The sequence below is a fragment of the Phragmites australis genome, chromosome 2 (genome assembly GCF_958298935.1).
Source record: "Phragmites australis chromosome 2, lpPhrAust1.1, whole genome shotgun sequence".
Classification (NCBI taxonomy): Eukaryota; Viridiplantae; Streptophyta; class Magnoliopsida; order Poales; family Poaceae; genus Phragmites; species Phragmites australis.
The window spans coordinates 7,321,788-7,451,276 of NC_084922.1; the positions used below are offsets into that span (position 1 = coordinate 7,321,788).

Genomic DNA, 129,489 nt, shown 5'->3' on the forward strand with positions numbered 1-129,489 from the left:
ATTGCGATGCGCTCGGTCGCTAGACGCGCGAACTTCCCCATGCGCTCGGTTACCACTCCAATGTGCTCGGTTACCGTCTTTCCTGACCGATTTCTGACATTTCTCCTCCAGATTGCCTCGGCTACGCGGCGGATCTGGCAGAGCTTGCGGTGGAGGCGACGTTTTTGCTGTAGCCGAAGTGATGAACACAGATTTTTTGCTATGGCCGAAGGGGATAAGCCAGGAAGTCTTATCCCATTGAGTTAGGCCGAAATGGACTGTTTGCACTGTGCATTCGGCTCGTTTCGGACTTTTTGTTTTTTCGGCCTTTTTCCAATGTTACAATGCTTTAGCACATATTTCTTGATGCAAACATCAATTTTCTAAAAAAAATTTCATAGATAGTCTTATAATTGCCTCTAGTTTTTTATGGAATTTTTTCTATTTTTTTTAAATCCGATTTGAATTTTTAATTCAAATTTGATAACTGTTCGTATTTCGAAATCAGCTCGGAGCTGTACGGCCAGTTATCGCGAATTTGAGGCTGTAACCGTCTAATTTTGAAACCCTGCCTGAGTGTCGTGCATGGTTCAGTAAGTCAGTAAGTCAGAATCTGTACTTGCAAAGTGGCAGTGGATTCCTATACTCGAATTTGGAGCTCTTGTGTTGTCTTTCAACAGTGCTCTTCAATAGCTCTCCCAAGTACTTGTTATTTCTCGATCAGCAAAAAATTTTGAAGTTCAGAACAGATAAATGGGTGTTCTGTCAAAAAATCATATATTTGTGCCAGCGGGAGTAGCATGCTTGGCTGAGCGCGCAAAACGTAGCTTGTTTGCTGATACGCATGCAGTGAAAACCATGGCAGTCAAATGCGGATCCGGGGGCTGGGGGCTCCGGTCCCCCTACTACTTCACACTCAGTAAAAACCGTTGAGAAATCGTTATTATCGGGTGTAGTTTAACAATTTTTTTAAACAATTACAAAAGGAAATATAAGTGTTAGAAAAAATTGTCTATTCTTTATTTATCTGTGTTTACAATGAGAGGTACTGCCCTATATATATAGTACCAAAAATCCCTAAGAAATATAATCGAATATTTTAAGAGATTGAGACGGACCCACATTCGATTGTGAAACTCCAAATTTCCTAACACTCCCCCTTAGACACTTCTCACGAAATACATATGTCTCATTAAAACTCCCAAAATCCAATAGGAAAAATTGAAAGAAAGAGTATATAACCCGCAACATGGTTACACGAATTGTCTCGTTAAAAACCTTAACCTGAGAAACTTAAAGAAAACTCATGTAAAGGAAAAAAGAGTATAATCCACCTAAAATACTTCATATAATCTTCATAATTAACTTTGGAGACTTAATCTTTTTGACTAAGATTTAATTATTAATACCAGTATTATTTTGAAAATCTCCCCCTGAAATGTGCAACTCTCTAAACCTCATCATCCCAATGCCACGAACACATCTTTTAAAATTAGATGCAGGGAGAGACTTAGTGAATAAATCTGCAAGATTTTCACATGACTTGGTATGCATTACCTTTATTTCATTCAATTTATGTAATTCATGAGCATAAAAGAACTTGGGATTGATATGCTTCGTTAAGTTGCTTTTCATATATCCTAATTGCACTTATCTTCATAGATAATAGTAGAGGTGTTAGTATTATTCAAACCACATGACTGCTGGATATGATTGATCACTCTTCTAAGTCATGCGCATTCCCGTGCGGCTTCGTATAAAGCTATTATTTTCGAGTGGTTCGTCGAAGTAGATACAAGATTTTGCTTCGACGATTTTCAGGATATTGCAGTTTCACCGCATAAGAAAACATAGCCAGTCTGTGATTTCGCTGTATGCGGGTCTGACTGGTACCCAGCATCTGCGTATCCAACAAACTTAGATCCTGATTCTTTGTGTAGAACAGGCCTAGATCTTTGCTACTTTGTAAGTAGCGCAGAATATCCTTCAAGCCCTTCCAATACCTTTTAGTTGGCTCTGCACTGTATCGTGCAAGTATGTTTACTGCAAACTCTATGTCTAGCCTAGTGCAATTAGCCAGATACATCAGCACACCTATTGTACTTAAGTATAGGAATTCCGGTCCCAATACTTCCTCCCCTCTTCTCTAAGTCTATAGGGATCTTGATCTGCTTGCAATGATCTTTCAAGTATGGAGGTTTTAGCGGGAAATGATGTTTCAAAATCAAACTACTGTAACACCTTCTGAGTATAGTTTGACTGATGTACAAAGATTTCATCTGCTACATGCTCTAGCTGCAAGCCCAAGCAAAATGTGGTTCTACCCAAATCTTTCATTTCAAGTTCAGATTTTAAGTAGGAACTTGCTTCTTCTATATCTTCCTTTGTACCAATGATATTCAGATCATCTACATATATTGATATTATGCAAAATCCATTATGGTACCTTCTTATGAATACACAGGGACAATCCGTGCTATTTGTGTAGCCTCGTTTTCCAAGAAATTCACTCAAACGATTGTACCACATTCTACCTAACTGTTTTAACCCATACAATGACTTCTTCAATTGTACACTATAAAGATGTCTATTTCCACTATCCTGATTTAACAATGGTATTCCTTCAGTTACCTTCATATAAATGATCGAATCTAGGCTCGCATAAAAGTATGCGGTCACAACATCCATCAATTTCATTTTCAACTCCATATTGATTGCTATTGAGATTAAATATCTAAAGGTAATGCTAAGGTTTCTTAATAATCAATGCCTGGTTGTTGAGTGAAACCTTGTGCCACTAGTCGTGCTTTATACCTCACAATTTCTTTCATTCCTCTTACGAACAAAAATCCACGTATATCCGTCTGGATTAATGTCGGGAGGTGTGCAGCATACTAGCCCGAAAATCTCTCTTTTGTTCAGGAATAACAGTTCAGCTGTTATTACCTTCTGCCAGTCTTCCCAATCTGATCTCATTCTACATTCAGCGAGCGATACAGGCTCAGGATCATGATCTATGGTTGTGGTAATTTTATTTGCGAAGTGTGTGTCGACTATTGTGGTTGCTCTATTCCAGAATTCCCCTAAATTCACATAGTTTATTACTATTTCATTATAGGCTGCATTTTTAGGTGCTTCTTCATCTTGCTCTTCATAATTTCTTACTATTAGAGCAAGGTCCTTTAGCTTATCAGCTTCGATTTCAGCGTACGTATTTTCGTTAGTTCCTTCCTGCGTGGGAAGATTCAAATCTGGTATACCTACTTCCCGAGATTTCATACCATTATCAGGTCTCAACTGGCTCCCCTTCTTTTTCCTTTGCGGCACTTTTGCGATCAGCTGTGGTAAGCTCTCATTTTCCATCTTCGTCGGATGTCTCCGGCTATTTGGGACTTGAAAAACAGAATTTCTTGTCGTTTTATTATTTTTCGGAGCTCCTAAGACAAGATGAGGGGTACCTTCTTTTGGTACTTTCACCCTCTCCGGTGCATTGTGTGCAGGCACATGTGACTTAGTCACGCTCTTCAAATCACAAAAATGATCAGGCAGATTGTTTGCTAATTTCTACAAATCGATAATTTTCTGTACTTCACCATTTGCTTCACTAGTGCGAGGATCATGTGCCGCAATTCCTTCAGCTTACCATATAATTTCCCGATATTTTTCATCCAAGAGTATATTTCCTCCCCCTAATGACGGAAAATTATTTTCATCAAAAATGCAATCAACGAAGTGGGCCGTGTGCAAATTTTCAATTGTTGGTTCTAAATATCGGATTATGGATGCAGTCTCATAACCGACATATATTCCAACTTTCCACAAAGGTCCCATAGTGGTTCGTTGTGGCGGCGGTATTAGCACATAAACCATATATCCAAATTTGCGTAAATGAGAAATCTTCGGAATTACCCCTTGCATTAGGTGCATAGGTGACTGTTGTAGGAGGATGGTCTATAATTAGTGAGAGCTGCTGTATGTAAGACTGCGTGTCCCCAACATGTAGCAGTCAAATTACAGTGCTGCAATAAAGGTCCAGCAATGAACTTTATTCTCTTTATTAGCACTTCGGCTAGTCCATTCTGAGTGTGGATATACGGTACATAATGTTCAACTTTAATTTCCATACTAGTGCAATAATCATCGAATGCTTTAGAAGTAAATTCACCAGCATTGTCCATTCTGATGGATTTCACGCGATGATCTAGAAAATTATTCCTGATTTGTATGATCTGCGAGATCAACTTTGCAAAGGCGTGATTGCGGGTAGATAATAGACATACATGCGACCACTTCGAGGATGCGTCTATTAATACCATAAAATACCGAAATGGGCCAGAAAGCGGCTAAATAGGACCACAAATATCCCTTGGATTCGGTCCAGGAATGCAGGGATTTCATCTTGTACCTTCAAAGTAGATGATCTTATTATTAATTTTCCAGTAGCATATGCAGGACATACAAAATCTTCATGATTCGAAAATTCTTCACATTTATGCCATGACCTTGTGAGTTAGTAATTATGTTTCTCATCATTCTAAGACCAGGGTGACCTAACCTATCATGCCATAGGGAGAATAATTCTGCACTACGAAACACAGTCTTCAAGATAGTGAACACTTCAAGTGCCCTAATGCGAGTGTAGTACAAGTCACTGCTTATGGAGAGAAGTTTTTCTAGTATTCTCACTTTGCTATCACACTTAGTGATGTGTAGGTATTTTTTACCATCTTCTTCACCAGTTTCTACATGGAAACCGTTAGCACGAATGCCTTTAAAACTTAAGAGATTTCTTGTAAATTCAGGGTATAACAGTGCTTCCTCAATGTGTGAAGTAGTTCCCATAAATAGTATGACTGTGGCTTTTTCAGAACCTACTATGTATTTATCATTTCTAGTGACAGTCATCACCTTTTCAGAGCTATTTTTAATAGACTAAAAATACATATTTTCTCTTAAGATGGTGTTTATGGTTCCACTATCCATAATACACACTTCCTCCATGTGGGTGCCACACATATTCTATAATAAAATATTCAATCATTCATATGCGAGGAAGTATTGAAAAAATATTGTTTGCAGCTAAGATTTCTCTTCTAGAGCTTACATTTATTCATTCAATCCACCTAAATTCAGCAACTAATTGAATGGCTAATTACTCTAATTTTAGAAAGAGTCTGCAAAATATCTGGCCACTTTTGCTTCAATGGCTTTCTTTTTCACTTCATTCTTCATGGCATCTTCTATGACAGTGGGGGAGGGCAAAGTAGAGGTCTCCGCATCCTTCATTGGGAGGTCCTTTACTGTCATTGCGGGAGCATCATCAACTTCCATGTGAGATGCATCCCTTTCAACTTTGACTTCTTTGTCCTCTTCCATCCCCACTGCAATGGTGAGGTGTGCTTCTGGCTGCTCTTTTTTCTTTTTCCGGTATGCTTCCACAACGTGCTTTGGTGCTTTGCAGATTCGAGACTAATGACCCCAAACACTGCACTTATAGCATGTCTGGTTCTGCTCACCATATGGTTTGACTTTTTTCTTTGTCTTACCATTATCATCACCAGGCTTGACTTTGTCTGCCACCACTTTCTTTACTCCCTTCAACTACTTCATATTATGATTCTTGCGCGCTTTGAAAGAGCTGTGATTGACTTCTAGACCACTGCTCTTCCCTTGCAGCTGGGATAAAAAGTTATTTTTTATGACTTCGTCATGAACTTCATGGAGTTGCAACATATCAATCAATTCAAAATACTTCTTGTAATTTGATTGACGGTGATTGAGTGCGGATTCTACCGCATTTGGGTGGAAAGTGGAGAGAGTCTTCTCAATTTTCTGCTCTTCTGTGATCTCTTCCCACAAAGACACAGTAGTGTGCAAATGCGGTGCAGCGAGGAGTTGTACTCTCTGACATGCTTATAGTCACAGAAATGGAGCCGGACCCATTTTTGCTCTGCGAGAGACTTGATGGTGTACTTTAGACGCTCAAAATGCTCCCGCAGTGCGTCCCATAGTGCCATAGTGCTAGTCATTACCATGTATTCATCCTTCAAAGTGGGAGAGAGATAATGGCGGAGAAAATAAAGTGCCTGATCATTCTCATCTTCCGTAGGAACAATTATACTACTTGTTCCCAGACCAATTCCAGCGTGGAGCCTTTTTGCTCCTAGTACAATCCAAACATCCAATACCCAAGTGAGATAGTTGCAGCCATCAGCACTCAGCTCAGTGAACTCCTTGTTCATAATGCCAGCCATCTACATATTTAAATGATGCAAGTATTACTACTAGTAAAATTGCTTCTTGTTGCTAAATTGGATTGCTGAATTTTTTTTATATTTTCTATGCTATTATGTGAATATTACTAAATTTAAATGCATTACAGGCAATTTAAACAGTAAAAATAACATAGAAATAAAATACTGTATAATTGCTAAAAACATATGCAAAATTCAAATTTTAGGAGTACTTTTATACAGGAAAAAGTACTTTCGAGATTTTCTGCAAAGTCCATAGGTTTATACGCAAAATTCCAAGATTTACGTAATTTCCAGAAACCACATGATCTAATTTGCGAAATTTCGGCATACCCTTTTTTTTCTATTTCTATTTGACCGGCTGGCCTAACCCAAAACGCCCTTCCATTCTTAAGGGGTGGCGGCGCGTACGGGCAGGCCGGCGGTGGCACATGCAGGCACGGCGGGCATAGCAGTTCAGCGCGGCCTATGCGCGTAGCGAGTTTGGCACTAGGATAAGGTGCTATTCACGTGGTGGATCGGTTGTGTGCTGCATGCACGTGGATAGGCATGACTTATTTCATGTTGCATACATGCATGTGGATCATCACGGCATCACGTGGAGATGGCCTGCTGGTGGATACATGCGGCTTTTGCACAGAGGCACGGCCACAGGGACGGCAGGGCCCTCGGCCATGCGGAACGGCAGTGGCATGGCGCAAAACTACCGGCCTGTAGGGCTCCCAGCCGAGGACCGAACCACAAACAACGCTAGAACAGCAGCGGTGGAACACGGCCACACCAGCGATTAATGCTGCGACGACAACACGCCATGCCTCATCAACAGATCAACACGACAGACCGGTGACCAAAATCCAAAGAACAGAAAAAATGGTAGCGGAGTTCAACGCCAGCGCGGCAATACAGAGCCAAAGACACATCGGTTGAACTCAAGGAAATATAGATCGATGACAGCACGCCATGCCGGCCGTTCAAACGTGGCTATTACATACAATTCGTGATTTAGCAAACATATCAATTCCATAAAACAATCTATTTGCTCAGCATACACATACTGTTCAAGTGATTCACTACGGTTCATACGTTGCAATTTCAAATCTTTTTGACACAAAATAGTAGTAGCTAGGGTACGTACCGAATTAATTGTACCTTTTAATTCTTGCGAACGATTTGTACCGCGTAGGGCATATAAGCTAGATCAAAGACCTGTCCGCTTGATGTCGATACCGATGCAGTGCAGATTGGTCGTAGGTAGATTCGTTTCGCTAATTTGATCTCTGACAGAGCTTCGTGCTGATAATGTGTTGAGAAACTGCTGCTACCGTGTGTAGTCCAGCGATCTCTCTGAAATAATTGCAAAAAGAGACACAAGCGTAGGAAAAAAGTTATATATTCTTTATTCATCTATGTTTATAATGAGGGGTTTTGCCCTACAAAAATAAAAGATAGAATTGAATATTTTAAAAGATCAAGATGAGCCTACATTCGATGGTGAAACTCTAGGTTTCCTAACAAAAACCTCTCTAAGTATCTTAATATTTTTTTATGGATTAGAGAGAAAAAGAAAAAATGAAAGAAAGGAAGAACAAGATAATAAAGTTAAAATCCAGACTCTCTCGACCCTTCTTCCTCTTTCTCGTCACTGTAGCGGCGAGAGGTGAAAAGGAGACGAACTCGATCTAGAGCCATCCTCTTGGATTCCTTCTTCTCTGGCGACTCACTGGTGCTTGGAGACGGAGGGAAACCGGGAGTTTTGGCTGCTGGTGTAAATACCCATCTATAGTTAGTAGATCTAGATAGGTTAGGATTTTTATCCTTCACAACTTATCGTCGGTTAGGGTTTTTATCTTCCTTAGTTCTCTCTGATGTCCATGCTGCTTACGGATTTCTCCGGTGAGCTCCAAGTTGCTACAACGTGATGAGAATGGGTTGGATTTTCGTCTATTTTTTGGGTTTTTTTGGTTACCTTGTCTACAGGCTTTGATTCGTCGGCAAGGGAAGTGACTTTTGGGCCTCCAGCGGTGAACTCAAGCTGGAGGTACCAAATCCTATCTTTCGCGAAGGAGAAATTGTCACGGCCAGTCATCATTGCCGGTGTATTTAGCAATGCAAAGGTTCGTCGATGCGTTGTGGTGTTTAAAATTTTTTATGGGTGGTTTGGAATTTAACTTCTAGCTACATTCTAGACGCTCTTCTCCGTCGGACTCCAACGCGGCGATCTGAGGAGGGTCAAGTTGTTCGATGGTCATGAAGTCGCTAAAGAGAAAGATGCTATAGAGAATCTATCAAGGGCTTTAGTGTAATTTTCTTTTTCATCAACGACCCTTAGCAAGAGGTGAACTTTCAGTTATCAATAAAGTCTAGCCCGTTCTAAAAAAAATGATGAAGTTAAAAGAGGAAAAAGAAGAGAGAGTAGATGAGCCTCTATCTAATTTTTAGGATAAAAATAGATCGATTACGCATGAAATCAAATTTGGATAGTACGATTTACTATATTTTAATCTAAATGTGAATACGGATCCGGATATTCTCGAATACGAATACGAATCGGATAGTTCGAATACGAATCCGCATTCAGATATCTACTCGATCTTCGAAATTCAGATCGAAAATTTAAATTTTTGAAAAAAATTGACTGAAATTTGATAAAATTCAACTGAAATTTGTTCTAATTTGATTGTTCCGGAATTTTAGAAATTTTGTTCAAAATTCATGTTAGAAATTTAAATTTTTGATCAAATTTAACTAAAATTTGATGAAATTTGACTGAATTTTTTTTTCAATTTGATTGGGTTAGAATTTCGTTCATATATGAAATTTCTAAAATTTTAGCAAAATTTGGTTCCCTGGTTGGCGGATACGGATACGAATCGGATATATCTCGAATTCGGATATCCACATTTGAATCCGAATCTCAAAAACGAATTCAAATATTTCCATTTTAATATCCATTTAAAAACAAATACGAATATATTCATATTCATATTTTAACAAATACAAATCAAATAATTCAAATTTCCTACCATCCATTACCAACCCTACTAATTTCTTTGCATCCGCTGTTGCCGTCAATCCAAAGATATTGACACAGCTCCACACTATATGTGCACTGCATACCATCGCACATCACATAATGTGCGGACAAATGTACGTCATATATAGGTTCTCCTTTGCTCAGAAACCCCAGCTAGCTATCACTCGTAGGGCTTCAGCTAGCCTTCAGGCTTTAATAGTAGGAGAGGTGTGAGCCCCCACTTTCTGAAGTGACTAGAAAGATCTGACAAAGATTTGTAATCCCAGTCAAAGAGACTGTTAGCCGCGGGCGGCATAGCCGGCTTTCTGCGTGCTTTGCACTTTGGAGTCATTGTGCCTAAGCTAGACGTAGCATGCGTCGTTACACAGAAGAACAGAAGAAGACAAACGACACAAACTAAAACAAGTGTGGGAGTTCTGCAGGCCTCTTGTTGGTTTGTTAGGTCTGTTTGGTTCTGTGAGAGTTCTGCAGGCTCTTGTTGACTTGTTAGAGCTATTTAGTTTTGTTAATGAGTCTTAATTTTAGAAGAAATATGTTTAATTATTTATATTTATTGTTTTTATCAGTATTCACTTATGTAAATGTATGGTCTCAATTTAGCTGAAAAGTGAAGCTCGATGTGAGATTCACTTTTCATCTTGATGAATAAATGTAGGTTCTACATTAATTTATGCAGACGGATCTATTTATCAGTATTAGAAAATATTTTTATACGAGTAATTAATTACAATCTTAACTCTTTTATCTGCTTAGACGGATTCAGATTCAATCAACCAAACAAAAAATTAATTTATTACATTCACCCATACGACCTCAAATAAATCCAACTAACACTCTTCTATTCAGCACGTATAACTTTACTCAGTATGTTTATTCTCATTCAAAATATATGGTGTAGCTCTACGAAATTGATCAATCAAACGCATTCTTAGATTCTGAAACGTTCTGGGTGTGTGTACTCGTATTTGTCCTTTCTAGTTCTTTATTTGTTGTTGTGCAAATGCTTGGCATGGTGACTGTTGTAGTAGGATTCAGTGATGTTTTCGTAAGCTCGTATGATTAAAAAAATAAGCACCGAGAAGGGACGTTCCTTGGATTTTATTAAAAGAGTGTGGAGCCTCGAAACTAAGCCGTCTTAGTGAAATTATATTCGATTGATTGTTAGCACTGTCGACTTGACGGTAAGCTCATATGATTATATGTAGTAACCGAGATATCGGACAATGCCAACTATGGGCATATATATATCGTGTTGTGTTGATCAGGACAACATACAATGATCACATGCAGGACTGCAGAATGTTTCAGAATTCAGAAGAGATCGACGATGAACATACCATTTCTCTGTTCTCAAGTCTGCTCTTGTGCGCGCACTTCGTTGATGATCATTACAATTGTAACCGGCTATATCGTAAAATAGTAACCAGCCTGCCTTTTCATCTAGTTTCAGGTTCCTTCCATTTTCATGTTAGTGCCTATACTGAATAAAGGCCAGCAACCTACTCTGTGTTCAGTAGTTACCAAGATCATGACATTTCAGTTTAGAAATTTCATGAAAAAAAAGACAAATAATCAGCAGATCGATCGTCTGGTAAACATCGTTTAGTCATGTCATATATAATTAAGTGCATCTTTAAGTTGCATATAACAAGTGATGATTCATGAATCATGAACGATTCCTCCCCTCTTATTACCTCACTGTGCCCGGCCGGCTAGGTGAAAACATCGTCTCATGCTTTCCTTGTCCATCTCTCTGACGGAAGGGCATGTGAAGCTACTGCAAGCACACGTGCATGTACACTAGAATCGTCCGTAAATATAATCTATCTAGCGTGTCATGAAAGAAGAGAAACAGTTGAAGAACACAAGAACAGTGTACGTCGTCCAACCGGAGAGGCAACAGTAACCGGCCGGGCGAGGCCGGCCGGCAACATCCGATGTGACCGCTACTTTTACCTAGCAACTATACCGGCGCGTGTATATGTCCCTGTCACGAGTTCACGACCCAGCCCTAAAAGAGAGCGAGCATGCACAATAGTATCTGCAATATGTAAGCCTAGCTACGACCTACATCGATCTAGCTTGTATAGCCCAATATCTATGCCTCTCACTTAGTGTCAATGCATGATATTTGGAGCTGTCATATCCATATACATACGCGATGGCAGGCAATATACAATACACACCCGTGAGCGCGCCCCACGGGAGTGCGTGTGAGCCTTCTCACCTGTTGCGAGGAACCGATCGGACGGCGATGGCTGGCGGTAGTTGCTCGATCGGACGGTCAGTAAGTGGCGCTCCGTGGAGAATCACTTTTAGCCGTAGTGAGCAGGGGAGGGTCAGGAATCCAGGCCTGTTCTGCGGAACTCTCAAAGCAGTTTTTCTTTGAGTTAGGAGAAGGTAATAGCTTTTAGTTTTTTTATTTAATTTATAAGAGTAAAAAATGAATTAGATGTTTAAAATTAAAAAATATTTTCTCCTGATTTAGCAAAAAATACAAACCCCAAAAGTCACTTGGATTTTAATTTTCTCTCCAGAATTTTTTTTTTTGCCAAAAACGTCCCAAAGGTTCGGTTTTGTTACAAAAATACCCTCAAAAATTCAAAAAAATTGAAAAAAATCATAATTTTTTTTAAAAAAACTAGAGACAATTCTAAGACCTCCTGTGAAATATTTTTTTCAAAAATAATATCCTTTGCATCATATTTCATGGAGAGTAAGTTTGAAAAAAAAAGAAAAACATACAACTCATTTATTAATTCGAGTTAAATGCATAGTTAATTATTTACTAATCAAAAATCATGAAACCAATTTTTTAGTCTTCTTACATAATCCTCTACTTTCTAAAATACATGAAATCTTGAAATAGTTATTGTAATATGCAAGATTGAGTAAATGTGTTGTAGATAGATTAATTCATAACTAATCCATAACACTAAAATTAGTGAAACCACTTTTATTAGTTTACTTAAACAATGATTTGTGTAGGAAAACTAATGATAGACATGACAAAGTTAAAATAACATGAGTTAATAAATCAGCTGCACGTTTTTCTTTTTTTCCAAACTTCCTCTCCATGAAAAATGATGCAAAGGATATTATTTTTTTAAAAAAAATCACAGAAGGTCCTAGAATTGTCTCTAGTTTTTTTTAGAATTTTGTTGTAATTCTTTTTATTTTTTTGATTTTTTTGGATTTTTTTGCAACAAAGCCAAACTTGGGGGAGGAGTTTGCAACAAAACAACTTTTAGGGGCAAGTCAAAATCCAAGTAATTTTTAGGGCGGATTTTGTATTTTCCCCCTGATTTCCTTCATATATAGAATCACTTTGTTTGTAGAGTTTATCTTAAAAAATCCTTAGAGAATCTTTTTAGTCATATAATCACTTTTCTAGAGAATAATTCTCTTAGGGAATTTGGATCTGTCAAACAATAGTTTTTAATTTTTAGCTGTTCAAGCAAAATTTGTTGAAGTGATTTACTGAAATGAATTAGATGCTGAGAACTAACAAAAAAGTAGCTTCCACTAATTTATTTTTTCCACATAAAATCACTTTCTCTATATAATTTACTTAGAAAATTATTAAAGAATCACTTTCAATCATATAATTATTTTCCTCGTAGGATCACTCCCTTAAAAAATTTTATTCAAAGATAACTCTACCAAATAGGCTCTCATTAGATGCTAGGGAATGAGAATTGGAATGGTCATTAAGGGATGATTAGTTAGTTAATGATGGAATTAGCTACGGGATCGAGCTGGTTGTTGTTGGTGCGGCCTAATTAGGCTACCTGCTGTAATTAGCGTCCGCACTGCACAATGGACTTGCTTGTTTTTGCTGTGGTTTTTAAAAAGCTGATTCTAGATTATGATTTTTAAAAAGCTGATTCTTCAAAAGTTAATTGTGGTATCGGTTTTTGATGTAAATGAAATGTATAATTATATAATACCCATATTATTTGCCTGATAATATTATTCATCAGAATCAAAAAACATCTCCAGCCCAGCTTTTAGATTCTAGTTGTAAAATCAGCTTTTAATTATCATAATGGTTTTCCGGAATAAAACTATTTATTTCAATTTTTTATTCTATGATAGAATCAAACATGCCAATAACGGGTTGCCAATTCAGTTCTTACTCCTTCAATTAATACATGAGCGACGGACAAGGACATGCAGACGGTCACATCAACAGTGGAACTGAGTTTAATTATTATTTTTTATTTGGACTATTTATTTATTTAGATATTTTACTTTTCAAACCGTATAGAATTCGAACCGTTCATTTTTTATAATTTTTAATTTCAAATTTAGATATTTATTAATCGTATTTGATATAGATTTTTTTCTTTCTAAATTTAGCTATTTATTAATCATATTTGATATAGGCTCTTTAGTTTAATCTAGACCATTAGACATTTATAATAAAATCGTATTTGATATAGACTTTTTGTTTCCAAATTTAGCTATTTATTAATCATATTTATATGGGCTCTTTAGTTTAATCTAGACCATTAGATATTCATAATAATAAGTGTTCTAGATTTTTTCTTTTTTATTAATGTAGTAATTTTGTGACTTTAAGAGCGAATATGGTAGCTATTTTTTCCTGAAATAATAATATAGTAGATGATCGAGTCATGTTCCCAACGGCTTGCGCTACGGGCATATCAGCTCCTAGAATTATTGGAGCCGACTATTCGTAGGTACACTGAAGGTATTTGAGTAAATCATTTTATTTTTATTTTAAACTAAAAATAGTGACTTAAATCACTCTATTATAGTTTATAATCTCAAAATCTGACGTGGAGGTACAAGCTAGAGCTTTGTCAAATAAGATCTTAATTCTAAGCACCAACCAGTTTATGAAAAACCTAAACTAATAAGTAAAGACGGGCTGTAGACTCACTGCATGAAAAAAAACATGGGTGACGTGTAATAACCATCATGGGTCATGGGTCATGGGTCCTACACCCATCATCTAAAAGATATTAATGATGATTAGTCATAAGTGACAGGTAAAATTCTGTCACTAATGAGGTCATAGATGACGGATCATAACCGTGATCCGTCACCTATTAGTGTCTCTCCTGAGCTGTATAGAAAGACATAAGTGACGAGTAAATTAGTTACTCGTCACTTATGTTTATACATAAGGATAAATAACCTTTTGATCCGTCACTTACAACATTCTATACAGCTCATGGGAGAATATATAAGTGACGGGTAAAGAATTTACCAGCAACTTATCTGAATCTATAAGTAACGGGTAACCCATTCAACCGTCACTTATATCTTTCTCACCAGCACATGGGACAATACATAAGTGACGGGTAACTTTTTACCCATCACTTATGTGTATGTTACCCTACTAGATTGTCCTGCTTCCTGCCTGCATCCTGGAGCGTAGCCAGGATTTAGCAGCTGTCTTCTCCATCCAAACAATAGCAAAACATCTAAATCCATATCGACAAACACACTTCATTACAGAATCACAAATATCAAAGTTTCAACCAATTCATTACATTTCACAAATGTTACAAAGTTTTGATCAACTCGTATTACATAAGATCTACCTCACAACCTAGGGATTCTATAATAGAATTCGCTGTGTGGGTTGATGACTTCAGACACCATGAACTCGGCAATCCATCGTCGAATCTCCAGGAGTGCACCTTCGTGGAAAAAAAGAGCGTTAAATCCCTGCATAATTTGGCACATAACCAATGTCATGTTACCATGGAATTAAAGTAATTACTGAAATTAGTTACAAATAATCTTGCATTGAACTTACATCGGGGGATTTGAGATCCTTCATGAGGAGTGTGAGGAGCATGTTCCACGCAACATAGAATCAGCAGGTGTTGCCCGATGGTTGTTGGTGGCACTGCTGAATAGAAAATTTAGTGTTAGATCAAAAGGAAAAAACAGCAACAGAGAACATTTGGTATTCTGTTAGATAACACTTACCACGAACCCGATCTTGTGTGTCAGTCTACGGTCGTCTTTCGAGTTGTAGTCAGATTGAGCTCGAAGGTACTTGTCATAAGCCCTGCATAAAGAGGGATTGATTATGGAGCATTTGAATATTAGAAAAGTTAAATATGTAAACTAAGTCAGGCAGAACTTACGCATCGAGAAGTCCTTTTACAATGGTGCAATCACAGTGTCTAAGTTTGCCTTTTGGTTCTACTGGTCTTATGAGTTGAGGTAGAACACCAAGTTCCATCTAAGGGAAATAACCAGTAAGATCTAATGGTCATTGGTGTTATGGGCGTCCAATAGGTAGTCTATTTTAGAATATTGTTGCATTGCCATGGCCACATGGTCCGTAGCGTAGTCGGGGTGAAATTGGATGACCGATATTATAATGGCCCCAGGGTCAAGAAATGCGATGGACTCCTTATTCTTCTTTGTTTCTTTCATCAAATGTCTACATATAAGAATATAGATATATTTAAGACTCAGTGATATTAATTAATGAATGTCCAGTTTCAAGAGACTTACAATATGAAGATCCATAGTAATGATACGTCCAGACCATTAAGGTTGAAGAGGTCATATAAATCATTGAAACCCACAATAAATTAGCTTGTAAGTGAGAGGAGATTAGTATGGACTTTATTACTGGTTTGCCTACAACATCTCACGGGTGTGACTCGATTTGGGTCATTGTGAACCGGTTGACCAAGTCAACTCATTTCTTGCCCATCAAGACCACATACTCAGCCAAGCAATATGCAGAGTTGTATCTCACTCGAATTATTTGCCTTCATGGAATTCCAAAAAAGATTATCTCTCATCGAGGCACTTAATTCACCTCTTATTTTTGGAAGAGCCTGAATGAAGCTATATGAACCGAGCTCTTCCATAGCACCGTATACCATCCCCAAACTGACGGTAAAACCGAGAGGGTAAACCAAATCCTCGAAGGTTTGTGTTCTCACATATATGAAGAAGTGGAAGATTTTCTTGTGGTTTGTAGAATTTGCGTACAATATCAGTAATAACAGTTATCAGACGAGCATTAAGATGTCGTCGTTCGAAGCTCTCTATGGCCGAAGGTGTCAAACGCCATTGAATTGGTTCGAGACCAGTGAAAGAGCTTTTCTAGACCTAGATTTCATCAAAGAAGTAGAAGAGCATGTCTTAACCATTCGTCAGCATCTACTCACATCTCAGTCTCGTCAAAAGAGCTATGCCGATCGTCGTCGGCATGAGCTAGAGTTCAAAATTGGAGAATTTTTCTATCTTAAGGTATCTCCTCTCTGAGGAACACAGCGCTTCCAAATGAAGGGAAAATTAGCGCCCCGTTATGTTGGCCCTTTTTGGATTATTGGTCGGCGTGGTGAGGTGGCTTATCAGCTGGAGCTACCTCCATCCCTCTCCACCATGCACAACATTTTTCATATCTCATAATTGAAGAAATGCCTTCGATTCCCAACTGAGGTCATTGAAGTGATAGTTCAAGTATTTCAACCGGATCTATCTTATTGCAAGCATACAATTCACATTCTTGATGAAGTCGAACGGAAGACACGCCAATAATAAATTAAGTTCCTCAAGGTTCAATGGAGTAACGACTCCGAAGATGAAGCGATGTGGGAACGAGAAGACCGGCTTCATGCCAATTATCCTGAGTTCTTCTCCAACCTGTGAGTGTTACTTTAGTATTATTCCTCACACCATGGCATATTGATGTTCCTCGAATCTTTTCGTTACTACGCAAATCAGGAGATCCCTCAAGTCACCATATTCTTCCCTGACTTATATCGAATATCGGAATGAAATTCTTTTAAGGGGGGAGGTTTGTCATGTCCCAAAGCTGTAATTACGTAATTAAGCCTAATCATGTTTCATAAGCAATAGGTTTAATTTTGAGTAATTTTATTTCAAAGCATTATAGCATTTGGGTTAAGTCAATTGGATGAGAGAAAAAAAATAGAGAGAAAGAAATGAATTCACAGTTGAAACAAACTTCTTTCTCTAGCATGTGGGGCCCACATGGGTGGCCAGCCACTCTATCTCCTCTTAGGGCAGCAGCCCCCACCAACACCCTCTCTCTCCCTCACTCTCCCAACTCTCTCTCCCTCACTCTCCCAACTCTCTCTCCCTCCCACCGTGGAGCCCGAGCTCCCTCTCTCTCTCAAACTCTCTCTCTTTCTCCCTCGATTCCTCCCTCTAGAAGCCAAATCGAGGTATGCATGTGGTATTCAAGCGATCAGTAGCACATAAGCTTCCCATCTATCCAATTCACTTTCATTTTCCCAGAAGATTCTTGTTGTTCTTTACGTTCTTGGTGTTTTTACTTGAAGCACGAGGAACCGTGGTTGGACTCCTCTTCCCGGGTGATTTCTTCATTTCCTTCATCACCCGGTGGTCACCAACCTCCACAAGCACTATGGGTAAGTCCCTTGGATTCCCTCGGTAAGAATGCGTGAATTGGTGGGTCGATTTCGAGTTTGGAACTAAGATTGCGGAGTTCTTGAGTTCTTGAGCTTTGGAGTAAAAAGAGAGGATTCATATGAGATTTGTGCTAGGAATCGTCTTGCTAGGTTGGTGAGTGAGTTCTAAGCTCTATAAACTATCTCAAACATGTTTCCTTTTGGTTTAGAGAGGCTCAAAAAACAAATCGATCGAATTTTCCACCTCGAAGCAACCTCTCAGGACAACCTGGATAGTCCGGGTAGCCCAGTGAAAACCCTGATGATTTGTGCTAAAAAATCGTTAGGATTTAGGGTTCAAGTTGAGTCTAGAACTCTTTGTATATTATATATATATATTTATGTATGATAGATTTAACATGCAAGTTGAATCGACCGAGAAAGATCATCAAGAAGTGCAAGTCTGCCTAACCCGGATAATCTGGGTTAAACCTGGAGGGTCCAGGTAATTCATGGTGCTTTTAACTGAGTACCCCGCTCCGAGCCTCACTCAGATAATCTGCACATCCCGGATAGTCCGAGTTAAACCCGAAGAGTCCGAGTTAATTCGATTTAGATTTAGCAGAGAATCCTCGCTCGGAGACTCACCCGGACATTCTGGTCTAACCCGAAGGTTCCGGACTCAGCCCACACATTCCGAGTTAATTCAAAAATAGCTAACCGAGAACCCCAGTCCGAAGTACAACCCGGAGGCTCCGGAACCCGGATGTTCCGAGTTTAACCTAGAGTCTTCAGCCTCTTGTTAGCTTTTTGAAGTAGTTTAGATAGTAAAATTTGCTACTCCCTCTGATTGCAAATGTAGGTCGTTTTAGCCCCCTCAACAATTCTCTAAATATAAGTCGTTCTCAAACTTCTATGCACTTTTTTCTCTTTTGTTCCCTTCTTGCCCTTGTTTAATAAATGCTATCACTCTCACAAATTAATGAGTTATCTTTTCCAACGCAGAATAAATAAGGGGCAACAAGGTCATTTGATCTACTTTCTTAATCCTTGTGCATGAGTCTAAAACGACCTATATTTGCAATCGGAGGGAGTATTATTTTGCATGTCTTGCACTTTTAGCTTGTTGTTATGCATATTGTAGCATATATGTTGCACCTCATCCATGCTCATTATTGCATATGTTCTTCTTTAGTGAACGAGGATCCAGAGTGTGATGCAGGTGTGGTTGAAGGTGATAACGAACCACACGGGTTCTATGAATTCTATATGGGTAGCATCAAGCAGCCGTTTGAGCAGCAAGGCAAGCATCTAAATATGTTTCTCCCATTAATTTGGATCATATGTGTCTAATGTGATAAAATATACTTTATGTACATTATGCATGTTGTTGAGTCGATGTCGGGTTTTGTATGGGTAGAATCTATGTTGATGTATTACACCCCGTCTTGAGTTATTGGTGATCTATCTCTTTGTAACTGGGGTTTAACTTGACGATGGTCTAGTTTAAAAGTTAACCGAAATGGTTAGCCATGCATAGATTCTTCGGTAGAAGTCGAGTGATGGTTCAACCCCATCATGAGCTATAGGCTTTAATTACTATCATATTGATAACAATGTTAGGTTGATGGTGTTAGTTGGTTGAGTAGTGAGGATGAGGCGAGATGTGGACGGTGTTAGGGGTGTTTCTCCTGTCCCGATGTGGAGTTCCCCAAGATAGGTCGGGAGAGGAACCTAGACACTGTAGACAACTTATGTCGCTTAAACATCAATTATTGTTACAGTTGGCTCTAGCACTTACCATACTTACCACATGTTGCTTTAATGGTAAGGTAAGCCAAATGCCTCTATAGCTGTGATTATTTGAGCCTGCACATCGATGGTAAAAGATACTTGAGGTTGCTCCGAGAGTTAACCTAAGTGGGCTCCACACCGAGCGATACCTGATTTAAATGGTTGTAGCTTATTAGAAAATGTTGACACAAGTACACCTTGTGTGGATATGTGTGGTCACTCAAACCGTATGGTCCTCGAGTCTTGTGGGGAATGATGTACCCCTGCAGGGTGTAAAAATATTTCAAAATACTGCACTCTTGGTCATAAGCATGATTTTGTACATTTGCATCAATCATAGAGTTATGAGTTTGGTTTGAGGTGGTTGATGGGTTGAGATGTTCTTTACATATGTTATTAATATGATTCCTTTTACATATATGTTCAGTTGATGATTATAGGTTAGATAGTTGTGTTGGTTAAGTCTAGATGTTCACACATGTTTTTATCAAATTTTGCTTTCGAATATAAATTTACTTAACCATGTGGTCGTATTCTTGCTAACATCCTAATTCATAATCCTTATAGTCGGATTATCTATAAGTATCCAATATGGATTAAGTCATGTGAGTACCTTCGTATTCACGCTGCTCTTTCAGGTGCTACCGGCGAGGAGAAGCTGATCTTTGGCTACTTCACGTCCGCCGAGGGTGGTGGCAGGAATGAGTAGGCAACTACTCGAAGGTCGTGCTTTTGTGATAGAGTCTAAGGGAATATGGCTCCGTCCTCCTTTTTTATATAGTGTTAGCTTCCGCTATATAGTTCTCTTTTGTCTATGAATTGATTAGTTTCAATCTCTTTCTAGCTCTCTTTTGCGTAAGAAATTGTGGATGCTTAAGAATTTATAATATAATTAAATTACTCACTCTTTGTTAAGCTTTGTTGTGATATGATATGTTGTAAAGGTATGTGTTTCGATCTTAGTTACAAAATATGTGATGGGACTACCGGATCGGTATTCTGATTAATTATTAAAGTTGTGATTAAGTAAATAATTAATTTAATGATTAATTAGAATATTGTTTGGACGGTTTCTTAGAGACTCCACGCCTGAACACCCCGACAATCCCAACCACTTCTCCCCCTACTCCGCACGACAAGGCACCGCCGCTCCTTCACCCGATTCGCAATTGAACCACAGCAATAGCATATCCGAAAAGATTTTAGGGAGAAAGTTCCGTACCTCCCGTCGTCGCTCCTCGTCACCGTCGCACCGCCTCCGGTGACGTCGCAGCTTCCCTCCACACGTGCGCTTGGATCAAGCCTTCGGGAGCCCCTCTTTGTCACAGCCAACCTTTCACCGCCCTCCTCACGCGCGCTGTCGTCACCGCCCTCGCTTTCGTCTTTGCGAAGGAATAGCAGAGAGAGTTTTGAAAAAACAAACATCTCTTCTCTCTTGTCCCACGTCAGCCCCCGATATGCATCTCTTGAAGCCCGGCGGCCGTTCCCTTCATAATCTTTTTCCCATTGTAAAGGGAAGGCATACCGCTAAGAGAATTCCTCGCAGATGGTCTTAGGTTGGCTTCCGGCCAGAACCAGAACGGCCCCGTAGTACATTGATCTAAAGAAATGGAGGAGATAATAATGGGACCGATGACGGACTCGGCGATTTGACGTCCGCCACGACGGACCGATGAGGACGACAGAGTTAATGGGCTGGGCCCACGTCTCGGTGTGGGCTGGGGCCACGCCCCTCGACGAGGAATAGTGAGCCGTACTGTGGCCCGCCCCGGCCGGCCGAGTCGTGCGATGGGACGCCTCCCCTTTCCTCCCGCTTGCTTCTTCTGCCTCTCCGCCCTACAGTGCACTCTCGTACTACGGTTTTCCTCCACTTTTTCCCTCCTTTTTCAAAGCTAGGCAAAACGACTCGTACTAGCTATCTCTATCTGCAGACTGCATCTGTGGTCTACAAGTACTCCTGCAAGCCTACAACTACTACTACGGAGCCATACATACATGTATACGGTATATGCCATTCTGCTCATGTACTCTACTACTATAGTACTGTATTTGCCAGTGCACACAGGCATTCTATAGCTAGGCCAGGTACTTTTCATTTCAACTGAAAAAGAAAGGAAAAGCAGTACGGGATGCATTGTGTGCGTACATGACATTTGCAAAAAATTACACAGGGAAATGGTTAAAAATATGAAATTACACAGGGATGTTAGTTGTGCTAGGTATTTTTAAGCTGCAGGGTTTTTTTAGCCAATGCATGTGCTATTACAGTTACACAAACCTAGCTCCTGTCTCCCATTGATCAGAGGTTTGATCAGTGGATATATACTAATCGGTACGTAATCACTACCTGCCGGTCGGCCGATGATACAGCGCCGTCTAGCGACATGAACATCTCATTGCAACTGCTACAAAACTCTTACTTTTGAGGTGGGGCCGACGAATTAGGATCGCAAAGGGTGACCAAAAGATTAGTAGGTGTTTTAATAAATTTCTTTTAAAATTAATGATTTACATCTATTTTGTTAACTTAATGCACCTTAAATTATAAGTGGAAGTAAACGGAGAAAAACTTAGTTGAGATAAAGTAAAATTATAACTCTCATAGATGATATATGAACCTTAGGTTTTATAGAGCACAACTAGTCATTGCCACAAAACCAAGCGACTTAGCAAAAAACACAAGAAATCAAAGAAGATGATCTTTGAAAAAAACAACTTTCCAAGTTGATAGTATAGAAGCAAGAGAATTTAAGACCCACTCGTATATATGAGTATGTGAATGTTTATGCATCTAATAACAAGAAGAACAATATTTTAAGATAGAAAACTTGTAGCTCAAAAGCAAAAACAAAAATCAATAAGAAAATAGAAGAACTTGCATGAAAGGTCAAGGAACCTAAAGAAGGAGATGAACACAAACTCATGCGAGAAAATAAATTTCACTAAGTATAGAGATCAGCCTATTTTAAAAAGTTTACAAAGATTCTTCTCTCATAAAAGCTCAATCTAACCTATTACAAAGACTAAGTCAATCTTCTCGTCTCCTTCAAAACATATCACTAGGCTCTCAAATAACTGGCTCACCTTTTCCTACAGCCTTACCCCTCTATTTATAGGTCTAGAGAGGTAGCTTAGCTCTTAAGTTTCCTTATTTCCAAAATACCCCTCGCTTACAATGGCCTCCTATCTATCACCATGGTATTCTAGTCTATATTTTGCTCCATTCATTGAATGGTCATGACACGTTCATGACTTAGCTTCGCCTTGATGCTAGCTTCACGATGATGACACATGCACTTCACTCTTCCATGGTTTTGAGACCAAACCACGAAACTGTCTCACACGTTTCTCAAAGCGTGACTCACATCTACTTGCTTTGACCTCAAGCAAGCATCCCTATATCGACGCGTATACTCCATCTAGCGATCTTGACTGCTGGTAAGTCTCTCCCGCTCTCGATCCTTCAGGCCACCTTCTCACTCGCACAGGTATCCCCTTTCGCTTGACTTTGTTAGCACGCCGTCTTCATCCTTACTTCCGAGCTTTGCTTGACCTCCATGTGCACAGCTAGGATCTCTGTCGACTTCGCCGAACCTCCTCGATTGTTTGGCACTAAGCACTTCGCTTGGCCCCGATCATCCCATCGTCGTTCGCCAAGTTGCATCCATTACGTACACATCATTAGACAAGCAGACATGTATCTCCAAACACATATAACTTCATCACAAGTTAGTTTAAATCAATTCCCTATTGAAAAAGATAGTCGCAACAAAAATGTGAACACCAAATGGTCCAACGCTCACATCAGTACAAGCAAGAGACCATCCGGTATGTACTCTTCCTCTGGCTCTAGAATCCCTCTAAAAAATGCTCTAGCGATGCTCTGGTGTTCAGTCATGCCCATCACGGGACCTTCCGGTGAGTATATTTCACTAGACCATTTTTTGCAACATCTCTGTTAAATGGTTTGGTGCTCTCTGAGCCCATCACTAGACCATCTGGTGCACTATCTTCGTCCTAACACCGAAAACTTCTTCTCTGCTGGAATTGGTCCAGTACCTTTTGTGCTTTACACCGGACCTTCCGGTGTGAACCTTCATTTCTGCCTGTGCATTGTAATGCTCCGGCGCTCACACTTGTTACACACCGAACTATCTGGTGATGTCAAAAGCCCTCACATCGGACGATCCGGTGAGTGTAAACTTCCTATGCTCGAGACAAAAACTCCAACTCCAACTTTGATTAGCCTTAAACAAAATCACACACAAACAAGTTCGTGCCAACCAAGTCCAACTCAAATCCAACATTGTCAATAACTCATAACAAGCAAACCAATGCACTTATCCACTTGGTTTCACAATCTCCCCCATGATGAGTGCATTGACAACATTACAAAGAGCAAAGAATGGTTTGAAGAAGGCATAAGAGAGTCATCCAAGTGACTAAACACTTCTAGAAAGAGCAAAGCATGTTACTTGGCATAAGAAGGATTACAAAAGCTTCAAAAGAGAAGAGAGGCAAGCCAAAAACCTCAAAAGGCTCATATGCATATGCTCCATGCTCCCCTTGACGAATGCACAATTATGTATTTTCTACCCTTTTTACTATGCAAGATTCTTTTTTGTGGATTAATGCATATTTTCTTCCCCTTTGGTAATGCAAACATCAAGGACAAAATTTCTCCTCCTTTGAGAGAAAATAACTTTCAGTGCAAAAGATGTGCAGATAAAATGGAAGTCTACAAAGCCTCACATATAGATCATAAAGCATTTTCAAGGACTAGAGATGTCAAAGCACTATGAGGAGTAAGCAATATAATTTAAAGGTGCACAAAGTCTCAAAGTGATTTAATATCACAAGCACTATGAGTGAAGAAAGTTTTAATCATGTTGTTCAATTTTTCAAAAGGTGTCCCCATAAGAGAATCGATAGTTTCATAATCAGTGCAAAGATTAGAGAAACTAGTGCTATACCAAGTTCAAATGAGGCAACAAAGTTCAACCCGACGAGCTATAAAAACACCCACATATCAATCTAAGCCATAGTTTGACAAGATAAAAAAGAGCATTCTTAGCACATTAAAAAACACAAATTAGTTTTATTAGTTGATCATTTAATTATCCTCAACTAAACTTAAGTAATCATGGGTTCACTTCTTTGGCAAACCACATTGTAGCGAAAATGGTCCTATTAGGCCATGATTGTGATTTTGGTGATTAATGATAACATAGTCAATATGACTAATATGTTTGCTAAGTATATGCTTCAGTAGGTTTCATGGATGCAATACATAAAGAAGCCTTCATAGTTGGGATAAAGTTTAGTTGAATTGGAGAAGTTACAGGAGAGTTGTTCTTACCGGATGGTATGGTGTACTGAAGGTAGTACTCATAGGATCTTTGTGTACAAATACAGTTGACCTCACTGGAAAGTCCAATGTTAAGAAAGTTTAACACATCGGACAATAAAAAGTGCAAAGAGAAAGCAAAAAGACCCTACCAGATGGTCCGGTGCTTACGAAGTGTGCTCACCGGAGCATTTCTGACAGTGAGTGAGGATCACCTCACCGGATGATCCGGTGCTCAATGTATCGTATACACCGGAGCATTTCTAAAGGAATGAAGAGAAGAAGCCATACACCGGATGATCTGATGTGAAGAACTGTGTGCACCGAAGGCTTACACCGAGGCATTTTGTGTAGAGAGAGTTCAAGTGACTCGGTTGGCTCAAGACAACTCACCGAAGGCTTACACCAGAATATTTTACACAGAGAGGTTGCAAATGTGCGGTTTGGCTCAAGTTAACTCACGGGATAGTCCAGTGATGGAGATGAAGTATACACCAGAGTGTCCGATATTTATAGTGACTTTGAGTGAGAGTCCAACAGCTAGTTTCTACTGGTGTACACACCAGATGGTCCGATGCTTGTACCACTGTTGTCACCAGATCATCCAGTGTTAACAGTTTTTGTGAGCCATTAGGGCAATAGCTAGTTGGCAGGTTTAAGGCTATTTATACCCCTCCACTTAGTCATTTAAAGGTGCTGGAGTCCAAAGAAACTTAGAGACAATTGAGAAGACATCCAAGCCACCATAGTGCTTAATGTGATCATCCAAGGTGATTAAGCATATGATTAGTGAGTGATTAGTGCTTATAGGCCTGGAGAGATTGTTGCTAGGTGATTGCTGCCTAGAGAGTGGATCAAGAAGTGATCTTAGCTTGCACCGAACGGCACGCCTATGCCTTAGAGTCTTAATGACTCGTCGACAATTTGAGCCGAAGTTGCTCAAGCTTATTGACCCTTCGACTTGGTGTAGAGCAGTGGCAAGACACGTGTACAAGGACGCAAAGACTGTTACCTTGGTGGCTTAAGCTCTGAAGTGATCACGGCGGCAAGTGACTGGAAGAGAGACTTGTGGTGAGGCCTTGCCTTGGTGTCTTGGTGGCTCAACCTACTTGAGGCCTTGGCGGCTCAAGGGCCGTGATGAGATACCGACCGGGAGCATATCATTTGTGGAGCTCTAACATGGACTATAGGTGGCTTGTGTGCCACCGATACCATGGGATAAAAATTTCTTATGCCGAGTTTGTCTCTCTACCTTATTTATATTTTCGTAGTTACATAGTTGCAATTTACCTTGCTAGAGTAGGTTCCAATCCTCTTGAGCTGTAGAGTAGACACACTAGATAAATCTATAGCATATTTAGATAGAAATTGAGATAGGTTTATCTTATGAAGTTTTTGAAGCCATTAGTTTCTAAGTGTCCTAATTCACCCCCCCCCCCTTCACACACATGAAGCCTTAAGCCACCGTATTGAATTCAATTTTAGCTCAATACTTGATCATTCATTTAACTAACTCAGCATATGATTCAAGATATACAATTTTTCAAAAAGCCAAAAGAAGTTATACATTTGTGACACAAAAGAACACAGGCTCTCCCAATAGTTAATCACGGGCTAAATATTTACATAGACAGAGGTTAAAGACCCCTAATCCGTTGAGCTAAATAAAACGACCTAGCCCTAATTTAAGAACTAATCATGCTAAAGGAAATACTCAAGGGTGATAGGTAATTATATTCTTATTTCAAGTTTGAGCTTAGAGAATTCATGCTTTCTCAACACATTTTGTGTCCTGTCTCAAAGGCAACTCCTCCTCACACAAAACTATAGGAATGGCACACCTCAAGATCTCCTCTCAAATAAGCAAATATGGTTGCATCAAGAGGCTTGGTAAAGATATTGGCTAGCTGGTGTTGGGTATATATATAGCTCAACTAAATGTCCCACATCTCATTGTGGTCCCTCAAGAACTAGAATCTCACATCTATGTGTTTGGTTCTATAGTGTTAGACAGTGTTATTAGCAAGGCTTATGGCACTGGTATTGTCACACAAAAGTGGCACACTCTTGAAGTCTAATCCATAGTCTCTCAAAATAGCAACCATCCATAAAATTTGTGAGCAACAGCTAGCGGCAGCTACATATTCAGCCTTAGGAATAGACTACGCAACGCTAAACTACTTGTAAAAAAACCAACACACAAGAAAAGTACACAAGAAATAACAAGTACTGGAGGTACTCTTCTTGTCAATTCTACAGCTAGCAAAATCCGCATCCGAAAATTTTGAAGAGAGAGAGAAGAAGATGCAGAAAACCAAAGACCATACTCAAGAGTGTGCTTGAGGTACCTGAGTATGCGCTTCACCACTTGGGGTGAGACATCCTTAGTGAAGCTTGGAAGCAGGCACATAGGCAAACGACAAAGTGGATGTCAGATCTTGTCGTCGTGAGGTACAGAAGGGAGTCAATCATGCTCCTCTACTCTTGCTGATCCACTTTCTCTCCATCCACGTTCGGATCAAGCACGGTCGAGGTAGCCATCGGTATCACCAAGAGATTTGCATTGCTTATGTTAAACTTCTTCAGCAAGTCCTTGGTGTACTTTGTCTAGTGGACGAATGTATCTTGCTTACATTGTTTGATTTGCAGCCCAAGAAAGAAGTAAAGCTCGTCCATCATCGACATCTCGAATTCCCTGCTCGTAGTTTCTGCAAACTTGTCCACAAGTGCATAAGAAGAGCCACCAAATATGATATCATACACATAAATCTGAACAAGTAGAAAATCATTGCCATGCCTGAGAGTAAATAAAGTTTTATCTATCGACCCGATCTCATACTCATGTTATAGCAAGAAAGACTTAAGCCTATCATACCAAGTCCTAGGAGCTTGCTTAAGCCTATACAAAACTTTTTGAAACTTATACACTCTTTTTGGGTATTTAGGGTGCTCAAAATCTAGAGGTTGCTTAACATATAGCTCTTCCTCTATGAAATCATTTAGGAAAGCATTTTTAACATCTATTTGATACAACTTGAACCCTTTGGATACCGTAAATATAAGAGAATACTAATGGCTTCTAACCTAGCTACCGGTACAAATGTCTCTCTAAAGTCTATCCCCTCTATTTGAGTGAAACATTGAGCTACAAGTCTAGCCTTGTTTCTCACTATAGACCCATCATCCTCGTGTTTGTTTTTTATCACTCATTTTATGCCTATGGTGTGAATATTATGGGGTGGATCTACAAGGACCCAAACAAGGTTTCTCTCAAAGTTTTCTAATTCCTCATGCATGGTACTGACCCAATTTAAATTAGATAAAAGATGTCCAATATCATAGGGTTCAAAGGAAGCAACAAATGCAGAATTAGTAAAGTGAGCATGAGAACTAGATGTGGACCGTGTTACCCTTTCATTGATGTCGCCGATCATCATCTTTGGAGGATGTCGCCGCTGAATGTGTTGAGGAGCTTCGCGCTGTGAGATGATCTCCCCCTTAAACACTGCCAGTGCATGCTCGAAAATAGCTGAAGTGGAAGTAGATACTTCAGGACCCTCTGCCGGTGTAGAAGAGGTAGGAACCAGCTCGGGAGCAAGTGTGGTAGTATGAAGTAGTGAATCATCCTCGTCATCCCCGAGAGCTAGAAGGTCACCATCTACAAAGATGTTTTCCCACATCTCCTAATCACCTGCACACTCAAGAACAGGGCTAGCACATAGGGTTGATTCATCAAAGGTTACATCATAAGAATTCATGATGGTGTTACTATCAAGATTAAATATCTTGTAAGAATGACCATGAAAAGAATACTCCAAGAAAGTTTCATTAGAAGAACGTGACTCGAACACCAAGATTGCCACACTTTAGGATAAATCACCGACAACCAAAAACTCTCAAATGTGAAACATTCGGCTTCCTCTCAAAACACAGCTCATAAGATGTCAAATTCAAGATCGAGTGTAAAAAAAATCTTATTGGAGATAAAGCACGTTGTGCTAATAGCCTCAGCCCAAAACTTTCTAGGAGTCCTATACTCATCTCGCACCATCCTAACCATCTCCATCAAAATACGATTCTTCCTCTCAACCACGTCATTCTACTAAGGAACACGTGGGGCAGAAAATTGATGCTCAATGACATGCTCAAGACAGAAAGCATCAAAGAGATAGTTCATGAACTCGGTGCCATTATCACTGCGAATTGCTTTCAATACACCAGGAAGTTCTTTGAACAATATCAAAGCTAAGCTCCGAAAGTGTGAGAACACTTCAGCTTTGGTCACAATAAAGAACACCCAAGATTAGCGAGAGAAGTCATCAACAATGACAAGAACATACGACTTCCCACCCGCCGAGCGAACCCGGGAAGGACCAACAGTGTCCATATAGAGAAGTTTTTCCGGTTGTTCGGTCATCACTATATTAACTAGTGGGTGAGACGCGGCAACCATTTTTTCATGCCGACAAGGAGCACAAACAAGATTCTTCTCAAACTTGAGCTTGAGCAATCCTCGGAAAGCCTAGGACACTCAAACGAGTAAGAAAATCAAAGGTCATATGCCCTAGCCTCCTATGCCACATCCAAAGCTCAGAAGAAGGTTGAGCAATCAAACAATGAGAAGAACCGAGAGACTTAGAAAAATCAGGTCCAAAAACTCTCCAAACTCTGGAAATCTGACAAATCAAAGCGCTTGAAGAATCAAGAACACGAGAAGTATTACATTTAAAACGTACTTCCAAGCCCTCATACAACAATTGAGATACAAAGAAAAGGTTGTATCCTAGATGCTCCACCAAAGCCACATCCTAGAGAGTAAAACTCTCATTCACCCTTACCATACATTTGGCTTTCACCCTTCCTTTCTGAGCATCCCTGAATGTGATGCACTCATGTCGTTTCACGGGTGTGAGGCTGGAGAACCATGATGAATCTCCGGTGATGTGGCGTGAACAACCAGAGTCGATGAGCCACTTGTTCTCTAGGCCTCCGCCTGCCATCTATATGCGAGAAGAATAGTAGATGGATGGCTCAATACTGGGTTTAGTCATAAACTTCTTAGGAATCTAGTACTGGAGCATCCGCCCTAAAGCAGTAAAAGCAAATGTATTTAAATTAACACTCGCACGCTAGGGACGAGAACCACTAAGAGGAAATCATTGTCCGCTAAAGCGATGGAACTCAAAACCTCTTACACATGGAGCAAAACCATATGAATTATGGTAAAATCCACACCGGGTATAAACTCTAGGAAGAGACTAAAAAATGTCTGAAACTCATGAGTGAGAGCGAGTAAAGGGTGCATGTACACCAACAGAGGGGCGGTAGATGTCTTGGGTGCTCCACTCCCACTCACGTCTCTCATCTTTCCTATGACGAAAACAAAAACCAACAAAGTAACCCTCTCTCTGGCATTAGGTGCAGTGGTAGCATATCTCGAGAACTTGACTGTCAGTCACTCTAGGCTCTTTCACAGGTGCCCTCATCTTAGACTATGGAGTTCTCTTGGGCTGTGGTGTGGATTTCTTCTTTGTAGCTTGTTGTGTATGCTTGTTCTTTTCTGGCATGGATTGTGAGGCATTGCTCTTGGTTTTATCTAACTCTAGAGTAGTGGGTGCAGTGAAGACGATCTTGCCAGGTCTGGTGTAAGCAACTCTCTCAAAGTCCAAACTCAAAGCTAACCCAACCTTATCAGCACACATCTTGGTCTTGTTCAAGATCAAATCTATTTTGCTCTTGCCTTCTGAGAACTTCTCTACAAGAGAAATGATGTACTCATTTTCAGTCATAAGCTTTTTAACTTGCCCTCTAACCTAGCTGAGCTTGTCCTTAAGGATAATGCAGGTGAGACATTTAGGCTGCACATCCGTAGAACTCTCAACACTCTCCAATCTATACTCTAGCTCCTTTATACGCTTGTCTTTTACATTAGCATCCTTTGAGAGCAAAAGACAATTCTTGCGAGCGCCTAAGAAAGTAAGTCTAGACTCCTCAAGGAGCTTCTTCTCGGTAGTCTCAAACTGATTGGCGACTTAAGAATGCACAGTTTGAAGCTCGATAAGCTCACTCATGAAAACCAAACAACTCTCATAATCCTCATCCTCAACCTTGACCCTAGACCTAAGCATCTCAAGCTCAGAAGAAACAGGCTCATACTTAGGCCTAAGCTCCTTCAACTCACTATAGCTTTCTTAAGTAACATATCCTAGCTAACAAGAGCATAATTAAAGGTATCGACTTGGATGGAAACTTGGTTGTAGGAAGGTAATACCTCTGAGGGATCAAGCTCGAGGTCACTGTTGTTGTTGTCGTCCGCTATGAAGCAGAGGCCAGTGAAGTCATTGCCCTTTTTCTTGTTCTTCACTTGTGGTTCCTCCTCCTCCGAGCTCTCCTCCTCGCTAGAAGAGGTGTCGATATCACTGAGAGCTGCCACAAACGCCCTGGAAGCCACCCTGACTGCCTTCTTGACTATCGTGTCATGATTCTTCTTGAAGAAGGGCTTCTTATTCTTCCTATTGTGCTTGCCGTGGTCGTGGTCATGGTCTTCCCTCTTCTTGAGCTTGGGACAATCCTCCTTAAAGTGAGTGGTATCATCACACTCAAAGTAGGTATGAGAGCCACCACTCCTCATGTCTCGGTGATTGTTATAGAAGCAAATGAACTTCTTCACAATGAGAGCAAGATCCTCATCATCCAATGTGTCCACCTGCCCCTCTGTGATAGAAACCAAGACAAAACAAATCCATTTGGTGAGATGTTAGTACAAGAAAATCTAGCTCTAGTCTAATTGTCACCACTAGATCCAAAAACTAACATCATGTTCTGAGACAAGGGGTTTTTGATACCTATCTGAGCTACCTTGGCTATCCCAGTGGACTTGAGCTTGATGAAGAATTCATCACAAGTCAATGTGTCATAACTTTGTGACTCTTCAATGCTCGAGATCTTCACTTCTCATATACTACGATCAAGAGTATAGAGAAGCTTGATCCCCCTCTCATGATTAGAGTAGGATAAAACACCAGTAGATCTAAGATTGCTAACAATTCTATCAAATCTAGCAAATATAGCATCCAAAGATTCACCGGGTCTTTGCACAAATATTTGATATTCTTGGTTTTACGTGCTTTGGCGTCTAGCCTTAATTTGATTAGTGTCTTCATAAAAGACACTAAGAGTATACTAGATCTCCTAGGCAGTATGGAGATGCTACACCCTGTCAAACTCATTTCGGCTCAGGCTTGTTCTAGCTTTGTTGTTTGTCTCATATTGTTTGATTTGAACATGAGTCATGCGAGCAGCATGGATCTCATAGTTGGTATAAACTATTTCCTAAATTGCACTTTCTTGGTTTAGAAGATAAGCCTCCATGTGCACCTTCTAGTATGAAAAATCTCGACCATCAAACAACAAAATCTTCCTACTTCTCTCCATTGTCACCTACGGATCACATAACCGGTTAAGGTCAACAAGTGATCAAACTGACTTTGATACAATTGTATGACCGAAAATGATGACTAGAAGGGGGTGAATATGCACCTCAATAAATTTCTTTCGAAATTGATAGTCTACTCCTATTTGGGTCACCCAACGCACCTCAAACCACAAGTGAAAGTAAAGAGAGAGAAACTTAGTTGAGATCAAGTAAAACCATGGCTCTCACTGATGATATATGAACCTTAGGTTCCATGAAACATAATTCCACGAGTCATTGCCACAAAAGCAAGCGACTTGGCAAAAAAACACAAGAAACAAAAGAAGATGGTCGCCGGAAGAAACAACTCTCCAAATTGATGGTCTAGAAGCATGGGTATTTAGGACCCACTCATATACATAAGTATGTGAATGTTTCTGCCTCTAGCAACAAGAAGAATAATCTCCCAAGGTGGAAAACTTGCAGCTCAAAAGCAAAAACGAAAATCAACAAGAAAATAGAAGAACTTGCATCGGATGCAAGGGAACCAAAACAAAGAAACTAGAAGTAGATGAACACAAACTCATGTGAGAAAATAAAATTCATTAAGCATATAGGTCAGCCCTATTTTATTCAATTTACAATGTTTTTTCTCTCACAAAAGCTCTAGCCTATTACAAAGACTAAGTATATCCTCTCCTCTCCTCCAAAATCTATCTCTAGGCTCTCAAATAGCTGGCTCACTTTTTCCCTACAGTCATACCCTATTTATAGGCCTAGGAAAGTAGCTTAGCCTTTAAATTTTTTCTTGTTTCTAAAATACCTCTCACTTACAATGGCCTTCTATCTACCACCGGGACATTCTGGTCCATATTTTACTTCATCCATTGAACTGCCATGACACCTTCGCGACTTAGCTTCACCTCGATGCTAGCTTCACGATGATACCACGTGCACTTCACCCTTCTAGGGTTTTAAGGCCAAACCGTGAAGCCGCCTTGCACACTTCTCAAAGCGTGACTCACAACTACTTGCTTTGACCTCAAATAAGCATCTCGATATCGACGTGAGTACTACGTCTTGCGGTCTTGACCACCGGCAAGTCTCTCTCGCTCCCGATCTCTCGAGCCGCCTATCACTTGCACCAGCATTCCCTTTCGCTTGACTTTGTCAACACGTTGTCTTTATCCTTCCTTCCAAGCTTGCTTGACCTTCATGTGCACAGTTAGTATCACCCTTGACTTCACCCGACCTCCTCCATCGTCTGCCACCAAGCACCCCGTTTGGCCACGATCACCCCACCATCGTTCACCAAGTTGCATCAATCACCTACACATCATGAGACAAACAAACATGTATCTCCAAATACATATAACTTCATCACAAGTTAGTTCAAATCAAGTTCCTATTGAAAAAGATAGTCGTAATAAAAATATGAACACCGGATGGTCCGGTGCTCACACCAGTACAAGCACCGGACCATCCAGTGTGTACTCTTCCTCTGGCTCTGGAGACCCTATGTAAAATGCTCCAGCGATACTCCGGCGTTTAGTCATACCCATCACCAGACCTTTTGGTGAGTATATTTTTACCAGACCATTTTTGGCAACATCTCTATTGAATAGTCTGGTGCTCTCTGGGCCCATCACCGGACCATCTGGTGCACTATCTTCATCCTGACACCGAAAACTTCTTCTCCACTGGAATTGGTCTGGTGCCTTTTGTATCTTACACCGGACCTTCTGATGAGAACCTTTATTTCTGTCTGTGCATTGTAATGCTCCGGTGCTTAAACCTGTTTCACACCGGACTATCCGGTGAGATCAAAAACCCTCACAACGGAATATTCGATGAGTGTAAACTTCCTGCGTCCGAAACAAAAACTCAACTCCAACTTTAATTAGCCTTAAATAAAATCACTCACAAACAAATTCATACCAACCAAAATCCTAACTTAAATTCAATATTATCAATAACTCATCACTTACTTAATTTTACATGATAGATAGCACCGAAAAAGAGAAAAGGCAGTACAGCGCTGGCCGCATGAACAATCCAACTGTTCATCTACACGAACAGCTAGCGTGAAAAAAAAAAAAACAGTTGCCACAAACTGTTCAGCTGACCGGCCGGTAGAGTCATAGAGATCGCCAACGTCTTACGTATATAAACCAAAAGGAAACCGTGTGACATAATTTTTTTTTCTTTTAGAGAAGGCTAACAGATTGAGCTGTCTGTGTACTTACACATACATTGCCTAGATTAGCTCCACATATACTGACTGCAAAATTTTCCCAAGAATTAATCTATATAGTTCCGGCACATTTTTTTCCTGTGGTTTAAGGTCCCGTTTAGAACGTAGAAATTTCACAAGAATTTTTGCAGAAGTTTACATAAATACTAGCTAAGAATTCCTGCATTTCAAACGGTGCGAAATCAATACTATGTTGAGATGTTTGGCTTGGGATTTGACAACAAGCGGCTGAATTGGAACCGTTGATGAATTCGTCGTGAGGCCACGACAGGAAGGACACAAGAGTTTCCTCGATCGATCGCTTGGTACGTGCACATATCGATCGTTCTTGTGATTTGCCTTGACATTGTCACGTCAAATCGGAGCAACAGCGTTACATGTTTAAAGAGAAGCAGGTAGAGCTACTCCATCTTGTAGCATCAACTGTTCTGCATGTCCAGACCGCTGGCTGGTGTACTGCAGCATTTATAGGCTCATAGCGCTGCATGTACATAGTATATGCATGCATGCTGGATCTAGCTAACTTACTTTTGGTTAAATAGGAGAGACACTATGTACATATGCAGTGTGTATATGTTTCTGTAAGGCAGCTCCAATACGAGGAATGTACCATGAAATATTTAATCTGGTGCAATCCATCTCGATCTGTGATGTGTATGCATGATGTCCACTAAATTTCTTGATGGAATTTAATCTATTGTATATTCCATGATATGCCTGCATATATGCAAGTATATGGGTGTCTATAAAATTAGTTCTACTTGACGAGAGAACATTTGCACCAGTATAATTTTAGTCAGTCTCTGTTATACAGATTTAGTCAGTATAATCTGATGTTACTACTCTTATTCCTGTTTTGAATTTTGATTCCATTATATGAAGTTAAAGATCATTTTTTGTGGTATATAGAGATGAAGCTGAGGCTCTTATTTGGTACCAAGCCCTTCACCTCATATTATTCAACATATTGGTACACTGCATTTTCTGGGGTCGTAACAACACGATATTTCTTGACACGCGCTCCAAAATACAATTTTGACCAGGCATCCATACAATAGTATGGAAACATTTTTCAAGAAAATATAATGCATAACATCCTATATAAATACTCATGAAGATATTGTTTGACAAGTTAAAATAATTTGCCTACAACATTCACGGCAACTATTTTTCTTTTACTCAAGGAAGTACTCGAATTTCAAATTATTTTATCTTGGCACTAACTGATTTGTACCAAAATTTAAATTGCAAGCATAATTTCTCAAAACTTACCTACATGGTATGTGCTAAACCCGCACCTACCCAAAAAAAGAGGGGGGGGGGGGGTTGAGACAATAAATATATTTTTATGAAAAAATATGGGCTAGCAATATGCAATTCATATGTGATACTTGTAAACCATTTTCTCTTTGTGTATGCAAGTTATTGTTGAATATAGAATTTTAGAATTGAACTATAAAGTGGTATGACTAGAAGATGCAACAACGTGCATACTTAACCTTAAAAAAATCCTTAGCACATAATAGGAAAAACTGTTGTAATATAGCGCTGGTTAGTATGGATGGATGAACATCTATATATACGTATGCATCGGTAGAAAATGACATCTGATTTGACACCAATGGGTGTAGTGTAACCCCACCTATCATTATATCTTCTTTTATTAAATAGGATATGGCACAAAGTGAAAAGACAAGTTACGTCTTATCAGTATAATATTCCATTTTAGTTGCCAGTTACTAAAATCAGTACTAATGCATTGTTTTTTGTCTGCTTGTGCATGTCAAATCTGATTTGGATCCCAGTGCATATATAGTGCCAATAAAAGGGACGTGTTAAGGAATAGTTCTGAGTCGAGGGCCAACTTGAAAGACCATTTGGCCAGACGGACCATCCTAGCTACTGTTTCGGCTGGATAGTTTTCACGCTTAGATGTATGTTGTGCATTACCTGTCTAATCACTCTGCAAAGCAAGGAACTGTGCAGAATAATGTGACAAATCGGGACGCACACGAGTAATGACCTGGAAATCTTTTAAAGTTAGGAAGCAAGCACTGAGAAATTGGTGGACTGAAGAGAGTCCAATCATGCATGCAGAGAACAATTGTGAAGATTGTGTTATATATACTTGCAATACATAAGTTCGATATGTCCATGGCCGAATTATTGACGGTTCTTTTCTAGCTACAAGGTCAAAAGTTAACTTTGTGTGTGCACGAACATACATACATACATACATACATACACACACATATGGAAGAGAACTCTTCTATATATGACTGAAAGGAGTATAATGGAAGAAACAGACACATTCTAAAATGAAAACTTAGGTCAATCCGCATCAATATTTCCATTTGGTTCAAGTTGAATTCATGCATGGAAATGCTGAACCGAATTAAATACCCAACTTCAATTTGACTTGAAACACTAGAGCATTTTGTACTTTGAATTACACACCTTTTAGTAAATAAGCACACATTTCTCATGTAAGCATTTCTATGAATGTACAAGTTGAGTTCATATTTGATGAGTAGCCTAAAACTCAGTAGAAATGTTCGAAGAAACACTTTTAACCGCCAAAAAGGCCAGTATATATTAAAAATGTTCTAACAGAATAATTCTAACAACAATTAATATATCCAGACGTTAGATGTTCATCATATGGGTGAAATAGAAAAGAATATCAAAATTCACAAGAAAGTGAAACTGAACGACTTATCTGCTGCAGTTCTGGCAAACCTTTGCTAGAAAAAGGGTTTATGACCGATGGCCTAGCTTGTGGCTAAGAAACTATATATGTCATACAACAACTGTGGAAAATGAGCAATACACCAGCAAAAATTAGTCAAACTCGTACTCGCCTAGTATCAGTCTGGCAAGGTGTGGTGGTGAACCAACACCTCAAGAACTCGATCGAGCATGAAGTCAACATGGTTAAAGGGGACCAACAGCACAAACTTCAACCTGGGAACTAAGAGTGCAACTCAGAACCAATATATTCAAAACAAACGATCAGAAATAGATCTCATAGCAGTAGAACATAAGCATGCAAAGTACTAGCCAATCAGAACCGCAGAATTTAGAAAAAGACTTAATGCCAATGGAGGAAAACTCTAGATGATCGAATAAATACAAGTACAATGCACACAACAGTGAGATCCATAAAAAGATCTGGGACCTATAAGAATAGTGCCGGGAATACTGCTTTCCCATACCTTCACAGTTTGCTAACATGGATGGGGAGAATGTCTGCGAAAGAAATGATGTGATGCTCACCATAAACAACTGTTTTGATCTTACCTCTCAAACTATTAAGCATCTCACAATGATATATATCTGGAGCATATATTGAAACATAGGCCACTGGTGCCTATGACATATGATATAAGATGCAGATCAAGTGACCTTTAATTGGCACCAACCATCAGCTTAGTACTACTCATGCATGCAAGTAGGATCCTTTGATAGTTTATTTGGCCTAAAGGTGGTTATTTTCTGATCACAAAGCATGCTATACGTACTAATGACTGATCGATGGATCCTGCGTAAACGAATTAATCATGAAAAGGAGATCAAGATCTCGATTCGATTACATTTAGTACTCCAAAGTATGGTTTGCACAACATGCAAAAAGGGATGCAGATATATATAATTCATGTCGGCTATATAGAGAAGCTAGATATATAGGTAGATAGATTGCTATTGCTCCATAGCTCTGAATCGACCTGAGAATGGACTCCCCATCTCCCTGAAGCTTCCTTCAATAAGCACTCCCATCCCAGCTCATTAAGGCCAAAGGACTTAAGTACATGTCTCCACATTTTAACCAGCAGTAAACAACTGCACAAGACAAGCATATGACACAGATGACACATGAAACACACAAGCATATATAAATGCATGATTGCAATGCAGCAAATCACTTAAATCACTTACTGTTTCATGGTGATTCACATGCTGCTGTCTCCTCCTTCCTTGTGATCCATTCCAATGCTCTCTGATCCAGAGTTGGCGGTCGTGGTGGCGCTGATGGCATTCACGGCCCAATTAGCCATGGAAACGTAAGGCAGAACGGGCGCCACGTCAGAGCCTGTGCTGCTAATAACGTTGCTCCGCATGAAGTAGCAGCCAGCTGGCGGTGGCGGCGGTGCTATGCCTTCGACTACCCCGAGCCTCCGGCCGCTGTACATGCCGGCGGCCGCAGCGAGCTGGCCGGGGCTCGGCATTGCTGTGGAGAGCCTGGGGGCGGCGGTGACTGGTAGCGCGGTGGGGATGCCCATATCGCTGCAGGCATAGCGGAGAAGCTCGGCGTGCGCAGCGTCGAGCTCCTTCTGGAGGCGGTGGACCTGGCGCTGGAGCACGGAGATGGCGCCGACGCAGCCGTAGACGGGGTCCTTGACGCGCGCCTCGGCCTCGTAGGCGAGCGAGCTCACGGCGTCCTCGCGCTGGTGCGGCAGCAGCTCGTTGAGCAGCTTGGTGACGTTGCTGGCGCCGAACACCTTGTGCACGTTCGCGAACTTCTGCGGCTCCTCTGGCGGGAAATATGGCGCGAACACGCACCCCGGCAGGCACTTGCGCCGCAGGAACTTGCACGCCGCGCACGGCGCCCCGGCACCCGGCGTCGTCGTCCCTGACGCGGCCACCGGGGAGACGGCGGAGTTGTTGCTAGTGCTCGACGGGGATGCCATTTCCAGCGGGCCACAAAGTTGTTACCTGCGATTTTTATTAAAAAAGTGTTGGATTGTTAGTTTTTTCCAAAGAAATTAATTATGAACATGCATGTTTAGATACATGTTTTGATACTAGATTTAGGTTAATAGGGTTTTCTTGGACCGAGAATTGTTCTGGGAAGGCAGAAGGGGAAGATTAGGGTTTTGGTGCGGAAGGTGTGTTCTGATCTAAATATGTGCAAACTTTGGAGGCAAGAGAAAATTGTGTTCTTTAGGGGCAATGAAACTGTAGAATTCTTATCTGTGGAAATTTGATATAGAGACCAATGAAAATCAATAGCATGATAATATGGCGTGGGTGTGCATGCATGATGATATGGCACAAGAAGCACAAATTTGAAGGGAAAAAAGCTGATGTATGCTCAAATCTCAAGAAGCATATGGGTAATATAATATACCAAGAGAAGACCAAGAAGACTGCAAACTTTTGTTTTCTCAAATTTCTCATAAGGGCATCTAGCCAGTGAGAGACCTACTCATGCTCACCTCTTTGAGGTCACAGAGAGGATAGATCTGATGATCTGATGAAGGGTAAAGAGTATGTTGAAGGATTTTTCTTTCCTTCGTCTCTGTTGCTACTAGCTTGTTTCTCCCATGATATATCCACTGCTATCTAACAATCTGCACAATGGAATAGAGGAGAGAAATAGAAAGGGAAAAAAAACAAGCAAGATAAGCAATTCTTGTTTCAATTTGTATGGGGATCGAAGAATTGTAGGAGGGGCATATGATCAGGTAGAACAGCCTAACTCTTGTCTCTGACTGTGGTCTGTGGGTGAGAGAGGATCCGCGTCCGTGAGAGGGAGGGAGATATAGAGAGATCAGCTCCTCCTCCTCGTCCAACAACTGCAGCAAGGGAAAGGTGAGGTGTATAGATCGACCACACAATATGAAAAGGCAAGCCAGTATTGAATGAGGAAGTGATAGTTGAAGAATATTATGGAGGTGTTGCAATGAAAAAAGGGCCCGGGGCAGGAGAGAGGGAGGAGGGAGAGTAAACAGATAAATAAGGACAAATCGAGATTAATGGAATTACAAGAAAAAGTGTGAGTGTGACATTGCCACTACTCGAAGAATATCTACCACAGTGCCTCCCTCGTCTCATCACCTTTCACAAACAGTTCCATGCTGCGCATGGTAGCTGAAGGGGTACGTATATATGTATGTATAGATTATAAGTATGTTTAGGTCGTGTTTGTTTGAGTTTCTGTTTTTGAGTTTTCTGAAAAATTGTGCTTTTGATTTGTCTGAAAAACTGTTTTTGGAAATAGGTTATTAGTTTTTACAATAAATTTTTAACTTATCAGCACATAACTTTTTAAAAAGTACATCTCAGCGAGCTTCTCAGCTTTAATTTATTTTCCTTATAAACAGGCTTCTGACTTCTCCAGAAGTCACTTCTCCAGAACCTCATTTATTCTGACTTCTAACTTCTAGCTTCTGCCAGTAACAGAAGCAGTAAACAAATACGGCCTTAGTTATTAGTATAATAAAACAAAGATAGTTCATAGCAAAGTAGGTATTTTTCGCTAAGTGCGTCCGGTTTAAGAGTAATCATGCCCTTTCAAGCATGAGCTGGTTTGCTTAATTGAGCTCTGCCTAGCAGCACAATCATAAAGAAGCCGGCGATGTAGACCGGCACCGTGTGGCGATCGATGGCACAGGGTGCTTCGTGCTTGTTTGCAATGTTGTTTAACTAATTACTCCTTGTCTATCGCTTCGATCGCATAATTAGAAGCGCCGCGATATAATTGGCAATCATTAGTGAGAAACTAAGTTATGGGCATGCACTGTCATGCCCCATTATTTATACCTAGCTAGGGAATTAGGTAGACTCTTGATTGTGGTTAATCAGCCTACAGATGTTCTCTGCTTATATGATTAATTTTGGACTCACGCTGCACCAGCGCAGTGTCAACAAAGAATTATTTTTTGTACATAATATTATTCAGAATGTGTACAAGCAATCTTCTCAAACTTTCACCACTGATACATATATAACTATTCAGTTTGTTCATGTGAAAATAATGTTATTAGATTTTCTTAATGGATTGTTCCACAATATAATAAATTTATAGTATCGAATATAATAATATTTAATCTTTTGGTAATATATAACTATTAAATGATGGTAAGAATATACATATTCAGACCATGCAAACCAGTGTCGAAAACAACATGATAAAGGGGCTACATGTCTAAGCAATATATATGTTACAATGCTTGAGTAGTGCAGAAAACATCAATTGAGTTGTATGTACTGCACCTAACTCAAAAGATAGTCCTAAAAAATAAATCTCAGAAGATGCAGGTAATTCATACATTAATTTATACCCATCTTTTTTTCAGTAATCATATTATAACAAAGGCACACGGCATGCTTCTATAATTATAAAGTCAAAGTTTCCTTCATTTCCTATCCATACAGTACGAAGGGAAAACCTCATGAAAATTTGCCGACTAGAGTAATTTATTCCGATATCCTGGAAAATCAACTGATCCACACTGGGCCTTCATACAGTTAACTGATGAAGATAGGAGCACACGTCGCATAAAATAATTCAAAGTACATGTGGCCCTCAATGATGACCACTGTTACAGCATGATAACTTTGGCTTAGATTTTGTCATCTTTGTCATTTATAGGTACGTAGCTGAAGCTTATATATAATTAGTATCATCATGATCTACATACCATCTCAACAGAACGTAATTACTACTTGACGCAAAGTTTTCAAAACTAATAAGTTGCAAAAAAGTATCCACAGTCCAGTCTGGCCAACAATCATACAGATCACTGAGAACAACCAAGCGACAGTACAGTGGTCATACTACAGACAGCTCAGAAAAAAACAGAGCCACGTTTCAACAAAAAGGGAGACAAAGAATTATAGTATGCCGTATATATATTTACATATATATCGATAGTTAACTTAATCCTCCTGTTTGAAACTGTACAGCTACTAAAACAGTAATCACTGTAACAATAGTGGCTGAACCAGAACCACATAGATATGGGTCAGTTTAACTTTCCTAAAGGAAAAGCCAAGTCAATTCGAGTGGTCGGCAGAGCAAACATGTAAAAGTTCCTCAAGAAAGAGAGCTCACGGTCTCCAAGAAGGCCAGAACAGACAAGTATAGATTCACACACTAAGCTCTCCTCGCCCTTTTACAGAGGTAACAGCAAGCCCTACGCGAAGGCAGGCTCCACCGTTAAGGTAATTTAGTGGTTATAGGTAGTTATTAACTCTTATTATTGTGTTATGTAAAGATAAGAGAAATGAATGATAATAAAGATAAAGCTGACGTACAGATAAAATTTGCTCATGTAAAGAAGAACTTAATAAAATTAGTTCTTAAAGAAAAGAAAATAAGAGATATATCTAAACATTACGAGTATAATAAATTAAAAATAAAAAATATATTGAAAGAAAGAAGATATAGCAGCTTCACTTTATAGCTAGACGCCATTAACTTCTCGAAATCAACATGTACAGTGATACCGCATGACATACATGCACGAAACGAAAAAAAGACACAGCCAGCTATGGCATGTAATCGCACGAGCAAGATTTGACATCTCCCCCTGGAAGACATTCATATAGGCTGTTATATGTTACTATAATGCTTGTGCGTCGCTACGAATGAAAAGGATCATATACTAGCACGTTGTGGCGGTGGCGCCACTGCGGAGCTCGGCCTGTGTTATGCCTTCAGCTTGCCGTGGCACCCTGACAACTAGCTCCACCCCAGCCATACCTCCACTACTATTTCTACTATTGTTAGGGTACTAGCAGCAGGTCCCAGCTCGTTATATCCATAAGCTGGCATCCTCAATCCATATTTTAATAGGTCTATTATATACATAGGCTCAATTAGAATTAGAATTAAGATCCTAAACTAACTCAACTTAAATGATTAGTCTGATAAGCGATAAGCCCTCTACCTTTTATGTCATGTTTCTCTAAGTGATGAGCCTCTACTTTTTATATCATGTTTTTTTATCATTAATTTTCGATATGGGACTAAATCTAATAATCTTCCTCATTATACACAACATGTGTAACCCTTAGAGACGTTCGGGCTCACCCACAACCGCACGACCCTAAAGATGCTCCAGATTTACCGATCTTTGAGCTCTGATATCACTTATTATGAAATTAGCTATCAGCAGAATCAATGGATTGATCTATCGAGATGGTGCACGTGATCACAGACAACACCAGAGGTACAATGTTTGTTAACAAGATTCAGTCAAAGCCTACATACCTAAGGTATCATTACGGGTGCTTCTCCCTATCTAGCAACAACGGCTACTTCTAGGGTTCCGATAGAACCAGCGTCGCCCCCTGCGAATCTATCGTTATTCCGTCGTAGTTACAACAACCGTCTTCCTCTCAAATTTATGATGAAACTAGTTACAGGAGTCCTACTGGAATTTCATATGGATTCCTACTCTAACTCCACCATATACCGCTAATACAATTACAAATCCTATATATAGCCAACAACTATACCTCTACTACAAAGCTTGGCCTACATCGTGGGTTGGCCATGCCGGCATGCCATGCTTGCATCATAATCAGGAGGAATCACTTACTATAAAAAACAGTGAAAGCAGACTGAGTACCACATACGACTTCCTAAGATTCGTTACTGATAAAGTACTCATAGATAGTTACTAAAACAAACATATCTATAACATGATCTATCGTCTTGGTATGCCAAAAGGCACATACGATTTTTATATAAATCAAAGGTGATAAGACATAAACAGATATTAAGAAAAAATCGTTTATGATGTGTGATAAGATACAAACAAATATTAAGAAAAATTATCTGTGATATGTTGTAAAACATAGATAGATGTTAAGAAAAATTATTTATGATGTAACGACACAAACGGACATTAAGAACAAATATTTGTGATGTAAAGATACAGACAGACATTAACAAAAATCATATATGATGTGTCATAAAATATAGACGGATATTAAGAAAAATCATCTGTGATATATCATAATATGCAGATAGATATTAAGAAAAATCGTCTGTGATATGTCATAAGACACAAACGAACATTAATAAAAAACCGTCTGTGTCTGAAGGATAAATATTTTATGAATTTTCAAAGGTCATCAAACGAAAAAAATTATATAAAAATTATAGCTCTCGATAAGATATACAACTTTGCAGTTTACAATATTTTCATTTAAAATGATTTAGATGCTCAAATAATTGTCCATAGTTTCAAACAACAATTGTCAAAATGATAAAATATCATATTACTATTAGTAATGATGTATAGGTGATATGATAAGAAAGCTACACGCGAGATCGGAGATCATAGATTCGATGTCCACAAACCACATTGTGCGATTTTTTGTGTAAAAAATCGTGCTACTCGTGCGATAACATGGCATGAGTCGTGTGACTAGTGAATGATACGGTATGGGTGGGAAAAGATTTTTTATTTTTTCTACATTTAAATTCTTATTTTAAAAAAAATAGTATTATTAGCGGATATTAAGAAAAATCACCTGTGATGTTATATGACACGTATAAACATTAAAAAACTATCTACGTGTAGCTATATTACAGACATAATATTATCTGTCTATAATAAATTTAATATCACATACATTTTTACAGAGATGAAAATCAAACACGTATATAATATAGTTTAACAACCGTGATAGCCCGTAGTGACTTGATGGCGACGAACAAGATGAGGCCGATGGCATTAAGATCTTAATGCAGCCTCGTTTGAAGATGATGAGTGTAGGACCAGAGAATTTGGGAGATGACAAACAAGGACCCACAGAAAGAAATATGTGGAAGAAGAGGATGTAAATAATAATATTATGACTTGCAGGACGTTAAATGCATGATAGAATATTAGCCGCACAATGTTTAGTTGCTGAAGTGTGCCATGCCTCTACTTTTTTTTTCCTCTCTCTTGAAGTTCTTCTATCGTTAGATCATTGTCAATCGTTTCCCTTATAATTTAAATTCTTGTTGTGAAAGAATTTTTGTTTTTTTAGTGCTCCAACAGTTTTTCTTCTCGGTTTCCGTCACGAAAGGATTCCCAAGGTTATTCCCTCCACGACGAGATTCTCTCTCCTTTCACTTTCGCGATTCCTCTCGAAGAAAAGCTGTTGGAGATAAGAAAAAATAAAGGGAATAGGAACGGGGAAGGGAACGAAATGAATGGAATATGGTTGGAGATAGTCTTAGATTATCTCTAAGGTGTTCCTTTCGCGATACTCGTTCCCTTCGCAATGAGAAAGGTACCACTCCCTTCACAATGGGAAAGAGACCGCAAAGGGAATGAAACCCAGGCTCCAAGGGATGCCCATCAGGGGCCAGCGCGGGATAGGAGAGGAGACAGGTTCCTAGGGGTGCGGGACTCTCTCCTATCCCTTCGTAGATATGACGAGCAAGGCAGGAGAAGGACCATGTGATTGATCACACGCTCAGGCGAAAGAGACGGAAGCAAGGGGCGGTGATGGTGGCGCATGCAAGGAGGGCGGCGGAAGGTTGGCAGCGATGGCGAGGGGCTCTCGGAGGCTTGATCCAGGCACACGTGTGGAGGGAAGAAGCGACATCACCAAAGGCAATGTGGCAGTTACGGGAGGTACGAAACATTCTCCCCAAACTCTTTTTGGATCTATGATTATTGTGGTCTAATCGCGAATTAGGTGAAGGAGTGGTGGTGCCTTGTCGTGCAGAGTAGGGGGAGGAGTGGCAGTTGGGATTGTCGTACAGAGTAGGGGGAGGAGTGGCAGTTGGGATTGTCAGGGTGTTCGGGCATGGCGCCGGGCGTGGCCACCGGTGGGGGGTATGGGAGGGGTCCAGTGGCGATTCCGGTCTTGCTACTCATGGATCGGGTGCCGTGTCATGAAGGTCGGCTGTCCAGTGGGAGTTGTGTAGGTGGATTTGGTGCCTGGATGTGCATCGTGGGCCCGCTGTTGTCATAGTGCGATGTCGTCGAGGCCGAGTCATAGGTAGGCTCTTCCGACTATTTGTGTGCTCATGGACTCCCCTGCTCCATGGTTGTAGATGGACGCTGCAGTGTTTGCCGCTCTTGTGTTGAAGCTACAGGAACATGTGCAGGAGGCGGCTGTCACGTTAAAGAAGGTGGCCAATGACAACTTGAGTCCAGACAGCACCCCTGCTGCCGTGGAGCTCAACAGAGCACTTCTGGAGGTCAACACCATTACGACGGAGTTGGAGTAGCTCGTGTTCCAAGTTGAGGATGCTCTGTGTAGCAGTGTCGTGCCCAACCATGTTGGTTTGGTTGATAATAGCAGTGTGTCAATGGAAGAGGAAGCATCATGATTCAAGGACATTGACAACGACAAAGTCCTTCTTGCTAACTAGAACTCGGGTTACCTACTATGTGCTAATACGAATGATAGCATGTCTATTGAATCCGATCGTTTATGGAGGCTGTAGTCGGGTCGGGTGTTTGTTACTTAGTTGGTCAGAATTGATCAAGCCCAGTCAACCAATCACTTATAGGTTCAGTTAACCTCTAGTTGCTGGCCTTGTACTTTGCTACTCCCATGTGATATATTTGTTGTTCCTGAAGACATATCCCTCATTATGTTCTTAATATTACGACATTTGTCATATTATTATTCTAGTGATGGTGCACGTAGAGGTTCCTTATGAGCTGTCTCTACTGATATGTCTGCTACACTGGGTATGAGAGATGATCAAACAACCTTGCTGATGAGAATGAATATGTGAGGAACCGTTTAGATAATATTTTGATTAATCATTAAATCAATCATTTGTGTAATCATGGCTACACGATTAACCATAATATCACCCTAGTAGTCCCGGTATGTATTTTATGCCCAAGATCGAAAGACACGTCTTTACAACAAGCACATCATGATAAGACATAATAAAAAGCGAGTAATTAAATTAAGTTACAAGTCTTTAAGTAAATTAACTTTACAACAAAAGTATAAACCAAACATTATTATAGTAGCTACGCAGCGGAAAGAGTTGCATAACGACAAAAGATGGGTAATGTCATTGCCCTAAGGGGCCACCCCAAAATAACAACACTTGAGTAGAATGTCACTACACCTTCCTGTCGCCAATATCGGTAGGCATAAAGTAGCCAAAGACTAATCCTTCCTCAACTGAAAAGTAAACGAAGCATGTGAGTACGAAGGTACTTGCAAGACTTAATCCATAATGGGCACTTATAAATAGCTCGACTCCAAAGAGAATATAATTTGGATAATTAGTAAGGACTCGGCCACAAGGTTAAGTGAATTTCATATGCAAGAGCAATTTTGACTCAAGTGTAACCATCTACATCAAACAATAAACAACCTTCTATCCTGAGATCATTACCATACCATAATTATAACTTGAACCGTATCAAAACTTCAACAACATCACCATACATTTTCCAAAATACCATCACAACCACAATTGAAACTCTACGATTGATGCAAATGGATAGAAGTGTGCTCATTACATCCTGTAGGGGTACTCCATTACTCATATGACTTGAGGACCATACGGCATGTGTAACCACATAGGTCCACACAAGGAGTACGCATGTCAACCTTTCCTAAATAAGCTCCAATCGTTTGAACATACGCCTCGACATGCGGAGGTCGTCTAGAACTACTCCAAAATAAATTAGATACCCCTTCCAAACCTATTATGCTGACAACACCCGAGACTAACATGCCAAAAAAATCACAACTACATAAGGTATTCAGCTCATCCGTTCCATATACGGATACGTGGTTAGTACGAACAAATGCTAAAGCCAACTATAACAACGGATGGTGCTTAATCGATTCAAGTGGATCTATCGCATCTGAGACTCCCTTCGCAAGCCATCCCTATTGCCTGCCTAAATCTCGGCTCATCCTCACTAACTTACACCATCCTCCATCATCATTATCTTTATGATATAAAGTAAGCCCAGCTCACGAACGATGGCCAAATCACCGCTCGACTTCTATCGAGGACATATGTCATGCTAAGCATAACGCATTCTTGTTATGTTAGACCATTATGTGATATGAACAACCCATGTTACAAAGGATCAAGCGATAAACAATATCAAGGGCGGGTAATGCAACAAATATGATTTAACCCAAAACCCGATATAAGACTCATTGATATGCAAATATACATAAAGCATAACTTATCAATTGACACAATATATGATCCAAAGTAATGGGATAAAAATGCTTAGATGCTTGCCTTATTGATCAGCTTCACAAGCGAGGGAAACAACGTTCGGATTGCCCTCGATCACGCCCACGTTACCCTCCGGTCTTTCGTTCACTAAGAAGAATATATGCAATGATGAACATAAAAGAGATGCTATGAAAATACTATAAAATTTTAATGGAGATGTGGTACTAGGTAATGAACATAATGCAGCAAGAAACACTTGAGTTGAAACACATAGGCTCATGGTATAACTAACCGTGATTTAATTAAGCTGAAACATATTTAATTAATTTATTAATTATAAAAAAGTATTTTCTTGAGTTCTACCATTTTAACATGTAGTTATACTCATACGAGCTAACGCAACTAGTTTCATAATTTTTGGTGTTCGTATAAATTAATTATGAAATTTACAAGCTATCAGTAAAGTAAACGAAAAAGAAAAAATGCTTGATGAACAATACAATCCGGATACTCCACGTTGTGTTCCGAAGTCTCTGGGTGAACCTCCGGGTGGGGGTCTTTGAGCATTTTTTGTTAAGATTACCCAGAACCTCCGGGTTGAACTAGGAACCTTTGAGTTCTGGAGTCTCCGGGTGAACCTCCGGGTGGGGGTTCTCAAGTATTTTTGGTTAGGATCACCGGAATCTCTGGGTTCCTACAGAATACATGTTTTGCGATGTTTTTTCGACCGATTCAATTTGCATATCAAATTTCCAACCACTTAAGCATGCATAGTCACTGAACCAAGGGTTCAAGACCAATTTTATCCACTCCACAAACCCGATCGAAGGCTATCTTATCCATTCTCCTTCTACCATCTCCATTTCATCAAGAACAAGATAGGCATTCCAATACTCGATTTGCAGCCCCTAAACTTGAATTCATCCATCCTAAAACGTACATTCCTACAAAAAAAAAACTAGGAGAACTCACCCAAGGTTCTTGTTGTAGTCGGAGACCTTTGGGTGGAGAAGAAATTGATGGAAGAAGCTCGTAGAAGAGATGAACAAGCTGTTGTAGATTTCAGAAAAGAGAGGTGTGATGAAATCAGTTGCCAATCCTTCAAATCTCCATGCATGCAGCAAAAACTTGGATGGATTGGAAGCTAAGGAGGAGGGGATGTGATGGTATAACATGCATACTTTCGTTTAGCTTCCTTAGGACAGATTCCTAAGGAGAAAAGAGAGAGTTTGAGAGGGAGGAGGAAAAAGGAGCTAATGTCCTCTCTGTTGGTTTGGGCGTGGGGGAGGGAGAGAATGAGGGAGGGGTGCGGCTGCTGCAGCCCAAAGAGAAGAAGGTGAAGGTGGTGGGGCCAGCCAGCTAGGTTGGTCCCACATACAAGAGAGGCAAGTATTTTTACAGAAATTCTATTCCTTCTCTTCCCTTTCTATTAGTCCAAATGAAGTGACTAAAGCTCCAAAAAATTTAGGAATTTTTGTGACGCGATTACAAAATGAGAGAAAACCTTTCTAAAAGGATTCACCCACAACGCATAGGCAGAGGTTAAACTAAATAAATTTTACATCGGGTATTTTTAAAATACATAGCAATTATCAAGCATCATTAGAAATGACAAACGCTAAACAATGCTTAACAAATAAATATGATGCTCATGATGCATGATTATACTTAATGACATACTTTTGAATTTAGGATGTGACAGAATACTTAAACGAATTTGAAGTTATGCTGTCCATATGGTCATTTTTGTACCATTAACAAGCATGGTATGAACATTTATGCTAGGCTCTGATTGGTCTGAAGTTGATACAAGTTACCATTGTTTTAGTTTTTTCATGTTCTCCCTCTATAGTTACACACTTTATGCATAAGGCGTCATATGTAGTAGGCAAGGACTACAGGGTCATATTGCGCAATGTAAGAATGGATGGCCGGATCTTGCTTTAGTCAGACTGACATTACTTAGTGTTTTATCATTTTTATAGATGATTATCTTTATCTGGAAACTGGAACTTGGTTGTGCCTACAGGTATAACAGCTTGTTGGCTGAAGTTCCCAAAATGACTGCAAAGATAAAATGTTATGTTATTTCGCGGGTTTTTGCATTATTGTAAACATGAGAAACAATTATTCCTTTTAATTCAAACTTGTGGAAGGGGTTCGACCACCACAGTTATGGTTTCTTTTCTATAGCTACTGTTATGAACCATAACTCCTAGGTTCATATTTGTTTGTGTTACCAGAGTAATTTTTTTTTCTAGGAATAATTCTATATTCCATAGTCCTGATTCCTGAACCACAAAATAGTAAATTTCACTATTAGACTTGACATTTACTTTTATGTTCCAAACGTTGTAGTTATATTCGAACACCGCACATGAGAGTTTAGAGTCATTTAAAAGCCATGTAATATGCACACTTATTAAAAGGCTACTTTACCTTAAGTGAACACTTTTTCTCCAATCTAATTCGACAGTGTTGATTTCAGGTCACTGTTCTTCAGGTTCATTTTTCTTGTGATGTGCAGGTGCTTTATGGATCCATTTTACGAGAGTTTTCTTCAGGACAAAGTGTAGCGGATGACATGGTCTGGGCCACCGATGCAAGGGGGACCCTCCACTGTTGCACCTACGGCGGAGATGGGCCACTTCCTTCTTGCGGACACTCCTGGCTTGCACCCCATACCCGATCAGGAGCTTGGTCAATTCAGCATGTGTAGCAATGACATGGGAACGAAGAAGGTGACCACCTCCAAGAGGAAGAAGAAGGCGGAGTCGAAGACAGATCAAACAAAGTGGACAAACAAGGAGGACGAGTTGCTTGTGTCTGCATGGTTAAACATGAGCCATGATCCTGTAGTGGGAACTGATCAAACCAAGGAGACATACTAGGGTAGGATCGTCACATACTTCAACACGTATAGGAAGTCGTCTATAATGCCAAGGTCAGACAAAGCTTTGATAAACCACATGAAGCTCATCACGAACACAGTGCAATGCACGTGACAAAGGTGAAGCAGCTCAATCCTAGCGAGACCAATGAGCGTGACAAGGTATGCTCTAAAATCTTGTCTTTGTCACCGCTTAGTACAATAAACTTGTTGATAAGCAATTCTGAACCTTTAGTGACTCACTCATGTTTTCCTTATTTCATAGATGGCATGTGCTGGCACGACGTTCAAGGGGATTGAGGGGAAGCCATTTGCATATGCGCACTTTGGGTCATGCTTGTCGACCACCCCAAGTGGCATGCGCACGAGGTCATGAAGGCACAAAAGATACAAGAGGGAGCGGAAGCACAGTCCAGCATAGCAGTGTCCATTGAGGTGTCGATTGACACAACATTGAACGCATATACAGATATTCCTAGGCCCATTGAAAGGTAGCCGGCTAAAACGGCACGGGCTTGGGGATCATCATCCAATACGTCCCTGCCTACCGTGTCGGGTGGGATGTATGCAACCCAGCTTGCAGAGCTCACTGAAACAAAGAAGGTTGTGGTGGAGTTGAAGAAGGAGCACATTGTGATCATGCGTATGGAGACATCCATCCGCAAAGATGTTGAGGATGAGCGTATAATGGAGATTGACTTGGATAGTGTGAGTGAACCCCTTAGAGAGTACTATAGGAAGAGGCATGGGGTGATCCTAGCGCAGTGGAACGACACCAAACCGAACCTGTAGACACTCGTTGATTATGTCTTTGCAAGCTGCTTGTCAAGGATTTGCAAGAACTCATTTTAGTGTCTACTTATTTGTAATAACTCTCAAAATACTTTGAAGTTTTGTGTGGATTTGCGAGAATTCATTTCCAGTCACCTAGATTGAAGCAAGGGTATGCTCATTTTCGCCTTTATCACGTCAGATATTTTGTTTCAATTAATAGTTGGAACAGAAATACTATTCTTGACAATAGAAATGGGTCATGCCCAAATCATACCACTAATAATGATGACTCACATTGCAACTGACATAATTTAAACTCTTATTACGTTACATTACTCATAACAATGATGCATGAACTACATAGAATGTGGTGTACGTTCTATTGTGCTCCATAAAGACTCCATAGGTGCTCCACGAGATCATCATGCAATTGGTGGTACAATGCCCGATTCCTAATTATTTGAGTTACTTTTATGTACTAGAGGACAACTCAATCTGGATTGCGATCCACTCTCACTTTCTCACTCATATAGTCATACACCTCTTCCTGATCGAAGTAGCCCCTCTCGTCTTCAATTATCATGTTGTGCATTATGACACATATGGTCATAATGTTGTGAAGTGTGCTTTGCTTCCAAATTCTACCTAGACCACGAATTATGACGAACCTCGCCTGCAGGATGCCAAATGTGCATTCAACATCTTTCCTTGTTGATGCTTGAATGGCAGAGAAATGAACGCTCTTGTTCCCCCTTGGTGCTGAAATTTCCTTCACTATGGTCACCCATTTGGGGTAAATTGCATTGCCTAGGTAGTAGCTCATGTCATACTTGTTATCATTAATGGTGTAATCGCCTAGGTAATGGCGACGCAGTCCCATCCATAAGCCTGCTGAAAATGTTAGAGCGGTGCAAAACATTTATGTCATTTAGACTATCGGACATTCCAAAGAAAGTATGACATATCCATAGATCATATGACGCAACTGCCTCTAAAACTATGCAAGGTTTGCGCGTATGACCGGTATATGCGCCATGCCATACTTTCAGGCAATTTTTCCAAACATAATGCATGTCGTTGATGCTCTCTAGCATCCTGGGGAACCCTCTCTGCTCGCCAATGTCTAGCAGTCGAGTAGTATCCTCTGCAGTGGGAGCGTGGAGGTACTGATCGGAGAAAAGCAAGACAATAGCTTTCATAAATTTTGTCAAGGTGAGCACGAGCATCGTTGTGCTCACCCCAATCCGAACATACTCTTCCACTGCGTCTACATAGACTCCGTATGCCAGTTGTCATATGACAGATGTCATCTTTTGGAGGGGGCTTAGGCCCAGCTTCCTAGTGGCATCCCTCTTCTGCCGAAACCATGGGTCGTGGTCCTCCACAACAACGGCAATTCTCATAAACAATGGTTGACTCATCCAAAATCTTAGAGGGTGACCATTCGTTGGTACTCAGCAAAAGCGATAAAATGTGTTAGTACTGGAGATGGACTCACCTACGGTAGAACAGTATGTGACCATACAATGGGACATTGGAGAAGTAGTCCTAGAATAGCCTAGCAATGCCTTCCTGGTGCCCATGGTCTAGACCATATGTCCAAGCACGGAGCCACGGTGACGTGTGCGACCTTAGGCAGCAAGCTCTTCCTCCCTAATGGCAATCAACAACATTAATTCATCCTCATTGTCGCTCGAGTCCGATGAGAACGACATGAACGGATCTCCGAATGTAGACAAGCACGTTGTGTAAATATGAAATGAGAAGGCAATTGCGCCTCTCTACTTAGGCAGACGTCCTCTTTTATAGCCACAACAGTCTTCTCGAGCAAGCAACACGCGCCTGACTTCTCATGCACTCGAACAGGAATGTGCATCCTAGCTTCCACGGGAAGAATCATGACTATGAAGCTAGTTGAGTCCTAACGAGCTCGTTGTGTAAACATGTTCTTCCAATCTTCCACGGGAAGAATCGTGACCACGAAGTTAGCACGGAATGGGGAAGGGAATTAAAGACCGTTTATACATAAAATGCATATACAATGTATATGTGCCATGTATTACAGCCGTATTGTATACGTAGTCATGCGAAAACGATAGAATATTTGAAGTCTGTTGGGGAAGGGAATGTTGTTGGAGTACAGGAACCTGAAGGGAACATGTTTGGGAAGGGATTTTAGGTTGAGAAGGGAACGAAATGAAAGGAAATGATTGGATATGGTCTAAACAACCTAACAAACTTGAGCAAGAAAATGGTTTTGACATGTTTGACAAGGTGCTAACTAAGGAAGTTAACACTACTTAACATGAGTGTGGAAAAGTTTGGCAATGAGCCAAACATGCTCAATGATTATGTTAGGGAAGTGATTTGTTTCTTGTTTTCTTTTTTCCGCTAGAGGTTTTTAAGGAGGTTGGATCGGAGAGAAGATGACAGAGCTATACACCTATCACCACCAACTAAATCTAGCTTTAAAGTACTCCCTCTAATTGCAAATATAGGTCGTTTTAGTCTCCTCAACTATTCTCTAAATATAAGTCATTCTCAAACTTCTATACACTTTTTTCTCTTTTGTTACCTTCTTGCCCTTATTTAATAAATACTATCACTCTCACAAATAAATGAGTTATCTTTTCCAATGCAGAATAAATAAGGGGCAACAAAGTCATTTGATCTACTTTCTTAATCCTTGTGCATAAGTCTAAAATGACCTACATTTGCAATCGAAGGGGGTAGTAAAGATGTTTAATTTTAAAAGGAAAAAGTCCAAATTATTCCCATGAACTATAGTCGATGTCCGAATAACCCCCGAACTTTAAAACCATTTATTCAAACCCCCCCTGATCTTTAAATATCGAAGCACATAACCCCCTGGAGTGGTTTGCAACAGCGATTTTGATGACGCGGCAGTGGTTTCACTGATGTAGCAGCCCACGTCACCATTTTTTGCCATGTGGCTATCACGTCATCTCTCTCTCGCTGCTTGCCTCTTGTTGGCCTCCACCTCGCTGTGTGCTCCTCCTAGCAAGACGACGCGGTGACATGGAGGAGGGTGTGGCACGATGAGGCACGCGGGGCGCCACGCGCAGGTAGCGACAGCCTCAGCTGAGTGGCGCGGGAGGAGATGGTCAGTCGGGCCCAACTAGGGTAGTGCGACACGGTGGAGGGGAGTCGGCCGCCACCCCACCCTTCCCCTCCTCCCTTCCCTGAGCGAGTGTCGCCTCTCCCTCTGATCCCCCCTGTGCGAGCTCGCGAAGCTGCGCATGACATCGAGGCCACGGAAGGAGTGCAAAGCCCCGACATTGTGCATCCCTCCCCTGCTTACGTCGTGCCACCTTCACCCCATTCTTTGTCGTCATGCATCCCCATGGTAAGTCACGCGCCACCAGCTCCACCCATCACCTCTTTCTTCTCCCCTAGCCGCAGGAACCCTAGGGCCCCATAGCACCCCCTCATCGCCCCATTTTTCTCCCTCTCTAGCCTCCATGGTTAGGCCAATCGACGCCGCATCCGGGCTCTCTCGGTGGGGGGGGGGGGGGAGCACTCCCCACACCGAGGTGGTACTGGTGCATACCTCGGTTGGGCCGGTCGACGTCACCCACCCGAAGGCGCGGCATGCTACTCGTGCGCCCTGGGCGCAAGGGGAAGAAGAGTGGGAGGGAGATACCGAAGGCCCCACATGTCGACTAACCCTCCTCTCTCTCTTTCTCCCTGACAAATGGGCTTAAGTGCATTAAAAATCTAATTAAAATCAATTTAAAAGTTTAAGTCACTGACAAGTGAGCCTGCTTGCCACGTGGAAAAAAAAAACTCAGTGAAAATGTCCCCATGTCATCAAAACTGATATTGCAAACTACTTCAAAAAATTATATGATCTGGTATTTAAAATTCAGGATTAAATAAATAGTTTTAAAGTTCGTAGGTTACCTCAACACCCAGAATAATCAAAGAAGTAATTTAGATTTTTTTTTAAAAAAAATGCAGCTTACGAAAGGCATCCTATTCCCCCATAAGAGCATCTCCAACAGCCTCGTCAACGTGCACGCTATCCATCTAAAACGCCAAAAACGACCGATTTTCGTCTCCAACAGACTAGCCAACGCGCATGTCATTTAGCCGGCCTCGCCATCCCGCTCCTCCCGCACGCCAAATCTGGCGTGCCTCTCTCCCCACGCCATCCTCCAACTGCCGGTCACCCTGTGTGCTCCCGCGACCATCCGGACTCCATGGCTCCGTCTCGAGCCCACGAGGCCACCGCCTCTCTCTTGGCCATGCTCCAAGTCTTGTAGCAATCCTACAAGAATACGGGAATTTCACAGGAACTCGAACATCTAGTCCAAGCTCATTTTTTTGCTCACTCGCATAGGACCGAGGCAAACACCCGTCATTAACCCACTGATGAACATGAACTGGAAGAACATTTGTAGAAATCGCAAGAAATCACTGCCCGCGGAAAAAAAGAGGAAGAAGAAGAGAAAGATGAACATCATAACTGATCAAATGGAAATTTCTAAACCCATGAAAAAAAAGGTCAATTGGACAAATCCATCTGAAACTACTCTATCTAATCATTGAATTCAAGAACCACCAAAGCCTCGATGATGACAGCTTCAATCTATGTTGCAGTAGCTGGTCGTGGGTGGAGGAACGCACCCTGGAGGATGAGCCGTGGTAGATGCCACCCCGGAGGAGGAGTGCACACCGGTCTCCTTGGCCACTGCACCGCCGTGCATCCACCATGCTCCCGCACTGCAACTGCCCTGTGTCCCTCTGCTTGGCCATGGCGCCCTTGCCAGAGAGAAAAAGAGCGAGAGCAACGAATGAATAAGATTGCAGGACGGAAGGAACGAGGTGAATGGATAAGGACTAGCAAGTTGCGGCTGGATACAGACTATAATGAATGGAGTTGATTAATTGAGTTAAAATACAAGTGATTAATTAAATAAATAGTTGTTGAAAAATAGCTGTTGGAAAAATAGCTGTTGAAAAAATAGTCGTTGAAAAAATAACCGTTAGAAAAATATCCGTTAGAAATATAGTCGTTACAAAAATGTAGTTGTTACGAATATATTGTTAATTATATAATACTATTAAAAAATGAGAGAAGGAATATGGATGGTGAAATATGGATGTGCTGTTGGAGTGATGGAGTAATATGGAGGGAGAATCTTTATAGATAGCAATCCATATAAGGATACAGATAATGAAATATAGATGTCCTGTTGGAGTTGCTCTAAGAACACAAGACCTCGTGTGCAAGCTACTATCCTAGTACACCAACATTAATTCGATCCTGAAATCCAAAGCCCATCAAATCGTTGGACCTAAGAGAAGGGGCCGAGAAGAGGTACTGAGCTAAGCTAGGGGCAGCTAGTCCCTACTTTGTGTCCGGATGCATGCATGGCGGCAGCCTTTCCCAGGTTCACGACCTACCATGCCTGTCCTTTTAGCAGAAACTAGGTAGATTTGCTTGCTAGTTTCCCCGTTTATACTACAGTATAAATAAAAGTGTTTTGAGAAAAATTACACAAAGAGTTAATTAAATAATATCATAGTATATAAGTTTGTTGTCTAAAATTATTATTTTGTGGAAAACAGGTAGCATGGTAAAGATTAATAGAAGTATTAATTTGAAAAAAATGAGGTCAAGAGGATTTTTTAGCCGGTGATTGGAGTTTTGAGAGGAAGACGATGGATTTATCTGATCTTACGTGTTGGAGTAAATAAATGAGTGAGGTGTAAAGAAAAAAATTACATATAAATATAATTAAATAGCAGCACAACACATAGATTTATTGTTCAAAATTATTTTAAAAAATAGATAAGAAGTGCTAATTTGAAGAAAAAAATGAGGTCGCGAGGATTTTTTTTACCGGCGACTGGAGTTTTCAGAGGGAGACGTTGTATTTTTTTATCTACATGTACGAGAAAATAAATAAGCGAGATATTTTATTATTTTTTAAATAGAATAATATATTTTTATTTTTTGTTAAATATCCGGAAACATCAGGTACTGCACACTGCTGCTACAATGCAGCCCCGTGCGTCAGGAACCGTAACTACAGCGAGTGAGAGGCTATGATAGCTCACCGATCCCGGGCTCTTTAGGATATAGGATATATTCTATTAGGTAACTGATTTGTATAATCAACCAATAAAATTTCTATGTTTTGAGTTATGAAAGATTTTGATAGAAATACAATAGTGTAGAGCATGTTATCATATGTCATCTTATAGAATTTAAGCTCAAGCAACAACTTGTATAAGGAGAAAAACTTGTATAAGGAGAAAAAATAGAGAAATTTCATATTTGAATAGGATATCTGTATGAATCACTAAGTTTTCTCTTTTTTATTTCTTCATGTATATCAAATTTTAAAATAATAGATGATGGTATGCTTTACACTATCATATTTTATTAGAATTTTTCATAACTCCTAATATAAAGTTTTGGTTGATTGGTTTGTGTAACCGTTACACAGTAAAATATCTCCCTTTTGAGCTGCATCCCCTTGCAACTTGCATCCAAGTGCTAAAACTCACACTCATCAGTCATCATCGCCAACAAAATCACACAAATCTTTCAGTGGAGCCAACAGCTACTAGTTGCCTGTAGCTTGCCGGTTGCCATAGACTATAGCCCATACCATAGGCATGTTTGGGGTGGCTTGGCTTTCTGATGGGCAGTCAGTTTCCTTTGAAAAGAGAAAATGGAGCTGGGGACTTCAGGTTTTTAGTACAAGAAATAATCTCAGTTTACTTGAAAAATCATCTTATCCACACGTAATTTATCGGTCAAAGGATCACTTTTGGTAGTTTGAACCTTGACGAAGTTTATGTTGGAAAAAGGGTCCCCTACAATGTATGAGTAGTTTAGATTTCTTTTCTTGTTTTGAGAGAGAGGGCTAGAGGTAAGGCATGCGTAGAAAAATAAAGTAGCAGCTTGCGCGTGTGCATATGTGAACGATGATGCGTATCTATGTATGGCTATGGGAAATATATTGAGGTGAGCTGATGGGTCCTCATGGTACAGATGCAAGGTTACACTTGCACTGTGGGAGGGAACAGTCCCTTTGAATTCTGGTCACAACTCACAAGGGGCGTGCAGTGGGGTGGAGCGGTTGTGCACACGGGCGTGCATGGAAACAGTACCTTCCGATAGAGAATCCTGTCTGTCTGGCCAGGCCATGTATGGGGCTACCTGGCTTTGTTCAGAACCATGCATGCTTTCAAACCCTTCTCGATCACAAGACATCTTGCAGGTTGTCTTGTTTTGTTAGTGTGGTGCGTAATGCAGCTAATAGTTACCAAATATAGCATGACTGACCTTCGCCTGCAGAGCTCCACGTTGATTGTCGAAGCTAGCATAGTGGCGGTGTCCTGTTTTGATCAGAGCTGCCTGACGATCATCCCATGACATGATCACCTGATGCCATCTTGATAAACAGCTTTTGCTGCATCTCGCATGTGTGGAGCCGGGGCTATTTACGTCAATCCAGTTTAACAGCCTGTTTGGTTCGCCGGATCAGGCGGTACGGGCTGTTGCCGCTCCGGACGACATCGTCCAGTCCTTTTTCCATCGGATGACCTGGTCAAAGGAAGAGACTTGCTGTGTTGGTAGCGAAGGACAGCTTGGCGACGGACGGAATGCTCATGCGACGCTATCCAAACGAGCGGCTACCGGCTAGGCTCGGTTTTTGGGTCGGATGGTCCGACCCAAAAAAATTAACAAGCCAGTTCATGCCACCAGTGTATCACCAACTGCAAGTTTGAGGGCTTCTGTGTAATTTGAGCACTGAAAACAATTCTGATTATATGGAGCCCGCTGCATCTTGATGTGTCTAAGCCATTTAAGCCCTCGTTTTTGTTTTCCATCCTTACCCATATTGTGACCATTGTTAGCATCATATATAGGATGGCAATCAAGGCAGATTGTCGTCCCTATATATATTTCATTTCAGCAAGACAAACTAGGTTAAGTCAGAGAAGATGAATTGCACACAGCATCAACCATTAACACAGTGCATAAAAGCCCCCAGAACCTTGACAGCCACACAAATTATTGAACCTTTCAGTGATCTAGCCATGTGATTGGTTGCACTTTGGGGCCAGGTGCTATGATTGGCCCATGTAATACTTGCAAGATAAAATAAAGTGAAAGTGAAAGGGCATGGCTTTGATAATTAGAATGTTTGGCAGAATCTGTTAACCAATACGTAATCCACATAGATATCATACTCAAAAAGTGTAGCAAAGCAAGGTTTCTGGACACATCCAATTGGTTCTTTCATGGAAACACATCTCAGTAAAGATGTTTGCAGGTAGCCGCGCGGCTACAGTTGCCAGCATATCTGATCGCAATATATCAAGCAAGGGGGATTTATCACGATAGGAGAATCTAGATGAAAACATATAGGTTTAGCACTGCTAATTTTACGAACTCCCTTGGGTGAGTGGAAGGGCACACTACTATATCAACAGCTATGGAACTAGATATTGATTCCGTTAGCTTTCCATATTTATTCCATTCGTCCGTACGAGAGTTGTGGGCCAGAGGGGCCCGTATGTCCATGTCCAAAAGTGACATCTAGCTCCGTCTATATCTAAGGTTTGAGTGACTAATCCAGATCCTCTAATTGTAATATCACTATAGCTTCGTCATTAACGTGTAGAGTCGGTCTCACATGTCGTGACAAATAATAAAGGTAGAGAATCTCATCCTAAGTGACACACTCTATTCTTGTTTTTTTCGAACGGGATTGGGTTATATTAAAACATGTAGTAGTACATCCTGATTTACAAAGAGACCCCGGGTAAGAGAACAACATTGAAATCCACTCCAGCACTCAACACCTTCATCTTCGGTCTCGGTCGCATTCCATCCAGTTGCCACGACGAGGCTAAACAAATAGTACCTCCGAAACCAGAATCCATAGCCCATAACCAAACCAACAAGGAGGGAGGGAGGAGCGAAGAAAACAGCGCCAGAGCGAAGTCGCCTCTCGTTCGCCTGTCTCAACTATAGCAGGGGAACAGATGAGAAGAGTCGAGACGCCTAGCTGCATACTCTAATGAGTGTGACTGGCATACTCTATTCGACTTAAGGCATGTTTGGCAAAGCTCCTGGAGCAACTTCCTGGTTGAAATCAGAGGAAGCTCTGCCAAACAACAGCTTTCAGCTCTCTAAGTGGAATCCGTAGAAGTAATTCTCTGAAATAAACTAGAAGTTAGTGAGCTGAAAAAAATAGCTTTCATTTATTCACTTTCCGTACAAAATCACTTTCTCCATATAATTTATCTAGAGAATCACTAAAGGATCACTTTCAACTACAGAATCACATCTCCTAAGAATCATTCTCCACAAAAAATTGAAATAAGAGAGAACTCTACCAAACAAGTCCTTAATAAAAAAAAGTACTTTCCAAGACGAGTTCAATTTTTCCCGGTTATCATATTATCTCACAAGCTAGTGGTTTAATGCATAACAGAATACCTTTCTGCAACCGATTTTTTTAGTTGTAGGCAGAAAAGGCTAGCTTCTCTGTGAAAATTTTATATGAGGCATCTTGAGGAAAAGCTAATGGATATATAAAAGAAAACGTCTACTAGCCTTTCTATGTTTAGTTTCTTTTCTATTTTTAGAAATGCTGATAAATTCTTAGGAAAAGGTCCCACCCCCCAAAAAAAGTCAATGAGAGAAACTTTATAAGGAAACAGTGTGTGGGAATTGAAGCATCAAATACGATGCTTGTGGGCTTCTTTCTGAAAGAATGAGAATCGTTATTAGTGATTGCTTTTTGTGTGGAACAAATGTGTAACATATAATATGAGCTTTTTCATAGTAACCGATTGCGGTTCGAGCAAGAACTGGTTAGAATGTGGACCTGAAATAGATATTCACCAATTAAGGGGATTATATTTTGCTCCAAATTTAACCTACATCAACCCTTAAAATGCGGGTGGTTTCATTTGAACACTGACCATCACTGGAGCAACTGGTTTACGTATTTACGAGCTGGTTTGCCAACAATTGACCATTCACACTGCACTTCACAACAATGGAAGTACCTTCAAATCAAGTATAGGCGGGTCGAATTGTGAATCTGACCCTGAACGCTACGACTCCCTGTATCATGTTAAATGCAAGCAAAATTTGAGAAACATAGTTCAGAAAGATGTAGAAAACAGGATCTCTTAAGCGCAAGACAAATGGAGTATCATGATTAGTCTCACCTTTGATATGATCCAGGTAAACCCTTTCCATCTCAGCTATAGCCTGAGAGAAGCTCCCTTTTCTCGTCTGCTCACAAGTTGTTAGACACTAAGAAACTGCTCTTAAATTGTTTGGTGGCAGTATGTCAGAGCGCTCTCAAATTCATGCAATAATATTTCAAAAGTTATGCTTCAATCTATGAACATTAGACTTTTCTTAGTGCCTAAGATGAAATAATTAAACTTAATTATATACAGGAAACAAAGTACTGCTGAATCATCAGTGAGGACATCAACTGTTGAAACATGAATTTCAGAAAGATACACAATGGCATATATAAGATAAAAATGAAAACATTCCTCCCTACGATCAGAGTGCCTCGAGGTTCGCAAGCTTTAGCTGCTTATCAACAGTCAAGTAGTCTTTGACTGCAATGCATGTAGAGCGCAGAATACTGGCCAGAAAAGTTGCGATCTCAGCTTCACTTCTATGAATATGATCATTTCCAGTGAGGTCGTCTCCGTGAGCTAATTGTTCTGCCCAAGTGTAAATGCGAGTGGTCAACAACCATAGCCTGTCTGCAACAGAGTTCCCTAAGTCATCCCAAATGCTACTGGAGAGAAAGGAAGGCAGGGTGACGGGCAAGTCACTCAGTACATTTGTCGAATTAACAACGAGAAGCGGCATATAGATGCAGCAGCTACCACATAGCAAGCCAACAAAACGCAACACCTGAAATATTAGAACAAGAAAACTTAAGCATGTTTGAGTTTGCAGGGAAGCAACTTGTGAAAGCATGTTTGAATTTTCCAGTCAAGTCCGACCACACATTCCAACACGACATCTTGAAAAATTACCGTTGAGGGATGAGCTGTAACACAGCCAATATCTAGTGCATCCAGAAGCCACTGCCTTTTGATACTGTTTTCAGCAGAGTATATAGCTGCAGCAATCTCAACAAGGACACCCCACCAGACACCTGAAATAGCATATTCATTAGTTTTTCAAAACAATATACAGTTCACCTAGAAATATCCTAGGATGGGTGAGAATTGAATGGAAGATCAAGGGCTACTCCTAAATCAATGCAAAGGGACGCAGTTACCATCAGTTTTTGTGCACAATATCGCCATCTTTATGTTCCCCAGCTCAGGTGCCGAACCACAACCAGCAGAGCACAATCTTGCTCTGATGATAATCTTTATTGCCACATCAACATATTCTCCTTCAGTGATTAAGGCTGTATTGCGAATCTGACATGAAACATAAACAAAACACTGTGAAGCAACAACAAAAAGGATAACACCTACAAAAACAAACTAGACATACAGAAATATTCATAAACACAGATTTGTGCTGTTGTGAACCTGCAGCATATCACTCAGCCAACTTTTCTGGGCATTGGTAAGACACTTTATAGCAGCAGACCATTCATCCATGAATTCAGGTTGACCGTCATTGCAGAGAGTCATGAGAGGCAACAAGCATTCAATGCATTTTTTAATGAATGAAAAACCACCAGATTCTTCAGAAACAATCTCCACCAGGCACTTGTAAATGCCCTCCCAGAACGACATTCTTATCATGCTTCTCTGTTCAGATGAGTAATTCAAGTACGAAGAGGTGGAGGAATACAAGTATTCAGATAAATCCTCGAACAGTTTCTCCAATCTTGAATCAGAGAAGAGCTTCATTAGGTGAGACAAATGTTGGAGCAAAATAGACTGCACATTTATATCTAATCTCCGAAATCTGAGTATGTCAGTCAGATCATCCAAAAACTGCAGAAGGGGACTGATATGACTAGCATGAGCTAGAGAAAAATATAAGCATGCTTCCCTTAGTAACTTAGGATCATGCTGGTTGGTTGACTTAAGAGGGATCTGTGCCTCAACTTTCATGCACCGCCGTACAATTACCCCCCAGTCTGTAGTTGGCAACCGAGAAGCTTTGGAAAGGCATTTTAAAACTGTTCCAATTGTATTTACTGGCACCGCATCACCAGGCTGTAGATAGTAAAATAAGTCAATAGAAGCGAATTAATTGAATAAGAAGTACTTCTCTAACTCAACAAAATCACAAGGAGTAGGATGATTTGACCATAACACCAAAATGTAAAGTACTTTACTAAATCCATGCACCATAAATTATCTAGAGTTCATAATTTAATATCCACAAACTAAAAAATCAACATGTACAACTGTCTGATGCAGATATTGTTTACAACATATAAAAACATATACAATATTAGATCTTTGCATCAAATCCAATGAAATAACATATAGATATATGAGTATACGTTGGTAGAGATTCTTTGCATGAGTAAAGCACCATCCAGTTCACCCACTGCAGCAGTAAAGGTATGCAACCACACTTGAGTGTGGGAAGGAAAATGAGAAGATTGCTGCAATGCTTGGAGGCACAACTCCTAATGTGCTTTGATGTTTCAAGTTTTACATTTGTGCCTATGTCAGAAAATAATAATACACATTCAAAATGGCAAACTTGTTTTCCTAAATATACAGTTTAGGATATAAAAGTGCATATTCTAGCTTATGTATGTTGAATGAAAGGAATCTTTATTTCTGAATGTTTTCCCAGAAACAAAGATTTAAACTGCATTCGACATACATAAGCTACGGTGTGCACTTCTTTTGTAATGCATTTACCGCACAACCCTATTTTTAACAAATGAGAGCATAGTAGTCATTCTTTTCAAGAAAGATCCAGATCAAACCTTTTCAAGCTTAAGATCACTCAACCAGAGACTTAAGTTCCAAACTAAGCTTTGTTCAGAAAAACATGAAGATTGACTGAGATCACCAGAACTTCTATGAGAACCATTGTCATCGTAAAGAATCTGATTCTTTGACAACCACCTGCTTCTAAGAAATGAAATGGCCCATGCAGCATAATATTGTATGTGCTTATCCTCAGCGTCCTTAGCAAGAAGTAATATTTCCTGAATCATTGATGTTGAAAGAGTCTCACAAACAGGGCTTGTCAGTACAGGACCTCTCACCAAAGATGACTCCTGTGCACATAATGAAATAGATTATTCTAGCAATTATAGAAAATTAAATGTTCGGATGCATGGAAGAGACATACCTCATGTTTGATTTGTGAAGTCATAGGTTTTGAACACATCCCAGTAAGGTCCCCTGCACCTGCACCAAAAGCATTGACTATGCCAAACATGCCTCCCAAATGAACAAGAGGAGGAAAAGGATGGGTATATATATGTCTGAGAGTGTCTAGAAGATTTTTAACACCAATAAATTCCATAGCATGTACCCCGTCATCCAATATACAAGACAGGAAAGATCCAGCACCGATACAGATTGCCATCAATAAATTCTGAAAGATAGTTCCGGAATTATTAAGGTTCAGGACCTCAGAAGCTAAAGAAGTGTAACGATTGAACAGTGCATCCAAGTCGTCATCCAACAACTCCACTCTCTGGCAAAAAGTCACAACAGATGGAAGAGCAAGACATGAGCCCATACATAGTGATACTGAATTTCTTTCATCAAATAATGCAGAGCTTGAATCAACATCCGGTATCCATGATATCAATATGTTCTTGACGTCATTAACAGCTTCATAAGCTCCAAGTCTATACAGAGCAACAGCAGATTTTCCCAGACCAAGAACAAGTCCGGCAACAGCCCAAGGATCATCATCGAAGTTATTGTTATTTTCTTCCATCCCCCCCATGGAGCCTATTCCACAAATACTAAGTTTCTTGAGAGAATAACATGACGATGGACACAGCTGAATTAATGAAGTAACCAAAGTGTGAAGAATGTCTTCAACTGATGCACGCTCATTGAGTTGTGTAGTAGCCTCTATTTCTGAATCGGCAACATTATGTGCTCTGGCTAAAAGACCTTGACAAGCATAACCTAATGCCAGTCCACAAGCTCCTTTTACAAGACAGCTTTTAGTTTTTGTGATAACCTAAATGTGGAAAGGAATAAAACATGATGAGAAACTATTAACAACACAATTTGAAACTTGGAAGTATCCTAAATGTATAAAAAAAATCCAAACTATGAATTAATTTGCATATTGTACCCAATTAGCACAAAATATGAAGGGAGAAGACAATTTTCACAATTAGTCCGGGGCCAGGGCCTTCGGCCCTTTGGGCCCCCATGCTTCGACAAACCCAGCCTTTCAGCAGTAACATCAGAATCCGGATCATATATCAACAATGTATTGCTAGAAGCTAGTGCTGTTAATGTATGTAAGGTGCTAATGAGCTAAGTGCAACAAGATGCTTTCTAAAAATAAGAAATGCAGTAAGGTCTATAAATATCCAATTATGAGAGGAGAGCATGATTTCATACCTCAAGAAGCCCATTAATAACCTGAAACTTGCTCTTTTTGTCCGTGGGATGAAAACAATTGAATATTAGTCCAAGAGAGAGAGCGGCTGACCATTGCTGGTGCTCATGCTCGTATTGAAACAACCATTTTAATAGAAAATCTGATGCAGAAGATATTACTAAATGAGCAGTTGAAGGAACAATCTGGCAATAAGACAAGGTGACACCAATTAAATCAAAATTAGCAAATCATCCCTAAAACACTGAAACAACCATAGGAGCACATCAGTGATTAAGGGCTATAGGCGAGACAAGAAAAAAAAAACCTAAAATGTGCTCACCAGTTTAAGGAGAGATTGATGAAACAGATGGCAGAAAAATCAATTACATCATACTATATAATTCGAAGCAAGTATTTTTTGGGAATGACTAAAATGTTAATAAAGACATCTTACCAAGCACAGTGCTCCAATTACAAGAGCAATGTTAACAGCAACTTGAGGAGTGGATAATGGAACACGATCGCACAGAATCTGCAATCACAATTAGGAAAACATAAGAAAATTAAGCATTAGCATGGTAAGGATTAAGGAAGCTAATGGAGGGGGCAAAGATTAAAAAGGGGGGCAATAGCAAGGAAGATACATATCTAAGTAAAACCCAGATAATATATATATATATATATATATATATATATATATATATATATACATACATATATATATACATATATATATATATATACATACATATATATATACATATATATATATACATACATATATATATATAAGATGCATGAAGTATGTCCTAAATAAACTATATCGTCATGCACGAAAGATATTTGTCCCACTTCACAATTAACATAATCAAAATACTCAGCAGATCATCACTCTTTCAGTTCAGCACCTTGAAGATTGCAATGTTGGAATATACTATCACAAAATATCAGTTCTTTTAAAAACAGGCACATTACGTACCTCAAAACTATGCTCATGTAATGAGAGGGCAGATAAATAATAAACTTGGCTATTTTTTGTTTTTCATCACAGCTATCATCTAAAGTGGAACAAACAAATACAAAAAATGAAAATATGCTAAAGATATATATACCTTAAATATATCGTTAGCGGCTTTTGAAGCTTTGCTCAACTTCAACGACTCTTTAATGTCAAGCAAAGCTACAACTGCTTGCATCCAATTGGAAACAAATGACTTCCATGAATGCAATGCAAGAAGAGCTACCTCTATGTTTCTTGATATATACATAGATTCGGCCATCTCTGCAAATGCTTGCTCATAAGCAGCATGAACTCTAGGCAAATCCTGCTATGAGAATAGTATACATCATATTAGAATAGCAAATAACATAAGAAGAGTTCAGCTTTTCTGAGTGGCGAGCTGTGACTAAGATAAAATAATATCACCAAAGAAACCCAACATTACAGATTAATCACCTTAGATTTCCCTTCATTAACATTAAGTAAGTCCTTTGGAGCAAAATTGAGAGTTAAAAGAGCTGCACCAGGCAATTGATGATGGGCTGTCTTCCCTAAAATTTGAAAACAATAGTCAAATGGAACTTAGAAGATAAAGCTAACACCAGATTGTATTAAAAATCGAACAGTCCAAACTGTGCATTTTTCATATAAAGCATAGGAAAGAACAAGCTAAGTATTTGATTAGAAACATATGCATTGGACAAAATCATAGTTGTTACGGCGATGTGGCGAAGCGCGGCGACCACCACCTTCACACCTTTACAGCGCTTATGGCGCACAGCGTGGCGGCGCTATATACACATTGGCGTGGCGAATACACACATCATAGTATAGGATAGTAGGAAATTATATTGGCAAATGGCAATGTAAATGTAGCTCAAAAGTGATAGTCTAGAATTTTAGGAAATCAAAATAGCAATGTAAATGTAGCACAAAAGACATAGAATTCATCTCTCAAAAGTCATCCATTGCAAACTCATCGAGATCGTTAATTAATTGATTGGTGGGTCTGGTCTGATATGGGCTTAGATGGGCCTGTTCTGATATGGGCCTGGTCTTATATGGGGCTGGTCTGATATGGGCCGTAGATGGGCCACTCTAATCATGCAATTAGTATTAAAGTGAAGGAAATCAGTGAAGTCGACAAGACAATGACACAGAATCCAATCCACCACGATGAGCGGCGGCTGGAAGGCTGCGGTCTCCGATGGCGAGTAGGCGGAGGTGGATGCGCTCCTGCAGGCGGCACAAGACGTTGTGCTGCTGAAGCTCTAGGCCAACTCCCACCTCGTCTCCTCAACCTACATCGCCGCCTCGAGCCCTCTAGCACTCGACGTCGTGGCGCCTGATCCACTGGAGGCCAACCTCACCCGTCGCTTCGACGCACTCAAGTCCCATGCGTTGGCACCGACGAAGCTGGCTGGAGCTGGAGTTGGGAGCAACGGGATGGAGGAGCTGGAGGTGGGTTCGCGGCGCCGAAGGAGGTGGCAAGGCCAGAGAAGAGACTAGGGTGAGGCTGGAGGATCTAGGAGGGGAGTCGTCAGAGGGGGAGGTGGACAAGTGATGTAGTGGGCGATGGACGCCGCTCAACTTGACATCGTCTCGGTGGCGGATGGCGAGGAGCATGGGTAGGCAGACGTCTCGCAGTCTTGGCGGTGGCAGACGCCTTCTCATCGCCACGTGGGCACCACGCCTATATGGTAAACGCCATACGCGATCGCATTGTGGCGTCGGCGCGGCAAGACCCAGATTTCTACGACGCCGATATGGCAAGGAGAAGGCGACGCCATGACAACTATGGGCAGAATATCAAGCATTCAACACTTTGGTTCTTCAAATTACAAAACTAATTAATTTGAGTCCAACTAGATCACTAGCATACCTTTAAACACAGCCTGAGGGAAAACATCCAGTAGCTTCTCAAATTTATGCACTGCAGCTCTTTTATCAGTAGTCACTCTACGACGGTTTCTGTGCGAACAGGGATAGCATTAGTTAAGGATGTCACTAAGAATCTGAATTCAGAAGAAAGTCTTGCAAAAAAAATACTAACAAGTGCTCAAACTTTACGATCTCATCTTGAAAGTTCTCCATGGCCTTGAGAACAGCCAGATTATATTCATTAGTAAAGAACTCATAGTTTTGTTTCCAGAAATCAGGAATAGCATCTTGAATAAGTGAGACCTGTAACGCACTCATTGTTAAACACATCCGATGACCATTTGAAATAGGATTTCTAACCAAACATTAGCAGATAAGCACAAAACATTGAACAAAAAATAGCATAACCTTGTAGTAGGATAAGGAGTGAAAAGCAGTTCCTCTTGCTTTAACCCAGAGAGGTTCAGAATTATTTTTCTTAGATGTTCCAATGCTCCACAATATTCCTATTAGGTTATTAGATATTCCAGAATACGCCTCAGCATCCATCGCTCCCCATCTCAACAGAGCACATAAACTGCCAAAAACAAGAAAACATAGAGAGTAAGAAGCAGATGTCAATACACACCAGAACATTGATGGTATTGATCTACCAGACCAAACACACATTTGCATTTGGTGAAATGTTCTCAGCAATCTTACCTGTGTGCAACAATGGGCTCAACAGAATAATCAAGCAGCTCCTTTGATATAACTTTCCAGGCCGTATAGAAATCTGACATACAAATGAGGAGCTCACTTCAGATGTGTGGTACTGATATGGCTGGGATGTATGGAGCGTACTCACCCTCTCTCAGAGGCTCTAAGCAGCTATTACGGGAAACTATAAGCTTTATTCATCCTTGATCTCTGCCGAACATCCACAGCCTCTTATATAAGGCTGGCGTCTAACCAACTCACAATATTATCTCTCTAGCAAATCTTATCTCTAAACTTTATGAATCTAACTAAACCAATCTTTATCTTTAAACATATCTAATGAATCTAACCGAATAAATCATTATCTCTAAACATATCTTTATCTCTACTTTGAAGCCTGAGCTGAATCCTCTGTGGACGCTGGCCCCTACTTCACCTTAACCCAGCGCCTGTACGTTCGTCCGACAAAAGCATCCACAACAGGTACCGAAAATATGACTTAACCGAAAATTACACCCATACTAGTCTTCAGAAAACATGGTTTATAAGAACATAGTATTTCATACAGGCAATAACTTCCTGATTTTTGGAACATGGTCAGAAACTAAGTAATGAACTGATGGAAAGTCAGAAACTTACCGACCACATCTGCTTCACAGAGATACAAGAGGCTCTCAAGACCAAGAGCTTGAACCACAGAATCACGACTCTCAATACAAAACTATTAGTTAAGTGGCTATATATTAGAAAGCAGACCAAGTAAAGAATAAGAGGTAAGAAGAAAACAATGTAGACAATACTCACCGAGACGGATAATATTAGATCAACACCTCTATCTGGGTTCTGCTTGCAAACATCACGTATTGATGCGGCAATACTTGTGGAAATTTCTCTGTCTGAGATGAAATTGGAAAAATTTTCAGGATCCAGAATTACCTATATTAGAAGCCAAAAGTTAGTGGCAATCTTCTAACATCAATCATAAATTGTCCTCTAATCATACTGATGATCTCCATAGCTTTTCATGAGCATCACAAGAAAAGTCCGAGTTTAACATATCGCAACAGTGATTTCACCATCAATGACAGTTAGCTAAACATCATTGGGAGTCATGCTGTCGTATAAAAAGATCACTCAAATTTAATCTATGACAATAAAGAGTAATATGGAACAATGGACTCTACTGTCCCTGAGGATAGATTGGAAAAGGCCCTTTATTATTAACTCCCTCCATTTCTAAATGCCAATCCATTTCATTGGTATGCATTGCTTTACAATGTAAGTCCACTGAAGAAATCAAGAGTGCAGTCATTGCAATACTTCCACTCACTACCCTACTTTAACAATGTGAAAAAGATGAGTAGCTGTAGTGTGCCATTTAAAAGGGATATGCAAGGTCCAATTTCATTAAATGTTTCTTAGATTTGGTGCCTCCTTGATCTCCATGTATGGTGGCTTTCAACTTATGTTGTGGAATGGAGGAGTACATAACATATTATTCAGCATAGTGGCATTAGCAAATTTCACATTTTTAGTATGCCTCAAAGAAACAGACCAGGCACACAAACTCTAGCGAGAGGTGCATGATTACCTTCTTATCGAGTACATCATGTTTGAAAGCCAAGGAACACAAAGGCAAAAATTTATCAATCTAGCTAGCCAAAAACAGTTTGGGAACTAACATTTTAATAGTTTGTAATTACATTTTGGTAACATCACCTTAGTACTAGTACTGCCAACGTATGAAAGCTCATCGTCATGACAAGATAAGATTTTTATCATCCAGTTGAAAATAGCATTCTTACTTGTAAGTTTGGAAATGCCCAGTCAGTGACAATCCATATCTTGCAGAGCAACCGAACAGCTATAGCATATAGAACCCTGCAGGAAAATCATGTAATATAAGGACAACAGAAGCATGTAATCCAATATGATTTTATTTTTAAAAATAAAAAAAAGAAAGCATCTGCTGATATTATAAACTGATAACTATGCCTAAGCCCAAATGTGATAATCAGAACTCAATCCATAAATGCAACAGCCATAAGCTGGATATTATTCAGCAAAATTACTCACAAATGTAAGTATACATATAAGTAAGAAACTCACAAAATCAAGACAAACCTGCAAGCTAGATGTTGAGAACAAACCAACATTTCAAAATTTACTTCTTTGTGTTAAATATTACAGTAATTGCATAAGATCAGAAATGATATGTTTTCATTGCTTTGGTCACCTGTAAGTTAATGTTCCCAATGGGATTGTGCATAAGATGTATGATTTTCTGATATTTTGGACAGGGTTGCATAACCTGGAGACATCCTAAAGGCTGAAGCTTAGCAAGCACAGATGTGACACGAGGAGCTGGTGATCCTCTGGTGATGTTGGGTTAAAGACTTATCACGACCAAGTTTTTTTCTTTTTCCTAATAAAGAAAGGGTTGCTTTGACTCCTGTTCAAAAATAAGAAGAATGAATAAAAAGAACAGGAGCATGGTAGGGCATCCAAGCTTAAGTTGTTGAACTCAGCTTTTATCACCCTTTTGCCCAAGAAGGTTGATGCTCTGCAAGTGAAAGATTATCGGCTGATAAGTCTTATGCACAGTTTCGCAAAGTTGATTGGAAAACTCCTTGCTAATCGTTTGGCTCCAAGGCTGTCTTGCATGCGGGCGTTGCATTCAAGACAATTTTATCTTGGTCCAGCAGACAGCTCAGTGCTTACATAGGCGGAAGGAACCTCATATTCTACTCAAATTGGATATATCTAAAGCTTTCGATTCGGTTTCTTGGCCATTCTTGCTGCAGGTATTGCAAAGATTGGGTTTTGGTCTCCGTTGGTGCAATCTCATTTGTTGCTTGCTCTCCACTGCCTCCTCTCGGGTGCTCCTCAATGGGGAGCCGGGGGAGATTATCTATCACCAACGTGGGCTTAGGCAAGGGGGTCCCCTCTCCCCTATGCTATTTATTCTTGTCATGGATGTTTTGAACTATTTGGTCGATCGTGCTTGTATTGATGGTCATCTTCAGCCATTGTCAATGCGTGGGCTGCATCACCGCATTTCTCTCTATGCGGATGACATGGTTTTGTTCCTTCGTCCTTTGCCTGAGGATCTAGTCTTGATCAACTTATATTGGAAGCTTTTGGAAATGCTTCTGGGCTCAAGACTAATCTTCTAAAATGCTCGGTAACTCCCATCCAGTGCCATGATGAGGTGCTTTTGACCATTGCAGATCAGCTGCCTTGTGAGGTTAAAAAATTTCCTTGCACATATCTGGGCCTCCCTCTTTCAATAGAAAGCTCCTCAAACCGGAGCTACAGCCGTTGGTCGATAAGGTAGGCGATTATCTGCCAGGTTGGAAGGCCGGATTGATGAACCAGGCTAGCCGGTTGATCATGGTGCAGGTGGTTCTCACTGCCGCACCTATTTATCAGATGATTGCGATGGATCTTCCCAAATGGGTCCTCAAAGCCATTGACAAACGAAGGCGTGGTTTTCTTTGGAAAGGGCAAGAACAAACAAATGGTGGAAATTGTCTAGTTTCTTGGCAACGGGTCTGTCGGCCTATTCAGTTTGGCGGGTTAGGCATCCATGACCTGACCTCTCTTGGCTATGCTCTTCGGATTAGATAGCTTTGGCTGCGTAAAACTGAATCGTCTCGCCCTCGGGCTGGCCTTCATGTCAAAGTTCATCCAAATGCAAAGGCTCTTTTTGATATGGCTGTTGTGTCTTTTGTTGGTGATGGTGAAAACACATTGTTTTGGTCTGATAGGTGGTTGCTTGGCAAAACCATCTCAGAGCTGGCCCCTAATCTTATTTCTCAGGTTCCTCGACGTGTTTTCAATCTTAGGACGATGCAGCAAGGTCTTGATAACAGGAGGTGGGTGATGGACCTCCAAGGAGCCCTTTCGGTCAGTTTTCTTCTGGAATATTTGCAGCTCTGGGATCTAGTCGAGGAACAAAATCTTCAGCAAGGGGTGGATGACCGGCATGTTTGGAAATTGTCTAATTCTGGTGTTTATTCAAGTAAGACTGCATATAATTCTTTCTTTGTTGGTTCTATCAAATTCGCCCCTTGGAGGCGCATTTGGAAGACTTGGGTTCTGCTTCGGTGCAAATTCTTCTTATGGCTGGCAATTCTAAACCGATGTTGGACGGCAGACTGGCTTGCAAGGCATGGCCTTCCACACCCGGCTGCCTGCCTTTTTTGTGATCAGACCGATGAGGACATTCAACACATCTTGGTCTCTTGCGTATTTGCTAGGCATGTGTGGTTCTTCATCTTCCAGCAGTTTGGGCTGCAGAATTTGGCTCCCCAACCTGACACTTCCGTCTTCTCAGGTTGGTGGTACCGTGTGACTAAGTTGGTCGATAAGCAACTTCGAAAGGGCGTCACCTCCTTGATAATCTTGGTAGCCTGGGAGCTGTGGAAACATCGGAACGATTGCATTTTTAACAATGCAGCTCCAAACGTTAACATGCTGGTCAGGACAGTGGCTTGCGAGGGGGAGATTTGGGCTGCAGCTGGTGCTAAAGATCTCCGCATCCTTTTAGCTGGATAGCTCTTGGGTCTTTAAGGGTTGCTCTATTATTGTTGTTGTGTTGAGTTTTTGGGTGGTGCTGTGTGGGTGTTTTGTTGTACGTTGTTCGTTCTCTTCTTCTTAAATGAAATGACATGCAACTCTCCTGCGCGTTCGGAAAAAAAAAAAAAGAACAGGCAATCCATATATGTCAGAACAATACGATTAAGCTCATTAGGACAAGCAAACAAGAGAACAAAAAAAGCTAAGGTTGAGCTCACTCGCGATAATGCTACTAACTTACAGACTTGTGTTCCTTTTAAGCATTGGCGATATCCATTGCAGAGCGAGTGGAAGCACAAAACCATGTGTAGCAAGTGATGGCAATGACTCCAGCAAACTGAGCTGCAAATCGTAATTGGCAAATTCTATGTCAAATATTCTACTCTATTTGCAATTTGCAATGTTGTCTATGTTGCTTTTGCGGTAAAGCCGAAAAAGAATTGTAGTGTACTCCAAAATCAATACGGTTTCCGCACTTTTACATGTAGGTACATCTATTATAAGCACAATCAAGGTTTAAAAATTTAAACAAACATCCCACCTTCTAATCATTGCAATGACTGTGCACAATTTGCGACGTACTTTGGCTTAGATAGTACATGTGCACAATTTGCGACGCACTTTGGTTAATTTTTCTACTTCCTATTAACCATGACCCCTTTTGCAAGTTGAAGTTCAGATCCTATTGTCTTTGCAACCGTGGATTCTCAAATTACAACTAGTGTCCTTAGGATTTTCCATTTGATTAGAAGCTCATCCCATTATCCAATGCATTTTAATTACTCATTTTGAGCATTCAAATACAAAAGAAACATGAACTTGCAGTACTCACCGAGATCTTTGTTGAACAATTACTGTTGCTGTATAGAATCTTGATATAGAAGAGGATAATTACAAACAACGGCATACCCAATCTCGGGTCTGATGCGCCAAGAACGGCCAAAGACTGAGCAGCAGAAGTACCAAGTTTTGGGTGCATTACTAAAACAGATACAACAGAGCTTACTAGCGATGATATTGCTACTGCAAGTAATTAGATGGAGCAACAAGTTAGAGGATTAAATAAAGATTAAAGGCTAGGAAGCATATAAAAGCCACAAGTAAACTCATCAACCTGATGATGTCTTTTTTGAAGACAAGCCATCCAATGTAAGCTTGTCTCTGCGAAGGGCTGTCAGATAGTCATTTATTTGATGTGTCCAATAACTTGCTTCCAGATAGTTTCGAGCAGAATCAGGTGAAACCTTGCTAGCTATGTACTTCATAAAAATGAAGCCTGATGAAGATGGCTGTGGATGGCAAGTGGAAATTAGACAAATTTATATGAGCGCATAGCACACAAGAAATCCAACGCAGGATTTCTGGTGATAGAAGTGAAGTGGATATGGAGCAAACAACGGCTGAACGTACACTCACATACAAGTTTTTTTAAGGGAAAACAGCAGGAGAGATTCCTACTGAACGAACAAGTTTCTTTCTCTTTCAGATACAGACACATGCCCAGAATATCCGTGGACACAGACTCAAAATAGAACAAAGAGAGAAACATGAATAAAGCAATATGAATGTGGAAAACAAATATGACCTTTTACCAATGCCGCATTTGGTACAATCATGTCCAAGGTTCTAACAGCTTGTTTGCATCATGTCCATAGTTCGCCAAACATTTTTTGTGGCAAATGCGGCGTGCCACAATTTCTCGGGTGAATAAATGTTCACCACAATAATAGCAGAATTTGGCAAGAAAATGAGTCATTGACTGTTGAGTCCTGAAGAAAAGAAAGATTGGCACACCAAAAGTGTGGCATCATCTAAACACTCACCACATGAGGTCAAACCTGCCTGCCTAAATTTTGGCAAACTACAGCACTCGACCAAACAGGCCCTAAACAGTAATGGTAACTCGACCAGTCACCCACCAAGGAGTGATCATAGGGTATGATCGAGCCAATTATGCGCTCTAACCGCCAACTGTATGGTAATGGGTAGGGGCGTCCATTCCTTGTATCCGGCCTAGTAGACCCATTTCCAGAACACTGATCATGTCAAACCATAGATTTAGTCACACAATAAACCGAGCAAATATAAGTAGTCAAAGATTGGGTACTCATACTGTGACCTAGGGATTCCCATTTTTCATTTTGTGGTACCTTTAGAGAAAATTAAAATCTGGGTGGATTATTCTATGTTTGGTGATAAGATAACTGATAACTAGAATGGGATCAAAACTTGTGAAGTCTAACATAACACAAATCTTTGCACTCAAATTGCAAAAGTACGGATAGGGAGATAACAAATACTCCAGTATTCGTGAAGACTAAAAATAATATAGAACATTACATTTGAATCGTGAAAGTACCGTAGGGTGTTGCCAGATATACTAGTGATTTGTGAAGTCAAAACAGCATAATATAATGCTTCATACTCAACCTGTGAAAGTATGACAGATTAACCATATCCACATATGGTACACTACAACATCACCATCTGCAATCATTAAGGATGCAAAGTATTGGATTTCCAACCCATGTGATCCGTATCATCTAATGTGATTCCAAACAATTCAACCCACATCATACGCAAGAGAAAACAGTCACAAAACCATTTTTTATCTCTAACAAATGGAGAGAATGAAGCAGAATTATAACAGTACAGAGCAAAAAAAAAAAAAAAAACAAGGATCAAATGTTCACCTGAGACCATAGATGATTTAGAAGTTTAGGAAGAATAAATGCAGGTTTGCTTATGTGGCAAACCATTGAAATATCTTGATGCTCTGATGAATGAGAAGCAGGCAAGTCTAAAACAAGCAGACTGAACCTTGACAAAACATGAGATGCCACTGCTTTCACAGATTTAGATGGAGAAATAGCAAGGTTGATAACTGGCAGAACACAGAGAAGCTCCTCGTTGAGGTGTTGTGTTAGTTCTTTTCTTTCAAGCACTGCAACCATACACATATATGAAACTTCCCGATGATAACACATATCGTATCCCATGACAATGATAACAAAAAGAAGGTTAAATTGACTGTACACTCCCCCAAAAAAGAATTGACCTAAATAATTATAACATCACTTGCTCTGTTTTCAAATACTCTCTGTGTTTCCAAATATAAATAGCCATGGTAGGTTTGTCATCAAAATGTGAAAAGTTACCACTAACAAATAAAATAATGATCTTACTATTTAGCTCTCGAGTGATTTCGTGTTGCTTATCGATCAAATTTGATGTGTCCATCAAATTTGCTTTGAGTTTCATTGATTTTTTCTTGGGCCCACAAGGAACACATACACAAAAACATGAAATGACAAAATATTTTAATGATATGGTTTGACCTTTCACTAGAAATATAGACAGATAGCCTCATAAAATAGTTATTCTTTTCAGGCCACAAGAAAACAGTTTGAAAACAGTATCAGTATATCTGACACAAAAGTACCTCCGTAGTAATAGTTTTTACTACCATATTGTTATAAAAATAAATGGTCAAAATCACAATGAAATTTAAGAAAATAATTTACATTTGAAAAGAAGGGAATATAAGTCCGCATTGTTTTTTATGTCACCACGATACAAGTATGGCGAGTAATTTTGTAAAGCTACATTAGTTAAAATATTGAAGAACTTTTCAACACTGCCTATTTATATCATTTTTTTAATGATGTTTGACAGCACAAATGCCACGGTGACTTATACTTGGAAACAGATTAATGTTAGAGTATGCTGCAAACCCTCTCTGTGGGGAATATTTCATGCAAAACAAAATGCAAAGCACATTGAAATTCTCATCAATTTTAGAGCAGAAGAAGACGATACCCATTCCATGCTGCCCAGTTCACTTCTGGTTCTAAATAGGTTAAAACTATACATGTAAAGAAGGTTATTGATATGAAAGAAAACATGGTAGTTTAAGATAAAGCCAAGTTGGTATTGTCAGAAATAATAAGAGAACCAAGTTCCCAGTGCCTCAAACAATTGAAAATTTAGGTGGAGAGGAATTTTAAACATCTGGGAATGTACCGTTTTCATATTTCCACTCCATCAAAAAGGCCAGAAGTTTCAAGCCAGCTAGCTGTTCATGTTCAAACTCCAGCCCACTGAGAGAGTGAGAAAGAGAACTAAGGACAACAGAAATCTCAGGTAGATAGAATAATCCAAGGTCCTTTTGCACCGAGAATAAATATTTTGATAACCCAAGAACTGTAGAAGTGATTCCCAGAAGTTTTTGATGAAATGAACATTGTGATAGAAGTGTTTCCATCAACTTTGCACTACTTGCTTGAGCATCATATGTTGGCTGTTAAAAGAAGAAAGTTACAGTATATCTATGATGCATTATTCACGCACAGCAATTATATAAGCACTTGAATTCTAGTAATAGCAAGAAAACAAGCAGCCTATACTGGTTAGTTGCCTACATCATCAACGAGTACTAAAACATGGAAGAAGTTCACATGTCAAGTCAACCTCATCAATGAGTAATAAAACATAGAAGTTCACATGTCAAGTCGATCTTAGTGTTTTCACCAAAGAGAAATTCAGAACCACAAGGAAAAAATGATGTGGATGGCTAATGCCTCACAGGAGTTCATTGAGTGGAAAAACTACTAGTCTGCTGGGTACTCCTACAGCAAGGAATCCGCTCATAATAAATACGGAACAGTCTAAACTCCAAATAAATGATGTAAATACACCATGCAGTAGTAAATACATCGGAAATTCATCAAATTTCAGAAAGTATTCGAGTGGAAATCTAAATTTATAAACTAAATTTATAAAACATTCTTGTGCCATACATCAGCATACAACAAATTTGAACAGATAAAGTCAAGTGGAGCAGTATACTGATGGCTATATATGTAGGAAGCAGGCATCAAGTATAAACAAACCCTGCCCAAATGGGACCGTCCAGGAAGGGGATTCCACAAAATTTGCGTATTAAAGTTTTATCAAGTGATAAAGATTCCACTAATGTTCATCCTTGATCCATTTAAACAGATCTAGGTACTAGCACGTAACATCTGAACATCTCGGTGTTAACAAGAAGCAGAACCTGGTATATGTATCATCTGAACATCTCGTTGGCTAATCCGCAGCAATTTGTTACCCCTACATTTCATTGAACAGATTAAGCAAAAGGCAGAGAGTAGTACCATTTGAGCATGAGCTAACTTCCTCAATAACACCACGTAAGCATCCACCAAGCACTCTGCAGAACCAAGCCAGAGCCGCACTTCCTGAAGAAAAGCAAGCATAAGTAATTACAAACGAAGCTAATTCCATTGAGAATCACATAACACACAATGTAACGCACTTCCAATTAGGAAATATAAGCTTCTCGAACCAATTGTCTTCCTACATTTTATTTCGGGCTATAATGTGCTTTGTGTGCTAATCTGGACTAGACAATGGCATTGGCATCATTGAAAAACACAATGCAATCACTTCTGTGATGGAACGCACACCACAACTGTCATCATCAGGACTGCTCGAACACAACACAATACACATCAGTAAGATCCTGTTTGCATAATCCCTCACAGCATTGCAAAGTATAGAGCATCACTGAGAGTCAGATCACAGATATCATACATGCGAGTATGAGTCCACAACACGTACCTCACCATCCCCGCGGCCGAAATGCAGCAAGCTCTCTTCGAGCAACTTCAGCACCGGGATCGCGACACCCGGCTTCCCTGCTGCAGCGCCCGCTGCGGCCAGAGTGCCGATCAAATCTTTCGCAAAGGGAGCGTCCCCTTTCCTCACGACGGCAAACATCAAGAACGGCCTCAGGAAGCCTACCACCCCGTCGAGCCCCTCGGCCACCATCCTGGCCGCCTGCCGCGTAAGCTCCGCGCGCGCGCCGTCGGCTCCCGACGCGAGCGCCTGGACGAAGGGGTGGTCATGGGGCGGGAAGCGGGAGCCGGAGCGGAGGACGCAGGACGCGAGCGCGGTGACGGCCTTGACGAGGCAGGAGGCGAGCCGAGGCGAGGGGGAGGCCGCGAGGGGCGCGAGGAGGAGCGGGAGGGCGAGGCCCGGAGGGAGAAGGTCGGCGCGGGAGGCGGCGAGGCGGGCGAGGGATGCCGCGGCGTGGGCGGCAACGGAGGGGTGGGGCGAGGCTAGGAGGGCAGAGGCGGCGTCGTGGGCCGCGGCGGGGAGTGGCGCGGGCAGGGAGAGGAGGTGGCGGAAGAAGGCCGCGACGGCGTGGCCCTGCAGGGTGGGGTCCGGGACGCGGGTGCGGTCGACGAGGTGGGAGAAAGCCGCCGCGGCGGCGGCGGAGGAGGCCATGGTGGTGCGGTGGCCGGAGACGGAAGTGGCCGAGGACTGGGGAGAACGGGAGAGGGGTTGGTTTTATGGTTTCTGTAGCGTTCCCTACTAGGCCCGTCGGTGGTGATTAAATGGGCCGAAGATTCGAATCGAATGGCCCAACCTGTTGTTTCTCTGTGTCCATGGACTGTTGATGGAGGATCATATATTATATTAAAATTCGTGTTAAAAAATTAAGTCAAAAAATTATAAAATAGATGAAAAAAATTAAAGAATAGATAAATATTAGGTGAGAAAAAACACACTCCCTCTGGTTACAAATATAGGTTGTTTTAGCTTCCTCAACTATTTTCTAAATATAAGTCATTCTCGAATTTTTATACACTTTTTTCTCTTTTATCTCCGTTTTACCCTTGTTTAATAAATGCTATCACTCTCACAAATGAATGAGTTATTTTTTTCAATACAGAATAAATAAAGGGCGATAATGTCATTTAATCTATTTTCTTAATCCTTATATACAAATCTAAAATGACTTATATTTATAATTAGAGAGAGTACTTAGATTAATCATGCGTGGGTAAGGGCAGTGAGATTGTATTTCCCATATTCAAGTCTTGAGCACATCCTGAAAACTGATGATGGGCCTTTCTCACGCTAGATGCCCCGCCCCGTATGCTGCACGAACAACCTCTTCTGGTTTTTGAGCAATATGGCCCATTAAGGTTCTGTTTGGAAGCCCATGTTCCTGCAGGGATCCCGGGTCACCCGGCCCAATTCTTTCCGGCCCATTTGTGCATGGGGTTAGAAACTTAGAACGGAGCACTGTGTCCAACTCAAATTGCAGCCAACTCATATTTTCATATACAAGGCCCGGGAATGCCTCTACATGAGAGAAGTGCTGAAGTATCTGTGAATTGCACATCTTCTTCTCTCAGCAGAATACATTAGTTGGTGTATGCAACTCAATACATTGCGCCGCCTCAGTGTCATGATCTGCCCTGCCCGTTTAGTGATCGGTGTGTACTGAGTAGCATTTTTTGCGAGGTTTTAGCTTCTTCTTTTTTGTCTTTTGTCAATTTTAAGCGTGTTCCCATATAGATTACCTAGTAAAGCCAGTTCTTCATTCTCACAATGGAAGTAGGAGAAAAATGAAACCTTTATAGGAATTTGAGATGATGCGACATCCCCAACAACACAACACAGCAGAAAAGCAAAACAAAACTTTGCTCCTCTTCTTCCTCCTACGGGTACTGCTCTACTCATGCTCTCACGGGCATGCCGACGCCGGCCGGGTGGCATCGGTCCAGGGTCCTCTTCACTTCAGAGACGAGAGGCGCTTCACGAAGATGTCGTAGGCGTCGTCCCTGTCGAGCATGCTCACCCGGACGAACCTCGGATCCGCTCCGAACTGACTCCCGCTCCGGGTCAGTATCTTGTGGCTGCGCAGGAAGCTCGCGCAGTCCTCCACGTCCTCCCTATCGCAGCGCAGCCATGCGAACGCTGCAAGCAGCCCATGGAAGTGGAGTGAGGTGGTGAACAATGTCATGGAGGTTCAGAGTCTTCAGACATGGTACATACCAGGATTTGTCGATGCCATTTCCTTGGTGAAGTTGCAGTAGCCGGAAGTTTCCTCAGGCAAGCTGAAAGTGCCCGAGGCGGCAGCGGCTTCACGCAGCATGTCCCAGCGTTGCACCATCTTACGCCGCCCAAAGTCGAACAGACGGTGGGCTTCTTTCGCCTCCGCGAGCTCATAGCCGTCAGAGACCGCCCTGAGGACCTTGGCAGCACGCAGTTGTGAGTCCTTGGAGACCCCAATCGTGTTGAGCTCGATGAACTTGGTCATCTTCTGTGCAATGCCGCGGTCCTTCACCAGCGCCCACCTGCGGAAGGTTTCATCGGAACATCGACCATTGCAATTCAGGTCGGCGAAGTGAAGTAGCATTCCTATCTGAAGTTTACACGCCGAGACTTACCCGATCCTTGTCCCGGCATGCCCTGTGCTCTTTGATACCGTGAAGAGCATAATGTCATGGCCAGCCCGTTTAGAGATCGGCGTGTACTGCGGCCAGTAGTACGCCAGGTCATGGACGGTTTTGCCGGTTACAGATGCCAGAACAGCTTCACGGATGGATCCGTCAGGATTGTTTGGGGAGCATACCAGCTCAATGTAAGTGTCGCCCTTGAAAGAGTTGGCGTCCCCGGCCCAGCGGAAGAGCCCTGACTGAAGAAAATCGGTCACGGCAGGATAGGACTACATACAAACAGATCAAGTCAGTGCATTGGCTCACCATAAGATAGTGTTATTTTCTTATCAATTATTGTTATAGTTCAGTTCAGAGCTTCAGAGCATGGAAATAAAAAAAAAAGTTAAACTATCAGCTCCACGCCGACGCCCATGACTGAACACATGATTTAGCACTAGATATGGAGCAGACACATGACACTGTGCCCATAAAAATAGAATGCCTGTACTTTCCTGTTCTCCCAGGTTGGCCAGAGCCCAGAGATCAGGCATGTCACATGAACATAAACAGAAATCCGCATATGACGGTGCGCCATGTGTTAACTATATTCCTGCCGGCACATGGAAATGGAATTTTGAAGGGCAAGCCTCCCGCCTAACATGTTAACCAGAACTAAGATTCAGATTTGATTCTCTTTAATCAATGATAATCATTGCTTAAAGAGACATGTCGGCTACCCGCAAATCGCAGTAATGCCGGTCCCTACATGCGAGATCTATGGATTCCCCAAGTTTCCATCGGGGATTAGGAAGCAACACATCATATGCTTGATCACCCACCATCACATGACCACGGAGGAGTGATTTGGGACAAGCAAAAGGGAACAAAAATGAGTGGCACCATCAGTGTCCCCCCCCCCCCCCTATGACTTCAATTCTGCTCTATCTCCTCATCATTTAGTGGGGAATGATAAGATAATGACAGGTCTTGCCATCCTTGTCACGCAATAATTCATCAACACGATGCATTATTTTTTAGACAACCAAAATAATCCACAGCTTGGCGGCAGTGATGCCATCTCACTGTCTTCCTGTTCTTCCTCTTTTTCTTTAGCGTTTGCCTTACCGAGTAATATGGCGCCGTGGACACCACGCTCATGGGCTCGTCGGCTCCCGCGGGCGACAGCGCGTAGAGCGCCGCCATGAAGAGCTGGGTGGAGCCGGTGCCGACCAGGACGTGGTACCCGTCCACCACCGCGTTGCCGACCAGCCGGTGGAGGCGGCGCACCTCGTGGTCGAAGCCCGGCTCGAGGAACCAGCAAACGTTGGTCACATCGGAGAAGTAGCTCATCGTCTGCCACCCCGGGATGACGATCTCGGCGGCGTCCCCCGTCTCCCGCCAGAAGGCCTCAAACATGGTCGGGTCCCCGCTGCAGCCGACAACGCGAATGTCAAAGGCATTGTATAACCGAGACACTCATGTGGCTTATTATTTTGCAGCAGCAGTGAAAAAAAACAAATAAGGTTCATGAATCGCGAGTAAATCTGCAATCTTGGGATCAGTTGAAACTAGATGGATATGATCCGCACTTCAGCGTTCATTCCTCCTTGACATTGCACAAGGACATCCCTCGTAGGGAAGAACACCTCCCCGCAGCCGCAAATTGCAAATATAGTAACCAGTTGGCATGCCGGCACCAAGAAAAAGGAGCAAGATTTTAAAGACTCACTGGTCGAGGTTGATCACCGAGTCCGGCGTCACCCCCGGCTTCCCGGTCGACGGCGCCCTGCTCTTGGACATGGACTCCGCCGGCCTCGCCGTGCTCTTGCCGCTGCCGCCGTTGGCATCATCAGGCTGCATCAGGCAGGCGTGATGCTGGTGGTGGTGAGGAGAAGATGCCGCGGGATTGTTGACGACGTAGTGGTGGAGGAGGAGCGCGACGTTCAGGGCGACGGAAGCGAAGGCGGCGGCCCGCCAGAGCGGCACCTGCGTCCGCCCCCTGGGCTTCCTCGCGGGGAAAAGCTTGGGCCGGAGCGCGGCGAGCCCAAGCGCGCCACCGTTGGTCGCCTCGTCACGATTTTTCGCAGAAGGTTTGGGCGCGGCGAGGAGGCGCGGGGACGGCACGACGCCGCCGTTCCCTTGGAACTTGCCCTCCACCGCCGTGCCAAGGCGGAATGCCGCCATGCCGGGAGCGCGCGCGCGCCAACGAGCAAGGTTTTCGTCGGGGCTGCGAGCCGGGCCGAGTGGAACAGGAACGCTAGCTGAGCTCCCTGTTTTCTTGGGGAAAAGAAGGAAGCAAAAAAAAAGGAGCTAAATCGAAGCGCTTCTTGGATTGGGAGTTTGGAGCGGCGAAGCCGGTGGAATCGGATCGAGGCAGCTGCTTCTTGCAGCCTCTCTCTCTCTCTCTCTCTCTCTCTCTCTCTCTCTCTCTCTCTCTCGGCACGGGTTTTGCTGTAAGCTGTAAACGAAACAGGTGAACAGCAGCAGCAAATGGCAACGAAAGGAGAGAGAAGGGAAGGCGATGCGAAAGAAAAGTATGGTGATGGGGAAGAAGCTCACAGAGTGGCGCAGGAGGAACGAAACGTTGCTGTGCAGCTTTATTTATAGGGTCGTCCCCACCATCGATGCAGGATAGAATATTCTTTCTGCCGCTTCGGAAGAGCTGCCCAGCACTGCCCACTAGAGCAACTGCCAGTACAGCATCACAGTGATGTGCCGCTCGGCGCTTCCCAGCCGTCGGATGGAGGGCCGGGTGGTCCATCCTTGATCGAATGGTTGGGGGACCACAATCCTCCCATCTTTTGAGTCTTCTTTCGCAGTTCAATTAGATCATCTCTAACTATATTTTCTTTATTTTGATCTTTTCTAAAATCTCTTCTCGTTCCTATTCTTTTTATTTTTTCTCATCTCCAACAGCTTTTCTTCGAGGGGAATCGCGGAGGAAAAGGAGAAGGAATCCCGTTCCGAAGGAAATGACTTTAGGAATCCCTTCGTGACGAAAACTGTAAAGACAAAACATTGGAGCGTTGAAGGTCCCCGAAGAGAAACCCTTGGAGATGGCCTTATGAGCTGAAGGTGGAGCCGTTTGGCCAAATATATTAGCGTTCGGAAACCAGGCTTCGGAGAAACTGCACTAGGGCTTTTGCTAATCCACACTACAAACACAAAAAATTACAGCTCCAATCTTGTGGCTTCTCTCTTCACATTGTGTTGAGGAGGGAAAATGAACAAAGCCCAAATCACCCATAAGCTATATCGTATAAGTAGGTTGGGGGAAGCAGGCTGAGTGGAGTCATATATGTTAAAAATAAGAGTATTTAGTTGATTATATTTGTCTGGACAGACTGAACTGATTTTCTGTTTGGTTGACTGAATCTGAGGTCATATGAGTGGATGCAAGAGTTGGGATTATAATTGGTTACTCGTATGAAGATAATTTATTACACTGACAAGTGGACCCATATATATGCATCTACTCAACCAGGATGAGGAGTGAAGCTCAATTCTCAGTTAGGATGAGGTCGTATATTTGCATTTGCTCATGCAGGCTAGAACAGTGGATGCAGAAAACCAAACACGCTTCTTAAGATTATACGTATCCATCGAGTCAGACTGGAGGGAATTAAGGCAACCAAACACACCCAAAGTGTATGCATTCATGCATGAAATTCGGAAAGTCCATACCGTCACAAGCATCCTAGAGTTCAGGTGTCTGAAACTCAAAAGTTTTTATACAAATGTGTGAACGCACGAGTTCACATGATCCGTCAGGATTCCTATGTTCTCTGCGAGCTTTAGGGTTTCAGGATTGGGCGCTTTCATGGCTACCAAACTTAGAGAGAGCTTGGGCAGTAGGGCCGACCGGAGGCGGTGACGGGTGTGGGGGTGGAACGACAATGTGGTGGGGATGTCGTTGGCCGTGGGCGGCGAAGGACGATCGGTGGGCGGTGCCGAGAGCGAGTGAGGTAAGAATGTGGCCTGGCGGAGCCGGTTAGCATGGTGGGGACGGCGGACGTGGATCCGGAGGCGAGGCCGGCACCGGTGCCGAAGGAGGGTGGGAGGCGGGGGAGCGAGGCTAAACGCGTTGGGAGAAATCACTGCATGCTTAGATTAACACGAACAGAGCAGCATGACTCAAGGTTGATGGTGAACATAGTAGCTAGATGGATCTTCGATTTTATATTGGACGGTTGAGAGCTGTGGACTGAAGCAAATAATATTTTCAGACACATAAAGAATATCATCTAAGGAGAAGCATAAAATTAGGCCAAACACCTCCTTTTCGGCTGTAGTTTTGTTGGGAACTAGCCTCTCGGGAAGCTAGGTTCCGGAACCCAAAGTCCAGGCTAGAGCTCAACTAAGCAAGGCCGAAGAAATTTGGAGCCCACCAGAGTTTACAAATTAACTTCTATATCAAATATAACCTTTACAGGAAGCTAAAATACATTATTCATAGCGTGTTCTCTTTTACTGTTAGCTTTGTATTAACTAATTATTATAGATTAACGGTCTTTAAATTTGCAACTGCGAATGAACCTTCGCATAATGATAAATTAACTAATTGTTGCATGTTTGCTTTTGCGAATATATATGTCTATTTTGAAAAATTATTATCGCCTTTTCAACGGGTGACAAATTTTTAAAAAATATATATTTCAATACTTTCAAAGTTCAAACCACTATATTCTAGCCCACCACCTTTCAGGCCACCCTCGTTTGCTTAGAGCAACAGTAATGTATAATGGGTACCTAGATAGTAAGAGTGAGCCCGTGTGTCAGTGGATATTTGTTGTTTCAATTGTCACAATGTATTGGGCATTAAAATGGGTCCACATTTCAGGAAAAAAAAATTCAGTTTTTTCAGCCACCCCCCACATTCCCAGCCAGAACCGAGAGTGGGAGAAATGATTTTTAATCCCTTACTGCTTGGTAGTAAGCTTAGTGCCGGTAGTAGCTTACTACCTATTTCCACAATGGTTGCTACCGGATAGTAAGTAAGTATTTATTGTTTACTACCTAGTTTGTGAGTACATTATGGTTGCTCTTATTAAATATATCTTAGTCATTTCTTTGATTTCATGTTTTAAACAAGTGATTGCCTCTTTAGGTGAGAACCAATTTCCAATGTTCCCGATAAACATCAAGAACCGGCCATTTGCCAAATGATTTCTCCAGTGTAAAGATTCTAGCCACACTCCTGCAAGGAGTAAAAGATAAGTTTCCGGGCATCAGTCAAAGGTCAAAACCTAACAAAAATGAAAGGAACCGAATAGAACACTTGTTAAGCTTCTACTTTGTGAGTGCAACCATCATTTACAACTCATTTATATTTTCTATTTGAAACCGTGTAGGGCAGCATGAGCAACGACAAATGCAAACCGTTCGGATTGATTCTTTCCATGTTTATAAATCAAGGTGCAGGTGCTTTCCTCTTCTTGATCACCCCACCTTGTAAAAAGTTTGTGATGGCCTTCACTTAGTTTATACTTTTAGAGATTGTGCAACTGGATGTTATCATTTGTTTATCATGGTACGTGGGGAAAAGATGGCGAATGAGTTCAGGAAAAGGCCCATTCGATTATGAAAAGCATCAACCAAACAACTAGACAATGATTCGCGCCATGATCAGATAAACATATATTAGAACTAGTCCCATGAAACATCGTGTGCCACGTACACACTATAGACGCTGGGGCCATTTGAAACTTGAGTTATACAGCTTCTCGTAAAATTCCTGTATGCAGCTGTGATTTAGGCCAAGTTTAGCAGGGATTCTGAATTATGTTTCTCTCTAGCATCTGGGGAAACCCTGACAAATAGGCAGTTTGATTTCTGATTCTCTCAAGAAACCAGGAGAATCGTTTCTCTCTTTTGTACTAGCGGAATCTATAAACCAGAATCACCTAAAATGATGTGTATTACCTTCGTTGGCACACGAAGAATGTGTCCAACAGCACACGATGAGAATCCTACTCATTAAAAATGACTCAAGCTTGAAAAATAACTAATTAGCCTTGAGGAGAGGAAGCGAGAGAGAGGATAGTCTAGGTTATCAAAGGGGAAAAATCTTGGGGCTCCACTCTCCCCTACCCTTTGAGGGCGTATTTATAGAGAATAGGGGTAGAAAAAATTACTTGTCTCCTCCCAAGATATTATGTTATAATCATATGTATAGAGAGGTATTTTGGGTATTTTACCCTTTTACATATGACGTGGTGACTAAGCTACTATGGTCGCTATAGTAATACCATAGTGTATCATCCAAATATCTACAGGTTATGGTATTCCCCCAATAGCACTCCCTCATCAGCTAGCCGCGAGGTCTGGAGGGGCAAGCGGATGGCCAAGAAAGTAACTCCAGCCCTGTCCTCAGAGTCTGGATATCCCGAACAACTTTCCACCCTTGTAGAACCTCTCTGTGGTGGCTGCAAGCGATAGCGACGAGGTTCGATGGAGACAACATAGTCCAAAGCTCCACGGCTAGTGTCTAAGGCGAGGCTGATGGCGGAGCCAAGGGGTGGCGAGGCTTTGATGGGAATGGCGTGTTCCGGAGGCTTGCGATAGTCACAGGGGGTGAAATTGTGGTACCTTCGAGGATCGACAAGGATGTTGTAATCCGGAGCCCGACGATGGCGACCAGAGGTGAAGTCGACAGAAAGGCTGAGGGGAGCAGTCCGCTACCCCCTCAGCAGTAGACGCAACAGGGCTCGACAGAGATAGAGCCTTCCAGAGCCCCCCTCCCCCGCAACGGTAGCCGAAAGCAAAGTCGATGCCGGGGCTAAGGGAGGCTGTTCACGACCCCCTCAGTGATAGACGCGGTGGGGCTCAATGGATGTAGAGTTGTCTGGAGCCCTGCAGCAATGATAGCCGGAGACATAGTTGACGGTGAGGCTAAAGGGGGGCAGTTTGTGACCCCCTCAGCGGTAGAAGCTACGGCACTCAATGAAGGTAAAGTCGTCCGGAGCCCTGCAGCAACAGTAGCTAGAGGCAAAGTTGACAACGAGGCTAAGGAGGGTAATATGGTACCTCCTTAGTGGAAGACGCGACATGACTCGACAGATTCAAAGCCGTCTGGAGCCCCGCAGAAGTGGTAGCTGGAGGTGGAGTCAACAATGATGGTGAGGGGGGGAATTCAAGAACCCCTTAGTGGTAGACACGGCGAGACTTGAAGGAGGCAGAGCCGTCCGGAGCCCCCCGCAATGGTAGTCAAAGGTGGAGTCGACGATGAGATTAAGGGGCGGTCCACTACCCCTCAACGGTAGACGCAACGAGGCTCGACAAAGGCAGAGCCATCCGGAGCCTCGCGATGGTGATAGACAGAGGCGTAGTCGACGATGAGGCTAAGGGGGCAGTCTGCTACCCCCTCAGCGATGGACGCGGCGGGGCTCGATGGAGGCAGAACCATCCAGAGTCCCCTATAATGGTAGTCAGAGGTAGAGTCAATGACAATACTAGGAGGGGTAGTCCACTACCCCCTTAGTGGTAGATGCGGCGAGGCTCAACGAAGGTAGAGCCGTCTGGAGCCCTGTTGCGGTGATAGCCGGAGGTGCAGTCGACGTCGAGGCTGAGGGAAGATGCCCACTACCCCCTCAACAGTAGATGTGGTAGGGCTCAATGGAGGTAGAGTCATCTAGAGCCCCACAGTAGCAGTAGCCAGAGGCAGAGTCGACAGCGAGTCTGAGGGAGGTAGTTCATAACCCCCTCAGTGGTAGACGCGGCGGGACTCAATGGAGGTTGAGTTGTCTGGAGCCCCGCAGACACGGTAGCCAGAGGCGGAGTCGATGATGATGCTAAGGGGGGCAGTACACTACCCCTCAACGGTAGGCGCGGCGGGACTCAATGGAGATAGAGTCGTCCGGAGCCTCACAGTAACGGTAGCTGGAGGAGGGGTCAACGGTGAGACTAAGGGGCAGTTCGTGACCTCCTCAACGGTAGATGCGGCGGGACTCAATGGAGGCAGAGCCATTCGGAGCCCCCTGTAATGGTAGTCGTAGTTGAAGTCAATGGCGAGGCTTAGGGGGGTAGTCCATTACCCCCTCAGTGGTAGACCCGATGAGCTCGACGGAGGCAAAGCTGTCCGAAGCCTCCCGCAATGGATGTAGAGTCAACAGAGAGAGAGAGAGAGAGAGAGAGAGAGAGAGAGAGAGAAGCAGTGCGTCACGCGACTGAGGCTTATAGCTTACGAGGTGTGGAGTAAGTACCACTGTGACAGGCTTTTGCCATTGTCGTGGGCTTTTGCGAGGCACGTGGCCATCGAGGCAGTACGTCACACGATCAAGACTTATATCCTATGAGGTGCGGAGCAAATGCCATTGTGATGAGCTTTTGCCATCATTGTGGGTTTTTACCGAGGTATGGGGTCGTTGAGACAGTGTGTCACATGAGCAAGGCTTATTGCCTACGAGGTACAAAGAAAGTACAACTGTGATGAACTTTTGCCATCATCATGGGCTTTTGTTGAGGTAATTTTTATTTCAAAATGTGCTGACGTGAAGCAAGCACACACCAATCCTCTTGGTCTTTGAGTGACCAGCCCATGAGCTAGCCCTCTCTCTCTCTCTCTCTCTCTCTCTATATATATATATATATATATATATATATATATATATTAGCCTATGTGAATCATGTCTCCTGTCTCCACACGCATGCAATAACAAACAAGCACACACCTGACCTCTTCTCTCCCTTTCAATGCCTCACAGGCCATACGCACAATTGAACCAATGTGGCATTGACCATTGCTCTGAGCTGGGTTGCACCAAGAAATGGATAGGATCCCCATCCCTCCGCTCAAGTCTAGCAGCTTCTCGGTGGCCACCACCCACGAGGTCAGGCTCGCCCGCAACATCTCGCTCGGCCCCCATCAATCTAAATGAGCACATCAAGGAGACACGCCAGGAGAAATCCAAAGACCATGTTGACAAAGTCGGAGAGGACATGGGCAACAGCGAGGCAGAGGTCAACGCCGTGCTAGAGGAGGCCAGTGAGCCAGACCTCGCCACGATGCCCGAGACTGTGACTCGGTGGCATCAGTCATCTCGGAGGTGACGTTGGACAAGTTCACCAACACCATCGAGCAGGACATTGTGTAGTTTGAGGGCATGGACGATAAGTGGGCATTTGACGAGGCTGGGGAGGTGCCGCCGCTCCTCGTCGCCATCAAACGCATCACCAAGCTCATGTCTGCTCTCACCATGAACCATGCAGAGGGTGCCATGTACACCATCTGGGTGCACCGCGTCACCAGTGTGGCAGCATGCCACACCACACCTTGACATTCATGGCAGACGAGTTCCACATGCTACTCGAGGACCCCTACATTCGCTGTAGGTTCGGAGTCTGGCACTTTGGCGAGGCTAGTACCTAGGCGCGTGTCTTCACGGAGTTGCCAGCCAGGAGGTGAAGCCGAGGTGGGGGCTGCTCGGGGGCACGTCCATCGAGCCACCGGAGGCGGCGGGTTTGGTGCCCATGTTCCACCGAGGCCGGTCCCTCGCGTGGCATCGTCCTCACAGAGTTGTCGGTCCGGCGGGGAGCCGGAGCCCAGCACCCCTCCACCTGGGCCACCAAAGCAGAGTCAGAGCCCAGCATGCCTCCATCATAGGAGGCTTTGCCTGATCCTCCAAAGCGGCTGGCAGTCTGTGAAGCTGCCTCTTGCATAGAGCATGGACTACGGCGAGGTGGACTAGAGTGCAGCTCTCTGTTCGTGGGAGCTCGGCCTCCACGCAAGCGACGTCCAGCGTGGGCAAGTGGATTGAGTCAGTGGAGGTGGGCCAGAGCTTGGTTGCGGCCTCCGGTGAGGAGGTGGCATGAAGTTGAGGCTCTGGCACAGAGGTGGTGCGGAGCCCGGCCTCCGAGAGGAGGTGGCATAGTGTGAGGCTCCAGCATGGAGGTGGTGCAGAGCAGAGGACTCCGGCATGGAGGTGGCTCCGGCGTGACGTGGCTTAGGGTGGAGGACTGAGGAGGCCACCACCGAGGTGTCCTAGACTACGGGTTCTCTGAAAAATGTGGAGCTGGAGCGAGGTAGCTCGGGGTGGAGGATTGTGGAAGCCGCCACCAAGGTGGCTCAGACTGCGGGGCCTCCGGTGGATGCAGAGCCGACAAGAGGTAGCTCAGGGCAGAGGACAGAGGAGGTCGCCTCCAATGTGGCCTCCGGCGGCTTCAATGCTGGAGCATCACTCGAGACAGAGGGGCCTCTGGCAAATGCGGAGCCAACACGAGGTAGCTTAGAGCAAAGGACAGCGGAGGCCGCCCCTTCGGCAGGATCGGCTTCGAAGTGGCTTGCGGCGGCTTCGGGCCGGAGCATAGCTTGGGGCGGAGGGGCTTCCAACGGATGCGGAGTCGATGCGAGGTAGCTCGGGGCGAAGGATAGCAGAGGTCGCCCCTCCGGTGTGATCGGCTCCAACGTGGCCTATGGCGGCTTTGATGCCAGAGCATTGCTCGGGGCGGAGGGGCCTTCGACGGATGTGAAGCCAGCGCGAGGTAGATTGGGGTGAAGGATAGCGGAGGCTGCCCCTCCGGCGTGATTGGCTCTAGCGTGGCCTCTGGCGGCTTTGGCGCCAGAGCATCGCTTGGGGTGGAGGGGCCTCCGATAGATGCAAAGCCAGTGCGGGTAGCTCGGGGTGGTGTCAGGCCGGTGCTGGTACCTGTGAACATCGTGCGGGAGGTTTCCGTCTTTTTCATCGGCCTGCAAACACATTGAGCCAATAGAGACAAAAATAGACGCACGACACCTAGTCACGAGAAGCACTCATGTCCATGGCTGGCCGGCCACATGGTCCTAGCTAGACATGGGTTTATGTGAGTTGTAAAGAGCAAAACACACATCGTGGTGTTATAATGAATGGCAATGGTTACGCATCATGTCACCAACTAGTTGCAGAACAGGCCCTCCTGCCACGCCATTCTACCATAGCACACGCATGCACCCACCACAGTCAAAAAGCTACTGCTATCTCACAACATTGTACTCTGCTTTTAAGGTGTAGCAAGGTGGTCCTAGAAAAAATAGACGCGCAAGGTTGCCCTACTTTCATGCACCTACCTCTGACAAGGAGATAATCTTGTCAGTGGACGGGACAGGTGGGCACCACCACAACGTCAAGAGGTACTCTTTAGTACCATCCATATGTACCCTCTGAGGTGAACCATTGAACACAGAGGCCCTATACGCATACGGCAAGTAAATATACTACACCGCAAGAATAAATATCCCAATGCCATGGTGCGAGCGTGAGGACTTTAGTCAAATACTACGGCGCCATGTCCTGTTGTGGACCGCGCATGCGCCAGGAGCCCACATCAAGTGCATGTCAGACGATTTGATCGCACCTGTAGTTTGTGGCCTACACAACGTCATGTCACAATAAACGAGATGGTGCTCTAGGTGCAGTATGATGTGGTGCATGCCCTATGACCCTGAAAACATGCTAATCACACCGGGGATGCAAACTATGGTAGACTCTATACTAAGAAATATTTTCTAGCTCTTAGAAAGCTAACAGGAGTACCTGTCGGTCCACTTGACCACCAGTTGATACTAGTAATAAATAAGGGTACATCTAACTGATGCACAATAAATGGGTGCATGCTCTTACCTCGTACGTGGAGGCTTGCACGGATTTTACCTCTGTGTTCGTCTTTGGACTTGGAGGTGCTTCGTCCCAGAGCTGCAGACATGCCTCGTGACTTTGTGACAACCTGCTCCACAATGCTTGTAGCGATGCAGCAAACATCTCCGCCCACACGCTGTTCAGCATAGAAAACTGGTTTGTGAAGATTCTTCCTGATCCTCTCCTTCCCAACGGAGCTTTTTTGTGCCTCTCTCCACTGATGGCACTAGCTATTGTCACACAAAAATGTGCCTCCAACGTCACATGGTGAGAATCCTACTCACTAAGGAGGACTCAAGCTTGAAAATGGCTAATTAGCCTTGAGAAGAGGGAGAGGGGGGGGGGGGAGAGAGTTTGGGTTATCAGGGGGAAAAATCTTGGGGGTCCCCTCTCCCCTGCCCTTTGAGGGCATATTTATAGAGAAAAAGGGGTAGGAGAAATTATTAGGCTACCACTAAGATATTATGTTACAATCATATGTATAGATAGGTATTTTGGGCATTTCATCTCTTTACATATGATGTGGTGACTGAGCTACTATGATTGTTATAGTAACATCACAGTGTATCATCTAAATATCTCTAAACTGAGGCGTTTCCTCCAACAACCTTATCACTTCCTACCCTCTCACATACTCTCTTTCTGGAATTAGAATCTAATAAACTAGCCTAATAATGGCATAAAGTAGTTCTAATTCACTAGAGAATATATTCTATGAAGAAAGAGAACTCGATGAGAGTGTGAAACCGGATCCTTGGCGAACAAACCCTTGTTCTTACATTTTCACCACTTGTCACCTGTCTCATCTCAGTTGCTGCGAAATTTCTGTTTGGAGTGCGCTCGCAACTTGAGAAGTCATGGCCCACTCCGACAATGTTTGATAGTCTATTTTTGAGTCACATGCGGACGACTTGTCCGAGCGGCCCCGTGCTGATTGGTCACTACCGAGCCATGCGATCGCGCATGTGTTAAGGCCGGCTAGGCCGCATTGGTCCGAGCTGGTTTTCAAGTTTTTGGGCTGAAAATTTTGTTGATAAAGTTTGTGTTGAAAATTTTGTTGATAAAGTTTGTGTTGAAAAATTTTTTGGTAACTTTTTTCTTGGTATATTTTTCTCGATGACTTTTTTTCAAAAAAATTTCTCGGTAACTTTTTCTTATTCTCAAAACATTTCTCGATAACATTTCATCAAAAACTTTTTCTCGATAACTTTTCTCCCATAACGTTTTTTGGAAAAGTTTTTTTAGCCCAAGTCCCAGCCTGCAGAAAACTTTTTTTAGATATTTTTTCTCAAAAACTTTTCATAGGTAACTTTTTCTTGATAATTTTTTCTCAAAAATTTTTCATAGGTAACTTTTTTTATTACTTTTCTAAAAACTTTTTTCCAATAACTTTTCTATCAAAACTTTTGAACCAAAAAAGTTTTTTCTTGGAAAAATTTTCAAAAAAGGAAAAACATAGAAAAAAACTTTCCAAAAATGGAAAGTTTTTTAGCTGTTTGGAGGAAGCGTGACTTCCTCTGCTCATGCGCGCGCAGGATAGCACACGAAATTTAAATTATGTCAAGAAATAGAGGGGCTAATTTGGAAGATATTTATGTTATCATCACCAAAATGAAAGATGAAATGTAAACACTAAAAATAACATGTCAAAAGCATTTTTCAAAACAGACTATTTCTCTAAAATTTCTCTAAAATTCATTCTCCCAGACAGGTCGATCAACTCTATGATATCTCTAGGTGGCGGTTGGGTGTTGTCTGTGTATCTTATGAAACATCACTAACCAATATTAGCAGTCAAGGTATACAACCATGGGCTCAATATTATGCTACTTTTTTAAAAGGTTAAGTTTTATTGTTAAGGTTTGAGTAAAAATAATATTGACTTCTCGATTTTTACATGAGGAGCAGTTGTGGGAAAAGGATTTTAGTCAAAGAGGAAAAACAAATGAATTACTCCTCAATGCACCATACATGATACTCCATGTTATTGAGTTGCCGAGTTGAAGCCTTGAAGATGCAACCACCTCGAAACAATGTTGAGGTCCCATGGAATGGACGGTTCATGCTAGAGTAGCTAGGATTCCACTTTGGGCCACAACCATATCCAGGGTTTACTTTTCTGAAATGAAATGTTTAAACAGTTTATTTGAAAAGTTTCTTTTCCAAAATTTAGAAAACATATCATCTTTTTCAGGGTTGCGTTCATATTTTTCCCAGGAGTTCATGAAATTCCGGTAATATTTTGTTCAAAATGATTATTCCAGAATTGTACAAAGTCACTTTGGTCTTATTTGAAACACCGCATATTCACAACATTTTCCTATGTATATAATGTTTTTTTCAAAAACAATTGATGAAGTCAATTAACCGACGTGAATGGTTTCTTTTCTCTTTGTCTATGATAGGTTAAAGTCCCAACTCACGGTTATAAATTATCTGTCTAGATACATCATTGCAGCACAGAATATACCATCCACATTGGAATAGTGGTACAATGTGTTATGCACCACTAGTAGAAAAAGATGCTCCTTTGATAAAGAGAAATTTTACAGTAGTCTTAAAGTAATTTAGGCTATATATTTTTAATCAGATGGTCCAAATAAGTTAAAATATTCCTCATTGTCAAGAGGCAGCATAGGAAATATATAAAAGTAGTATAGGAAGTATAAGGGTATTTTTTGAGAAAACAGAAATGGCATGGAAGCCAGCCCAGACTTGAGGTTCTCATTGAACAGCTCCATCGCGTCCCAGCTTCTCGTCGCCCCGTCACTCCTGCGCGCCGCAATCCCTCATGTGCTCCTACACAACTTGCACACACTGCCGCCTCTCCCGCATGCTGCAGTCTGCTCTTGCGAGCGTCGCCATAGCTCTCGTGTGATTAAAGGAACCGAGTATTCCGTGAATTATGTCAAAAAAATGTTTTTATCCAAATTATAGTATTCCTTCACTGCTACTCACTTTTAGCATTGTACGTCTACTCCTAGAAAGCCATCCACTTTTAGCATTGCAAAGCTCCTCACATTTTATATTTGGGGATAGCTACATAAGAAATGGATAAACAGCAATACATTTTAATTTTGTGACACCCAATAAAATAGAGAAGTTAAATCTTCCGTATCTTCAGCAGTATGAGTGACCATCACGCCAATAAAATACTGAAAATCTGTCACCAAATCTTCCTAGTTCTTTTCTTATGAACATCTCTAAACCTTTGAAGATCGACAGGACATCCTCGCCATTACATAATTGTCACATAATCCCAGAGCATGTATACCCGTGAGCGTACAATCCCATTGCGCGGAACCATCCTCAAGAAGAAACGGGCCAAATCATAATATATTCAATTGTGTTAAAAAAGGTAGTACTATTGTGATTTGTAATATACCAATACGGCGAGATTGATTTTGCCTACCCACGTGGCATTAACTCATGTGGCCTTACCATTGTTATGTAATCTTTGTTTAGTGAGATATTTTCCAATTTCCTATTGTCATTTTATCATGTTTGCACGTGGATTATACTTGATGATTCTATTTAGTGTCATATAATATTATTACTGTATAGATTATTTTGATTTTGCATCATACTCCGCCACTACTGATATCCACACAAACATCACATTCATCACTATATTCATGGATATTTGTCACTGTTGATTTTCATTGGCAAAGTTAGTTTGATATTTTTCAGCAATGGACACACTTTAATTCACAATTACGGTACCACTTTACTGTTACCTAAATAGATAGATATTTCGTGTTACAGGTTAAAATTATTGGGCCAAAGTCAAGAGTGAAACACATATGGTAAAAATTTAACAAGCACCATGTATGCATTGCACCAGAATCTACCTCGGTTGCTATCAGATGGACCGGCAGTGGCGAAGTCACATCGAACCAGGTGCACAGGCACAAAGCTAGAAACTTTTTTAGCACTAAATATCTTGTTTTGATCACCTAAAACAGATAAAATGAACAATATTACTTTAAAGGGAGAAGTCCAAATAACCCTTCAAACTTTGGCCCTGAATCCGTTTGACCCTCTGAACTAACAAACCATGAATCCAACCCTCTAAACTTCATTAGCCCATCCAGATCACCCCCTAAGAGGTGGTTTTGCACTGCTGGCACCGTTTGTCCCTGGTTTTGCCACTAAGGATGCCAGTGTGGCCACAGGAAGAGGAGGGAAGTTATTTGGGCACGCGTTTTTGGCGCTACTAGGGGGTGTTTGGATGCGTGCATCCGCACTTGTAACGTTTGGCGTATAGGATGACTGAGACGGACATTTGGATGGGCGGATGATCAGAGCATCCTTGCATGCGTGGGTGTAGGCATACGGTCGGATGCTGCATCCATGCATGTGTCAATTCGACCGTAGCTACTGTTCTAACTCGTCGGATGCAGTTGGGCCTACTCGTCAGCGACAGCGAGCTACTTCATGCAGCTTTAAATTTAGTCTACCAAACACAAACTTAAATTCAACCTGCATCTGTTTATCCAACCAACCAAACACACTTCTTTTCTAAAATATGGATCCCTTAGCCTGCTTCCTCTCATCCAGAATATACGATACAGCTCTACAAAACCTCATACGGACAACCAAACACACTCTAGGGGATTCTTCCCCAACGTTCATTTCTTTGTAGACAAAAGGGATGTACGGACGGGCCAAGCTACATAGTAGAGCAGCAGCAGCACGTGTTGGGTTTTTATAAGAATTTTAGATCGAATGATATCAGAACTGTCACTGTCTTCATATTTCTTCTCTTCATATTGTTTCTGTTCCAAGCCTCATGAGCCGGCACCGCCCCGTCATCTTCACTAGCCTCTAATCCATCATCTGAACCTTTTGAACCTTCAGTGTCATCTTGATCTTCCATTTCATCACGGTCACTGCCCTCGTATTCTTGTTCAGCAACTAAATCTTCCACATATATTTCAGTCACACCACATTCACCAATGCAAGCAGACATTGTGGCACAAACCTTCATCTAAGAGTAACTGCAACCCATCACTCAATTCCTTACCTAGAAACAATCAGTACACTTGGATTGCATCAGTGATACAGGGATGGACGATGTTCTAAGGTCATCTCTAACAGTTATCTTAAATTTTTATCTTTAAAAATGCTATTACAACATCCTCTATCACTATTACAGTATTCTCTATTTTTCATCTCCAACAGCTACCTCAAATTTTCATTCTCAAAAATACTATTACAGCATCTCCTATCACTATTCACAGCTCCATACTCTCTCTCTACAACACTGTAGCAACACTGTAGCACTGGTAGCACCCGAATCTGCAAATTTGGGGACTCTGTTGGAGTTAGCCTAAGAGAAAGATGAATTAGGATATTTAGAATCTATTCGACTCCAAAAATTATACAAGATAAATCTATATCAAATTTTACCTAAATGTGCTCTGAATTTATTTAGTTTGTCTACCCTACTGATCAAAAGAGCTTGCAACCTATCTAGAAGTTAAATTATAAGTATGCAAATACGAAAACGTAAATAAGGTACAGAGAACAAACTCGGCACAAGGATTTTTATCTCGTGGTATTGATGGCTTGAATATCACCTCTAGTCCATGTTGGACTCCACAAAGGATATGCTCCTAGTTATCAAGACTCTTTCGATCAGGCTCTTGAGCTACCAAGACACCAAGACAAAGCCCTAAGCACGATGAGCCATCAAGCCACCAAGACAAGGTCTCACAACTAACCTCTTTTTCAGTCATTTGTACGACATCTTCACTTCGGAGCTTTAGTCACAAAGATAAGGGACTCTGCGTTCACGTACAATTTTCTTACTGCCGCTCCACACCAAGTTAGAGAATCAACAAGTTACCAGCGAGTCAGGATAAAGGCCTCTGCGTTCCCGCACAATCTTCTTACCGTCGCTCCACACCAAGTTAGAGTGTCGATAAGTTATTAGCGAGTCATCAAGACTTCAAGACGCCAGCGTACTTCTCGTTACATAGTTAGATAACTCATTAATTCACTCTTTATGTTGCAGTACCTAGCAACACTTCTTTTTAGACCTATAAGTACTAATCAGTCTCTAATCTTATGCTTAATTGCCTTAGATAATTACTTAAAATGTTTTGATGCCTTAGATGTCTTCTCAAGTGTGTATGAGATTCCTTTGTAATCTAGCAACCTCAATTGATCAAGTGGATGGGTATTTATAGCCTCAAACCTGCTAACTAGCTATTTTCCCAACATCTTAAAAAATTTGTTAACACTGAATGATCTAGTGACAATAATAGTACTAACATCGGATCATCCGATGAGTACAACCTCAGAAACTAGCCGTTAGAACTCCACTCAAAACCTCTGTAAACACCAGACATTCATGTATACTTTCAACTCCATTGTCGGACCATCCAGCGTGTTGTCTTGAGTCTGACCGAGCTATTTCAGCTTCTCTGTGTAAAGTACTTTGGTGTAAACCTGTGGTGTACACAACATACATCATTGGACTATCCGGTGAGTTGTCTTGAGCTAACCGAGCCACTTAAACTATTTCTGCACAAAATGCTCGTGTGTAAGCCTCCGATGCACACAGTTCTTCACATCGGATCATCCGTCATATGGCTTCTTCTCTTCCTTCTTTTGGAAATGCTTCCGCTACACGTTGAGTATCGGACCATCCGGTGAGGTGATCCTCACCCACTGTCAGAAATGCTCCGGTGAGTACACTTACTGAGCACCGAACCATCTGATGCGGTTTTCTGCTTTCTCTTTACACTGTTTATTATCCGGTGTTTTGAACTTACTTAACACTGGACTATCCGATGAGGCCAACTGCATTTGAATATAAAGCTCTAGCGTGTACAAAATTGTTCAGTGACAGACCATCCGATGAGATCATTTTCTCTGAGTCTTCTATAATTCAACCAAACTTTATCCTAACTTCGATGACTTCTTTATTATTACATCCGTGAGACCTACTAAAATATATACTTAACATATATATCAGTCATATTAACTATATTATCATGAACCATCAAAATTAGTTATAAATTTATCGTAAAAAAAAGCAACCTAAGTGTCACTCATGAGAACCACGTCGTTGTCTCACCAACGTGCAGGTTGGGCTGTTCCCAAGATTCAACAGCGGCACACCTTTTCCTTTGCGCTACTGTTGCTCAGGGCATATCGACATGGCGCCATCGATATCTCTTTGACTAGGAAAGTTGATCACATAAAAATATCCTATGTTAACTTGTCTTCAAAATCAATCTGATAATAGCATAATTTCATCATATTCAATATATATTATGGTTCAAGTTTTTTTTGTTAAAGCTATGTTTCTAAGACCGTATCAACGTTTAATGACATAAAAATCTTCAGGGAGTTTTTGCCAAAAAATCGCTTGGATATTATATGGTTTTCTAAATAGTTCATTTACGGACTATAAGCATTTCTTGAAGACTATTTGTTGGGCTTATTTAGTAGAAAAGCATCTATAACTATTAAACTGAAGAGAAAGAAAAAGGAAAAAGAAGTTAGCATAGTGAGAGAAAATTTTATGAGATATGATTTTACAGAAAGATTTTTTTTATATCACATATCTTCATCTTTTCTCTTAATTATATATACCAACCGTTAGATAAAAAAAATAATATAGATTAAAATCTCGAGATCTTTCGGTAAAAAATATTATAAAATTTTATTCCATAGCTTCACGATTATGCACATGAGTAGCCCCATTTACCGCTGTGGGGATATGGGACAGCTGGTATTCGCGCGCGTGTAGCCCTCCTGTGGCTACTGGGACCAGCCACAGCAAGACTAGCAAAAGCCACATCGAGGGACTGGACGCAGTGGCTCAGCAAGTAGTCGCCATCATGTCATCACCATAGCATCAATACGAGCTATGCAATAGCCATAGGTTCATGTTACTGTAGCTCGAACAAACCGGAACGGGCTTTCCGTCGAATCGAATGCTGCACATTCGTGAGGATTATGTAGATCAAATTAGAAAAAGGTTGACTGAGCATAGCTAGCTAGGATCCAAGTAGTGAATACTATCCACTTAGATTTGAGTTATAGACTTGATACGGTGCTCACTTTCCTTTTGAAAATAAATTTCAGTATAAATAGTTATAAAATGTTAAGAACTTAGCATACCGAAATTCTTGTGATGGATTCTGATCACTCAGGTTTGAGCCTATGACTCGGTAGTGGTGCTCACTTTCCCTCGGAATTAAATTCTGGATAGGAATCGTGGGCTTGTTTTTTTGTCAAAGCGTGTGCTCTTATTACTTGATGTTAGGTCTTTAATCTAAGTTTAGATGTTTGCTAAGGGTATATTTGGTTCTTTCAATGAGGTTTTGTAAGTTACATCGTATAAGCAGGCTAAACAGGGTTATATTTATTGAAAATAAAAGTGTTTAGTTTGCTATATCTATCTGTATATGCTGAGTTAAGTTTCTGTTTGGTTGACTGAATATAAGGTCGTATGAGCGGATATAAGAGTTGAGATTATGATAGATTACTCGTATGAAGATATTTTTTGTGACAATGAAAAGTAGGTCTACTTGCATGAGCAGATGCAAACTGCCAGGTCAGGTTACAGAGTGAAGCTGGAATAGTGGATATGGGCAAACAAATATATTTATTTTTGAAATTATATGCATCCACCGAGCTAAGCTGAGGATATTCGAGGAACAAAATGTGTGATTGATTGCCCGTATGGATCATATATATATATATATATATATATATATATATATATATATATATATACACACACACACACACATATTTAGGAGAATCATGCTGAATAGAGTCATATTTGTTGAAAAGAAGAGTGTTTGATTAGTTGTATCCGTCTGAATAGGATGAGCTAGGTTTTTATTTGACTAACCGAATTTGAGGCCGCATGAGTAGATACAAGAGTTGATATTATAATTGGTTGATCGCATGAAGATGATTTTGTGACACTAACACGTGGATCCGTCTGTATGAGCGGATGCAGGAGTCTGTATTCGTCGAGCCATGCTACGGACATACATTTGGGGTTTGTTTAATTACTCGCATGGATTTTTAAAGCCGCAACGTATATCCTGGACGAGTAGAAATAAGTTGAGCGGATACAGTGACTCTGAAAAAAGAGTATTTATTTGTCTGTATAAGCGGATGCAATGACTCTGCACCTGCGGATGCAATGATCATGTGAAGGTATTTGGTCATCTGTATAAACAGATATAATAACCCTGCATCTGAGACTAACGAGTATAACTATTGCAGCATTATAGCAGATGTTATGTATCAATCTAGACAGGCTTCAAAGAGAAGCTCTATTCGAACGTATCCACCAAACTAGACTCTAAGCGTATAATTGCATCCGCAGATATAGAGAAAAACAGTACATGCAGATAACTAAACGACATTCTCTACGAGAATATACGCACAAACAGAACTAGAATACCCCTGATGTAAGTAACTAAATACACATTTATATCCATTATAACAAACTGAAACAATGCATACGGATAACAAACATACTTCTCTTAAAATTATAAACATTCACTAAACCAGGGTAATCTCGTACGGACAACCTTATCACACGCGAAACGCATCCTAAGACGCACCGAGGTGAGCGTGCATGCAGTGTGTACTTAAAAAATATAAAAAGTTTATGATTAAAACTCCTCTCGCATTCTCAGGTACAGGAGCCACGGGTGGTACTGCTTCTGTACCTATGCCACTGTACATGAACCTCCAGTCCACCAGCGCACCCTGTACGTCCCCTGCAAATAAAGCAATGCATCCGTCCGTGCCGTGCGTGTACGAAACCAGCAGCGACCGACCTTGTTGCGGCCGGAGAGCATGGGCCATTTCCGGCTGCGAACCAACCCTACCCAAGTAGCTGCCGATGGAGTAATAAGTGATGGGTGGATCCGTGATGGACCACGCCGGCCGCGGTGATCATCGCATGGGGGACCATCCGTCCGTCCGTATGGGTGTGTTTGGTTCGTGACAAGATTTCGTTTTTTAAATGTCTATCGTATAAGCAAATAAAAATAAATAGACTAAGTGAAGTTATATCTATATTTGTTGAGTTAGGTTATAGAGTAAAACTAAGATAGCATATTTGTATCTATACAGTCCAAATTATAACAATAAATATAAACAATCAAACATATTTTTTTTTAAATTCTGCATGCTTGTTAGACAAAATAAGAGAGATACAAACATACCTATCCAAATAGGCCTATCAGGTCGGGTCGGCACGGGTCCAGCTAGGCATGGTCTGACATGCCCAGCTAAACAAACAGGCCTTGTCAGGTCGGCTCGGGTACGGTTACGACATGACAGGTCGGTCGGGCGAGGAGGGGCGGCCGAGCGAAGCGGCAGGGGTGACCGTTCAGGCGGAGGTGGGGGCAGGGTAGCGCGACGGGGGCGGTTGGCCAGGTAGAGGCGGGGGCGGGGGTGGGGGCGGCGAGGCGAGGCGACTGACCAGTCGGTCGACGGGACAAGGGCGGCTGATGCGAGGGCCAGAGTGGCATGGCCGATGGGGGGTGGCCAGATTGTACCGTGCCTAGGTTGTGCTCAGCACGACATGCTAGCACAGACCGGCTAGCCATGCCATGCCAGTCCAACCCGCCTACCCTCGGATCGTGCCGTGTCTGAGCCGTATTTACAATACTATTGAAAGTACATCTAGCCTTTATGTGTAGTTTTTGGTAATTAATGACAATACTATTGAAAGTATATCTAGCCTTTATGTGTAGTTTTTGGTAATTAATGATAATACCTATAGACTAACTATGTTGTTAAAAATTGTTATTAGATTATTCTATAGGAAATGCATAAGAAATGAAGTATGGATTCATTGAGAAATGCCGTGAGTTCAAAAAATTATATCAAAGTCATTGAGATCTTAGTGATGTTCATAAGAAAAAGTAGTTTGAAGAATGAAGATTAAGCAACTTGTAAAGCTCAAGTAACTAAAGTTATGTCATTATCAATAGAGTTTTATAGACTAACACATATGTTTTGTGCTCGAGAGTAAGTTAAGAGTTTGGATCCATAAGAAGGTATAAGTTGAATTGAAATCATATATGCCAAAAGTGAAGAATAAGGTTGGACTCCATATATGATAAAGTGAATTTATTGAAGATATCAGATACAATATGATTTTCTATGACAAAATGGTGAAGGGCAAGCAAGACTCAGCTCTCATGGACTATCCGATGGTGGAGGGCAAGCAAATGGCTTAGAGCTGAAGGACCAACGCGATGACGAAGAGCGAGTGAAGGCTTTGCGCCAATAGACCTTGTGAGGCTATGGAAAGTTATGAGTGACTCGCATCAATCATATGAAGAATTAAGAGGACATGAAGTAACGATTATATGAAAGTTGGCATCCCTCAAGATTTAAAAGAAAGAAGCGGTATTTGAAAGTATTTAAAGGCTCAAATTGGTTCAACCGAGTTTAACATTTGAATTTGAGTATAGCTATACCGCACTATTCAAAGGGATGCAATGTATAGCTAATTATCGTGTTTCAGTACTCAAGAGTTTTCTAACCAATCCAAGTGAGAGTTAGCTTAAGGAGCCAGATGAGGAAAGTGTAGAAGTATTTGAATTGGATTTTAGATTGTTCCTAGTTTGATCCAATGTGTTTGAGGTTATGAATTCAGTTGGGATATATAGATCTCTGAATAAGTTTTCCATAGAGTTCAAAATCGTCGAAATCGAATTTCAGAATCAAAAGTTATCATCCTTTTCAGAGGGTCAGTTGTGCTGAACTCGGACTTTTCGGATTGACCCGGATACTCCGGGTTGCCCAGAGTCTCTAGGTTTGGCTTCGAGCCAGGTGGTCTATTAGGGCCTGAGTGTTTCACCTGGATACTCCGGGTTGACCCGAATACTCCGGGTGGTCGAAATCTCCTTACTTTACTTTGGCTAGGACTCTCGGTTATGTGTTTTAGTGACAACTCAGAGTCCCTGGTTGACCTGGATACTCCGGATCAGTAAAAAAGCTATATAACGGCTAGTTTTTTAGAGTAGGGTATAAATTCCCTCTCACCCCATTCTTTGTTGCTGCTGCTTGGCACGAAAGAAAAAACTTTTAAAGCCAAAAGAACTTTCTCTCACTCCAATCCAGTGAGTAATTTGAGAAGAAAAGTGAGTTGTGTTGTGAGATTGAAAGATTGAGTGTAAGTGTATTAAATCTCATCTTGAGCACTCAAGTTCATCAGCAAGAAGTTCATCGTTGTGTTTGTTACTCTTGGAGCTTTGAGCTCCTATGCAGCTAGGCATCGCCGGTGAGCAGCCAAGGTTGTGGTGTGCTGCGAGAAATTTGTAAAAACTTTGATTTCACCTTCGGAAGGGAAGAAATCAAGAGTGAAAGCCAAGATCAAGTGTGAGTGAACTTAGAGAGAAAAATGGTTGAGAGAGATCCAGCTCAAGTGTAATCGAGCCCCTCCACAGAGACGTAAGAACCTCTAGAGGAGATGTCTGAACTTCGAGAAACAAATCTTATGTCTCCTCCTTTGTTTCCTTGTTCTTATGTTTTTGCTCAATATTTGTGCATATTGCTCGATCTAATTATTCGTGTGAAATTGATTATAGGTACTTTGTGGATCTACTTGAAATCATCATTTAGAACACACAACTTTATTTGGTTTGAGCTAAAACTCACGCACTTTAATTTTAGTTTCAAGTTTTTTCTGTGCTGAAAGTGGAGTATCTGAGTCAACCCAAAAACTCTGGATTCTATACAATCTGAACCCGGAGTATCCAAATGAATAATGTTTTCAGTATTTTCTTTTGAATTTTATTGCATATCTTCTACTAGATTTGAGTAATCTTTGTCACATTAGATTATAATCTTCACACTTATTTAAAATAATTGTGCACTAGTTGAGTCTAGCATATTTAGAATTTTCACTTGTGAAAAATCTTTTACGTTACAAGTTTAGATAACAGTAAAAAAATAATTTTTTTTATAAAATCATCTATTCACACTAATATATACAACATCGTTATCTTTTCAACGGTACCTCCGACCGACCCAATACACATAACCAAGTGGCCAGCACTAGCGAACGTGCCTTCAGCACGATGGTAAGGCTCGGGAGTGAGCCAAACCAGCCCGAGCTCGATGCTTGGGTAACGCACTCGTTCCGATTTATTTCGGTTATCTTCAGTTCTTTGGCGTGGTGCTACAGATAGGACTACGATGTGCTCGTCGTCTACGGAATTCTCGATGGGTTCCGGTGATCTTCAGATGGACGCTTTCTTCAAGCTGCGTGTAGGTGTAGGACTAGCATGTACGTGCGTTAGGTGTGTGTGGGGGGGTTGCGTGCGTGCGTGTGTGTGGGGTGAGTTCGCGCGTTCATGTTCAGATACTACAGCTGTATTCAGTGGTGAAGAATAAAAAAAAAAAGTAGCCAGCACTAGATATGGAAGACAAAACACACCCGTACTGATTGCTACACCTTCGATGGTCAATGCCACTTTCGCTGCTGCTGTCGCCTTCCGTGCATGGAGGACACATGGTGGGCACGTGACCCGGGCCGTCGCGTGATCCCTCGTCGGCCGGGCAAGCGTCGATCACCTGCGCGCAACAGCGGGATGCCGATGCGCGCGTGAAACAGGAGACGAGTGCGATAGATTCCTGCAGCAGTATTGCACGCCGCCCGCCGGTGCGTCGGCAGAGTCAGCGCGGCTGAGAGCTACACCAGTAAATGGTACGGTACAAATCATGCTGTCAACAATGAACCATAAAAATCATGACCATCAACGCAAGAGAACCACCATGCTGTCAATGGTACACATCAAAGCACTGGGTGCTGCATCACTCTGCAAGTGGAGGGCAGAAGAATCCCCCTCTCTGACAGTGACATCAAAGATTAAACACATAGCCCGATAAAAGAGCTTCAGAAAACACTGTTTATTAACAGATCACAAACCATGGTGTACGTTTTGGCATATCATTATCACATATACATAGAACGTATTCAGATAGTACTAGTATCATCCATCTATGCACCTGTAGTTGTTTTCATTCAGATAGAACAACCAAGGGCAGAGGTGAGGATGCAGACTCCGGCAGCAAACTCGATGATCGCTCCCTGCCTAAGATCTTCAGGCCATACCAATCAGAATTACAAGGTCGCGGGCAGAAACTGGTTCGCGTAACATTTTGGACACTGTGCACATACTGTGGAGCATGAAAATATTGCACAGCTAACCTTATCGCCCCTTCGTCAGCTTGTCAAGCACCGCATTCAGATCTACATTCTGCCCGTTCTCGGTCAACCTCCGCACTGTTGCCCTCACTTGCTCTCTTGAGAATCCCATTGTTGCAACCTTCTCCACCACATCGTCAAGTGGCACCCTATTGCCTGAAGAACCACTAGGGCTGGAGGAGTTGATTGGCACTGCTTGCGGTAGTATCTGAGCCGTGGGGAGCCTGCCACTTCCATAGCTCCCACTTGCCCCAGAGGATGGAGCAAAAGGCGAGGACGGCTTCATTCCAGCGTTGCCGCGGTGGGAAGGAGATCCAGCGTAACCGTATGATTCAGAGAAACCACTACCACCCTGTGGACCATACCCACTGGCACCATAGGATGATGGCGGCCCAGGGTTAGTCCTGCCTGCAGGAGGTTCATACATGCTAGAGTTTTGTCCATAGTAAGGAGGAGCAGGTCCACTAGGTGGTTGCATATAGGGTGAATGAGGGCGTACGTTTGGTGGATAGTTCTGTGGAGGCGCATATGGCATGCTTTCTTCTGGCTGCTGAGGTGCAGGGGGTGCAAGTGGAGTTGGGTTCACATTTGCAGGCTGAGGTGGTTGTGAATATTGAGGATATTGGGATGGGGATTGGTACTGCTGAGGAGGTGCTGGAGGTGCCTGTGGCTGTGGAACTGGTGGCGCATGATACTGTTGGTGCATGGTTTCAGTTGGCTGAGCAGATGGAGCGTAGTAAGGATCCCTTGGTAAAGCTGGGACTGAGGGAACTGGTGCAACAGACGGGACTGATGGTATCTGTGAATGTGGTAAATGGCTTGGAAACTGCGATGGAGGTTGGCTTTGAAGTGTTGGAGGTGGAGGCGGTGCATTTGGAGCAGAAAGGGCGGGAAGTGCTGGAGGTTGGGAAGGGGTCAAGACTTGATGCTGTGACTGAATGGCTGCTGGCGGGGTAGCCAATGGCTGCTGCTGTGAGCAAGCCTGTCCAGACCCACTACTTTCTGACGACTGGGTATCAATTTTGGGAGTCTGAAGCTTTGCAAGGTGGAGCTGTGTCTCGACAATTTCCTGCTTATCGCGTAAAATCTGTACACCTGCTTGGACCTGCATGTTATAAACAGTTGAGATGTAGCCTTTTTTCTACTATGACATTACCATATATTCATATTCATAGGACAAAGTACCCATGAGTGGTTATTACATAAAAGGTGAATATGATTGACATCCTTGTAAAAAAAGAACCAAGAAACATAAATGAACAGGTAAAAGAAAATGACACCTACACAAGGCTGGGATGTTAATGTGCATCTAACAAAAGGAAGCCACCTAAGCACCTTATTTATGTACCACTGGATGGGTCAGATCTAAGCCTCCAAAACAGTAAATGTACAGTTAAGTATGAAGCTGAGAGAGCGGCACTAAAACAAAAACTTCACGAAAGTTAGTATAGTAATTATCAACTTGATTCTTCAAGTATAGCATGCCAAGACTGTTGGCAAACAAGGACCAAGAACTAGTGAGCAGCAATATGACCTACGTACAGCCAGCAATTACATGATTTAACAGAACAATTCATTGTTATTAAGTCGAACGATTAGTCGCAACTAATCATTGATTAATAGACAAGTCGGTACCTGTGCTCGACTAGAGGGCCTCGACTCGACTTGGAGGGCTAGTCGAGCGACCGGTCGACTGGGCGGCGACTTGCGGCGACTGGGTGCTCGACTGGAGATCGATTGGGCTATCCTTGACCCAATTTTTCAGTCCACCAGTCCAATTCAGAAATTATAACCCTACGCAGCCGCAGCTCCTTCACAGCTGCAACCCGCCATCTCCTTCAGAGCCATAGCTCTGCCAGCCCCTTCCTGTAGCCACCGCCCCTTCCATTCTCAGGTTCTCAACTTCCCATCTCTCTCACTCCCTCACCCCCTCATGGCCTCACCCCCTCTGTTCCCATTTGCTCTGTGGCTCTGTCTCTGACTCTGTTCTCATCCTGCCTCACCCCCTGTGCTATTCACAGCAGCAGCTAGAGCTACCATGGTACAACTAGAAGAAGCTCAAGGCTCTCAGAGTGGCAATGAGGCGGCATATGATCCAAAGAAGGACCCGAAACGGAAGGCCAAGTCAAAAGACCCAGGATGGAAATACGGGTTTTGGCCTGACATTAATCGAAAGAATGTTGTGCAATGCATGCTCTGTGACAAGCAAGTGCATGCTGGGATAGGGAGATTGAAGCGTCATCTTGCAGGGGGCTTCACAGATGTTGAGAAATGTGCCAAGACAACCACAGCTATCATGAGGGAGAGGAATGCCTACTTAAGTAGTACTGCAAGGCGCAAAGTTGTTGAGGTTGATTCCGAGGATGAAGCTGAAGTTGGACAAGGTGCTGCTGATGACAATGAGGTCATTGAGGTGGAAGAAGAAGAGGTTGAACAGGGTGTAGCAAAAAAAAGAAGGCGTGCTATCTTCAAAGTGTTAGCACCACCCAGAAAGTTTCTAAGTCAGTTGCTTCTATGCTTAGTAAGTCTCCTGAAGAGGTGATTGAGGACAAGCATGCCAAGGGTTCTGCTCAAACTACCATTGATCATTGCATAAAAAAGAGCAAGGAAGACAAGGCAAGGGTTGACGATCATGTGGCTGATTTTTGGTATGAGGCTGGGTTGCCATTCAATGCTATCAATAGAAGTTGGGAGATTTTGTTGGAGTCTGTAGGGCAATATGGTCCTGGTTACATATCCCCTTCTTATCATGACATCCGGGAGCCACTACTTGAGAGGGTAAAGAAGAAGACCGATGAATTGAGGGATAAGCATGAGTTGGCTTGGCAAGAATATGGTTGCACACTCATGTCAGATGGATGGACTGATAAAAGGAGTCACCACTTGGTGAACTTCCTTGTCAATAGTCCAGCAGGGACATTCTTTTTGGACTCCCATGAAGAATCAGGCAAGATAATTGATGCACGCTTCTTAGCAAAATTTTTGGAGGACAAAATATGAGATTGGCAGTCAATATGTGGTGCAGGTGGTGACAGATAATGGTGCAAATTACAAAGCAGCCAGGAAAATTCTAATGGAGAGGTTCCCTACCTTATATTGGACCCCTTGTGCAGCCCACTGTTTGGACGTTATGTTGGAGGATACTGGGGATACGATCTCACAATTCAGCGCATGCATTGCAAAGGCTAAGAAGGTGACCACATTCATCTATATGCATGGAAGGTTACTTGATGCAATGAGGGAGAAGACAAATGGCATGGATCTTGTGAGGCCTGCAACTACACGGTTTGCTACATCTTTTCTCACACTGTCGTGTTTGTACAAGCATAGGCAAGCTTTGAAAGGTCTTTTTGTGGATGAAGCTTGGACTAGGTCTCAATTGTCAAACACGGAGACAGGGAAAACAGTAGCAGAAACTGTTCTTTCCATGGCATTTTGGGGTTCAGTTGAAGATTGCATTAGAGCAGCACAACCACATCTCATTGTCTTGAGGATTGCAGATGGTGATGAGAAGCCGGCAATGCCCGAGATTGCTGCAAGCATGGAGCTTGCAAGGCACAAGATTGAGGAGGGTTTGCAGCACAAACCAAGGTTGCAAGAGGAGGTCCTAAAATATGTTGACACCCGTTGGGACACACAAATGGACCAACAGTTATATGGGGCTGCATTGTTCTTGAACCTAAACAGATTCTTTGACATTCAAAAAGACCCTGCAAATAGGAAAAAATGTGGTAGGCTAAGGCATATATTCAATGGGGTGTTGTGGAAGATGGAACTCGATGAAGAGAGGCAAAGCAAGATAAGTGCTTTGGCTTATGACTATGAGAGGACAGAAGGTTGCTTTGCAATGAAATTAGCAATCAAGGACTGATCAACAAAGAATCCTCGTAAATTTCTTGCATTTAATCATTTAATGTTGAGTGTTGACAGCAAGATAACTTATTCTGTTTTTTCTTATATAGTTCTTTGGTGGGGTGCATATGGTGGCCTTGCTTATGAGCTCCAATCTTTAGCAAAGCGCATCGTTAGTCTTTGTACCTCGGCCTCCGGATGTGAGAGGAATTGGAGTACATTTGAGTTTGTAAGTATCTAGCACCTACAACAACATATCCAAAAAGACTGCATGGCTGCAAGCATTTTCTAATGTTCTATCCTATCTTAAATTTTCAGATTCACACCAAGAAATGGAACCGGTTAGAACACAAAAGATTGAACAAATTGGTGTACATTTTGTATAACCGGAGGATGGCAAGTAGGTTCCAAACGTTGCGTCAGGAAGGATCTAAAGGAAAGAGGTCTAATCCATTACTCCTAGAGGAATTTGACTGGGAGAATGAGTGGGTTGATCAGAATGCAGAAAAGGTCCATGAAGGGGAAGATCTTACTTGGGCTGAAGTTGATGAAGCTGCTGGTGCATTAGTTGGTGCAATGCGCAACCTTCGGAGTCGCAATTCAAATGCACCTATGATAGCTCAAGGAGCTGGTCCAAGCTGTGTGATAAAAACTTATTCTCAGAACCGGCAGCATAAAAAGAGGAATGAAGCCTTGGAGTTGGACGAGCCCGAAGTTGACGAGAAGGAGGAGGAATGGGAGGATGAAGAAGCACATGCGGAGTCCGAAAATGATGATGAAGATGTTGAGGATGATTTTGGAGAGAGTACAACAATTAGTCCTCATGACAATGATGATGGATTAGGCGGTGACAACAATGGCCTGCGTGACATGGACGATTTCGACTTGGATGATTAATTTGAGGCAATTTGTCGATTGGTGTTGTTTGTTGTGGCTTTTGAGTTCTGAGTTGTGAGCTTGTGGCCTTATGGGGCCCACATTTGGTATTTTGGTGATTAGTCATTATCGTTAAGATTATTTACTTATGTTAAATTGCTAGTACCTTGGTAACTTCCTGTCCTAATTTATATTAGCTTGTTGGACAATGGACATTTAGAAACTCTAAGTCCAAGCAATGTTTATCACTTTATCTGCAATGCTCGCATTAACCATCCCACAATGTCTTCCAGACTAGTCGTGGACTAGTCGCGACTAGTCGGCCGACTAGTCGACAAGTCGACCCTATGGCGACTCGACTTTACAACTTGATAACTATGGAACAATTCATATGGAAACAATCAATAGGAGGCAGGTGCAGTAGCATAAGTAGATTGGCATGCTCAATCATATTTGCTGCCAGCCTGCCACAACAATTGACTTTGTTGCAGGATGATATAACACGTTACAGTGATAATACAAGAACCACGGTAATTACTCCATTGTGAAAGAAAAAAAATACCTATATAGTATGGTGGTAAACAAAAACAGCATATATAACAGGTTTAAAACGGGTTCATCCAAAGGAGCATAAGTGTTTGTCCTTCCATTACGGAATCTTTTTTTCCAATATGATTTCAGCAATAATTAGCAGGCATTCTATCAGACGAAGGGGGAGGGGAAATCAAAGGAAGCATACCTCCCTGAGCATGTTCTCAAGGTGCCTGAGTTTTCCGTCAGTGCTGCCATTATAGTTACCAATAGTTAACCTCAACTCATCAACAGAGTTTTCAAGTTGGTGTGTTCTACTCTCCATTTGTGAAAGCCTTGAGCTTACACCTTCCAGTGCATGCAAAAGGTTATCAGAATACTTCTTCATGGTTTGATCAATATCTGCCATAGTAACGGCAGCAAAGTTACTCCTGTCTTCCTCATGACTAACTTTCTTCAGAACATGTGGCTCCAATATACCAGCACTCTACCCACCATAAGAGAAATTGTAAGTACGCTATTTATATGAAAAGCAAGGTTATCGATATAATCAATAAAAATCATCAATCGCGAACAGCGGCTCCGATAACCCAACACTCTACCTACCATAAGAGAAATTGTAAGGACGTTACTTGTATGAGAGATATGAGAAAGGAGAGGTAATCCATATCATCAATTAATAAAAACATGAATCATGAACAGTTCTTGGTGCGATCCCTCCCAAAAAAGACTTGGTGCAATCACATGCTTGGGATTCAATGTAACTTGGACTTTATCAAGATATAAGTCAGGAAAGGAAATACCCTATTTAGCATACATCAGTGGCTAGCTCATACTGAGTGAAAGGTTGAATCACACTAACTAATTAACCATTGCAGATTAACAGAACTTGGTTGCCTGGGAGCGAAGGGTGTAAGCAAACTTGTTAGATAGGAGATATGGGGAACAATGTATAACTCATGCGTTCTTGATTAGAATTGGGCACATAAGATGTTGAAAATTTCCAACCTATCATGTACAATATCTCAAAGCAACACCCATCACCATAAATTCATGTGTAATCTTTGTACAAAAACGTTCTCACCACATATAGTCGTTCATAGCACCCAACATACAAGCAACTCGCAGCACAAGAAAAAGAAGTATTAGAATTTCCGAACAGAGTCTCATAAACCCTTTGTCCGACAGAAAAGAACTGATATATAATAGCACATATTACATACCAAACTATGTTTCAGAATATTATAATTTATAAACGAACTAATAAATGGGCGGAGATATAGGAAAATGCAATTATGCATATCAACTGGCTATGCCCGCTCAATCGAAACAGACCACACAGCATGGCCCAACTGTTCAGCCCGTCCATTGTTTTTTTAGCATAGAAGCGTCAGCTTATGGCGTACGCTACCAGCAATTCTAAATCTCTATGCTGCATACAAGTAAGGACTCTTCCCTCTAACTAACTACTCGCTTGATAACCTAAGAAGCTTGGAATCTGAGCTCGACTCGGGAATCAACGATACGGAGCACCGCGACAGAGAGATCTGGAGGGGAAGAACCACCAATCAAAACAATCGGTCATACCTTGAGGTTGTATGAGGCGGAGGCGGAGGGTGCCTTGGAGTCGAGCGACCCCCACGAGGCCTGGGGAGCGGCGGCGGCGCGGATGGGCTGAAAGTCGTAGCTGGGGAGCAAGTCTTCGGCGGCCCCGTTGGCGCTGCTGCTGCTGGTACGCCGGCGGCGGAGGCGTTCCTCGCCGTCCTCCGGGGGGACCGGGATCATCAGATCGCTGAGATCCACGCCTCCGCCCCCAACCCCAGCGCCGCCGCCGGAGGGGGAGGCGGAGGCGGCGAGGCCGAGGATCTGCTTGTCCATGAACTGGGACGCGTTCATCGCCACGCCGCGTCGGCGGGGAGCGGCGGTTGGTGGAGAGCTGGGTGGGGAGGGAGCTGGAGATGGTGGTGAGGTGTGAGGAGAGGAAGAGGAATCCGGATGGGACAAGGAGGCGAGGCGAGACGGGACGGGACGGCGAGTCGGTTGGGCTTGCTCCGGCTCCGGCAGCTCCTTAGTTGGGCCTATTTTGGGCCTTCTGGGCCGGAGTAGTGTTCTGAATTCTGATTGGTCTTGCTGGTCCACTCGTTACTGGGCCTGACTTCCACTTATCCTACCTTTCCCTCCTTTATTTTTTCTTTTTTTTTAGGAAAGCGTCGTGGCAACATTATTGATATCAAATAAGCATTATATCGTTCACCAATTTTGATAAAATAAATGATTATGTTCCTCAATCTAAACACAATATTGGGAACCCTCCACTCGACAAGCTAAGGTATAAGTAACAAAATTGCGTTCCCTAGAACAACGTTCAACTATTACATGATCCAACCAGCAAGCTAGAAAGGAGCATTCCTCATAAATCGCTGCCCCTGCCAAATTCTTTTATTTTATTTGTGAGGTAGGGACGACTTTTTTCATCTGCAAGAACCAAGAGGTCCCTAAAAAAAACAAGAGGCCAATTTTTTTTAGACTAGTATAACTTTCGGCCTCTGTATCAATAAGACTATAAATAAGAGGCCAATAGAGAGAATTGTTTTTATTCTTCTTAGATGAACACAGAGAACGGCTGTTCTCATAAGGGCCAGCACGCAGCAGCATCAACCAGTTCACCAGGGCCAAGCCTTCTTCCAGTCTCAGCAGCAGCCGTGTTGCCGCGCAGGCGCAGCATCCAATTGTCCCGTCCAAGATTTGATCAGCTGTGCTTCTCTGCCTGTGCACAGGAGGAAACAGAGTTACAGACAGGGTGGTGTCTGCGACATGTTCGCGAATGTTTTGGTTCTGCACTCGCATAGAACACCAGCCATTGTTTTATCTTCAACTTTGGCGATGCAAATTTAACTCAAGAAATGGAGCTTGCACTCTGCATTGCCATGAATTCACATCGGATTATGAGCAGCAAAGCTCACGACCCGCTTAAGCGAACAAAAATGCAGAACGAACCAGAAGTTCAGAAGAACGCACTACATTAATTCACATTGCAGAATCCTTACAAAAAAAGGCAAGCAAATTGAAACCAATAGAGCTGTAGAACTTATTAATTAAGCTCTTCAAACTTGTTAATTAAGCTGTAAAACTTGTTATTGGAGCCTAAGAGATTAGTGCAGGGCAGAGTCGTCCATTCGGCCGGCTCAGTAGACATACTCGACGCGACACAGCTTGGAGGACGACCCCGACCACGGCACGTCGACGGTGACCATGCCGTCCCTGTACGCGAACTCGGCCACCTCGCCGTTGACCCTGCACAGCCTGGGCCTCGCCGACGAGTAAACCACCATCTCCCCCGCGCCCTTGACGCCAACCTCCGCCGTCACGACATCTCCGTCCTTCCGGGCGTCGAAGGCCTGCACGGCGCCGGCGGTGTTGAGCATGTTGGAGAGACCGATGGGCGCGAACTTGATGGACCTCTCGGGCGAAATGACGCGCATGGGGGCGACGACAAGGAGCTCGTAGGTGAAGGGCTCGAGCGTGAGCTCCACGCCCTCGTCGGGGCGCATGAGCTGCAGCTTCTTGGCCTCAACCATGTACACGGCGAACTGGGCGACGCCCTTCACGTCAACACCGGGTCCCTTCCCGCTTTTCCACTCGACGTCCGCCGGCGAGGCGCGCGCTGTGACGGGCACAGAGAACTCCGAGGCGCACTTATTCCGCCGCGCCTCGGGGCTCCACCCGCCGCCCTGGCAGTTGAACACGCCGACGACGCCGGCGAACCTGTTCACGTTCCAAATCTTGAGCATTGTCTTTCCGTCGTGGAGCGGGTCCCTGAAGAGGCAGTCGCGCGTGGGCAGCGCGTAGCCCTCGCAGCGGAGGATGGTGCCGTCGGGGAGCGCGAGGCGGCGGAGGAGCGCGAAGTCGTGCTGGCCTACGGCGTCGCTGACGTAGACAGGCCCGCCGGAGACTGCGCGGGAGGCGGCGTGGAAGGCGGCGCAGGGGTGCGTGGACTGGAACATGTCCCAGTCCGGGTGGATGAAGTGGCCCATCCACAGGGAGTTGTAGGCGCAGTGCACCATGTGGCAGCCCTGCAGCCAGAAGGTGCCGTTGGGGTCGCCGGAGGGATCCGTGCACCAGAAGTCGTCGCCGACGCGGCCCAGCGCCACCGCCTCCGTGCCCAGCAGCATGAAGTCGTTGCAGTGCTCCATGCTCGCGATCACGCCGTTGCCGCCGAAGTGGCGGCGCACCGACGCCGTCAGGCCGCTGAAGTAGGCCTTGGCCAGCTCCACGCGGCCGCCGTACTCCTCGCACAGCATCTCCAGCAGCTGCACGACCACATACGTCACCCACTCGTTAGTCTTTTTTGTTACTTAACACCAATACCGTAAAATCATGTTTTTACTGTCCTAAAACTCGATTAACATGCACCATTAGCATTTCTTTGTTCTACTTATTAGGCACAGTAACGGGTCAGGTAACAGGAAGCTGACATGCTGTCGAATGTCAAAGATGGTTGTACAGCTCAGTGGCTTCCCTGCCGACAAGGGTTGCCGAATGGCCTCCAGAATTGTCTACAGTCAATCGGATTAGCATGCGGATTTCGTTTACAATTAACTATAAGATTGCAAGAAAACGAAATAAGCAAACGTTTTGCTATCTCACCCGTTCAAAATTTAAAAGACTGCGAATGCGACAGCTCAGCCACGATGAACCACGGCAACACATGTTTTCTTGTATTATTAAGATCGGACGAAAACATTTCTGAAATATTTAACGATCAGGAAACTACCAAGTTACATCAGCGTGTTCTGGCATATCTGGCGTCACCAAACTGACAAAACTCCATGGATTGAATTCAAAATTAAGAGCACAGTATAATTTAGAGCACTGAATAATTCAAAATTAGTAGGAATTACGTCCCTCTCGGAGCATCCGGAAACCTCGAGAACCTTTTTCCCCTTCACGCGCACCGCCTGTATTCCTCAACTAATGAAGACCTGAGCAGTCTAGTTCTAATGTTCAATTACATATCCCCTAATCACGTAATAATAATCTAATTTACTGTAATCATAACACGCTATTAACAATTAAGAACAGATTAAAAGTTGTAGAGGAGATAGAGAAGATTAGTAAGACTTACGCCAATGACGTCGACCTTTACGCCGTCGATGCCGGAGGCCTTGAGGTGGGAGTGCAAGCCGTCGTAGAGCTCGTGCGCGCGCTGGGGGTCCACGAGACCGATGCCGTTGTTGACGATCTTGTCGACGGCGAGGTCCTCCATGGTGCGCTTCAGCCCCGGCGAGAGCTCCGGCGCCACGATCTTGGTCGGCGGCAGCCCGGGCGCGCCGGGGCGGAGGCCGCCCCAGTACCCGCACAGCGCGTGCCACACGTACACCTGCTCCACCGTCGGGAACGCGGCCTTCATCTCCCGCACGAACTCGCCCATGCCGCCCTGCTTGTAGTCCCGGAACTTGTGGTTCTCCTGGAACTTGATCAGCCGGCACGGCATCTGCTCGCCAGCGGCGGTGCGGTTCATGCCCTCCGCGCCACTGTCCGGGTCGTCCTCGTCGTGGCAGATGGACTGCCAGCCGTCGTCGATGAGCACCAGCCCCGGCGGGCACCCGCCCTCCGCTAGCCGACGCACGCCCTCCCACACGCCCTCCGGGTGCACTTTCAGGTAGAAGGCGTCCCACGTGCACCACCCGAACTTGTCCACAATCGGCGGCGGCGTCTTCTCCTCCATCATCCGGAACGTGCCCAGGTGGGCTCGCACCACCTTCACGGCCTCCCTCACCAGCTCGAACGGGTCGTCGCCGGCGTGCAGGTACAGGGCGCTCCGGAACACGTAACCCGTCACCGCGGACGACCCGCTCTCCACGCACAGGTCCACGTAGTCCTCCACCTTACCGGACTCGAGGCAGGCACGGAAGGAGCCCTCGATGATGGGGAGAAGCAGCACGTACGGCCGGCCTTCCGAGCGGTCGAGCACCATCATCTGCGTCTCGTTCTCGACGTCCCTGCCGTTGTTGCCCACCCAGTGGGTCGTCCACCACACCTTGAAACGGAAAATGCTCATGAACCGTATGTCGCGGAGCTTACCGACGGGCACCACGTGCCGGTTCGTGGCCGCCGGGGCGTCGAAGCCGAGGAAGCTGCCGCCGCCGCCCGTGGCGTCGGCGGCGGACACGAGGGACGACGCCGGGGTGAGGCGGATGTTGGCCGGCACGTCAAGCAGGAAAGGGTGGCCGTCCACGGCGAGGTTCTTGCCCTTGAGGGTGAAGCGCGACGGCTTGAAGCCCTCGACGGCGACCGCATCGCCGAGCAGGTCGGCCGTGGACTTGCTAAGGTTGGGAGCCATGGCGACGAGGCTGGCTTTCTTGGGTCGGTTCGAACTGGAGGCTTCGAGAGAAGAGTCGATCTGCTTCCGTGCGTGGTAGTCTTTGCTTGCCTGATGCTAAGCTTGGCTTGGTGCTTTGCGGAAGAAATGACGGCCAATTGGCACTCGATTTATAGAGGCTTCGTGTATGACCCGCTAGAAAGGCTTCGACTAATGGAAAATTTTCTTTTCGGCAAGTTTTTTTACCCTTCTTGGTGATTTTCACATGGAAACAGCAGAAAACTTTCTCCGACCTAGTTGCGTATGGCGAAGCTTCGCGCGTTAATTAATCCACCCATTTTGGATAACCTTCACGCTGCTGATTTGTATGATCCTCTTAGGATGGTATGCAATCAAACGGCCGATAGCGTTGCCTCGCAACGACAGGGACTTTTGTAGCGCGGATAATTTTGTTATCTGTCATGGCAAATCGGTAGTTATCCGCTTTGGGATTTTGAGAAAAAATTGCTACAAACAAGCAAATAAGTGCAAACCAAATATCTTTATATAGAATTTTCTAGATGGAATTCTATAGAATTTGCTTCTCCGTTTAAGAGCTGAAACGTTGTTTTAATAGAAGCTGTCGGCCACATGGCGCCCGTTGTGGGTAGCGTTAATTACCGTTTTTGGTATTCTATTTTGCGTTAATTACCGTTCTGCGTAACCCCCCAGGATTTGAGATGCGGTCTCGTGGTCCACCGACCGAATCCTCTGCTCCAGGCCTTTCCAGAAGAGCCGAGCCGAGCCGAGCCGAGTCTTCCGAATCCGCTAACGGCGGTGACCAGACGTTGCATGCCTGGTGGACGAAGGCATGCCGCGGCGTGCAGGACATATGGACGTCTCGTCGAGATGCCACTCGACACGTCGCTCGAAGTGTCCGGGGAGACGCATGCTGCATGCACGAAATGAAAGCGCCGTGCCGGTTGGTGGTGCTATGTATCGCTGGGCTAGGTGGCTGCTCCGATGCATGCATGACAAGCACGCCACACGGCCACACGTTTTTTTAAACGGAATCGACAGCCCTCCTGCCGATTATATATTAAAGAAAAACCCGATGAGAGCGACGATATATTGGTGACCCGGAGGCCGGAGGGTGTCCCGCAAACAGCAGGCCCACCCCTCGAGAGCAAAAGAGATGGACCAGGTTATTCTCGCGGCATAAAGAGTCTTAGATGATGTATCCTCGGTAAAAATCTAAGGACTAATTTTTTACGGATGATGTTTAATATCTTAGCAGTAGATTTTTCTATGCTCTTAAAGGTGCATTTATTTTTCTTCTTTCAAATCTTCCAAGATACGAGCATTGAGAGTGTTCTTATCGTCTTTCCTGAGGAATGGACATACTTTGTCATTGATGACCACGAGAGGATGATGGAGGTAGAGAGACATCAAGACTTAGCAAATAAGTGAGGACATGTCGCTTAGAAATGTTTGTATATGGTGCAGACCGGTTGCAAGCCCGAGAGCAAGACGATCCGCAGTCCAAAATCTGTCCACACGTCCATACGTGGTCATGTTCGCCAGTGCTACTTGGCCAATGGCACCAACTACAACTCTGTAGCTGGTCGGCTTAGGTTCACCAGAGAGGAGTCCATTCTTTCATTAATTCAACTGATCATTATATAAAGAAGCACGGATTAGCTCTGGAGCTTCATGAAACCAAACCGAATCAGGAAGCTGATCGGCTGATCTAGCTACAACATGAGCCACCACATTACAACATCTACTAATATGGATGAAAGAAAAAAAAAATAGAATAAACTCTTGTCTTGTGCTTGATATCCTGAACGTTCGCACCCACAGGAGAGCGGTCCTTGGATCCCAATTAGAGCTTTTGTACCAGGGAGAGGCAGTCAGAGGCAATAATCACCTGATTATATGGAAGACTTAAGACGAAGTGTGCAGCCCGCCTGAAAGCAATCGCCTCTGCTATCTCCGGCTCAGTGACCCTATCAACACCCTATCCAGGAAAGTACCATTGTGGTCTCTGATCACTATACCAACGCCAATCCGATTTGATTCAGCAAACAGAGCAGCATCAACATACACTTTAATGCATCCTAAAGGCAAATCAAAGATTTCGCTTAGCGTTTCCATTGATCGGCATGGCCTTATATCGTACAAGGGGCAACCAGAGGTGGTTGAGATACATGCCAAAACATAGATGAGTTAAACATGGAAACTAATCTCTGTGATTGTGCCTTGCTATTTTTCTTGGCGTCGAGCTGGCTTTGGTTGGAGGCGTACGCACGATACGTGCATGGCTAACACATCCTTCTGGCGGTGGAGACCATTGTTTAGGTCTAGCAAGTTCACACCTTTTGAAAACAGTGGGTTTGTACAGATGCATCAAAACAATGTCGACATATGCCTTTATTTTCTCCACAATGCAAAGAGGATGTACTTGGTGCTCGCCCTTCCGAACACCGTTCCTAGCCTCCCAAATATGCCAAAGGGTGATTTAACGTATTGTGGCTTCCTCCTCCGTAGAGTCCACCAAGAAGTAAAATAGCCATTGCTTGGTTAACCTGAAAATTTTTAGACGTCTTGTTAAGTCACATTCATTCTTCAGCTCTCTCCAAATTTTAGCAACATATTGGCAAGTTAGGAATACATGATTCAGAGTATCTTCTCTTCCGCAATAGCCACATTCTCAAGAGCCTGGATGTGTCTGAGTTTTAATTTCTCCCCTGCAGGGAGACAGTCCATTAAGGTGTACATCTCAGTATGCATGGCAGTATGGCACCATTCCATCAGACCCTTTCGGCAAAGATCGGTGCTACAGTATCGCTATTATTGAGTGATATTAGAAGACAGTGGTCTTAGTATATACAATATGGTCTATATACCCACATAATGATACTACGATCATTTCTCCTATTCTATTATCAATATTAATCAAACGCCTTAAGTCATCTTTGCTCAGTATTTTTCTATCTATCTATCTATCTACCTTAGTAATTAGCCAAAAAAATAAGCCTCCTCCTACAATCCTAAAGCATAGAAATTACCAGTTAATCAGTGAAAAAAGAAAAAAATAGTGTACTTATATGTTTATAACTTACCTACCAATGTTATTAAAAAAAATTAAAGCCAAAATACCCATATGTCTGCTTCTTTATTACTCGCCTCTACCATTATTAAAAAATAAAGCCAAATAATGAGAACAAAAGATAACATAATTTGATTAATGCATAAGTTCGTGGAACCCTGCATACATTTAAGAGTTCAAAGTTATAATTCAAATAATCTTTTGTTGTAAAATAGAATAAAAAAGAAGCAAATAGAATATAGCTCAATAAGTAAGGTGTAAAAAGAAATAAAAGGAGTACCCAATACAAGAGGATGATTGATCTATTCATATCGTGAAAAAAACAAACGTTCCTTGAAAAGAAAAAATATAACATATTCTCTACCCTCTTGGACGATGTTGACGGGATGACAGTTCGATTGGTCGATGTTGTTGCTCTGTCTGCAACAGCGGAAAGGGAAGTGTGAGGTGTCTGACGGGAGGACATTGACACTAAGGATATCACACAACGTACTTGTATTGAAGTGGTAGATGAGTTCGGATCATGTATTCAATGGCGAATGACCAAGACAAATGCAATGAAAAACATAAGACCAGCAACCCCTGCAATCACCAACAAACGGAGACAATGATCAGTAGGGGAGGATACATGTGTTGTTGCACCGGGTTTGGACCCCATAGCTCAATGTCACGGCGTAAGAGCAAGGCATAACCCGTAGATCATTGATTGTGCAATTGCTACCATTGGTAGTGATATGAGGAACCATTCAAATAATATTCTAATTAATCATTAAGTCAGTTATTTTCTTAATCACAGCTATAATGATTAATCAGAATACTATCCTGATAGTCTCAGCATATGTTTTGTGTCCATAATCTGAAAACACGTCTTTCCAAGATATACCATCACAATAAAGCTTAATAAATAGTAAGTAATTAACATTATATTACAAGTTCTTAAGTATTTATAATTTTTGACAATTTACAACAAAAGAGAACTAGGAGGACTATAAATAGATCAACTCCTAGACGAAAGAGAAACAACGCAGCGGAAGACAAAAGCTATGAACAACAAAAGATAGGTAGAGACATATGCCCTTAGGATCCACCCCAGAGTAACGTCACTTGAGTAGTTGCTTGCCCATGTCCGCCACCAACATCAGTAGGCATGAAGCAGCCAAACACTGGCTCCTCCTCACCGATAGCACTTGAAAAAGCAGTGTGAGTATGAAGATATTCACAAAACTTAATTCATAATAGGTACATATAAATAATACAAATCTAAGGATCATACATTTGGATGTTAGCAAGGAAACGACCACATGGTTAAGTAAATATATGCAAAACACAATTTTGACTTAAGTGTGTAAGCACCTACACCTAATCAACTATACATTTCTATCCAGAGAGCAATATCATAAACATAATTGTGATGAAACCAACATAAACATATATGCGAATAGAATCATCTCAACCACAACCCAATATACCATACCATATCATCCCACATTCGTGACTCTATGACTGTTGCAAATAGATAGAAGTACGCTCATGACTGAGAGCGCAGCAATTCGAATTGTTTTTACACCCTGCAAGGAGTACTCCTTTAGTCACGAGACTTGAGGACCATATGGATTGCGTGACCACATAGGTTCACACAAGGGGTATTCATGTCAACCTTTCCCAAGTAAGCTCTGACTGATTAGGGCATATGTCTCTAGGTGTGGGGGTCATCTAGAACTACTCCCAGAGCAAACTAGATATCCCTTGCAGTCTATTATGCTGACAACACTTGAGACATTCAAGCCAAAGGATCACAACTACACGGGGTATTCGGCTTATCGTTTCCATATACGACATATGGTAAGCACGAAAAGTGCTAAAGCCAACTATAACAGCAGTCGATGCTTAACTGATCCAAGTGGGCCTATGACATCCAAGACTCCATTCTCGATCCATCCCTAACGCCACCCAAAACTCATCTCAACTTCACAACTCATATATCCCAACATCTATAATATTTTCTTTGTGAACAAATAAGTAAGCCCTAAGTTCACAAACAGGGGTTGAACTACTGCTCGACTTCTACCGATTAACTATGCATTGCTAAGCATTATGGTTAACCTTTAAAGTTAGACTTCAACAATATTATACGAAGGTTACAAGGATAAGGATCAACAACAACATCAAGATAGATATAATGCAATTAACATAGGTTCTATCCATCTAAACCAACATTGGACCCTCTAATCATGCAAACGTACATAAAACATGATTTATCAAATTCTACTACATATGATCCAAAGTAGTAGGTTGAGTATGCTTAGATGCATGCCTTGCTCTTCCGGTGCTTGCCTGATACTGCCTACGCAACACTCGTAGAACTCCAAGAGTTCGGTGCCGCCTTCAGTCACACTCGCATCACGCTTCGATTCTTCGTTCTCTAAGGAAGAATGCGTGCAATGTGATGAACATGAATGAGGTGCAAGATGTATGCTACAAGATGCATAACAGACGAGGATGCATCATAATAACAAGCTAAAGTGCAAGACATGTGAAAGAACAATGAAGTCTACGATCTAAACAATTCTAAAAAGTTGACACTGAAAGTTCTGGGTTGAACTCGAAACCTCCAGGTTCCGGAACTTCCGGGTATGGGCCTGGGTATGGGCTCTCGGTTAGTGATTTTTAATATAACTCGGAAGTTTCGGGTCAAGTCCGAAACTTCTGGGTTGGATCGGAAGGTCAGGGTTTTGTTCTGAGTAGGGGTGCTCGGCTAATCTTGATCCGAGTCAACTCGGAACTTCCGGCCTATACCTAGAACTTTCGGGTGGGTCGGATTTTTTGGGTGAGGCTCCGAGCAAGGGTGCTCGGTTAGAGCTAAACTGAAATACACGAAACCTCCAGGTTTTAACACGAAACCTCTGGGTTCTGGCTGATTTGAGTCTCACGACGTTCAGACGGTCGATTCAACTCGCATGTTAAATCTATCCCATATAAACATTTATATGCTATAGCTTAAGGATTCTAGACTCAATTTACACTCTAAATCACTAAGGTCTCCGAGTACAATCCAATTCGGGTAGCTTGGAACTTCTGGGTTGTTCAGAGAAGGTTTTTCGCAGGAAAAACTTGATCAATTTGATTTGCGAGCTTCACCAATCCAAAGAGAAGCATGTTTGAACTGCCCCAAGGGTTCTAGACCTCACTCACCAACCTAGCAACTCGATTTTCTAGCTTAAACTTATCCTCGTTCTTCGACCAAGAACACCAAAAGACGTCAAAATTGGCTCGAATGCTTCGGGAATGCGCAAACAATTTGGACGGATAGGTAGTTTAGGAGCTAAGAATCGTATTGGTACCACGTAACTCAGTTTCGCTTCTAGAGGGAGAAATCTAAGGAGAAAGAGAGATGGAGCTTGAGAGGGAACATGAGTGGCAGCAACCTACTGTACAGGTGTAGAGGGGGTGTGGGAGAGTGAGGGAGAGAGAGGGAGTGGTTGGCCATTTGAGTGGGCCTCACATGTTAGATAAACAAGATATTTTAGTTGCAAATTCCTTTTTTTCTCTCCTAAAATTCTTTCTCTTATTTTATTAACTCAACGAGGTGCTCTAGTGCTCCAAAATAAAAGTGCTCAAAATTAGACATGATGCTAAGAATGTATGATTTTACTTACTTACACACTTAGGAGTTTTAGGATGTGACAAGTGACGAGAAATACCGACGAATCAATTGATCTGCATAGAAGGGCACACGAGTGAAATGGTTCCGTTGCACTAAGCCTGAATCATGTAGCTCACTGTTGTGGTGTTTTGAAGGCGACAAGGAAAGATACGGTACGCATACTGCGCAGATAATTGAATGTGATCTCTCAACCCAAATAATTTTTTATTGGAATAGCAAGAAAACAAGAATAAGTACTTGCGGAATATAATCTACATTAAATAGAGTAAAGAGATGACAGAATAGTTCTTAACAACGGATGAAAACGTTGTTATGGTACGCTTATGTTCGAATTATGACTATTAAGAGCATGCATAGTAGTGACAGAAAGAAGCAAGATAAAACACATATTAATGATAAAACCAATTTGATATAACAATACATGCACACTTTGATTCTTGATACTATCTGCCTAGTTACTGCCTAAAAAGGAAGTCCAATTGAATTGAATCAACATATTAATCTCTCGCAAAAATGGATTCGCAAAGTAAATAGAGTGCCGTTTTTGCCATGCATGTTTGTAAAGCCCACACTGCGGATTAGGCGGTGTCAGTCGTGTTTCGTTCTGGGCACTGAACGGTGAACTACATTTCCATCGTTTTCAGGGACCTGCTTTCGTGAAATCAATTCATCGGCGCGCGCAAAAGCAAGGTTCTGTGAAAACAAGGTAAGAAAGCGTCCATCCATTTGCCGCGGCAGCAAGATGCCAAGATCCACATTCTGAAAGCTACTACAGTATCCAGCATCGTTGTCAAGAACTCTACCTCTCTTTTCGAAATTTACTGGCCGTATAATATACATCTGCGCGAACACACATGTATATGGAATCCTTCTTTGCTCAAAGCTAAAGCAACACAAAGTGATATTCATCTCGATCTATCCATGCATCGACCATATATATATCGAATCTGCTAGCTCTTTCGCGCGCCCTCGCAGACACGTATGTGGAGGTCGCTAGCTGGAAGCCTTAACCTTGGGATCGTATGTCTTGTCTGGCCATGCCATCATCGCGCGGCGTGCGTCTACATACGTCTGCTCCGTGGAGCACAGGTAGCTAGACAGCACGATGTCTTCGAGAGCTTGCCAAACCCACTGCTACAGAACAGGCAGACAGTATCTGTTTTAAAATCTCATCCATATCAGTTTTAGATTCGACACTGATTACTCGGTATAAATATTTTATGACTATTAGTATCAGATGTGGAATTAGCACTGAAAATCACTATCAGTACCGGTTTATTTTACCAACCGACACTAATAAGTATTTCCTGTCATTTTTAAAATGTGGCGGTTACTGCTAATTCTGTGGTATTTTTAAATTTTGATGGTTACCGGCAATAGTATACGGTATATTTATGGACTGATATATATGTGGTGTTTTGTAGTATGTACCGAAAGCTACTTTGATCCCTCCGTGTCATGGGTTATATATTATACTAGGTGGATTGGCGCGTTTACGCCGCGCTCATTTTTTTTCACAAAGCATGAAAAAAAGATTAAAAGAATTAAGTTCACTAATTTTGAACATCTCAATATTTATTTATGAATTTATTAATATTTAACATATTCATTTAATTATAGGAAAAAATAATATTATTTTTATACATACATATACTTTTAATAGGTAGACGACAGTAATACGCATCTAACCAAATTTGTTTTATATTTTTTTGAGTTTTAGATATTTTCTTACATTTTAGATTATTTTAGCCGATTTATCAATATAACTATAATACCTTTCTCTATTTTTTGAAATTTACAAAAAATTATATTATATATATAAATATATGGATATGTATATACATACATACATATATATATACATATATGTATATATATATATATATGCATATATATATATATATGCATACTTGATATATAAATACTAGTACCTATGTGAACCGTAACTACCGTGCCTGGACACTCGGAATCGGTCCGATTCTTGAAACTTTAATATATATATATAGTATTGATGCCGGCCCCACCGCGCATCGGGCCGACCTGCTGCCCCCGCAAGATGTCCAGAACACTCGAGAGTCGAGACTCGACCGGGTAGGAGGTCAGACCCGGCCGGACATGCATCGTAGGAAGTGCTAGTACTCCAACTATCCAGAAGCTCCTAGACACGCAGGCAGACACAGACAGCTAGATATACTAAAACGGAGGTAGTAGTATACTAATATACAGCTCTGCTTCATTTGGCCTCCCTGCAAAATTCCGCGAGCACGGTACGGACACCGACTCCTTCAATTCGTGCGTGCCCGATACGTACGTGCGTGTCGTTGAAGAAAACCTGCCCGTGGACTAGCTGCAC

General features: G+C 42.3%; 5 protein-coding genes across 8 annotated transcripts; all 5 read right to left on the reverse strand.

Moving 5' to 3' along the window:
- Positions 1–38,014: 38,014 nt before the first annotated feature.
- Positions 38,015–40,162, reverse strand: LOC133897151 (protein LATERAL ORGAN BOUNDARIES-like). 2 transcript variants are annotated; one of them, XM_062337773.1, is made up of 4 exons: positions 39,941–40,162; positions 39,677–39,811; positions 38,397–39,173; positions 38,015–38,300 (listed from the first exon to the last, which is right to left on the reverse strand). In XM_062337773.1, the coding sequence occupies exon 3, from the start codon at positions 39,146–39,148 to the stop codon at positions 38,411–38,413; it is 738 nt and encodes a 245-aa protein (XP_062193757.1). In that variant the 5' UTR covers positions 39,149–39,173; positions 39,677–39,811; positions 39,941–40,162; the 3' UTR covers positions 38,015–38,300; positions 38,397–38,410. The 2 variants fall into 2 exon arrangements, with proteins under 2 accessions (XP_062193757.1, XP_062193749.1); XM_062337765.1 differs by having other exon boundaries at positions 39,677–40,162.
- Positions 40,163–62,389: 22,227 nt separating this feature from the next.
- Positions 62,390–81,110, reverse strand: LOC133897166 (protein RST1). Of its 3 annotated transcripts, XM_062337801.1 has the most exons (25): positions 80,362–81,110; positions 79,896–79,979; positions 78,763–79,039; positions 77,433–77,683; positions 75,854–76,028; positions 75,572–75,762; positions 74,981–75,081; positions 71,964–72,039; positions 70,963–71,094; positions 70,798–70,879; positions 70,162–70,234; positions 69,868–70,036; positions 69,632–69,762; positions 69,461–69,549; positions 68,035–68,129; positions 67,691–67,906; positions 67,033–67,110; positions 66,599–66,781; positions 65,355–66,206; positions 64,984–65,280; positions 63,614–64,252; positions 63,352–63,499; positions 63,104–63,225; positions 62,904–62,978; positions 62,666–62,824 (listed from the first exon to the last, which is right to left on the reverse strand). In XM_062337801.1, the coding sequence occupies exons 1-25, from the start codon at positions 81,028–81,030 to the stop codon at positions 62,807–62,809; spliced, it is 5,223 nt and encodes a 1,740-aa protein (XP_062193785.1). In that variant the 5' UTR covers positions 81,031–81,110; the 3' UTR covers positions 62,666–62,806. The 3 variants fall into 3 exon arrangements, with proteins under 3 accessions (XP_062193776.1, XP_062193768.1, XP_062193785.1); XM_062337792.1 differs by having other exon boundaries at positions 62,390–62,978; positions 67,691–67,903; positions 80,362–81,109; XM_062337784.1 differs by having other exon boundaries at positions 62,390–62,978; positions 80,362–81,109.
- A 1,021-nt stretch (positions 81,111–82,131) lies between these two features.
- On the reverse strand, positions 82,132–85,542 carry LOC133897196 (tryptophan aminotransferase-related protein 2-like). The gene is made up of 5 exons (XM_062337835.1): positions 84,706–85,542; positions 84,102–84,405; positions 82,986–83,263; positions 82,591–82,892; positions 82,132–82,512 (listed from the first exon to the last, which is right to left on the reverse strand). Exons 1-5 carry the CDS (start codon positions 85,158–85,160, stop codon positions 82,328–82,330), a joined length of 1,524 nt encoding a protein of 507 aa, XP_062193819.1. The 5' UTR covers positions 85,161–85,542; the 3' UTR covers positions 82,132–82,327.
- Positions 85,543–108,461: 22,919 nt separating this feature from the next.
- On the reverse strand, positions 108,462–116,075 carry LOC133897190 (myosin tail region-interacting protein MTI1-like). Its single transcript, XM_062337822.1, has 3 exons — positions 115,647–116,075; positions 114,268–114,546; positions 108,462–109,905 (listed from the first exon to the last, which is right to left on the reverse strand). Exons 1-3 carry the CDS (start codon positions 115,953–115,955, stop codon positions 108,805–108,807), a joined length of 1,689 nt encoding a protein of 562 aa, XP_062193806.1. The 5' UTR covers positions 115,956–116,075; the 3' UTR covers positions 108,462–108,804.
- Positions 116,076–117,062: 987 nt separating this feature from the next.
- On the reverse strand, positions 117,063–120,563 carry LOC133897182 (galactinol--sucrose galactosyltransferase-like). The gene is made up of 2 exons (XM_062337810.1): positions 119,185–120,563; positions 117,063–118,369 (listed from the first exon to the last, which is right to left on the reverse strand). The coding sequence occupies exons 1-2, from the start codon at positions 120,400–120,402 to the stop codon at positions 117,245–117,247; spliced, it is 2,343 nt and encodes a 780-aa protein (XP_062193794.1). The 5' UTR covers positions 120,403–120,563; the 3' UTR covers positions 117,063–117,244.
- Between the last annotated feature and the right edge of the window lie 8,926 nt (positions 120,564–129,489).

Excerpts from the sequence above, each read along its gene's own strand:
- LOC133897151 (XM_062337773.1), bottom strand. The coding sequence starts at position 39,148 with ATGGCATCCCCGTCGAGCACTAGCAACAACTCCGCCGTCTCCCCGGTG.
- LOC133897166 (XM_062337784.1), bottom strand. The coding sequence starts at position 81,030 with ATGGCCTCCTCCGCCGCCGCCGCGGCGGCTTTCTCCCACCTCGTCGAC. Across the intron at positions 72,040-74,980 it reads CTTAAAAGGAACACAAGTCT|GGTTCTATATGCTATAGCTG; the intron begins GTAAGTTAGTAG and ends ATTTTCCTGCAG. Across the intron at positions 70,235-70,797 it reads CTGTGAAGCAGATGTGGTCG|ATTTCTATACGGCCTGGAAA; the intron begins GTAAGTTTCTGA and ends TTTGTATGTCAG.
- LOC133897196 (XM_062337835.1), bottom strand. The coding sequence starts at position 85,160 with ATGGCGGCATTCCGCCTTGGCACGGCGGTGGAGGGCAAGTTCCAAGGG. Across the intron at positions 83,264-84,101 it reads CCACGGCGCCATATTACTCG|TCCTATCCTGCCGTGACCGA; the intron begins GTAAGGCAAACG and ends GTTTGTATGTAG. Across the intron at positions 82,513-82,590 it reads AATGGCATCGACAAATCCTG|CGTTCGCATGGCTGCGCTGC; the intron begins GTATGTACCATG and ends GGCTGCTTGCAG.
- LOC133897190 (XM_062337822.1), bottom strand. The coding sequence starts at position 115,955 with ATGAACGCGTCCCAGTTCATGGACAAGCAGATCCTCGGCCTCGCCGCC. Across the intron at positions 114,547-115,646 it reads CCGCCTCATACAACCTCAAG|AGTGCTGGTATATTGGAGCC; the intron begins GTATGACCGATT and ends TATGGTGGGTAG. Across the intron at positions 109,906-114,267 it reads TTGAGAACATGCTCAGGGAG|GTCCAAGCAGGTGTACAGAT; the intron begins GTATGCTTCCTT and ends TATAACATGCAG.
- LOC133897182 (XM_062337810.1), bottom strand. The coding sequence starts at position 120,402 with ATGGCTCCCAACCTTAGCAAGTCCACGGCCGACCTGCTCGGCGATGCG. Across the intron at positions 118,370-119,184 it reads TAAAGGTCGACGTCATTGGC|CTGCTGGAGATGCTGTGCGA; the intron begins GTAAGTCTTACT and ends GTGGTCGTGCAG.